General features: G+C 40.2%; 3 protein-coding genes across 5 annotated transcripts; 2 read left to right on the top strand and 1 right to left on the bottom strand.

Annotated features, from left to right (window-relative positions):
- Positions 1–54,132: 54,132 nt before the first annotated feature.
- LOC120769186 (T-box protein H15-like) lies at positions 54,133–74,230 on the top strand. 3 transcript variants are annotated; one of them, XM_040096076.1, is made up of 7 exons: positions 54,133–56,563; positions 56,660–56,924; positions 62,880–63,226; positions 63,294–63,424; positions 71,311–71,596; positions 71,754–71,998; positions 73,360–74,230. In XM_040096076.1, exons 1-7 carry the CDS (start codon positions 56,441–56,443, stop codon positions 73,910–73,912), a joined length of 1,950 nt encoding a protein of 649 aa, XP_039952010.1. In that variant the 5' UTR covers positions 54,133–56,440; the 3' UTR covers positions 73,913–74,230. The 3 variants fall into 3 exon arrangements, with proteins under 3 accessions (XP_039952010.1, XP_039952009.1, XP_039952008.1); XM_040096075.1 differs by having other exon boundaries at positions 54,133–56,924; positions 62,880–63,214; XM_040096074.1 differs by having other exon boundaries at positions 54,133–56,924.
- Positions 74,231–75,725: 1,495 nt separating this feature from the next.
- On the bottom strand, positions 75,726–79,251 carry LOC120767587. Its single transcript, XM_040093735.1, has 4 exons — positions 79,180–79,251; positions 76,169–76,333; positions 75,942–76,109; positions 75,726–75,878 (listed from the first exon to the last, which is right to left on the bottom strand). Exons 1-4 carry the CDS (start codon positions 79,249–79,251, stop codon positions 75,726–75,728), a joined length of 558 nt encoding a protein of 185 aa, XP_039949669.1.
- A 2,650-nt stretch (positions 79,252–81,901) lies between these two features.
- LOC120769210 lies at positions 81,902–82,850 on the top strand. Its single transcript, XM_040096102.1, has 4 exons — positions 81,902–81,989; positions 82,052–82,216; positions 82,283–82,450; positions 82,521–82,850. The coding sequence occupies exons 1-4, from the start codon at positions 81,945–81,947 to the stop codon at positions 82,674–82,676; spliced, it is 534 nt and encodes a 177-aa protein (XP_039952036.1). The 5' UTR covers positions 81,902–81,944; the 3' UTR covers positions 82,677–82,850.
- Positions 82,851–144,179: the final 61,329 nt, after the last annotated feature.

Raw genomic sequence — 144,179 nt, 5'->3', positions numbered from 1 at the left:
GATGGATAGTGCTGAATAGCCGCCAACAGGCAGAAAGCAGTGTGAGAGCCAAGTGCCGTGCGGGTCTGCGGTTCGGCGGTTCTGTGGATGTGGCCAGTAATTGCATGCAACTGCTGGTGTTGCTGCTGCGACTGTGGCTGCAACTTAAACTGATTTACATGCAAATTTACGAAACAATTTGCGCATAATTAGCATTTTTGCGCTCGACTGACGCAGCATGCGGACAGACGACGACTGAGGTGGCTGAGGCGGCTGAGGCGTTACCTGTTTTTGTTGTTTTGTTGTGCATAGAAGGCGAACTTGCGCTTTTCAGCGGATGTATTGAGGCGTTAAAGTTTTATGGAGTTTTACTGCGGTGCCGCACATCTAATTATTGACAGACGTTTATGTCGTATGTATATATGTATGTATGTATGTAGTTCGCAATAAAAGCCTAATTCATTTCGTGTGTCGGTGAAAAGTTTTAATTGAGCTTTTTATGCCCCAAAACTCCATTTACGCCTCTCAATAAATAATCAAAAAATGTATTGTACAACAAGAAATTTGTCACGCCAGGGGGTGCCATTGACAGTTTCACGAACGCACGCATTTGGCCAGAGCCAACACCTTAACCGCTCAACCGTTCGAGCGTCAAACAATTCAGGCGTATAAATTTCCACAATTATTTATGAATACGAAAATACTATAAATGCCTCAGTGATCCAATGGATGCGTTCGCTAGGTGGCCGGCAATTAAGTGACAATTTGTCTATTGTTCCGTTAGAAGTGTCATATAAGGCCAGCACCAAATTTCGGCACTGCAATCACAAATTCGTGATCGTTCACCGCCGCCCAAACAAAGTATCACAAACAGGTCATTCGTCACATGCGGGTGATCCAACAACAAATGTTGACTATGAAATAATTGTGTTTCGTCACATTTTGATTTTGAACGTTAATTTAGGAAATCAGATTAAAATCGAATTTCTCATTACCATCCATATATATAGAAATTAATAATGTTTTATCACAAGAATTTTATTGGTGGTGTGCCATATACTCGTACGAGGGCTGTCGAAAAACGTTGACCTCTTAACTTAACTTCGGTGCCAGGTCAGGACTAAGCGGAGGATGACTCATCAAATCGATGTTTTGAATGTCGTGTTGAAGCGTGATCGTTCCTCGGGGATTGGTTTTCCTGATTTCTTGAAAGACAACTAGCAAACTCAAAATTTTCGGTGTTTCAAAGCACCGATTTCGCTCGACTAATCGACACGAACGTTTTTTGAGAGATTGAGGAATTGTATTGGATCCAACGTGAAAAAATTGGTAATCAAATGTTCATGAAATATTGAATGTGTGCTGGCCCCAGTAATGCCTACAGTTGTCTCACGATGCCGATGTTATGACACCAGTCTGCGCAGAACATCAATGGTTTCAACAACTGATTTTGGACGACCTTCATCTTCACGACTCGTTGGAGCCATGTGTAGAAGTTCACACAAGTGAGGAAAGTTCTCTATGGCTCAAGCAGCTCACGACTTTCGGTCTTAGACAAAGCATCTTCTGGGTAAACAAAAAACATCCGTTTGAAATCGAGATTAAGTGAGAAGGCAAAACATTCTCTCCCCAGGATTATGTGCTGGGTTTGGGACCCGCCACGTGAAAAAACACTACCAATGAAAAGAAGAAAACGGCCTTTATCGTGCCATATTTCCAAAATTGAATTAAGCTCATCGATGAACAGTTGCTTAGTTAGTACAAATCGAAAGTAGTAACAAATAGTCGTACGAAAATGTTCCCGATTTAATGCCACTTTTTGGCTGGGAAGAATATTTTAAGTTACTGTAGACAATACAAGCAGTGTTCGTAAGTGAAAATCTTCTGAGCATACACATATATAATATCAAAAAAGGCATGCCATGTATGTACATATGTCCCAGTTGGCACCCATTATTGCCACACTGAACCGAACTGCCATTATTTTGACATTTGGGAACTTTGTTGAAAACTCGTAAATTATCTGCTATTATTAGACACAGCTCGTAGGCTTCAGTTGTCGACATCGTCAGCACAACACCAACGGCACTACCACAACCGCAACAGTGTCAGCACATCAATATTGCAATTACGAACGACGGTGGCGAAGTCGGTGTGATCGCCAACAGCATTGCCAGCCCATCAGCGATGAGGATGCACACACAACCGAACACCATACAGCGGAGTAATAATCGTTTAAGTTTATTACAATTTTGTAGATTTTCGTCAATTTCCCATTTTTGGTGCTTTACCGTCGCACTAATGATTTTCACCTTTGTACTAAATTTGGTGGGTTGCTTTTGTGAGTGCGTCCAATATTCCTCCAATGGCTGGTTATTGCCCAACCGGCCGTGATTGTTCCTTGGCGGCTGCGTGGGTGCAACTTATTGGCGTTTTGATTGGCGCGGAAAGCATGCATTCGGCGTTTATTGAGACCCCTCAGCACGCCTTTCACTCGCCTCTCGCTTTTAGGCGCGTTGGCCGCCTGCCAGTTGGCGCATTTGCGCGCCTCCAAATTTACTGCACCATGTAATAATGACAATAATGAACGTTGACAACACGCAACAATAACTTTCTACGCGACGGTGAGGGGTGTTGGGGTGTAAATTATCAACGTCGAGAGTTTTCTGCCGTAAGTGTGCGTTTCGCCAACTGGCTGGGGTTGCGACATAAATAGGTGATTTATCCACTCGTAATATTATGCAAGTAATTGAGTTTTCCCCAAACTCCTTCTTCGGCTAATGATTGTGTTGGCGAAGTGCCGTTATGTCGGCGCCGTTTCATCGAATTAGTGGCAATGCGAAAAAGGACATTGGAGAAGTTGGTGTGAGCACAGCGGAATGAGTAATAGTTCAGTTCATAATAAGTATTAAATCTGATTGATTGAGAAGAATGATGGGTTAAGGGCACAATCCTCTGATTCACTGAGAGGAATGATGCGAACTCAACTCCTTTCATATAGAATTATGAAAATATAAGCTTATGGCTATCAACTAGTGTATATTTATGTCACATATATTTGATGTTGGAAGGATTTTTCTTGACATTATAATACAAATATTTTTAGTGGCGCTACTAACTTCAAAATACTGTACGAAGGATCCAACGCTGCCTTGACAAAATCCCAGCACCAGCCTTCTTACCGGCAAAATAAACTTCCCTCAAAGTGTTTGGTTCATTCCAACTCAACTTAAATATTTTAAAGTTGCCGACGGAATTCGTCTGCTGTAGATGCTAAACTTTTAACTGAACGCTTACTCACACAATTGACGTGAATGTTCTCAGTTGTTGAGTTTCACTCAAGCTTGCGCCAAAACCCGTTAAGCTACCTATATGGCTATATAAATGCATATACCAAACCTATGCACCGACACAATTACATATGTGAACCGAAATTCACTCAAACGAAAATGCCTACGACAGCCGGAAGAAACAAAACGCGTTTGCCTTGGCGTCGGTGTGAATGTGCAGACGATCGCGTCTCGAAGGCGTGTGGAATGGTAAGGTGCTGAAGACGAAGCTAACTGGTTGGGCAAGACGATCGCCAAACAAGTTTTCTGTGTTAATAAAAGTTAACAACTTTGCGCATCTTCGTTGCCACTTTGGTTGTAGTCGTTAAGGTGTCGCTAGTTTGTGTGAAAAGGTGTTTGAAGACGAATCAGTTCAACTCGCGCTATGAGCTTCGTTCTTGTTGGCGGAGCAAAGCAATTTATTTATATGGGTAACGCCCACTTAAGTACTGCAAGCTTTATGCTGTCTCCTCGGCATGATTGTCGCTTCCCTAGCGTGTGGAGTGTCTTGATAAGTTGTTGAAAAAATGGCCGCTGCCACTAAGTGGGCGAACCGTATGTAATGCAAGTATTTCTCGCATTGAGAATGCGCGGATGAACCGAATTGGCAGGTTAACAGGTTTATAGAAGAAAGAAAGAAGCTTCCCTTCTAAGCATCGCTAATCCGTTTTGCATTGTTGGAGCGTGAATATTTCACACATATGTACAACAACATGCAACACAGGGAACTCAAGTGAATCTGTGTATTCATCCTCACTTTTTTGCCATCTGAGCATGAAAAGTGCCTGCATAATCCTCGATATCCTTTGAACGATCCTCCTTTGTTCATTTTTACATACACACAACCACTCGAGCGCGCATCTGTTAGTAGCCTATTTACATCGAAGTGTTTTTAAAGTGCGTAAAATTTCAAAAACATGTCTGTTTGTATACCTTAGTTACATCTTCGATATTCAAATTATTGAATGTATTTTGGTTGCAAACGGATTTATGCCCAAAATCCCTTGATGCGGTGATGATTTTTTATCTCGCAAACGACGCAGATTAGCAGGCTCAGGAGTGGGAAAAACTTCACGCCTTTTAGGTTGTAATTAATTTTACTTCAATTTCCTGCGTGCGAAGAAATTTGTTTGGTTTCCTTCTCGCTCAGATTACATTTTAGTGTTTCATCTTCCGACGCGACGCTGCAAGTGCATAGCTGAACGAAAACTCATATGTCAGCGCTTCTCCCTAAATATATGTTCTTTCTCTTTGACCTTTACTTGGCGTGCAATGTAATCCGCGCCTTGGTTTGTGGCGACTTTTGACAGAACTTGTCATGTGTACAATTTTCAATGCTTTTCAAAAATTACCAATTTCTTTTTAAAAAATTTTCTACAGATGGTCTGTTTCACATTTGGCATGGTTTTCGCCTAATTTCTGTTTTACTACATTCATTTATGTTTTATTCTTAGATTTCGATTATTGTGTGGTCCTTTGTGAATAATTATTAATGAACAATTATTTAAATTTTACTTAAGAAAAATTCAGTTGACCATAAATAGTAGTGCTGTTAACACCCAAAAAAATAGATGTTTTCTTAAGCATCGAGAACATATTGGGTAGTAAGTTGTTATGAAAGGTTTCTTCTAATTACGAGGTATCACGTTAGTAAGTAAAGATTTCTCTTGCAAATTTTCATACTCTGCGACCTGTTGCTACAGAGTTTAATAGTTTTGTTCACCTAAGCAGCATTGGCCAATGGGTTTGGATGATCTGGCAGTTTAGATATATATTTCGTTCTGCTGTTCTCTGCTACTTTCCTTAACATAGGATTACTAAGATCTTCATGCATATTTTTATTATGCATATACCAAGGCGAGCAAGTGATTGTTCTAAGCATTTTCGATTGGAGCTTTTGTTTTATATCAATATCAGTTGCACAGATCGTACCCCACAGATGAATGCCATACATCCAATTCGGCTTTGTGACCGCATTATGTGAAAGCACTTTGTTGTCTTGGCTAAGTTTAGAATTTTTAATTCAAAAGCAAATTTAAACGCAGCTCTTATCCTCATGCAAGTTATTCTACTAGATATATGTTTTCTTCACGTCTTCTATCTAGATAAATACCAAGAGATATCAACTGAAATCAATAAACTTGAGCCTCAGGCTATTCAGAAATAATTATAGCTCCTAACCTCAACAACAACAATCTAAAGAAAATATGCTAACAGCTCGATATTTCTACCATTATACAATCAACTAAAAGAGAACTTAGCACCTCTGATGTACATTTTTTCAAAAATCGGCCAAAAATATCAAGTGCTCTTAACATTAGCTTCCTATATATTTTGTTTATACATACATATGTATTTGCATATATTTATGTATTTTGTGTATGTTCATAACAATTTTTTCATTTAATAAGGTTATTTATGCATTTTATCGCTCTTCCCAAAACAACGCTAGATTTCAAAGCTGATTAGTATCACCTTGATAATTATAATTATTGTTGATTTGCTGTCATATTTTAGTAACAACATTAAAATAGCCACAATTGAACCCCTCACACACTGCAGCAATGACATCTTAAAGCACGCCTTATTAGCAACACAAGCTTTAAATCATAGCACAAAACATGTTTCTTCCAACCACAAATGTTTAACCTCAACTATTTCAAAACAACAACCAACTTCTACTACATTTTTCACTTTTTTGTTTGCTGTCATTAGCTTAATCCGCTCGTAACACACGCCTATTAAGCGTAGCAAATGTCAAAAATGCCAGAAATGCCCAACGCATATTCGTCTTGCTGAGGATAAAGCGGGTACACGAGTACCTAAGATAAAAAAAATCTGATAAAAATGTGTGGTCTGCAAATTAATCAAGTGCCCAGTGCTTAGGCAACGGAGGGGCGAGATATGAACAAGTGTGTGTATATTAGTGATGGGACCTGCTCATTGTCATAGTGCCTTAATTCGGTAGTGCTTTGGTGGGGTATACCATACATATGTACATACTTTCAAATCAGCGCGTGTGAAATATTGCTAAGAGGCAGCATCCAACTGCGCAACACGCATCAATTTGACATACATATACACTCGGACGTAGACAGAGAACTCACGCTTAAATTATTAATTAATCATCATCAATTTTCTTATAAGCGCTATGTGCTTGCAGCGGAAAATATGGAATTTAGAGCCATTTTAATAAATAACCGATTTCCAAGCAATGAAGGCGTCACGGAAGGCATTCTCCGGAATAGCCTTGAGAGCCGAGGTGCATGCTGCTTGGATCTCCTTTTTTCGGCCTTTTTAGACAGGAAACAGAAAAAAGGCCGGAGGTCCACGTCTGGGCTGTAGGGCGGCTGCGGAAGTATTCGGATGCCGGCTTTGGTTAGGTAGTTGTTCACAAGAAAGGCGGTGTTAGCCGGGTGTTGTCGTGGTGCAACTTCCAATCGGATGCGATGTCTTATCGGACCCGATTGAGCCTACTTTTGATGGATGATGGATTGTCCAGGAGGAACAAATTCATGGTGGACGATGACTTAGATGTCAGAAAAGGCAATGAGCATCGTTTTCACTTTGGATTAGCTCATCCTTCCGGTCTTCATCAGGGACCTCTTCCCGACCCTCCAAAAAGGCGTAGTGCCATCGAAACACACCACTTCTTGCTAAAGCAACATCTAGGTTAGCCTGATTGATCATATTAAACGTCTCTGCAGCAGATTTACCGAGTTCCACACAGAATTTAAACGCATATCTCTGCTCTAACGAACGCTGCATTTTTGGCTTGCATCACTCACAGAAACACGTGGCGCGAAAGGGTTTGTCCTGAATCAGTCCTATTACTTTCCGGACAAACACTGTAAAGTGACTCATCATATCTCATATATTATTATCCATATTGTACACCATATCCAACTGTCTGTGACTCACTCCGTTCAAAGTTTTCGAAAATGTACGAGCTCCTCAAATACTTTACTCCGTTTACCGTTCTGCCGTTTTAGCATAGCGATAAAATCAGAAGCGTTGACATGCCAACTGCACTTCACGCTTTCCGTTATCATTTCATGTACCACTGATCACTTTCATAGCTACACAAAGCACTTACGAAATCACATATTGTACAACATAACCTCAAATATGTGTACGAAAGGTCACGCGTGCCTTGGTAGGCGTTTGCAGCTTTCTACGAAGAAAGCACTTTTTCCAAGAAATTCAAAGAGGCCTAATCACGTTTTCTTCGTCAGTGTAAATGCACAATTGGCTTTTGAAGTCTGTAAAATAGAAGATAATGACAGCAGCGTTTGACAGCTTCGCTTGGAGCGTGCTCTGTGGCAAATGCCACCAAGCAGCGCGCGCTGGCAGTCGAAAAGCATAGAAATTCCGATTTCGAAAACAACAAAACTGCTGTTTTCACGCCATTAGCCTTTTTAACAAATTTTCATTGCTTGACAACAAACAATGACGTAACGCAAAGAACAACGGCGCGCTCGTTGCAACACCGTTTTCATAATATTCGATCAAATTGGTTTTGTAAAAGGGTACAAACGTCAACTTTGACCCCAAAGTGGCCGATGCGTGCAACAGTAACGCTCGTTGCCACATGCCTAAGAGCGTGTAAGCCACAAGATCGAAAGCGTTAAAAGCGCATTTGTAAGCGTCAGCGTTTGCGCTCGTGGTTGATGTTGTTGTTGGTGTTGTTTCGCTGGAAGCTGATGAAGATCGTCATCGACGACGTTGCCATGTCATTGATTGATGGGCCTTTCAAGCGCGTCACACCGAAGCACGAAGGAGCTGTTGCTTTGTTTTTGTTGTTGTTGTTGCGTGCCGCTTTGTACATGAAGTACACGAAATTACTTTAAACGAAATGTTTTTGTACTCATGTTTTTATTGCTTTCAACTTGCGAGCCAAATGCTTGTTGCGGTTGTTGTGGTTGTTGTAGTAGTAGGTGGCAAAACAGCCGAATTCAGAGTTTATCGATAAGTTGATATCTCCAAGATGTTGTTGATGTTGCTTTTGTTTTTGTTATATACACAGCTGTGCCAACGCTTACGAAATCGTGTTAACTGATTTTTTTGAGAAACGAAGGTATCTAAAAAATATTTCTTAGCTTGTTTTTGTTGTATACTTTTTTGAGAAAGTCGAATTTATTTTCTTTTAAGAGTACTGTTAAATGATGATGACAAGCCGTTAGATTAACGCGATTAATTGCTGATAAAACTGTCCGACAGTTTGTGGTCCCGACGCTGTCTTCGTTGCTCTTTGGTCTTTGGTGAATTCTAGCAAAAACCTCGTAGCGCTTGTGGACTGTATTTGGTGGGTGCCGTTGTTTCAACATTTCAACGAAACTACTGCGATACACGCCCAAATCGCTGCCGATAGCGTTTGTCAAATATCTCTTGCTATTGTTGTTGTAGCAGCAACGGCTGTTACATGGCTGCGCGTTTTAATTGAAATTTCGGTATCACCTCTTACTTTTGCCCCCCAACACCCTGTTTTATGAGGCACTCGCTGCTGTCACAAATATCACACTTCATTTGCTTTGCAAAGTGCATGAGTGTGTGTGTGTATGCGCGGATTTTGTATAAATTCTTGATATTTTGGGAAATCATATAAATTCATCAGTCTGTCACTCAAACGCCCCCACTTCCTCCCACGTACCACGTGCCCTTCGAGGTCGCACCCAATAAAATCGCTCCCATCCGACCGTATTCGGTGTCACAGCATCAACTTCCGCCTGGCCATATTTTCAGATGTATGTACGTATGTATGTATGCGTGCATATTTTCCCGTTTACAAATAAGTTTGCGAATATTTACTTGCCAGCGCGTGTAAGCTGCAGATTTTGCTTCACCTTTCTCGTTGCTGCATCGCATCACTCATGCATCCTTGCTTGGCAATAACCTATGCAACAAATTGTTGCTACATTCTTGTTTTTGCTGTTGCAGTGTAAGTGGCTGCGCTGCTGCTGCTGTTTTTTCGAAGTTCTGGTAGCAGCTGTCATACGTCCCGGCGTTGTCAGTTGCCCTTATATGTAGAGTTCTGGTGCCTTCAGTTCGGTGAAACTTCTCTAGCTTCCAGTTGGTGACACAAAATATGTTTCACACCCTTTAAGTAACAATGGTGGAATGGTATCCATATTTATGAAAATAATGAGAATCCGTTTAGGATAGTTCCGGATTTCATTGGTCACTACAACTTCTTGGTTGTGATAAATGAAAGATCTCTTTTATGAGGTTTCAAGTTATTAGTCTCGAAGTGATGCTATCTCAGCTGTTTCAATGGGAAAAAGTGAATTGCTTATTTTTATAAAAACTAGTTTCAGATAGAAAAAAGCCCTTTCAGAACTTGCTTCCTGAACTGCGCCGTAACTGTACCAGCATAAGAGATGAACAGCATTCAGGAAGGTTAGTATCCCATTCACCGTATTCATCAGGTTTGGTCCTCATGACTATTTTCTTTTATCCAATTTAGAAATTGGCTCGCAGAAAAATCACTGAAATGAGGAGGTCAAAATGCACACGAGCACTTGAAAGACTCGAATGGTCATACTATTAATTGTTTTAATCGAGACTATGTCGAAAAATAAAACCGTTCTTCGTTTCAAAAGAAGTAGGTCATTGTTACGCTAAAGCCTTTTCAGTCCATGTAGTGTATCCAAATTAACTCAAATATAGATAGGAAGGATGTGCACCGCGACCATAACCCTATTGCCTTATTATTTTCATATAGTTTCGTTCAATCCTAAGGCTTAGAAAATCTAGAATCCTTGAGGAATTTATAGATTTATTAATATGACTTTGCTTCGGCCGTATAATTCCTAAATGCTTTCTTCTAGTCACCGCATTACATTCCAGCAATACATATATGCGCCGGCGTCTCGGGCTTTAGCTCTCAGAAGCCAACAATGCGTTTGAACTTCCCCCGCGCCTCACAACGCCAATGGTTCAACCTATGCAAGCGGTTCGTTCGCCTACTTCATTCAGTTTTTTGACACATTCCCTTACCATCTGCGATTGGATTGTGTATAAAAAAAATGAAATAAGAGTTGAGTAGTTTGCGAAAATAAATGAAATAAGGCAAGAAATATCTCCTGTCATCAAACAAACAGTCGTCGCACTCGCGATTTATCTCCTACGTCACTGTTAACAGTCATAACCTCGAAGTCGTAGATAATATCTTAGAACCAGCATTAACACTAATAACAATGAAAGTCTCGAAATCGAACAGAGAATAACTCTTGCCAACAGGTGCTACACGGACTATGTAGGCAATTGAGAAGTTAAGTCCTTTCTCGACGAATAAAGACTAAATTCTACAAGTCACTCATCATCCTCGTCCTGCTATTGGTACAGAGGTCTGATGACTCGGCGTTCCGAGTTTTCGAGAGAAAGGTTCTGCGAAAAATGTATGGTCCTTTGCGCGTTGGCCAAGGCGAATACTACATTCGATGGAACGATGAGCTGAATGAGAAATACGACGGCATTAACATAGTTCAGCGAATTAAAAGACGGCGGCTACGCTAGCTAGGTCATGTCGTGCGTATGGGCGAAAACACTCCAGCTCTGAAAGTATTCGACGAATCCCTCCCCCCTCCAGCCGGGTAGGCAGAGGAAGAGGGAGACCACCACTCCGTTGGAAAGACCAGACCGATTACACTTGTAATCGGCGCCAAATAGCGCTGTTGTAAGCTCGGTTATAACCGCGTAAGCAGTGTCTACGTCAATAAAGAAGAAGAAGTTTGTGGAAATAGAAAATCGAAGTTAATGCAAATACATACATACATATACATATGTTTCAATATCTCAATAAATTGCAATAAGAAAGTGCTAAAAGTAATTACTCTTGCACAATCTCTACTAAAATCTTTGGAAAACTCAATTTCAGTGGCAATTTTGAAAAATGGCTTCATTACGAAAATTTTGACACTCACAGAGTGGAAAATTTGAGAAATTCAGAAATTCGGGGAACTCGTTCAGTCAGTGTTTGGCGGCGTTGATTGCGTCTAACCGCCGCATGTAAATGGTATTAAGTGAGAGAGATTAAGATCAGCGAAATACAAAACACACAAAATGTTGCAGATAACTGCACAAAAGGGGGAGACTATCATTAAAGTAATTTGGCTGTTTTCAATGTACTAAACAATTGTTGGTGACAGGATACTCGGCCGGCCGGTGTACATAGTTGCTAAAAGATCGAATTTGTATGTGACTAATAATTATATATACTTTTGTATGTAAATAATTGTGTAATTACATACGAATGAGTGTAGGTATGTGTGCGTCTTCAGAGGGCTGCCATTGGTGGATGGCAAAGCCACCAGCAGCTCAACCTGTGTAAAAACAATTAATTTTTTTGTTGGTTGTATGTTGTGGCGTTGTGCGTCATTTTTGGTGTCACTGCTGTTAATCTTGATGAAATTTTTCAGCCGAAACCTGTCAAAATTTATCTGATTCCACCGCTGCCATTGTCTTTCCGCTACTTGTTACATGTGACTTTATAGATGTGTACATATAATTTACCAAAGTTTACACATACCTACGCACATACATAATGGTTTTTACATAATTTCGTTTTGTATGCAAAGGCAGCGCTCCGGCGCTGGTGACCCTCCACAGCAAAGTGACATTTGTCATTATGACAAGTCAACGTTGTAATGTCAACGTTTCACCACAGACGCCATTCGCCATTTTGTGTCGCTGACACCTGAGCTGACACTGGGCTTTGCTCGGCAAACTGTCGCTTTAGTTGACAATTTCACCGCAATTAAGCTTATACGGCATTTAACTCCGTTAATTATGTTAATTTACACAACAACAATTGCAAACACAACAATTTTGATTTCACAAAGCGCGTGGAATGGGCTCCAGCAGCGCTGGCAAAACGCTTTAATTATGCCGATGTTCACTCGCTGGCTAAACAAATAACTCAAAACGCATTAAATTTTCCTAATGAACGTAATAAGCTGGCGTATTGCGTAACAATGTGCGAGCAATAAACCAGTAAATCGGCCGAATCTCAACAGCGTTGCATTCGGCTGGAAATAACTACGTCTCCCTGCCGAATATCCACAACTCAAGCCTTTCCTCATTTATTTGAAGTCTTTCTTATGATTTTGCATGTGAATCTGTAAAAAGTATTTCCTAAAGAAAGAATTTAATATTTGAACGAGAAAGCAAAATTCTCAGTTAGTTTTTACCAAATTTGGCTCCACTAATCGCATTGCTGACCCCCCAACTGAAAATTCGTGGCCAACAATTTCACTCAGTGATTTCATTATTCATGAGAATTAAACAATTTCGAAAAATTAGCGGCACTTTTTATGTCGCTCACATGTCCCTGGAGCGTTCAGCTGGCGAATTACCCATAAGTGACTGACAAGCCGACCCGACACGCCAGTGTGCGAGCTTGTCAATATCAGCGCAAATTTGTATCAACTTCGGCTACATTATCGCTAATAAAAATATTCACTATTGTCGGACGATAGAATATGATGGACATGCAGTTGGTTGTAGCACAAATGCTTTTGTTATTGTTTAACTTTTTTTGTATGTGTGGCCTTGGCCCCCAGCAATGTCCGCAATTTCTGTAAAACTCACTTCCAAATGTGATTTTATTGTTAACACATTAATTGATCGTTTTGACATTTGTGACTTGACGCAACGCTTCAAAGAGAAAGAAAGCTAATCGCCGATTATTCGAAAGCGAACACGAATGCGCGCTGATTTTGGTTTATGGGTGTGGGTGGTCCATTTAGAAGGCATTACTGTTCACAGTGTTATGATTTTCCTTCGGGCAATTTTTATTCAAAGTCGAAATCATTTCAAAATTCTGCTGGTGCTATATCTTTTGAAGTGCCCATTGAAAATATTTTTTTTCTAACATTTTCACAAATACAACTCTTTTCATAGTTAAAAATGTGGGTTAGGTAAATAGACGGATATTCGGGAGACTACGAATAATTCCACTTGAACTGCTAAAGACGCTTGTCTGTTGTGATGCTCAGAACTACATACTAAATACGGATCAGAACGACCGTCAAATATTTGTAAAGAAATTTTAAGCTGGAGAGAGAAGGAGAAAGTGTCCATCTTAAGTTCCGTCCTTCAAACTCTTCAGTCTTAGCGCGCGAGTGCCAATGGAAGAGTGTTCTGTTAGGACATCTATCCTTGTGACCATGTAAACTTTTCCAGGAGCTAGTAATTCCTTGAACCTTTTACTTGTCAGTCTGGACCAGAAAGCTCTCGCATTCCTATCATCCTACTGTTACTGGACAGGAAACCCACGTTTCCATCCTAAAAGGATGTGCTCTTTCTAGCAAGCTTACTGGGTTTACAGTTTCTGACGATTCCGTCGTGATCAGACATCCAGACAAGTTTAATATAGAGTAACATTCCTTGACTAGATTTGATCTCACTCTATAACAGCTCCGCTATCGTAGTGCAAGCATACCTACCTAAAAGATACCTCGGAGGTACGTGCGCGGAAAAGATGCCGCTAGGAGCAGATTCCGCGGCGAAGTGGTCCAAGTTATTTGGGATGCAATCGAAGGTCGAAAGAATTTCAGATTGTGCAGTACTGATGCGAGGGATAAAAGTCACATAAAAGCAAACAATGGCTTCTTTCATAGCTTTCTATCAAGGATGAGGCCGAAGTACTTCACCTTTTTGGAAAGTTATGAGGGAAGGGGTGAACCCGTGATTTTATACCTCCTGGTAAAGAAAACCAGTTCAGTGTTATTTGGATTGACAGCTAAGTCGCCTTATTATTTCGTTTTTTCTTGCTTCATATCCATTTGTATCGTTTCCCAGATGGGTCGCATGGAACAAGTCTGAAGATATTAGTGAAACTGTTTCATATATGCATGTATAAATACATTTTCTAATTTCCTCTTTAGAACTAAACGGCCACAATGAAAAAAATACGAGAAATCATGAATTTTGACTGAAATCAAGGTGTTGCAACTGTACATAGTTTCAACGGAAATAAACCCATTCTCTCAGCAATTTTTTCTCATTGTAATTACCGCTTTATTCCCATTACTTTGGGCTACCGTTTGCACTGCTTTCATCCTCTCAGTTGATGACCGAGTCCAGGAATCTGCAGTAGCCACAGAAATATGCCCCAGAGAGTATTTCAGGCGCAGCAGTCGATTGCCATAAAATGCTTCCGTCTTACCATAATTTCTTTAACCAAAGTACTTAGCCATAAGCGAAACCGTTAATTCCGATAATTTAGCGGCAGCATCAAAACCGCAACAAACAATGCTATTTGCAATAAGAAAGGATAACAGCACTATCTTGTGCATGCCTCCAACACTCTCCAGAGATTCGTGCACAGCCGAGATTTACAATGCGGTGTGCAGCAAAAGAGAAATCCGTGAGCCGCACGAACAAAATCAACTCTTAGCAGAAGTGGCGATTGTGGCAGAAGAAAAGAAATCTATGTGGGCTGCAGTAAAAATCATTAATAATTGCAATTGCCAAGGCGAAGTGCCACAAATGCCACAGCTAAGAAACATACCCGCACACAGACACACACACAAACAACCACAGCGCGAAGTCAATGAGAATGAAGTCGAGTCCCTTAAGTGCGAAAATACAGTTGCAGCGGCAGCATTCGGCCCTTAACTATTATGCACACACCAACACACACACACATACATGCTCATACACACGCACAAGACAATAAATTGAAAATGTTTATGGTTAACGGAAACACACAAAAATATTTGTAAATACGCACAATATTTCCAATAATAATATTGTGTCGCAGAGACAAACCGGCGACGGTGCAGCAGCACCAAGCACCTAGAACAACAACAACAACCACAACAACGCTGGCCATTCAATAAACATACGCACAGCAATGACAATGCGACATTTCATAGGGTCCATCTCGATCGGAGCACAGTTATTGCAGTTATGTTGCACGCCAGGGGGCCACATGTGTTGCAGGACCTCATGTTGACAATTATCGGCCGTTTACAGGCCATGGCCAGCCGACGAGCCGCCTGGGTGTGCTGCTGCACCACAATACTTGTTCGAGGCTTTAAAAAGTGACTTTTATTAATATTTTCTGAATATTTCTTAATACTTTTGTGTGCGTGTGTGTGTGTGTGTAGCGGTTATGGCTGAGGCTGCTGCGTAGGCGTGTGCGCCGATGATATTGCATGTGTGTGCGTGGCATACAACAGGTGTGAAATATGCAAACATGGCATCCAAGCCGTTTGAGGTTATTTTATGAAAGGGCAGGCAGGAACAAGTTGCCAAAGGAGAATTCTTAAAGATTTCAACGAATCATATTGTGCTGCATCACTGCTGAGCTATTAATTAAATATTCAGATTTATAAATACTTTATGGACCTCGGAAGGAGCTCAGTTGATTTTAGATACTAACTGTCTTCGATTCGCCTAGCGTAACTCTCTAGTGAATCGAACAAACTGGCAGCATTGGTGGTGCAACCACATGTCTTCTAGCGTTAGTGAAATTAGTTAGAATAGTACAGGGTTTGTCGGGAAAGTATTAGGACTGATTTTCTTCCGACGCCACTGTACTAGTTGTCTCCGAGCACCTGGAGAGCCAGGACAACATTTTCGGCTCACACCGTCTTTCTTTTGAACAGCCACCTAATCAAGGCCGGCATTCCTACGCTTCCGCAGCCGCCCTACAGCACAGATGTGGCCCCCGGACTTTTTATTTTGTTTTCTTACCTGAAAAGTCCGATGAAAGGCAAGCATTTTGAGACGAAAGAGAGGATCCAAGCAGCATGCAACTCGGTTCTCAAGGCTATTCCGGAGAATGTCTTCCATGATGCCTTCTATGCTTGCAAATCGCGCTGGCAGCGCTGCATCTACGCAGAAGGAGCCTATTTTGAAAGTTTTCAAACAATTTTTTAGGACTGGCTCAATACATTTTTTTAATTCGACTCAGTCCTTTTACTTTCCGGACAAACCCTGTATTCTCTTTTGTACGAATTCAACTCGATAACTTTGTTGAAGCTTTTCCATGTCATTTTATTGACAAAAGACTAGAAGCGAGCAGAGAGATGGCCAATCGAATATATCTACTGTAAAGCAGAGCAAAAACGAGGATTTTTAATATCAAAAGGTTTATTCCTTTTAAGGAAATTTAGAGCTTGATTAATATATCGCCTAAAACAAACTGTCATGATTTTCTGTACTTTGGAGCCTTCTTGCAATTTTGACATGTAAATCCGAAGTTGTCTAACTCACTTTTGATTTTGCTAGTAATGAGCAATATATACACATGTACTTAGTCATATGCAAGTGCATGAGTCGAGGGATTAACTCTTTTCTATCACGCGCCGTATTGAAAGCGTGTTGCATGCCGTCAAACACTTGGCGGGGTGAAACTTCCGGCGTACGAGGAGGTTGCATTCGCCGGAATGTTGTGCGGCAACGAAAATTCAATTTAGATTTAAAATCACTTCCGCTATGGCCCCTTCGCCGTGCATTGATCCCGTCGAAAATGACCGTTTGCGGTCGTTGGAGGGGGGTTGAGTTAGTCTTGCTTTAAAAATATGAAACGGTGGCATAATGTTGACTTGCGACCAGCAGACGCCACTCAACGCGCTCAAGCGCTTTTACGATGCTGCCATATGACGTTGATATACATATGTACATGTGTGTGTGTGTGTCCACTTGACTTATTCGCCACAAATATGCACATACACTTACATAAAAACTGCATGTCTTCGTTTGTGTGCTTGTACAATTGCGGCACAATGTGATCATGCGAAGCCTTCAAGTGGCGGCAGCGACCTCAAGTGCGCACTGAGTTGAAAATAAATTGAAAACTCGTTAAAAATCCATAATCCGCAAGCACATCAAACCATGTGGCATTTGTGGAGCTGCTGCCAATCGATATTTCCAGCTACACGAACCAGCAGATAAGCGCCGCCATCCTCCGCCAAGCGTCTGGTCCACGCGAGCGAACCAGCAAATGCGTATCTTAATGACTCACTAAGTGCGCAGGAAGCTACTGGCGGATCGGAATGCGGTAGCCGGCGCACTCAAATCACCAGCCCACCGAGAGCGCCATTGAAGACAGTACTTAGGAGGGTGTTCTGGTTTTCAACCATGTCGACAATCAACGCCATACCACATACCTGATTCATAGAGCCACCAGAGCTGTTGCAGGCGGCAGCAATGCGGCAATCTTATTAATTCGGTGTACTTTTTAATTTACCATTTAATGGCATTTTAATCGTGAAAATTTGAACGAAAGTAAAACGTTTGTACGAAAATGCAAAGCACTTTTAGCCCCACTCTCGAATCACACAACCAGTGAGAAGCTTTTCATAACGCTCCTTAAGCGCTCATTCGGCGACACAGCCACACACACCGGCATAAGCAGCGGCCGCGGTGATCGCCATTGAGAGGCGCGTATCTCCCCGATTAATCTGGGAACTCATTTCGCTCGCCTTGATGTGCGCGAGTGACTCAAATTTTAATTAATTTTATCCGCACTTTCCATGCCAGGGCAGGGGCGGCAAGTGCGGTCTGGTTGCATGCTGAAGTGTGCAGTGTATGTGCGCTAACTGATATATGAAAATCTCACAAATTGAAAAGGCGCATTTTTGCTTTGATCTTGTTGCGATATTGCCGGCGATCAAGTCTTTAGCGGCGAATGGCCACGCCGTGCCTTTCAAGCAAATCGACGCAACCATAAGCAGCTCGGCGCGGAAAATCAGCGCGCATTTTCCACAAAAACAACAGTAGGTGCACATAAGATAATTAATAAATCTATAATTGTTTGCTGTTTTTGTCTTTAATTTGATGAGAATAAACGGAATTTACGAAAAAATCTCGAGGGTTTGCTTTCATGCTTCGAAATCGAGGTCTGCAACAGCCTGTGGGGTGATGAGCGCAAAAGCTTATGATTTTTGAATGGCGATCGTAAAATTTATTAACCAATTAAGAAGAAAACCATTAGAAATGTGGAAAGCATGTTGATTAGCTCGGCAGTAAAAGTGTTCTTGCGAAATCACTGAAGCTCTCAAAAGAGGTCGGAAAATAGTTTCGATTGAACACGAAAAGTTCTCTTCAAAATATTGCCACAAACAAAATATCACCACCAAAACCTAGACTCTGTTTGCGCCTCCGCCAAGTTAACACACACACACACACATTTATACATGTATATATGTAAATGCACGGCCTCACCATTTGGCCACAGAAACAATAGTCAATAAAACATTGTGGCAAATCATGTTTATCGCCTTGATTTATGTATTTTTAATGTGTTGCTTATCTCTGAAGCGCCTAAATCAACGCAAAAGCCATGCGGCACAAAGCTCGTTTGCAGCTTGCAACAACGCGGCCATGCTGCAACTGCAACAGCAACAGTCCAGGCGCAGAGAATTTTTAAATCTCACCGCCTGATTAGTTTCGAGTGCTGTAACGTGGCCACAACGCTGTTGGAGCGCTTGCGATTGCAGCAACACAATTACAGGAATACGGCAAGCGAAGCAAGCAATTATGGCGGCGTTGCCAACTCTGCGGCTGTGCGGCGGTGCGGCGTTTCGTCGGGCTGCTTCAAAGTGGCGCATCCTTTTGTCTTATTAATAATTCACATTAACGCTTTCAAAACCTCAGGGCCTCCAGAGTGCAGCATGCAGGATGCAGCAACCAGCCAACATTAGGCTGTTGCAATAGAAGCTACGGCAGCCATGTTGCTGCTGATCGCCACGGTGCCTGGTGGAAGCTTAGCAGCTGAAAAGCGGAGCTCGCTTCTTCACAGAGTTTATCAACAGGAAAAAATCTCGTAGCAGCAATGTTGCACGACCACAGCAAAAGAGCAACAGAGCAACAAATTCTCACTGTGTTTACTTGGTTTTAGTTGACGCTGGATCAATACAGCAATACAATTCGGTGCTCGGTTTTATCGATCGTTTTCAATCGAATGCCGAAGGCGCGAAAAGTGCTCAATAAATAAGGTGTGAAGTAGTCGCATTGGTTTGCGAGATTTGAACGGCAAACGGAATTGACGAGTGGGCTGCAGCAGACGATCTGGACAGCGAGCGAAGCGCGTATTGCAGCGGTGGGCGTGGCAATGGTAGTGTGATGATTTAAATGGCAGACGCGCTGATTAGAAGTTGGAATATGTTGGAAATCGGGTTTAGTATGAAATTTCTAGAAATTTTAAATTATCAAACTGATGATATGCAGAATCCAATTTGTTGTACAATTCCTATAATTTTTGAATATAAAATCTATCAAAATATTCCTCAAAAATATATAATTTCAGTTTGGTATCATAGTTTTCAATTTCAGTTTCATTTTATGCATAATTTCGTCTTTTTTCCTTATAAACTTCTTCCAAAAATGCTTAAAAATTTCTTTCTTGGCATTCTTCTCAAAAATTTAAATAACGTCGACCAGCTGTTACCTTAGACACCCAGCAGTTGCCTGCAGTTGAGGTGACTGCAAAATTTTTAAAACACTTCCGAAACAGCGCAAATGTTGTCAAAACGAATGAAGAGCTTATGCCCGTGTGCACACGGCGGTTTCCTGTTTTAATTTTGATTTTGCTTCAACTATTTTGAGTCCAAGCCAACGAAAAGATTATGAAACACTGTCAAGGATAAACAAATGGATTAACAGCCAAACAACGAAAGTCGTGAGCAACAAACGGGAAATGACTTTCACAGCTCATTTACATAAACAAACAGATACACAGCCCAACACACACACACACAGACAAGCGCTCGGAGTTTGTTGCAAAGTCAAAAGGTGCGCGAAACAAAGCTCGCCTCACTATTTACTCGCATATGTCGAAGAGCAAACAACCTTAAAATTTGCATAAATAAATTAATTTCATTCTTCCATTCTTCGAAATACAAACCCTCCTACCCTGTGCAGATGCGCTACCCACAGGGCGGCGCAGGCATTTATAATGAAATCAATTTGACAACGATTACAAAATAGTGTCGTTTAAACGCAATGCTTTCGATGCTCGCTTCGTGTGAAAACGCCCCTTTCATCAACACCGAGCACTGGCTAATAGTGTATGAGTAAATATGAAAATAAATTAGAAGCGCTTAGCCCATTCAGTTACATTTAACGCACTCGCATTTCATGTCATAATCCCGCAATTATCCTTGAGGCTCAAATCACGCACCACACAATACCACTCTCTCTCTCACGTGCCACGAACCACACATAGCTGGACGAGCGCGTCTGCTACTCACAGTTCCGTAGGAATATTTTCATGTTTATGTGTGTGTTGGTGTGCGTATTTGTACAAATAATGCCGAGTTAGTTATGTTTTCACGGATTAGTTTAGTTTGGTGAAGATTTATAAAGCTTCTCCCTGTTAACGTTTGTCTGTTTGGGCAACACTTTTGTGACGATTTAGGTGTATAGCACCTTCACCGATTAGTTGGGCTATGTGTAATTTGTAGGACCAGAAATATTAGTCCGATCCGTTAACTAGTTGGAATCAGTTATATGAAGTAAGCTGTTTTGATAACATAAATAAATAAAAATTCGTTGCAGGTACAGAAAAGCAATCAATCAGGGCCTTAATTTCTGAAAAATTATACATATGTTGTTCTTTATTCTGGATAAAAAGGAGTTTGGTACTTTTCTTATTTTCAACGATATTTATACTTGTATGATTCATGAGCCACTGCCGCAACATAGAGGAGGAATTTTCGAAGAATATAGTTCTGCTCTAACTTGGAAATGCTAATTTTATGTAGTCTGGGGAGCACCTGTCCAAACATTTCACGAATCATATCGATATTATAGTTGGATGATTGGAACGCTGTTTCTCACACCTTGCAGAATGAGCACGATCTTGGAGCAATACTAGGCACTGCGGAATTTTAAATGTAAAGGGCGATCCTTCTCGAAGTTAACTATTTTTTTAAAGAAACAACACAGACGTTTCAAATTTAATGCGGAATCATTCGAAAGGACATTTTTTGGCACTTCTTTTTTGAAGACAATTTCTTTCAAATGTTGTCTCAGTTTGTCCATCCGTTGAGTCCAATTTTTGAAGACTCATTCGGGCATTTCGACTGGTTACTGGCGAATAACACTCATGATGTTCTGCTCCAAGGCCTGAATCGAATCGGGATCGTCTGCGTACACCTTAGGCTATACAAATTCCCAAAGGAAAAAAGTATGAAGGTGTAATATCACACGATCTTCGTGACCAATCGATAAGCCCAAAGCGTGAAATTATCTGCTCACCAAAGTGTTCTCTCAATAAATCCATTTTGTTGATGTGATATGTGAGAAGTGGCGCCGCCTTGTTGAAATCAAATCGCCGAGATCAAGAGCTTCAATTTCAGGCATCAAATAGTCAGTCATCAAGGCGCGATAAAGTTCGCCATTAACGGTTCGTTCTCAGCGGCATAATTTTTGAACAAATATGCACCGAAGACTCCACTGGCTCACACACCAATGCTCTGTTTTTTCTGCATGAAATGGCAGTCCTTGAATCTCTACATGTTGCTCTTCGTCCCAAATGCAGCAATTTTGCTTGTGTACATACCCATTGAGCAAGAAATGGGCCCCATAGCCAAACAAGATTTGGTTTGAAAACGAAAGATCTTTTAGGAACTTTTCAAGAGCCCACAAAGCAAAGCGATGTCGCTTGAGAAGGTTGCATAAGCTGTACTTTGAATGTTTTTAATTTAAGATCTCGAAGTAAAAGGCGCCAAGTCGTTCCATACGTCAGTCCAAGTTGCTGCAAACGGCGCCGAATCGACTTTTCACGGTCTTCGTGTACACTCTCAGCTACGGCCGCTCTATTTTCTTTAGTGCGTGCTCGACGTGGTCTATTCGGTCGCATATTGTCCAATAATGAATGATGGATCTCCCGATGAATGATAGCGCTACGTATAGTACAGTCGGTATGATGATTATGTTGACCGTAAAATGAGCAAAGCACGTTCTTTACTTAACGTGAAATTTCGTAACAAACACTGAACAAAAATAACATGACAGCTTGACACGACTCTCGCGAAATCTGTCAAAAAAAAAGCTATTGACAAATTACCTCTATTTGGATCACCCGTTATTATAAATATATATTTGACAATTAATATTATATTGAATGCATAAGTTTAAAGGAAAATCCTGAAAGTTCGCCAAGGAAATTCAAAATGAATTCATGTGAAATTCTTCAATATTCTAGCAAAATACACTTTTTTATAAAAACTCCAGCTGTGTCGGTTTTGTGATCACTTATGGCAGCGCCTGCTGCACTTTTCGCAAATCAGTAATAAGCCAACACTTTCGGCATTTATGAGTGGCAAGTAATCAAATTGGCGATGCAAAGGCATTCGAGTTAATCTCCTCCGTTCTAGATGAGCCTTGCAATTACTTTCCGGTCACTTTTACTGCCGTGACGTTGTCTAATGAATTAACTACTTGATTGCCTTTTTCTGCCAACGCACTCAAATTACTAAATGAATAGCACGAAGGCGGCGAATACGAGCAATTTCGGCTAATGCAGCTGAGCGCGAGATAATAACTCGAGAAAGACTTAATTGAAAGGATTTGGTGGACGTTTTCATTAAGGCTATGAAGAATTTCTAAGAAATCACAAAGAATTTCACGTGAGCAACACTCAACGTGACGTGGGAAATGCGGGGATCATAAAAACAGAAATAGACACATCGAGAACTGATTTAGCTAAAGCGGATGCTGCCACTTGGGTCATAAATCCGTTGGCAATTAAAGTGCTTTGTGCGCCGGCACTTCCAGTTATTATTTATGCTACTACAATACACCCGCTGTTATCGTTGTTTTGCACGTTGTTGTTTATTTTGTACTCCGGTCGAACAAATTAATACACTCGCTCGCATTTGTGGTCATGTTCCGGGGCAGCACTTGAACATATCCACAGGATTGCGGCCATGCAGCAAGCACAGCTGAAAAGGACAGGCCAGTGCTGGAGGTTATAAGGCGCAAAAACAAATAAATGAGAATGAAACGAAAGCCATAAATGGATCAACTCGCCAACGTGCACACCTGAGACAATCCAAGCAGAGCAAATGAGTCTGACAAGTAAGCGGATGAAGAATGCCCACGCACCCTCACGCCACCACACAGTTGCACGCACCCTCTCGTGTATTGGCGAAGCGCAGGACACGCAACTGCATCCCTGGCTCGGCAGCAGGGTGGCGGGATACACTGGCCTGTAGCAGTTTTTATGAGCCCAACACACAGCTCGCCTCGTTCCCCGACGACGACGCTTTGCCACGCTTCGGCTTCATCTGCAACAAATCAGTGCAAGGATTTTTTACGATTAACTCAACGTAATTGGTTTAATGCAGCGCAAACGCTAGCAACAGCGTAGGAGAGTGAAGGTGAAGGTATGCGACGTGAGTTGTGGAAAAAATTTAATTAAACTGTAATAAAGCAAAATCCTTAAATGATGCGCGCACACGCACCAAATCAGAAGTACAACTAAGCACACATTGAAGTGGAACAGTGTTGCATTTTTCTGAAAACTTGGGTTCATCGACGGCGTGAGGGTGGTTTAGGGCTTTAGACCTAACAGATCTAGGAAATACCGGAATAACTGTAGAAAAGTTGGATCAATTAAGATTTGTATAAAGCATAATTAACACAGGGTTTGTCCGGAAAGTAGTAGGACTGATTTTCTTCCGCCGCGACTATACTTTGGAGCATCGACTGGATTCGGTAGAGGACGTTCGTAGCTAATGATCGAGCGGCTGGTCAGTTGTCTCCAAGCACCCGGTGGCTGCAGGCCTTTTTGAAGGGCTAGTTAATTTGTTCCTCCTGGACAAACCGTCAACCCCAAGTTTTACGTGGAAGTCCTCAAGAGCCTCAAACCAAGGGTCAATCGGGTCCGACAAGACATCGCAGTGGACTGTAAGTTGCACCACGACAACGTTCCGGCTCACACCGACTTTCTGTGAACAGCTGTCTAACCGAAGACGGCATCCCAACTCTTACGCAGTCACCCTACAACACAGATGTAGCCCCCCTGAGTTTTTTTGTTTCCTTGGCAGAAAAGGCCGATGAAAGGTAAGCATTTTGAGACGACAGAGGGGATTCAAGCAGCATTCACCTCGGCTCTCAAGGCTACTCCAAAGAATGCTTTCTGTGGTGCCTTCAATGCTTGGAAATCGCGCTGGCCTATGGAATAAGAATGTTTTCGTCAAATTTAATGTTTTTGGTCACTGCTCTCATCAAATTCTCTAGCTGATGAGGAAGTTTAATGAGCTACAGCAGCGCTAAAGCGTTTAAACCACGCACAATATGAGGTCAGATCGCTCTGACGTGTAAGCAGCAGGCACGAAATTACGAGGTAAAACATGCGGAAAAGCAACAAAAAAATCTAGTGAAAGTAGATAAATCGAGGAGTTAAATGGGCCCACGAAGCACAAAAAAAGTAAGCCAGTAAAAGTGGTGTAAAAGGTAAGATAACAAGAAAATCGCTAAATAACCGCAATAAGCCACAAAATAATTCCACGTCCAACACACACACAAGCGTAGTTACGGAAAATTAGACGAGCGCAAGCCCACCGCCCACCCCGCGCACCACTGAGCAGAGCCAACGCCAGCGCATGCACAGCAGCAGGCATGCACGGATAGGAACAACAACAACAATCGCATTAATAACAAAATAAAAGTGACAGCAGCAGTGAGTAAACAAATTGAAGGAGATTTATCACAAGGATCTGCTTGGGAGTGTCATAAAAACTTTTTATGTCTCGGAAAAAATTGCGGATAAGCGCGGCAAAAGCACGACAAAATGCCTTTTCCGAGCATTAGCCAAGAGAGGGCGCAGCATATGCGCCGCGCTCGGTTGGAGTAACGTATGAATGCATGTGTGTGTGTGTGGCGGTGGGTGGGGCGAAGTTGCGGGTGGCGGGGCTGTTGTGGACCGCAAAATGGCTGCTAAACTGACAAACGAACTTTATTATTTGTGGGCGACACAGGAAACACTGCAACTGGATTACCGTTGCGAGCAGCACGGAATGCGAACTATTGGCTGGCGCTCAGGTGTGTGTGTGCGTGTGTTGCAACGGCAGCGATTACCTTCGAAGTGCCTGATCACAGGTGTTGCACGGCTTGCGGAGTTGTTAAAAAATACGCGTTCAATTTTTCGGCCTCTCCTCCGCTTCTCACTTTATTGGCACAATCGAGTGAAATACATAAATAACGCTGGTAATCATATTTTGTTGCCACAAGGCGTGCGCAGAGATGGGAAAGGTATGGGGAAAAACGGAAGTGTGAGTTAATGCCGACATAAAATAGGCTGTATTTTCGATTGCATTTGCATTTGCATGGGGTGTGCTTAAAATCTTTAAGCCATCGTGCGTTCATAACTCAGAAATAGTTGGATGATTTCATTGCTGTGGCAGATTTCGAACATTTTCTGCATTCAAAAACGTAAACGCACATTATGGAAATGACAATGGAGCTCTGAGGAAAATAATTATACTCTTCTGGCAGTTTGGACTACAATTTGTGTAAAATTTTGTCAGTATGTTCAGCAAGGTTTACCATTTCATCTTGTTCACGTTGTTGATCCAACTCTTGGAAATTGTCCGACATTATTACGCAAATTCACGATATTCGGTGGCTACTGTAAGAGCTCTTCGCTTAAAAAATCATCTTCTAAGATAACAAATAAAATTGCCACTAACTGTTACAAACATACACTATTAACAAAGAAATTCTAAATTGTTTGGAAAAAAATATTTTAAGCTCGACCATTGCGGCGCCACTTCCGAACACCCCTCGGGAAAATGATGCGCCCGCGTCAGCAGGATAACTCCTTACAGAATCATCTAATGTGAAAAATGTGTTTTAATTAAAACCTTAACTTAGAACTAAGACGAAAGGAAAAAAAAACTGAAAATTGGATTTTTGGCAGACATTTTTACGAAAAAAAATGAAAACTTCAGTCAAAGTTTCGCGACACTTTTTTTTTATGTAGTTGTAATCGAAAAATCATCCAAGTCTTTAAGAATTAAATCTCAAAGACCTGTGTGAAATTTCATGAAGATCGGTTTGAGTAGTTCTCGAGAAATCTTGCCAACCGACTTCAAAAACACAGTTTCGAGAAAAAAGCGATTAAAGACGACGCACCTAGCCTAGGGTTCCTCAAGCGCACAAGTTCTCAAAGCTGTATCTCCAAAACTATTACTCGGATCAACATGAAAATTTAGGAAAATATTATAGAGGTGGATTTAACCAGACAATAAACTCATGTAACCCCTTAACAGATTTCTACTCTCAATGTAAAGGTTTATGATTTACGGATAACTTTTGAAAATGTTACGTGGAAGGACTTAACATCCATAATCTATGTCAATAATTGCCAAAGTAAGACATACAGAGTGTTAAAAATATAATCTAAAGAATCTATCAGTACTTGAGTTGTACAGTTTTACTTCTCGGAATCGAATTATTTAAAGCTGTTAAAAGCACAAGAATATACAATATTTATTTTCTTACACATCTATACATTAGTCACATTACTCAAACAATATATTTGGTATAGTGTCTCATTAGCAATTAAATAGTTGATTGTTTTGTACATGGACGGCCATTGCTGCTTCACCACCTCCTCTTCTTTGCATGCAACAAAAACGCTCACCCAGGTGATGGCATATTCTATGTCACATACACATACATCTAGATACAGAAGTGTTTATTTATTTACTTCGGCGCCTACAGGGGATGAGTGCTTTGCCGATTGTCCCTCTCAGCGTGTGGACAGTTGCAGCGCATTGCCACGAAATGTCTGTAATTGGTGTCGAGCGCAAAGCAACCTCCAACCTCTGGAAGCATTGTCAGGTGCGCGGCATAGCCCTGCAACTGAGAGCTAACCAACAAACCAAACCCTTTTCGAGTCCATTGCGAAATTATCGCAAGAAGTGGCACGTTTGCTTTTGCTGCTACCAATGTCTCTGTGTATGGTTTTTCGTTTGGATTTCGCAATCATAACCTATAATCACGTGCCACCACTCACATACACTTGCAACGCACTTGCAACCGCCCGACAGTGGCAGGGACGCATTTAAATGCAAACAACTCAAGTGGAAATATGTAATTTCGCTTCTTATTGAATTCATTTGTCTTGTGGTTTATTCATGAATGCATATACATATGTATATATGTATGCGGTTGCACATGCAGCAGGCCATAGGTGGGTGCATTTTTTGTGTTTGTTTCCCTGCTGCAACCACGACCGCCCAGTCATTCGGACAGTTATTAGCGCAATTGGCAATTCATTTGGCTCATAAATTATGGTACGTCTGCAAGTCGGTAGTTGCCGTTATTTCATAGTTGCCATTGCAAGCACCATGCGGCATGTGGCATGTTACTGGCCACATTCACACATATATGTATGTATTTAGTACATAAGTAAGTGGTTGTTTATGATATTTCTTGATTTTTATTTTCATCAAATTGATTGGCGATAATAGTAATGGACTTAGGCTGTTGCTGGTTGGAGGGGAGTGGCTAGCAGCGGCTATCATAGCATACGATGTGAATTACTTAGCACGAAATTATTAGTTGCGGCTCTAAATGCCCCGATGACGTGACATTTGCAACGAGTAGATATATAATTTTGAATTTAACCGAGTATTGGAGAACTCATTCGCTCAAACTCTACGAAAGTGGAGGCAAAGTAACTCTTACAAGAATTGTTAACCGTCAGCAGATGCCATTGTTGTAAAATTATTTACATATAAATATCTACATATATATACATAGATATATATTATACATTACATGCATATGTACGGAAAGAAGGACCCTGAATATTCGATATAGACTACTTGCCACAAATACAAATCAAATGTCTAACGAATGAGCATTGCAATGCTGTGACAGCTGTAAAAGTTACCGTTTGTTTAACTTAATGACCGCAAAATTTTAACTCGAGCCAAAACACGCACCACTTTCTCTCGAGCCCCGGACCATTTGACATTTCAGCAAGCATTTTCGCCCATTTAACACCTTTTGTGCGCCACACAGACCAGCTGTGAAATGCCTATAACAAAAATAACAAAAACAATTTCAACAAATCGGAGCGTTTCCACGGCATAATGGCAATAAAGCAGGCCACAAACCAAAACAGACAAAAACAGTAACAAAAGTTACCAAATTCCGAAGCGGAGGCTGCGAACGAAGGGCGTGTCATTAACACTAATGAAAGAAATGAATGAATAACGGCAATAAATAGAGGAAGTATTGCAATTGACAATTGTCCAAGCAGCATGCTGAGGCGATCAGGAGGGCCGAAACAGCAATAAAAACAAAAAGAGCACAGCCAATTCGGGGCAGCAAGCTGAAACTAGTTGCATAAAAGTGACGGAACCAAATGCCTAGCAACTTACTGCTATGTTTGCCGTTTGTGTGTTGCAGTTTGTGATCGCCCGTGTGATCGCAAGCTGTGAATGTGACAATCTGCGTAATGAAAGGCTGTGCGCCTGACAATGAAGCATTCGGAACAATAAAAAATGACATGCAACATGCCACAAAGTACACATCATTTAACATAAAAGACAAACAAACACAGACACACACACATATACCGCATACAGCATAGTTTATGAGCTCAGATGGAAATTATTTAGGAGGGATGCGCATGCGTTCGAGTAGGCGAGTGCTCGTATGATCGTTGCATGATCGCACGCTAGCCGAAAGGGGAGTGACAAAGGCGCCTGGCAGCATCAGCTCGCCCAATATTCTAGTTGCTCATAAATTATGACTTCTCGTGTTTAGGCATAGGCTGCACCCTTGAAAACGCCACAAAATTCTACTTTGATTTAATGTCTCTCATGTTTTGTGTTATTTTCGCGCCTTACCAAGCCACTCTAGCTCTTTTTCCTTCGCTCTTATTTGACTTTTTTTGCTTTGAAATGAGATGCCACAATTATACCGTTATGCCTCGTTACACTTTTCGCTCTTCCCCAAATACCATAAATGACAATCTACTCCAGTTAATTAGTGCATTTGTTGCGGTTATAGGAAAATATTTGAAATCAAACTCGATTGTAGAAAAAAATAAATCAACCTCGCAGGATGTCTTGCAGATCGTGTTTGCCACTCCAGTCTTCTTGTCTTAGTTTGGACAAAGGAAAGGGCTTAAATTTATTTTCGAGCAGTCAGCTTGTTCTTTCTCAGTGGGCAGTCCTTGCCTGTTGGATCTTGCATTACGCTACACAATGAGAGCAAGCAGCTGCTACCAGAAGTACAAGAACTGTGGCAAGGTGTGTTTATGCTAAGGTCAAAGTTGACTATTTGCTATTCACAAGTGACAAAAATTGATTGTATGAAATTATCGACAGTAGGGTATATATGTATTTACTTGTTGTCAGTAGCGTTTCTAAGTAAACCACCCTATATTCTAGTCTAGAAATATGAAAAAATCGAAATTATATTCAAAAATATCAATAATATAGTTTTAGTTTGAAAAATGACTAAAATTTTAATGTCCCCCTTAAATGTAGTATATAGTATAAGGCTAAATAATCTATTTGGTAATATTTATAATGAGTAAATCAACATCTACGTAGACATCCAAGCAGCAATCAAGTCAGTACCTTCGTATCGCCCATCTGCCAGAAGTATCTTGGGAAGCAGTGTAGTAGTGGAAAGTGTTGTCAAAAGCAAGCAAATTTACTTCTACTGGTTGCCAGGTCACAAAGGCTTCGAGGACAATGAAATAGTGGACGAGACCCGAAAACGTCAACATTGGGAAACCAATGCATGAGACTGTATGAAAATGGTCGAAATACTAAGTGGTCATGTCTGTTGGCGATACACCCCCGCAGAATGGGCTGACAGATCGAGAAGACTGCGGAAAATGTCTACAACGAGGCACCAGGGAAACAGTGGAGCACAGTTCGTGCACTTGTCGGACCTAGCAACTGAACTGACCTAACCTAACTACTAACTTATAAAGAGCAAAAGAGATTCCTCAAGATCTTCAGCGAAGTCTAAGTTTTGACTATAGCAGTAGTCTTGAAAATAGCAATCGTATATTTAGATTTGGAGATCGTTCTCAGTCGGATTTTTAATGATACTCAAAACAATTTTTTTTTTAAACAGAAATATTGTACTTAGGGGATGTTCTAGTCTTAAAAATAAAAAAAAAATTTAGAATAAAACTTTTTTGTTTTTAAATTTAGCTAATTAAAAAAAATGTTTAAATGAGAATTTTGCAAAATTCGAATTACTTTCGGAGATAAAGGTATTTTGCTTACCCGGTATCCCACGATTTCTCAGATTCAGAATCGGTCAGATTTACCTGAAAGTTTTAGAGCGTCTATGCCTGGATTTATCTAAATCGCCAAATTTAAATTTTTACTATTTTTTAAAAATTCGAAACACTCAAAAAAACAAATTTTGTACCTTTTCAAACAAACGCCATTGCGTGAATTTTTTTCAGTTTTTCGAAAAAACCAGAAATAACTGATAAAAAATTGGATGTTAAAAATATAATTAGCCTTTTTTACTTCGTTTCAAAATTTTCTTGAAATTCATGCCTCTAAATTCGAATACTCTTTTATTTATTGAAAGATTGGAACTCTTAAGCAACTAGTTCTAATCTACTATGGGCAAAAGTTTCAAGGACCTTAAAAAATTAAAACCTTTTAAATTCAAAAGACTTTTATATCAATTTCGCCTGTATTGGTGCAAAGCTTTAAATTATATAGATTACATTTCAAATAAATAAATTTTATTTTTACATTTTCTTCATTTAAATGCGAGTTTCGTGCGTCTTTCGATTACAAAACGACCAAATTAGAGGTCAGTCCATTCGCTTTTTCTCAAATATTTAATTAACTAAGCAACAAATTTTAAAAACTATGCAAAGCTTGTTGGCCTTTGATGCTCATGTTAATTTTGACGCGAATTAGAAACGTTTAAGCGGCAAATTAATAGACCGACATTTGTTTTTCGAAAACCAACCCAAAATGTAAACACGCACATACACAGCACCGAGAAGGTCCCACATATATCACCCAAACTGCGCTTGTGCTGACCAACACCCAATGGGCATCGCAGCAATCACAATGGCATTGCAAGAGACCACCAGATTAACACTAACAGCCGTATCAATAACACCATTTGATATGAAAGCGTCTCATTGCGCCGTCGCCGCTGCCCTGAAACTTTAATTAATTGACCAAGGAATGTGTTAGCGCTGTCCGTCCGCGCTGCGACGGTGCCAGTGCGTTGGGCTACGCATGTTAAAAGCCAATCAGTCAAAGTAGCAGCAAACGCTAACTGCATGTGTGTGCGTAATGGCATTTGAACGAGTATTTATTTGAAACATCTAACAGCCGCAACAGCCTCATTTGTTAGCCTTCAAGCGGCGTGTGTGTGTGTGTGCGCGGCTATCACTAAATACCTTTATGTGGGTCGCGTTTCAACAATTTGTCGCCAACCGGGAGAGCTCGCCCGCACTCGCCGCCGTTGTGTGGAGCACACATTTCAGCGATAAGGCTGCCGTGCTTCGTGGTTCATTGTTGTAAGTGCTTTTTTGTTAGCTTTTTCATTCCACAAGTACACTCACAAGCGCGCGTCAACATTTGCCTTTCTTCTATGCGTGTGTGTGTTGTCTGGGTGAGCCACTTTGCTTGACCACCTTAGCGTTAATTTATGCGAAAAGGTGCTGCTATCAGCCGTAAGCTTACTTATGCATTTCTTTTGACCGCCAAGAGCGATGAGGCATAAAATTTTACAACTTAATTTGGTGTGCAATTGAGCGCTGTTTGACGCTTCCTGTTTTAATTGAAGGTTGTGCTTTTAATTTCGGTTGAATTGCTGTTAATTGGTCCGCGGCTTGCATGTGCTCCGATGCGCTTAGTTCTGGTGGCGTTTGTGGAACAAGAAAGCGGCCTTTGGCATTCTTCTTGCCAACGCCTGAGCATCGCAGTTTAAGTGGGGAAACTGTATGTAAATTTGAAATTAACTCTATATATTGAGTAGTCGAAAAATTCTTTTCGTATTTTGTCTACAGATGTCGTTGCAGTCGCATATCTCCTGTGCTACCAATCGCATTGTATCATGTCATATAGTGTTGGAAAGGTGAGATTTTAAGCTTCGTTTGCCCAAAAATAATTAAATTCAGGGAAGTTGAAACATTTAAAAGTTACAGTTGCTCAAAAATGAGTGAAAGTAATGCAGAAATTCGCTATATTTTGAAATTTTTGTATAAATAGGGAACATCGCTAAGGAACTTAACATTCATCATCAAACAGTTTTGAAGTATTTAAAACATAAAACAACAGAAGCTCGATGTTTGGGTACCAGATGAATTGTCTGTGAAAACTCATCAACATAAAGGGCTTCGCGTTCCATCAGGACAACGCTAAATCACACACATCTTTGATGACTCGGCACTCACTGGGAGAGTTTGGCTGGGAAAAGATCAAAAGATGCATCCACCATATAGCCCTGATCGTGCACCATCGAACTATTATTTGTTTTGGTCAATGCAGAACTCCCTTAATGGAGTATAGTTGGCTTCAAGAGAAGCCTGCGAAAATTACTTGTCGCAGTTTGGCGCTGAGGAACCAGAAAAGTTTTACACTGATGGAGTAATGTCTCTAGCGGAAAAATGGCAAAAAGTGGTCGACCAAAATGATACATATTTGGTTCATTAAACTTCATTATAAATATAAAAAAATATATAAGTTGAAGTTTGATTAGAAATACAAAAAGACTTTTTCGACTACCCACTTTTTGGACACCAATATTTTTGCTGTTTTTAAATTTTAAATTCATGCAAAAAAAGTTTACTAAAATTATTAACTTTTATTATTATCGAGTTTAAAAAGGAAACAAAAGACTAAAGCAACAAACTCGAGCAGCGCACACAGCGACGTTCTTTTTATCTTTTTATCAGTTCAGGCAGAAATGCCTTTGCGCGTAATTCAATTGAAATCTCCATTGAGCGTTTAATAATTATAAGATAGGCAGAAAACAGTGGCACTGCTGCAGCCCTCTAGCCTGAGCGTGCACCCGCGCATGAGCGTCATTCTAACACACCCTCGTCAAGTGACCGCGCTCATCCTGCTTCTGCTGTTGGCCGGTACGCGGGAACAATGCGTTTACACTGCACACATACCTCGCGATACTTATCGCTTTGATGTTGTTTTGACTTACAGACAAATGAGGCCAATTTGTCAATTGACGCTTGCGCTGAATGCGGCAGTGCGGGAATGCGGGAATGCGACCTGACCGAAAATTGAAACGGATACAGCAACTCAAGCAATAACAAAAGCAAACACATCGTTTAATAAGTATTTTGGTAGAAGCAAAGGTGTTTCGTAAGCGCTTAGTTGCAGCAGCCAGCGTTTTGTAAACATAATTCGCCCTGTTCGCTCACCTTATTTAACGCTGCGCATTTTATTTAGAACGTATGTGCCTTTAATGCCTTTCTTTGGGCCACTGTTCGCAGGATGGATGACCGCTGTCGGCGAGGTGTTCGAAAGAATGTGAAAAGCGTTGGAATTTTTAATGAAATTTCCATTTGACAGGCGTGCCTGCACACACATACGTGAGCGCACGTGTACGTATGTGTGTGTGAGCATTAATTCTAAAGCCTTTTCGACTGTCATATTAAAAGGATATCGCGGCTGCGAGCCGTGCGCGCGCTTTGGACAGTGATTAAGCGGAAATTAAATGGCATGGGTTTGTTGCGCATGCGCGTTCGTATGCGTGCGTTCTGTGAGTTATGCAGTGTGGTGAATGCGGCTGACGAGCGGTGCAGCAGCCACAGCGCTGAAGCGTGTTAACTGCTTACTTGCTTGACGCGGATGATGCTGATGCTGTTGACTAATATGCGATTAAAGTGAAAGATTTCGTCCAACAGCCGACGCACGCAAGAAGCCGCAGCACCAAAGCCAGCAACCAAACGCCAACTGTTTTGCATTGCATTCGCTGCTTTTTCATAATTTTTTTGACTCGTTTATTTTTTTCCCTCACATGTGTGTGTGTGTGCGTGTGGTGGATATCATGCGCGCATTAGTTGTTTCGCTTGGCATTAAATGCATTGAAATGGCATGAAAGGAGGCGTGCTCCATGCTGAGTTGATGAATGCGTTCTGGCTGATGTTCGGCTTTGCCCGGTATGGACATGTTTGGTAAATGAGCAAGATTAATATTTTTAATTCAACAATCATCTGCGCTGATGTGTGCCAGAAGTTGTGCTGTCTGTCAGCTGGCTGCCACGCAGTGCGCGCTATTGCCATTTAAACCCTTTGCTAACTCCTGCTCTTGTGCTTCTTAGCGTCTGCAAAAGTTGAATATCAACTTGAAGGCTCAAAATTGAAAACAGCAGTTTACAGAATGAGCGCAGAATTAATGGATTTCCTATAATTTTTCTTCCTTTTATTGTAAGTCAAGGGGTTTCGAAAAAGTGAGTAGCTTTTTAAGTCATATATTTTATGTTGCACCAACAGTGGGTAACCAGAATTATTTCAGTAAATATTGGGTAGTCGACTAATTTTGCCATTTTCCGCCAAAGACATTAATCCATTAGTGCTAAAATTTCGAAATTTTCTCGTTTTTGAACAGCTGTAATTTTTTTCAAAACACGAAAATACTTTTTCGACTACCCAATATTTATACCGTAGTTTTAATTCCAGCACTTTTTAAATATAGTTGTGTATTCTAATGGTGTTAACTGATACTCCACATACATATTGTACAACGTCTTTGTCCTCTTCCGCCCCCCTCCCCTCAATCGCAATCAAACTTCTATTAGCAATATTTCTCTTTTCACTGAATTCAACTCCCGTTGGCTTGGAATTTCTCAAGCTTGTTAACCATATGTCAACTGTCACCGAGCGACAGTAAATCCGCGTAAAACCCCAACAAAACTGAACACGAAATCAAAAACAACAACATCCAAACATCATGAGATCCGCCTGCCTTCAACAGCTTTTCAAATGTGCTCGAGTCATATCTGTGCCATAGCCACAGGAGCAGCATACACACACACACACACAGACAACAATTAGTAAGGCACAGATTAATTTCAGAAATAAAATAAAAGCAAACAAATCAACATAAAAAATGCAAAAAGTAAACCATTTGAGAGGTAACTCATTAGGCGGCGTAACGAATGCGCCAAGGGCGATCTGGTTGCAGCGCTGCCGCCGATGCCACCAGAACGCTATAAAACTCCACAGTTCCCTCCCAGCCGGCGCGCGGTCTCCTTTATCCACATGCCAATGACAATGGCGAAGAATGATCGCTCGCGGCCACGGCAGCTGCTGTAAATGCCAAGTTGCTGCGGAGTCAAGCCATTTAGTTCGTCACTCACTCGCTCACTCAATCAACTGCGCTGCCCGCGCGGCCTTACTTTGTTGCTCGTTGCACTGCAACGCTTTGGGTGGCCCGCGCGGTTGCGGATCCGCGGTTGGCCGACAGCTCTGGCGCGCTGTTTTGCTGCCTTGCTGCTATCAGTTTGACTTGGCGTGAATTTGTTAACTTTTACTTAAGCTCTTTTTGACATTTGCAGCAGCCACAAATGGGTAAATAAAAAGGCAGTGCTAATAACAATGTATATGCATATATATACGTATATATCGAAATACATATTCATAAGGCGCTGAAGTGAAAGACTGGCGCGAAGAGAAAAAAGAAAACTTCGGCGTGACAGCGAGATAAATGACAGCTTCGTGTGCACAAGAATGATCATCGTTAGCTACGAGTGATCAATTTTGTTATTGTTATTATTATGTCGCATAATTCTACGGAAAGCTAATCCTAGCGATTGACAGAAGTGACAACGCCAGCCGAGTCAATGAACGCCAAGCGTCGAGATATATTTTTCCGTTTATTGCCTTTATGATCTTTTTAATTGTGGGCGAATGACGTGATTTGTAATACAGTTAGGAACATAAAAAAGGGTTTGAGCACTCTTTCGTTTGCCGATTGCTTTCTCCATTTCCATGTAATTTCCGTTTAAATCGGAAAGTCTTAGTTTATTCTGAAGTATAGATGCTGTCGCTTCGCAGTATCTGATTTCGACTATCGGCAGACAAAGACACTACGAGGGTGTGATATGAAAATATGTTCTTTAGTAATACAGTGGCCATTCAAAGGTGGAAATATGTAGAGTTATATGTCTCAAAAATATTACATTTAAGATGGGAGCTGATTACGTCCTGCTCACCTGAAGGTCATTCGTTCCATTTCTCTATGCAATAACAATTTCAAAAAATTGAGGTATAAAATGAGAGAAGGCTGTAAAAGAGGTTTTGAGGTCCCTAATGCCTGCTTTTGGATGTTACAAACGTCTTGTGGTTCGTTCAGAGTTTAATATTAAATAGGAAGTGAAAGACTTGGGGTAAGGGAAAATAGCATAATCAATACAAAATCGAAAAATTAATTTTGTCATATTCATATTTCTTCACAAATTGTTTCTACTGTCTGGTCAAAAGTCCTGATGGAAGTTTCTTTCTTGAAAAGAGCCATAAAAAAGATTACACGCTCTGTGAGCTCATCGATACTTAAGCATTTCTATTGAAATCATAAACTTTTGAGTCTTATCTCAAGGGTGACTTATTTGCATTACTTAATAAAATATTCAAACCGGTTATCAAATGTATATTTTTCATTAAATCAGAGTCACATACCCTAAAACCCTCTCTAACTTAAAGCGAGCAGCAAATAAGAAAAGCCCGCAGCCATTACTGGAATGAGCTTGCTATTCTATTGCAAATGATGCACGATTTTCAAATCCATAAAACTTTCACAAACATTATAACCGTAAACTTGCGTTCTTATCTTTTACTATGCGGACACAACTTAATGCGATTTCGTATTTATTGCAAATGTGGCCTTTCTTTGGTCATTTGACCATTTCGCTATTTTAGCAAATTCTATTTACTATACACAATACCCACAAACACACGCGCAGCAAGTACACATGCACACACACAGCGGCGAAGGTAATGCCGCCATCAGACTCGGGCTGGTGGTGCACGCAAGTGAATGGACCGCATATGACTCGGAAAAATTGGTACAAAAACAGTCAGCACATTGGCTAAATTGCGCGGAAGGAGTGGAGTGGCGTTTGCATGAGGCAATTTAAGGTTGAAGTGCATATGTAAATCCTTTAAGATAAGCCGCAGAGGAACACAGTGACAGCAGCGAAACTAAAAAAGTAACGGAGGAATTGACCAAATGCGTTGCATAAACCCGAAATAAATAAGATATAAACCAGAAGCTGAAGCTGAAGCAGAAGAAAGTTTGCGGTCGCAAAAGTAAAAGGTAATTTTCTAAGTTTCACAAATCACGTTCCACTGAGGCGCTGCCGGACACGGGGGTGCCGGCAAATCTTATTGGTTGTTATGCAACCAATGCTGCCACTTCCCCTGCCGCTGCTACTGCGGCACACCAGTTGGCATGTGTGCAGGTGTGTGTGTGTGTGTTTGCGCTGAGGCTGCATGCCCTATAAACCTTTTGTAAAAATCCTTTTTGTGTCCACAACTGTGATTTGCAATATTAGGTAGCTAAGCAGCAACAACAACAATGCGTAAATAAAAAAAGTTGAAACAAAGTTTCGATTTATTTGTGTTTTTTCTATTTGTAACGGACACTTCTTTGCAAATATGAGTTGCAAGTTTTGTGCGAACGTGGTCAAAATTAACCGCAGTGACCACAAAGGGTGCTTGGAAAGGTAACTAAGCTTGTTTCAAGCAGAAAACGCGCTTTTAAAGTAATTAAATAATTTCAATAAAAATTCGGAATTTTTTTCAATTTTCCTTTATTAATTGGAAAAATAAGAATATATTTTATCTATTATAAAGTAAATTTTTATTTCTGAAAATCTTCAGGGCATTATACATCTTTTAACGGGGCTTCTGGTCGAAAAAAATAAAAATAAAACTAATTTTTTTGCCTGATTTGATAGTTCAGATATTAAAAAAAAAAAAATATCTCCGTAAAGCTGATTTTTAAAAATTTTGGATTTTGAAAAATTTTAATTTTAATTACTTTTAAAAAATTCTAAAAGTCAAAAAAAAAAGGAGTAATCAAGCTTTTTACGCTATTTTTTGCTTTTTTTCCGGCAAAGGTCAATCCGATAGCCGCAACTTTACTAATGATGATGACAAGGTCATGTCAACCAGGGATCACTATTTATTGCAGCTCCCAATCCACCGGCCTGTAATTCGAAAATTTTTAGTTTTTATTTTTAGTTTCTTATATTCCCTAGATATCAATTAAAGTCATATAAAAAATCAATAGCAAACAATGTTTCTCATTTTTTATCTTAAATTTTGGCGTCTAGACTAGAAAACCCCTTAAGTAGATAGAGAGATGTTTATTACTCTCAAAAACAATTATAATTTTTAATTGAAGCTTTGAAACATAATACAGACTGATATATTTATTCAATAGATTTTTTAATTACTGTATTTTTTTAACAATTCTTCCGCTTTTTCTCTTCGTATCACCCTGTTAAAAACTATTCCTTGAAAATTTGTGTTTAGAACTTTTTTGCTTGGCTTACAGCAACTGCTGTCGCTTCTCCCAATTTCCGAAATTGCTTCGCATAATTTGCCAGAGCATCCTTAAAATTTCATATGCGCATACGAGAAGTTTTTCATCTTCCACTTTTATTAGTTCTTTTCTTCTTCAGATTTGTTTGCAAATGCCACTAATGCTTGAAGGGCGGTGGAATGGCCATTTTAGGTTTGCATTAGGAAGCAATAACGGAATTAGTTTTTCCCTTGTTCACCAACGTCCATTGCAAAAGCCATGTGCCACAACATTCCACATTTCAAAGTTATAAATTTTTCTTTTGGTAAATAACACATTGTAATGCCACAATGACCGTTTCAAGGAAAAAGTAATAACTTTATGACAAATCTACCTGATTTGATTAAATTTCGAAAGCGAATGTGTGCGCGTACATCTACAGCTGCCTCTGCTTCGTTGAGAGTTAAGTACGTTATCCACCTCATATATGTATGTATTATATGCACATTGCTATTATGGCATGAAGATCGCCATGGAAATAATTGCATAAATAGTTCGGTACAAAGTTCGAGATTTTACAAACGAGTACATTCTCTTAAGGATTTAAAAAGGAGCTTAATTTCTTTTATATAATTTGGGAGTCTAAATTCCACGTCTTTGTTGAGACCCATAAGTCTCTCAAAGGCTTGTGGACTGAATGAGCCAATTTTGTAGATTTATCTATTGGTGACCGCTTCTTGGAATAGCTTTCAACCGAGATCTCTACTAATGACCTTCCGTCTGCTGATCACATACACATATCTGGCATATGCAGATGTTCATATGTCAACATAAAATAATTTCTTCTTTATTCCAGCGGTATGACTGTGTTCGAATGTCGGCTTGCACGCTCCAAGGTAACTGTCAAACAGCGAAAATTACCACCAAACGATCCATGGCCGCAACATCTCCGCCCTCTTGCACTCAAAGTAAATAACCATATACTTAAACACACATAATGTGTACATACATATACATATATGTATGTAGATACTAGAGTGTGTGTTGTGCAACGCCGGCCGCTGTTAAGAATTCATTGAATTGTGTTTTAACGCTGCTGATTGCATCTTTTGTCGCATTTTCATGTTTTGATGTGGCCATACAATTTGGCCTCAAGTGCGGCGGCCAGCTACTACGGGCTTCGACGGCAAAGTGCTTGTCAGACACGCAAGCGGCCGCGTTATTTGTACATATGTGGAAGCAGCGGATATCAGCGCTGTGAGATCGGTCGAGGCGTAGTGCATCAGACATCGCGTGTCATGTGTCAACACGCCACTGCCCGCCTATGTGCACGAGTACATAACATAATGGGTGTTATGTATACGGTTTAAAATGCATACCTCCATGTACATATCTTTGACGTGAACTTAGACGCCATTATTCATGAGAAATAAATTAATTTCACCAGCATTTTCCGCTCACTGCGATATTTACGAAAATGGCGGCCAATGGCGGTAGGCTTGCCTCTGCCCTGTTGGACGATTGTTTAGTGCATTTACAAAGGCGAACTTGCATTCGAAGTCGCAAGCATTTAAGTTCATGGTTTTATACAAAATATGTGTTCAAGTTATTTTTGAATCGACTGCCGTTCCGTTCAAAATTAATACCCATCTCCTTTCGGGAACCAATAATCCAAACATATTTCTGCAAAGAAGTAATTGCACATAAATTGCTTTAGCCTTTCAAAGTCGGCTTTGAACTTGCGCCAGTCGTTCCTCCTTTTTGCTGTTGGGCCAAATGGAGATTCCAAGTGCAGCCGATCCTTCTTCTCCTGGCTTTCCAACGAAATGGAGGTCTCTTCCTCCGCATCCCCCTGCGGGTACTGCATTGAACACTCTCAGTGCCGGATTGTTTTCATCTATTCGGACGCCATGACATAGTCAGCTTAGCCGCTTCCTTTTAATTCGCTGAACTTGTCAACGTCGTCGTATTTCTCGTACAGACGTTCCATCGACTGCGGTATTCGCCGTTGCCAATGCGCAAAGGACCATAAATCTCTCGCAAAATCCTTCTCTCGAAAGCTTGTAGTGCCGACTCATCAGATGTTATCATCGTCCATGCCTCATATAGCAGGACGGGAATAATGAGGGACAAATAGAGTTTGGCCTTTGTTCGTCGAGAGAGGACTTTACTTCTAAATTGTCTACTCAGTCCGAAGATAGACGAAGTTATGACTTTCAACACTGACGTGGGAGCCTAGTCGCGAGTGCGATGACTGTTTGTTTGATGACAGGAGCTATTTCGTCTTGATATATTCACTCCCAGACCCGTTTTCTTCCCTTCTTTGTCCAAGCTGGAGAAAGCGGAACTATCGGCGCGGTTGTTATGGCCAATAATATCGATGTTATCGGCTTACGCCAGCTGTTGTAGACTCTTGTAGAAGATTGCACCTTCTTTATTTAGCTCTGCAGCTCGAATTATTTTCTCCAGAAGTAGATTGAAAAAGTCGCACGAAAGGGAGTCGCCTTGTCTGAAGCCTTGTTTGGCAGCTTTGAAATCGACGAAGAGGTGAGAAAAGTCAATCCTCTTTTCACTGGTCTTTTCCAGGATTAAACGCATAGTGAATATCTGGCCAGTTGCTGATTTTCCAGGCGAAAAGCCACACTGATAAATTCCAATCAGTTTTTTGACTGTGGGGTTTAATCTTTCACAAAATACGATAGAACTTAATATGCGATGGTGAGGAGGCTTATCCCACGGTTTTTGAGGCTGATTGTGGGTCTCCCTTTTTTATAGATTGGGCAGAGCACACTTAAATACCGTATTCTACAAAGAAGCTGATGTATGCTTCCTATAAGTTCTTCGCCGCCGTATTTGAATAGCTCGCTGGTAATCCATCGACCTCCACCGCTTTGTTGTTCTTCAAGACGGGTAATGGCTTTTCGAACTTCCTCATGGTCGGGCAATAGAACGTCGGCTCCATCGGCTGGAGAGGTATTCATATAGAGAAGTATTCATGTAGATCACAAATTAAAAATGAAAACAGAGTCTTAGTCAAATAAATACAAACACAAAGAGTGTGAAATTTTCGTACAATTATAGCAAAGACGTTGTCTTTACCGTAGGTATTTGTATGCGCGTTCATACCTTCTGCACTAAGATATAATTTTCCACATGACGAATACCTTAAGTGCCATTCGAAGCCACCAGTCACATTCTTACTTCGAGTAATGCATACTGCAAACGATTTATAACCATAAAAGCTCACCGCGGACTATACCTGACAGCAACGCCCACAGTCAATTGGCGGGCGATATGGCGAACTGTCAAACGGTGAGCTGTCAGTTTGACAATTCCGTGGCAATCGCGCTAATCTCCACGGCGGCGTCAGCCAAAATCAGACAAGGCGTCGGAGCACCTTTATTTACGTGCAATGCGCCAGCTGGATGCCCTCCTACACATTCGCGGTCATTAGCTGTCACGGGGCGCTGTTGCAGTAGATTAGCGGTAAATGCCAGCGAAACACTTCAAAGTCGACAAGTCGATTGTAAAAATCACTGAGTGCATCCTTATCGAGTGCAACTGTAAATTGCCTTTGGATGTGCTTGGCTGCACGGCAAGTGGCCGCCGCAATGGCAGTTGCAGGGGCAGTGATGCCTGGCGCTCAGGAGACGCGCTTCAAACGCATTGGACGTTTAGTGGCAGGCTGCCGTGATTGATGTGACGTAACAGATCGTTTGTATGCAAATACATTGCCGCTAAACTACTGAAGTAACTCGTTCCGAATGGTTTGTGTGTGTGTATGTTTTGGTATGTGTCATCCGAAAGCGTGTTTTTATCGTGATTATTTCAAGCGTAGTTCGCCTGTTTTGATTAAAAATGTAAATTCGCATTCATACAGGCGATTCTAGCTAACGCATTTGTTGCAGATGTGGCATGTGTTGCAAGTACTTTTCTATTTATTTTTTTTTTGGTTTGCAAATATCTACTATTTGCCAAAATGAACTTAATATTATTCAGTTATTTGCGGTGGCAACTTCCTTTATGACACTCATTTACCGTTAGCAGCTGTAGGCAAGCGTCTAAACCGCGCCAACATTCACACCAACATTTGTAGCCAATCGTTTTATGTGATCCCCAAAGGAGTACATGGAAACATATTCATATGTAAGTATGTGCATATGAGAAAAGAAACATTGCTTTTATAAAAAAAAAAGTGAACTCTGGCTTTGACAGCAAACATCGTGCTCTCAATAAAAGTAGGAATATTGCGCAATCTTTCAGTCACATCAAGATTTCTCGTGCCTTGTAATTTTTACAGTCTCTGTTGGAAAGTAATTCGTACTTTTTCTAAAAGACACTTTGCACAACCGATTAATTGCTCTGCTGCCACTATTGATGCGCCTGTGGGCTGCAACGTAGAAAAAACGCAATTTAGAGCGCCGCTTTTCGTTTTTTTTGTGTTCCAGTTTGGAAACTGCAGCCAAGTTATGCTTCAGAGACTCTCAAGCCATAAGAACTGCCTTGCAATGCGCAAAAAATTTATCACTGACAAAGCGTAAATTACATTTCGATAGAAGAAGAATATATACATGTAGGTGGCGTGCTTTTAGGCGATTTACATATGTCCATGTTTCGACTGTATTGTCCAAGCATACTAATTACTTAACTATTAATTTCAAAATTGAGCGAATTTCGATAGGTTCTACGGGCTCACAATCGATACACAAGACACTTCTGGCCGATATGTGAAACGGGGTTGCTGTCTTTATTGCTGCTTGGATGTCTGCGTAGAAATTAACAAGGTCATTATAGCAAAGACCACAGCTTGAAATATAATACTGTGTTCCAGGAGCTTGAAATGCTGATTTATGCCTAACTATGGACGTAATATCTCCGCACCAATTCTGTCCTCTATTTTCCAGCCATCCGTATCCATTGAACCTGAACTCTTTCTATTGGCGGTGAGTAGATATCCGAACTCCTGTCCACCTGCATTGTAGAGCAATACTATCCATGTAGCACCAGTGCATGAGAGAGGTAGAAAGATTCCAGGTTGCAGGTGCATGAAGGTACGCATATAACTCATTACTGGCCTTTCTCACTATATCTTCCATGTTTTGATTCCACAGCTGTTTGCTGTCCAAAATACCTCAAGGGACTCTGTGCGGTCTTTTAGAGAGAGTTATATACTACTTATCGAAGGGAGTCTCCATGAAAATATTTAAATTTCTATCAAATTAATATTCGTGTTCCTCATTGCCTAGAGAAATTATCTACAACCCCAAACCTATACATTCCCATAAATATTGCTGTTCTGTTGAGTTTTTCCCCGCAAAACTAATACGGCTGTGTGAACTGACGTTGAGCAATATCAAAAGCTCCGCCAGGACCAAGAAAGACCTCGCCGAGCAGTTCGATACCTAACGAGGTTTCAGACAAGACGACTCCCCATCGTGTGACTTCTTCAATCTTCTGCTGGAGAGAATAATTTGAGCTGCAGAGCTGAATAGAGACAGTACAATCTTTTATAAAAGAGTGAAGCTGCTGGCGTACGGCGATGGCATCAATGTCATTGGCCTCAACACCCGCGCCATTACATCAGAAGGATGTGAAGCAAACGTGTCTGGTAGTGAACGATGACAACATCTGATGAGGCGACCCCAGTAAAGAAACAGAAGATTTGAGAAATATTCTCGTCTAATTTGTTAACATTGATCACTTACAAGTACTATAAAGACGGTCTTGGCTTATCATAATTTAGTAGTAAAAATTTTTCGAAACTTTTTCATATGGTTTGCAGGCATCATATAATTACGTTTACCATTTAGTCTTAAACACTTGACAATCAACAAAAAAACCACTTCCCATCACCTGGCTTTTTCACATGCAATTAAGTCAAATAACATAATTCTTTCATAACTGTATATGATATTTTCTCAGCATACTATATTTCACCAACGCCTTGCGCCATCGTTTTGGCATGATCATCAGCGTCATCATCAACGGCATCATAAAAAATAGCGCTTAAATCTGACGTTTACCACCTCGAAACATTTGCATTTGATGTCGGCTGGCCGGTCGCCGCATTTGATGCTGCCACGTCGGTTGGTGGCAGTTTATGTGGCCGCTGCTGTCGTTTGACGATTTGGTTGCATGCAACAGCGTGTGATGATCCCGCCCGCTTTCATGTGGTTTGGCAGCGAGTGTGTTTAGATTTCTTCAGTCTATCTTTTATGTCTACTTTATGTTCGTGAATGTGAGTGACTGTGTGTAGGCGCGGCGCAGCCAGCACCGTGCGCCGATACTTTTTTATTTCCTCTTTAATATGCATGGCTTTTTGATGTGGTCGCTATGGCTAATATCAAAGCGGCAAGGAAAACTTAAATAAATACTAAATATTGCTTTTAATTGTGCTTAATTATGGATTATGTTATATAAAGACATTTGTCAGCTGAATACTTGTAATGACAGTAATTTGACGCTGACAACTTATTTTACTTTACTTGGACATGACTTAGAGTCTCCAGAAGAAATGGTGGATTTCACAAACCTGCGATGTAATTGACTACTTTTTCCAATTAACAATTTACATATTCTTTATTTTAATTTTTTTTTGCCTTTTTTTGGTTTTACGCTTGGACCACACACACCACAGCCCCACCATTGTACGCACCGCTATGCCAACACCCACTAAGCAATCAAACAAAACAAATTCGGATAGAGATCTTCATTAAACACAGTGACAACGCAATGTTTATTAAATATTAATAAATTACAAGCAAATAAAAATCGAACAATAACTGAATAAAAAGCAATAAAACTCGAAAAGAACGGCAGCGTTTGGCTGGCTTTACCAAAATTATCACAATCGTCCAATCGAACATACACACTCAAGGCGGTTAACTGCTCTCATGCATATATACTCTTATGCATTAGCAATTACAATGCAACAACACAGCAAATACCCATAATTTTCCATAAAAGTCAACAAAGCGGTCCATTGTCCGCGCGCCTATCAACAAAACGCGCGGGTGAGCCACCATTGTGCGGACTCAACCGAAATTCAGGTGAATACAATCGCACAAATCGAAATAAAGGCGTAAATACAAAGTCATTTTTCTGGGTAAAACCACCTAGACGAAACAGGTTGACAATTGTCACGTTGGACCTCCACGCACACACACACACACCCTGACTTCGGCACCACAACAGTTCTAAGGCTGAGGATCACACCTTTCTCTTGACGTTGGAAAGTGCTGGGACAATAACTGTGCCTTTGTGCAGCGATCAACGCGCAAGGTGCTGAACGCAGACTCATCCGCAGTCCTGCGTAATGTGTCATGTGATTAATGCGTTCCGGGCAGCAATCCTTGTAATTTAACAGCAACACGACAACGACGAAGCGATTGAAACATAGATGGCCGGAATATTGTTGCTGTGAGACAGTGTGGCTGCGATTTGCCAGCTTATTGACAATCAATGAAGATCACCACACGGAAAGAAAGGAATGATTGAGCCTCTTTGTTTTCGCTCGAATCATGTCACAACTGCTATGTGTAAACAATAGACAGTGTGGAACCACTGCGAACGAAGAGGGTGCAAACGAAATGAGACGGTAATACGGATGATCTTATCACCGACACGATCACCAAGATCACCAATACAGCGTGCACCTATATACATACATACGCAATCGTTTTGGTGTGGTTCATTGGAAATACGAAGACACAATGAATTGGTGCGAGTATGGAAAATCTCTTTGTGGGCAATCGTTCGATTTCGTTTTTATTAATAAAAGCCATAAAATTTTGATTGCACAGCAGGATTGTTGTACCCTGGATTTTGCCCGCTCATTCGACACGGCTAATCACGGCCAACGCGCACACTTTAAATGAAATGTTTAATTTTTCGTTATAAATGTGGGCACTGCCTTCACCCCAGATTGTAGAATGCTGGGAAGTATTGAAATCGATTTCACATGGCTGTCGATACGCTCTTGCCTCCGCAGCCGCAGCAGCGTGCGTTTGCCACATATTCTATTCCAAACATCGCTTCACTCAACATAGAGAGGACCTTAGAGGATGTGTGTAAATAATTGAAATATCATCTACTTAATTCAGAACAGGCAGGATTTGCAGGTGAAAGCAATGACTCTCAGCTGATCTTATCGTTAATATCTGCGCCCAGATCGTTATTCTCGAAAATTTTAAGCAATTACGGGACAATTTTTATATTTTTTATAAAATAATTCCAGGTATCAGGTATTATGCTTCGCCAGACAAAGTATAGCCAGGACATCAAAATAGCGGCAAGTTGTTGCGGAATCTCTCGGCAAAGACAAGTGATCTTGAAGTCTTTAGACCGAATGACGCTTGGACCCTGAAGTTGGCGTAAGAAGAACCAGGCGAGTACTCACACATTATCTGTTATCGATTTGACACAACATATCACTTGGAACACACCTGCGCCTTAAAAAACGATTTTCACATGTAAACACATGAAATCTTGCCACTCTAGATACAACGGTTTGTATGTAAATATGCGGGGGATAAGCAAAACGAAGCGAGCAAACTGTGGAGGCGTGCCAAGAGAACAACTCGCATCAGCAACTTTAACGTCACCATCGACATCGCGCCATCATCGGCATTATCAGCGTAACTGATCTGTAGATCGAGCATTGACGATCAGCAGCGCACGGCCGCAAATCAAAGCACAACAAAAACAATGCAAAACAAGTCAAAGCGAATGCCGACAAAGTAATTTCAACGCTTTCTAGTTTGCTTTGCCAAGGCGAAATGCCGAGCAGGCGGTTGCCATAATTCGCACACATAAGACGCGATCCGCTGGCGTGTCGATCTGCAGCGAAGGCGTTTACAAATTTCAAAAATAACAAATGCGCCGCAAATGTTGCAAGAATGAATGTACATACACAAGCTAGTAGGTGCATAGGTATGTGAATTGACGCCAAGCTGCGCTGAGAATGTGGCGGCGTGGCCGGTGGAACAATTTTCAGCTGCTGATCGCACTGCGATCTCGATTCGATTAATTTTCGCATTAAGATTTCTACCACGAGCCGGCATGTGTTTGCTCTTGTTGTTGCAAGCAGATTTGTGGCTGCTTTTCGCAAATGATCAAAACAACTCCGCCCGCCAACGCCGCAAACGCAGCGAAGGCAACAAATGAGCAGCGATCAACGATCGGCAATCGCTAATCTCGCTTGCAATTCGTTGTGCGCGGAAGCGCTGTGTTCTGTAGCGAATATTGCCACTAACCGACATATATATAATATATATGTACTGTATATGTATGTATATATCTATATATGGTATATGTGTAGCAGAGTCGTGTAGAATTGTGGGCGCGGTAATGGAATCAAATTAAGCAAGTGAGTGTTGCAACCTACCAACGACTGTAACGAAGTGCTTGAATAGCTGTGGCACGATCAGCAACTGATCGCAGACAATATAGATAAGACGCAGCTCATGTATTAGCACGAATCCAAGGATACCAGTGTGGATTATGCAGAAATTTATGTAAATAAGTGTGGTAACTCTGGTTTCGTTTAAGGCTTGTAGTTGAGTTTGCATAATTGATTTGGCCAAGATCGATAGCGATCCAATCGTGGTGACATTGTGAACTTGTAGAGTGGCTTTAAACTATAAAAATGCTTGATTGACGACATGCTTATGATATTCTAAATATGAAATCATATTTTAAACTGGAAAATGTACGCTTAAATATTAACACGATTTTTCAAAGTTTTGCAAGGCTGCTTAACGAAATCAAATATCGTTAGAACTTTAACGGTAGTAACTGCTCTGAGCTATTTTTTTCAACTATCCATTGCTAGATATTTTGAGAATTACTTATACTCGCACACGAAGCAAATTTTGTGGCATTGCTGTGGAAAAAACAAAGTAATTTTGCTGCACGAAAACAAGAGCGACATCTGTTACTAATGTCGGACGCTCTCGACCTCCAGCTTATGCACTACACCGTCAATTGATGGCAATAAAACTGAAATATGCTTGTTTTGCGGTAAGGAAAAGGACATAATGGCGCGCACGCATAGAATATTGGCAATTTGAAAAACGTTCTCCGGTGTGTTGTGTGTGTTCTCGCCTCTTCTGGCCGCTTCCATGTCGCATTTAGTGCGTAGGCAACAAACAAAGAAATAAAATTTAATAGTAACATGCCACATGCCACATGCCGCATGTCTCATGGCGTATGCATACACGGCTGAGCTTATGTAAGCACTTTTCAAAAAGCAAAAAAAAAAAAAAAAATACAATAACACTGTCATTGCGACTGAAATAATCCTTTCAAAGCATAAACCGATTTCAAAACTACAAATTGCCGAATTCTTGCTAAATTACACTTCGCTTGTGTGAAGAAATGAAACTAGAAACTTATGCAAATAGTGTGGAGGGCGTTGAATCGCCTCATATGTGAGTGGATGTGTGCAACAAAATTATTTTTTTTTTTTGGGTACAATTTTTTCTTGTTAAATATTTTGTCTAATTATTCTTAGAAATATATGTTTTTCTTTGATATTCAGCGTTTTTAGAGAAGTTTAATGCTAGACGAATGCCGGAGGGGAAATATACAACTGTGGTTTTGGCCTTAGAAAAGCCATTTTACTCATAACAACATTAAATGGGAGTTAAATCATAGTTTTTCTGTGTCCACAAAGGCCAAACCTTTCAGTAGAAGCCAAACGAAAGGAGCCAATACTTCAACTTCAATCGCAGACAAAGAGCTCGAGTTGCCGGGAGAAACGAGAGTGACCCTTGCGCTGTTTCGTTAAACTCCTACTTATCCAGAATAAACCCCCGAAATATTCAATATATGTACTGCGTGCAATGAGTCTCCGCATTACACTGGCCAACTCCTTGCATGCCCCACCAACCCTACTCATCTAACACACCTCTCTCTCTATCATAATGGGGACTAGGTACCCTTTAGAGCAACAACAACAGCCAATACTTCAACCCCGGAATGTGAGGGACAGAGCTCAATTTGTTGAAGGGCCAGTTGAAATGTGGTCCGACAAATCGAAATTTGTTTTATTTGGTTTTCAAGGTCATCCAGAGAATGCACCATGACCAGAAACGCCATATTTATTCCCAGATATTTTTCCCGAACGGAGGTGACAAAATCACCGTCTTCTCTTGCTATGGCAATATATTGAATAAAAAAAAACTTTATGCCCATTGTACGTTGAAATAATGGAGTTGTCTATGATATCATAGCTAGAATGCAAATTGACCCTGAAATGGTCCATCAACAAGACAACAACCCCAAGTATACCAGCAAGTTGGAAAAAATCTGGTTTACTTCAAACGAAGTGGAGTTTATGAGCAGGTCGTCTTAGTCAACTGACTTTATTGCAATTGAGAATATTTGGATAGAGGTCAAAGCTGTAAGGAGAGAGAACCTGTCAAATTCGAAACAGTTAAAGAGCGTTGTGAAGGAAGCGTGGAAGGTCATTTCTCTAGAAAAAATAGGCGGATTCTGTGCCTAGAAGTTGAGCAGCTTTACTATCCAACTGTGATCACTCGACGAAGAATTTATTGCACAAGTTTCATTTCATTTTTATATAAAAAAATTCTGCGGTTAACATCCTGGTTATATCGCCGCTATTATTTCAAACACAGTTGTATGTTTTTGAGAAATAATAAGGAAAACGTTAACTTTGGTTGAACCGAAACTCCAATACCTTTCAAAAATAATTTTTTTTTCATACAAGAACCTGATTTTGATGGGCCACTTTGTATGACAGCTATATGCTATAGTCGGCAGTTCCGACAAAACCACTATAACAAGCATAGCTTTGCAAAAATTGGCAATTTCTTATGGAGAAAAGAGCGTGTTCAAAGTTTGAGACCTATATCTCGAAAACTGAGGACTAGTTCTCGTCCAGACAAGTGGACGGATAGACGAACATGACTAAACTGTCTCAGCCCGTCACGCAGATATTTTACATAAATATTTAAAAGAGTCTCTCACTTCGTATCGAACTGAATAAACCTTGTTCAGGGTATAAAAATTGCATCCAAAATACTTTTTATGAAATAATGAGCTTATGAAATTCGAAATGAGACCTCACCAAATTGAATCATTTATCGAAACTACCATAACGCAATAAAAGTATGGAAATGAATTTCGAAAACACGCACCTCATTTAATAGGCCTGTCAGCCCTGAATAAACAACATGCCACCAGGAAAAAAAAAAATTAATAAAAAACAGAGAAAAAGCAGTTGCCACCGTCCGCTGCCATTACACCAGGCTTAGCCAATGCAAACAAACAACAGCAGTGAGACACTCAACGCACAGGAAGGGAAAAAATATGGTGGAATATGTAAATGAGGAAACAAATCATTGAAAAATTGTCACCGTGTGTGCAAAAAGAAATGTAATAACAAAGTATGCAATGAAACAGTAAAAAATAAAGCAACTTCAGCGTGTGTTTTTGTGTGCAGAAGCGCGAGATACCTTAGGCTATACGCCAGCAGTGGAGGTTATTACCGTTATTACCGCCACCATAGCCGCCATTATCGGTTTGTAATAGTGAGTGTATGCAACACAATTACAACAGAAACAACCACCAACAGACGCGACCGCGCAGCAACAAAGCCATCATTACCAGTGTCACCGCCGCCAACATCGACACTGTCACCAACCAAATCAACAGTGCCACCACAATGCGACGCATGCAAATGAAACTCTCTGACGGCAAGGAACCGGAGGCGCGCAGACACACTAGTCCACGGCCTCGGTGATATGTGCGAGCGCAGCTGACAACTTCGAAAAGAACCATCAATATGAAAGCAAACTAACGCGGATATGCATATGAGGCATACGTACATATGTAGGGTGTATGCTGTGCAGAAGACAAATACAACAAACATAACAAAGTTCTGCCGTGTGGCAATGGCGGCAAGTTGACAACGGCAGCCACTTCCTTTCGCTCCGTAATTTGTGTTTCCTTTCACACGCCATTGAGCTGGCCGCGCGAAGGAAGACGCCGCGAACAGACTGCCAGCAAAAGCAGATGAAAGATCTTACAAAAGAAAAATGTGCAAACAAACATCTCGCGCCATCTTGCGCAATGCGGCTCTCCAGTAGCGTTGCGACATACATAGCCAATAAGCACATGTGTGTGTGTGTCTGTAAAGCGAATGAATTGTGGCTTAATATCCGCGAATGCAAATAAACTTATTTTGAAACAGCCTCCGCATTCACAGAAACACAAGAAAACATCATAAATTCGTAAATTGTTTATGAGTTGGTAAAACTGCCTCTGCGGGCGGTGGGGGAGACAAGGGTGGGTGCAGATGTAGGCTAGGAATGCTACTTATAAATTAATAAACTTACATATGCGTCGCTTCTGTTGCCGCGCTTCTGCTATGATTACTTTGAGCTGTTTATTGTTGTTGTAAATGGCAATAAATTTGTAATGCCACATTGACAGTTGCTGGTGGCGCTGATATCGGTAGTGCCCCCTAAGACTCAAACACGCATTTCTGCGTGTGTGTGTGTGTTCATGAATTTGCTTAAGTATGCTCGTGTGACAGTTTCGAAAACGGCCTAACGTTTTTCCCATTTCGGCTTGTTGGGTCGCTTTATAGCTCAAATGCGTCCCTTTATCCTTCCGTTTGTGGGCTTAATTAAGTTTTCAAATTCAAATTTTAGGAAAATTAAGTGGGCGTTAGTTTGAACTTTTTTACAATTGTTTTATTGCCCTTTCATTGGGACATTCATAAATTCATGGAAATACTGGCGTCAATTGAGAGCTCAATTCATGATGATTATATTATAAATGAATTTACATAAAAAAAAGTTTTTTATTAATAATTGCTTACACATGTATAGCTTTTTTCGAATGCCGGATGTGATATCAAAATCTCATTAGCGCTCACCACTACTTTTGTTAGAAAAAAGTTAACTAAATCCTGAACCATAACTCTACAGGAACAACAATATGAGAAAAAAGTACCCGAGTTCGCTTTCAAACTAATCCCCACCAGATGTAATACACTTATGCCAACGATTTTTCCAGTCCTCCTTTTCATTTATGGGATGGCCTTCAGCTGCTTCAACAATTTTTTTATCTCTTAGATCGACTGAAAACGGGTTCCATTCCGATGATTATTGACTTGTTTGCATGTCAAACTCATAAGTCCATGTCTCATCGACAGTTATAATGCTCTCCAAGAATATGGGATCGGAGTTCGAACGATCAAGCATGTCCAAAAAGACCTCGCGAGAGATGTCGAGTGCTTTTTTGTCTCAATGTATATTAATTTTCTTTAAAAAAAAAGAAAAGAAAAAACGGTAACTTCGGTAGCACCGAAGCTACAATAACCCTCACAAATACTGAAGATTTCTTACAAGAACTTTGATCGGTCAGTTTGTATGGCAGCTGTATATATTATATACTGCTCCAATTTGAAAAATTTCTTCGAAGATGGCACCATCGCCTGAGATAACATCCCATGAAAATTGCTTGAAGAAATCACCTCAGATAGAAAAGCTTTCCATGTAAGAATTTGATTCCTATCGTTCAGTTTTATAGCAGCTATTTATATGCTATAGTGGACCAATATCGACGGTTCCGACAATCGAGAGAAATGGACGAATGCCAAATTTCTGGTCGATATCTCAAAAACTGAGAGACTAATTCGCGTTTATTATGGCGGAGAGACGAGAAGACAAGCGAACATGGTTAAATCGACTCAGCTCGTCAAGCGGATTATTTAAACACACATTTTACAGGGCCTCTGCCGTTTCTTTTTTATATTACTAACATCGTGGCAAACTTAATATGTATACTCTGTTTAGAGAAAAAAAATTTGGGACGGAATCTTTACGGTTGTTGTCATGAAAATGCTTTGAAAAGAAAAGTCTTGAGAGTTAGAGTTTATAGATTATTGTAGAGTGACTAAGAAAGAATCCCCTTAAAACCAGAGCCGGCCCGAAACAATTCACCGCCCTAGGAAAATGTCAAAATATACGTCCCTTAAACGCCTATTTTGTCTTAACAACCTGTTCAAGGTATAAATATGTAAAAAAAATTACCAAAATGCGGCTCTAAAACTCTTGCGCCCTATGCAATTGCCTAGCTTTTCTATATGGAAGGGCGGCCCTCCTTAAAACAAAACGCAGAGAGAAAGAAAACTTTTCTGACCGACGGACATAGTTCGGTAATAGTTTGAGATGAGACATACTAGCCTCAACAACTTCATTTAAAGAAGTAAGCACCTCAGCAAAATGTTCCAAGGTTCAATAAAATTTCGCAAAATTCTATTAAAAGAAATTTAAAAAATAATAAGCGAAAAATAAAAAAATACAAAAAAATGCTTTATTAATCAGGACATATTCCTGCAATACCAACTGATACTAGCACTGCAAAACAAATACAATAGAAGCCCACAATTTAGTATTACCTACTTGATGTACATATTTCATCTATTGCAAAAAAATAATAACATTTCAATTCTACAAACTTATATTTCAAATAACATTTAAGTACATATTCATATGTATTTATTTATGTATTTATGCACTCAATCGCAACATTTCACTCAAACCATTTTTCGCTCACCTTTAGTTCTGAAACGTGGTGGAAAATGTGAAACACAACAAAAGCAAGCTGAAGAATTCTCACCATTGCTCACTCCACAGACGAAGCGTTGCAAAGGAAGTGAAACGAACAAAACAAGTTCTGCTTGTTATTCCACTCAATACCACTCGGCCAATAAATAAAATATTAACAAATGCGAGCAGCTGTCAACAGACGATGTTCACAGAAAAGACCTTTGCAAATAGAAAAAACAACAAAATGACGAATTTATCATGGCTACATTACGCGCGCGCAAAAGAGATGGCTACAGTTCATCTCTGCCCCCTATTTGAGCCCATGTAGTGTTCACAAGCGGCAGGCGACATTTTGGAATCAACTTTGGGCGGCTATAGACGGTGCAACAACAAAGTGGAGAGCCACTATTCGAGTCATACAAGGAATGCTATCTCTTTCTGACTTAAGTAGTGAGAGTTTGAATAAAAACCTGCAGTCCCAGCAGTGTATGATAGAGAAAATCCAATTGGAAGACTACTATCTCGTTCATATCAGAAGGAAATATCTCCAACTATGTAATCTCTCGATACCAACTAAACCAAGTTAGCTCTTTCTCGCACATTTGCTTAGCGGATCTCTGTGAATTCCTATAATATTGAATAACTTCAGTGTGTTTATTCAGTTAGGCAACACATGAGTTCAAAACGTATAACCTCTCCTACAGTACTCACTGAGAGACCATGTTCTAGCCTATGTAAACGAATATGCGGACGTAAGTTGCTGTGCAATCACATTTCCATTTTGACTTATTTTTGCAGAGAGCCATTTCCAAAACGAAAGAGCCCCCCAAACAAGCGTATTGTTGATGTGAGACTGTTTTTTACACTCCTAAGTGGATGAGTGAGGACTTGACTTGATTGCTTTGAGGAAGGTGCCCGCTGTCTTCGACGCAGCAAAAGAATCAAATTGCTCAAGTAGGCGTGTTGTTGTAATTCTGTTATAATTCCGCTTTGCAAGGTGCTCAGCTCCATTGTATCTCTCCCTTCTCTCCGCCTTGTGGCTGCCACCCATCAGCCGGCTTTTCAACTGACCGTTGCTTACTGTCTGCTGCCAAGTTGAGTTTCAAGTGTTGAAAAGATAAATTTCTCCGCTCGTCGGGTTAGATTCTCTACTTTTCGACTCGTTTGTGCCGCTCGCCTTGTGATCTTTTTGCCTTTAGCCGCTACAACATTTCGCTAATATGATTTGTTGTTGGCGCTTTTTGCTATTGTTTTTTGGCTGGCTCGTTGTGAATGGCCGTTTACTCGTCGCTCAGGCAATTGTCGCCTCCATCGATCAGCTGCTGTTGCTGCCGCTACGGCCGCCACCACTTGCTGCCTTTCAGCTTGCCACTCGAGTGCGTTTCGCACAGTCGACCCCAACAACACAGCGCCGCCGTTCGCTCTGTTTCAATTTATACTGCCGACGCTTTCGTCCAGCTCGTCGCTTCGTTGCCAGTGAAACGCTACCGCCTCCGTGGCTATCAGCGCGTCTTAGCTGTTTTTACCAAATCCGCCAAACAACTGTTTGCGGCGCGTTTGCTATGTTGCGCCTAAGCTATGTCGCTTGCCGGTAACTGAGCAGCGCGTACGACTGGGGCGAGCAGGCGCCACCTGACATTTCGCCAACAGCCGCCGTTTGGCATCTTCATTCATTGGTCAGCGTGACAATGGAGCGGTTGTCGTGTTAACGGATTTTCGAGTTGTCGCCGTCGCCACTTACGCATTGTAAACTCGTACGCTGCGCGTGTTGCACGCGTACACTAAAATCGAAAAGCGAAATAGTTCGACCAAAGAAATCAAATATGGAACTTAAAGTACTTGCGATTGTTTGTTGAACAAGATGCAAACCGGAAATTACTTGAATCGCAAATTTGAAATCAGTGAAAGACCAGAACGAAATTTTTCGGGAATGTGATGACAAATAAAGTTTTGAAATAATAAAAAAAATTCTCAGAAACTATTAACGATTGTAAGAAAGATTTTCACGCTTATAATATCCCCAGTGTCCGTTTGTGTGAAAAGAAAATAATTTTCCAAGTGTTAACATTGAGATAAAATGCTTCTGAGCAACAGCTCCTCTGAAGCCCAGCAACAACAACAAACCGCATCAGCGCCATCGCCGCAAACCCAATTTAGACAGCAAAAGCTGCACGATAATCAACACCACCAGAGTCAACAGGAAAGACGAAATTTCACCAACAATAATAACAACAACTACTACTACCATAACGAAAAGCATAATCTGAATTATTTGCCCGCTAACGTGACACAACAGGTCCCGAAACCAGCGTCAGCATCAACGAAATCCACACCCACCACCGCTGCCGCCGCCGTGGCAGCAGCCGCTGCAGCTGCCACATTGTTGTTAAACCAATCTGGCGTTTTCGCAACAACTGCCGACGCGGCAACTAGAACAGCGACAGCCACCACAAATATCATCAACGGTAATTCCTGTGTCGGCGCCACGGATTTCTCAATCGCTGCGATAATGGCGCGAGGCGCGAACGCCTCGAGCCGCGAACCATCCGAAAGGAGTTTGAGTGAGTAATGAGATGTACTTATCGTTCTTGTATTCTTATCATGCATTTGTTGAGCTGCACATGTGTGCCTCGTTTGTTAGCGATAGTGTATTTCATTTGTTAAAAGTAACAGTAATGTCACAAAATATTTTCTTACTATGAAATGGAGGCCAGGGTGCCTATGTTCCACATAGGATCTTTGATATGTATGTATATATATGTATATTTATTAAGCTTTGTAATATTTTCACAGGAGTTTGGGTAGTCATATAATGAAGCCTCTTTATGAAAAGTTTTATTTACAGTAGTAAAGATTAACTAAAAAGTTCATTGAATATTTTTCAAAACATGGCACTCTAGATATAACAGTCCTTGGACATATGTACATATGGTCTAATAATAATTCCTAGCTTACATTTAGACAACCTAGGAATTTTTGATATTTTTAACTAAGTTCGGCCTTTGTATTAGAAGTTATCGTTTAAAGGATCGTCTGAGCGTGAAATTTTCGAAAAATCGATTTTTTTTGTTCACTCAAATTTTGAAATCGAAGTTCAAATTATTACGGTCGCTACAGCGTTTCTTGTAGAAAGGTAACAGAGTGGAGAACGGAGCGTTTTTCTCAGAGTGGTGTTTTTCAAAATGATTTCCACTCTAAAAGGAAGAGTTTTGAAGGTATCTAGTTTTAATTTGGAGAGAACATTTTTAACGTCATTCTCTATCGCGCTATGGAAGCTTTTTTTTTAAATCTTTCTATGAAAAACTGTCGAAAAAATTTGGCATCCGATACTTTTGTTCAAACCGCCTCCATTTTGTCAAAAATCGCGAAAATCAGTGACTTTTCAGAGATTCACACTGAGCCGATCCCTTAAAGAGGTCACAGGTTTTCAAATTTCTTGCATTGCATGTAGCAGGGACCGACCTTCTAAACATTTCTTTAATGCTAATAATTTGACAGTTTTTGATGGCTACATCCAGAAATCGTTAGTTTTGTGTTCACAAGGATGAGATATTAATGCTCCTACACCGATCCTACAAATACGCATCAACAAACATAGCGAAATATCAAAGATCTTGATATTAATTCATACTAAATTAATAAAAAAACAGTCGAATTTCCACAAAGCGAACCTCAAGGGGCCAAAAACAGTCTTCGTTATGTAGAGAACTCCTAATTTCGTTATATTTGTTTAGAAAGGTTGTGTTTTATGTTGCAGTTCTATTAAAAGTAATAAAAAAAGTTATTTTTTGCATTTAGTATTCCAAAATATTACTTAAAATCTGAGTTCTGGTAAAGGCTTTCATTAGTTTTCATCGTTTCTTGTTATCTTTTTATGCACATCGGCTCATGAATTAAATTGGAGGTATAACTTGGCATTCATGGACAATTTTTTTCGTTGATATTATTTAAATTAAATTTTGTATAATTTCTCCAATATATTTTCGCTAATGAGACTTCCTAAAAATCTTCTTATAATAACATAAACATTTTCAGTAACTCCTCAGGTTTTTTCCAAATACGCTGGAGCTGAACTATGTATTTAAAATTTTTAATAAAAAACACTTTTTTACCCTTAACAGGGTATATTAAGTTCACCATGAAATTTGTTACACCTAGAAGAAAACGTCGGAGATCCTACATATAAAATATCTTATAAATGCCTTTCCCTTTGCGATCCGAGGTCGATCTGAATTCCTTTTCTTCCAAAGAAGCTTCTTATTTGTCGAAATCGCCGATATCGAACCACTTTTACAAACTGAACGTTCGAAATCAAGTTTTTGTAAGGAATCTTTTGTGTTTCTGGAGGATATTATAGCTTCCTTACAACCGATTTTTGCTTGTTTATTTAGTTAATAGTTTTGATTATTATATTTATTTTGCATATTAGGACTACTTCTCATATGGAAATGTTAGCAAAAGAAGGAGTATGTGCGGCAGGAAAGTCCTCTAAGGAATAATAGAAAGTCCAGAAAGAGTTCTATGGGCTGTAGAGCGCAGAGGGGAGATACTTAAAATATGCTTCATTTTTCACAGTGCCAGCGAATAGAAATGTTAGCGATTTTCACCTTATTCAAAGGCAAATAACTATTTGTAGACTTCGTTAGTGTGATTGACTGTTGATATTTACCGTTCTTTAAATTCTATTTTCAATCTCTTTCTTTCATTTTGATTTTAATCGCCTTTTGCTTAGCCTTAACGGCGAATTAGATATTTTATTATCAGATTGAATTGACCTGCACTATACAGGCGTGTTTCATTAACTCAAATCTGCCTATTTGCCCTGCAAACAAAGAGCTTGAGACCAAAGCACAACCACAAACACGCAAAATTATGTGTTTATCAAAAGTGTTAATGGCATGTTAATCTGCATATCATGTCCGGACATAATTTTCTTGTGAGACTGTTATGTTGAAACGAAGTTATTTTGTTCGACCTTCTGTTTTCGTCGGTATTTTGATGTGTATGCAAATATTCACACATTTCGAAATCAGTCAGGCAAATCAAGAAAAGTTTCACGCCCATAAATAAATATAATATATGCAGAAACACTCGTAATTATTATTATATCCCAAGTGTTGTTGCGCACATTTATTTATGCATACATATTAACAGGAAAACGCCTCGAAATCGCCACAGTAAGGCGCTGCTAGCCAAGAGGCACTCAGCCGCCAGCCGCCAGCCGCCAAGCATGGAGACGTACGAGACAGCTGAGACAGCCGACAGCGCATGCAAATAAATGTTTTTCACACTTCAACATCGTTGAAAGGAAGAGGAAGCGCATCATTTTAGGCTTTTCGAAGAAGTCACCGCAATAACTAAATAGTGTGTGTAAAAGCCAAGACATGTGCGAGCGTGTGTTTGTGCGCGTTTGTCAGTTCTTCACTTCATTGTGATATGCAAATTTCAAACAATATTTTTCTCTGCTGCTGTGGGGTGTTGAGATCTGACAGAGTTGACCAATAAATCTGCATAAAACTCAAAAATCGCTAAAAATATCTGAATATTTTTGAGCTTAATGTATAATTTTATAATCTAACGCGCTTGGGTTAAAATATTAGGGGAGAATAATAATATGAACAAAAGGTTAAATGTCATAATTTATATGGCACTTAGTTGCAACACCCAATAAAATGAAACTATTCCGAAATCTACATTTTTTTCTTTTAATTAAGACGCACTACACACACTTCCTTATATATTTATATATGTTATTATTAGTGAAAATTTTTAGCAAGTATTGTTGAGGGATTCAGATTGACATAATATAAAGATTATATATTGGGATGGATCAGAATTAACGAAAATTTTTGACTATAAAAAATGGGTTCTTAGATACCTCTACGGAAATCTATTCGAGTATGAGCATTTTTGTAACAGAAAGGTCCTCCTTACATTTTTTTTTTGTTTTTCATATTAAATATCGCGTTTCATAGATTTGAAAGGAAATCGCGTATCTTACGAAATGGTCTCTTACGATTTCTCCTTAAACCTAACCGCTTAAATGATATTAACCGTTGAAGTTTGATTATTTTGAGGCGATTTCGTTTTTATGAATTTTATATCACAATGAAAAAAAATCAATTTAAATTGCAAAACTCACTGTTTCTTAGACTAGTGCAGAAGAAAAATTATAAAAAAAGAAAGAAATTCATAGTATGTTGAAACCCATCGGAAACGAAAGATAAAATAAACATCAATTTTTCTTTTTTTTTGCATTTTCTGTTCCCTTTCTCAAAACACACTTTTTTAAACTGGCGGACATGATTCCGGTCGAACCACTCTACCGATTTGCTTAATTTTTTTTAAATGTTCACAAAACGCCTGGCTATCGTCCCTATAATTTTTTATAATTTATTGACAATGTTATGATAAAATTTATGTAAAAAAAAACATAGGAAAATATTAAAAAAAAACGCTAATTACTTTTTTATTTATCAAAATTTTTCTTGATTCTAGTATAGACGATAACCATTCACGTACTTTTTAAGAACAAATTGGGTTTTTGTGTTTCAGATGATCCAAACATGAGAAATCGTGTCCGCCAGTGAAAAAACGCATGTCATTCACCCAGCCATTTCTCCCACAGATGCCATCACGAAATTCCGAAAAAATTTGTTCATACACTCTACGATATACCTCATGATATGTGAAAAAGTTCTTTTCAATACAAATTTCTATGAAAAAAATGTCAAAATTTTTGTATGCAGATTTTTTCACATAACCTCAAAATTTATGTAAAAAATTTGAAAAAAAATGCAGTTTTTGATTTTTATATTGTACAAAAACTTGTTTTCTGTAATGAAATTTGGGGTAAACTTACCTTGTTATGAAGCTAACACACTGTATTTTTTTAAACTCAATTTTGTTTCAATATGAGTAGTTTCCATATCGTTTTTATTTCGCCTGTAAAATTATGAAAAGTGAAGCGAAGAGTAGAATTACGTTATTTTGCATTTTAGATGATATGTACTTGTATTTCTTATTAGTATCTATCTTTCTAAAAAACACGTTTCCCTTCTATAATAATAAACAGTTTTGGACCGAAGAGAAAAGTTTTCAAAAAAGGGGGAAATACATGATAAGTGAGAAAAATCACTACTGAAACTTGTGTTAACATCTACCGTTTAAAGTGCTAGTTGAAACATTTTATAAGACCCACTTGCCTATTATCTTCAAAACTTAGGTTTTAAGCTCAGAAAGTTTGGTTTTACTATGCACATACTTACGGAACTACTAAACTTGATTTGAAATATTTTTAGAAACTCTTTAGCTCTTTGAAAAAGCTCTTTTTTTATAAAAATTGTTGAAAGTTAAAATTTTCTTAAAAAACCCATATTCGGCTTATAGAGCACTAAATAAAATAATTTTTTACCAATGCTCATCAAATTTTCGGAAAATCAGTTGTAAAGTAAACTTCGATATGTTGCAAGAGATATAAGCATCGGGAGCTACTTGCTAAAATACATTTTTATTTAATGAGAGGAGCAATAATTTCTTTGTCAAATTAGGCAGAAATCGAAAATTAATTGGAAAACTCGACAAAGTCGATAATTCGTTTTCAGGATTCATTGAAATCCTGATTATTAGTTCACAATACAAAAATGCAAGCAAATGCAAATATTTTAATGCTAATGAGTATACAAATGACGGAAATGCGTGAACTTGATTACCCGATAATTGTCGCATCACATTTTCAATAAAATCAATGTCAACCAGAAAAGCAAAAAATGCAGCGCATTCGACGAATTTCCTAAATTGTTTATATTATTTATAAGCAAAAAAAGGAGTAATAATAATAAATGCAAAATGTGCACAGTGTATGAATATATACGCGTGAATATGTGTGAATGTGGCCGCAAATTGTTTCGGAGCCAATTGGTCAAGTCATTTGCATGAAATAATTTCATAAAACAAATAATTGAATTTCATATCTGAAATATGCATCTGCGCGGCGCCAATTACGCACTGGGGGCATGCCGCATTCACTCACTCCGAGTACATGCAAAATACGGTTGCAGTTGCATATTGTTGTTGCTGTCATAACAGACGCCAACTTAATTGTGTCTCATTAGTGGCAGGGAGTGCATTCTGGTTGCAACGCACCAATATCCACAATAACCATTTTCAAATTTACATACAAATATACACATTCCTACATCTGTATTTATGTACATAGGTGTGTGCGTAGCCGCCCAAAGAGGCAATTGCGATAACAGAGGGGCCGTTCTGGCTGTCACGTCTGCGTGTAGCTTTTGACAGCCAGCGAATTGTACGCGCTGGAGTCAGAGTGCGGAGCGCCACGTTGTTGACAGACCTCGCCCCCATAAACCTAATCGAGGTGTCAGCCAGGGATACACTTACACACTTTTTCGCTTGCAGCATTTCGCCAATATTTGCCTTTATAATTTTATAATAATTAGCAGCATTTTACAAAAACCAAAATAAGTTTTTCTTTAATCCTTCTCCAAACATAGGTCCACTTTCGGTGGAACCCTATCCCGAGCCAGACGATGACGTCGATGTGGATGTTGATGTGGTCGACTGTAGCGACTCCGAGTCGCCGTCGGGGCGCGCAATGCGTGCCCATCACCGCCATCAGTTGCAGCAACAGCACCTGCCACAGGCGCACCACAAACTACAACGGCATACGCACCACAGTCAGCATAGCGCCAGTGTTAGTAACGGTGATAGCACCGGTGTACAACAACAACAAACGAGGCGTAGCAGCAGTCGGGGGCGTGCTTCACCGCAGAGCCCCAACAGCTCCACCGCGAACGACGAGGATCGCCTGTCGCCGGAGCCCGCGCAGGTAAAACGCAAAGTCAGCACAACCCACTCCTAAGCCCCCGGAACCATACGCGACTAATTTGCTTTTATTTTGTTGACAGTCTGCACCGAAAATTGTTGGCTCCTGCAACTGTGATGAGCTGCTGCCGGTGCAGTGTCACCTGGAGACGAAGGAACTGTGGGACAAGTTCCACGAATTGGGCACAGAGATGATAATCACCAAAACGGGGAGGTGAGTCCGAATTGAATTATCAAAGTAAAGCATTGTGTGTTTTCCTCTAAGTTCTAGTAGCGGCTTGGAAATGTAAAAACTGCATTTTAAGTGCTTTGGTATAATTATGCAACATAGAAGTGTTAATCTTGAAAATATCGAGAACTTAGTTGCGCATACATGGTTAGCCAACAGGAAGCTTTCAGCCTCTTAGCTTTAGGTATAACGGTACTTTTTTGAAATTTTGAATTTTCTCCTCAAAAATTTTAGAAAAAAGCACAATTTAGAAGTCCAATATTATCCTTGATATTCCCAAAATCAGACTCTAACCTATACTGCAAAATTTTTCCAAAAAATAACAACAATAACAAAATTTTGACCAGGGGCGGATTCAGAGCAGAATTTCGGGGTGGGTGGGGAACTATACAATTTTGTACTTGGAACTCAAAGTCCTTTTCTTTGCGGTGTGTCACCTATGATGAAAATATTGCATTACTTTTAACTACTCTCCGTTGTGCCCCCTCCGCGGATCCGCGCCTGATTTTGACGCACGTTCATGTTGCATGTTGCAAACGCAGTCATGTATTATAGTAAGCCGAGTACTTTTAGTATTTGTGTCATGTGGTTGTTGTTGTTGTTGTTGCCGTTGTTAGTTCCGTTTTCGCAAATATCCTTTGCTCTTTAATTACGAACAGGACGCCGACAATGCGCACACATTTTGCCTACCAGAACCACGCACACATACAGACGCCTAGCCGTTTATGGTCTGAAGCAAAGTTGACTTGTTGTCACATCGCTCAGCGGGTCACTCATTAGCTGCTTGCTTCGTTCCCACTCGGCAAATTGTAGCCCTTTGTTCTTGGCCAAAATGTGGGTGCACTTTCGTCACACATGCCAAGCGTAAACGCCTGGCCGTCCGCCCGCCCGGTCTCGTAACGGCGGCACTCAGCTTGTTACACGAGCCGTCCGTCGGCGTTTCGCTTACCGCACTTTGAAGATATGAATCGATGTCAGCACTTCGTTTGTCATTATTTCAGAGCGTATTTGTTTTTGCACTCATTCTAATGTGGAATTGCAACGCGACTTGCATGCGTGGGCGTGGCAACGTGGCAAACATATGCAAGGCAAATACACTTTATTAGTTATTCCACAAAGTATATATTATGGATATTTTCTGAAATGCAAATTTTTGTTTCAAAAAATCAGTTGAGTAATAAAACTGGCTTCCAAAGTCAAGGAATTTCTTCTTGGTTCTCTTCGGTCTGAATAAAATTCATTGATAAATGTTTAATTCGAACAAAAGACACAAAAAACGCTAATTTCGGTTGCACCGAAGCTTTAATACCCCTCATAATTACAGAAGATTCCAAAAATTACAAGCACTTGATTCCAATTCTTCAGTTTTATGCTGCCTATATGCTATAGTAGTCCGAACTGAACCATTTTAGGGAGATTGTAGTACCACATTAGATAATAATCCAATCGAAATTTTAAAGATATCTCTTATAATGAAGATGTTTTCCATTCAAGCATACAAATTATATACTATAATGGTCCGACTTCATTTCGGACAAATGAGCCGTTTCTTGGGAAGAAAACGAAGTGTGCAAAATTTCAGATCGATGTCTCCAAAACTTAGCGACTAGTACGCGTATATACAGGCAGATGGACGAAAAAGTGGGCGTACGGACAGACAGATGGACATGGCTGAATCGACTCAGATGGTCATACTGATGTTTTATGTATATATTTTATCGGATATCCGACGTTTCCGTCTAAAAGTTACAAACTTTATATAGCCTGTTCAGGGTATAATCTGCTATAACCCTACTGTAACTCATAATTCCTTTATTTACGCCCATCGATTGTACCAATTATTTTTTCCGTCCAAAGATTGAAAAGGAAACACTACAAAGGCGCCACTACATGCAACTTATCGTCAGCAGTTAGCTATTTTACGGCTTGTTGCCGTCACATAATGGCAATGTAATGCTTTCTATGACTCCTTGACATGCAAATGCGCATGCGTAATGAAAATTGCTCAAAACCGACGGTGGAGAAATATGCATTTGAGGATTTTCAATAAAGTACGCAAATGCAATTATCCTGTTCATACATAGAATACTAACTGGAGGTGTGTGAATATCGATCACTCTTCGGGAGATATTGGAAAATCGCCGAGCGAATATCTGCCATGAAAATTCCGGCGATCCTTTAACTCTTGCAGACCTGTACGACCTGAATATTATACCTAAACCCCAAAACTTCGTGTAGACATACCTCCAAATTTCTCGATCTTTCAGGTCCTATACGAGAAATATTAAATTCGATACCCGAAAAGGATTTTTGGAAATTAGAACTGTTATATATAAAAATCTCTAGCAAAAAATATAGTGATTTATGCGCTCAATCACACGAATGCTTGAAGAAGTCGTGCTCGGGCTCTTTGTCACTGCTTTATGCCGCAAAACGCAGAGTAACTTGGTTGTGGTAAGCAGCGGCATAACACGTGGTCAGCTGTGTTTTTGTTACGCAGTCAGTGGTCGCAGCGGTGCTACCGACAGCCAGCTCGCTCACGTTGGTGAATGCAACAGTAGCAAAAGTGGTCGCAGCGGTTGCACAGCCGTGTGTTTCGAGCTATTGTTAGGCGCGTTAGTTATACTTTAAGTGCCTCTTTGCAGCTATGCCACACATACACAGCACTACTTACACTACTATATTCAAATACACATGCAGCATGTCAAGCTGTGTAAATATGTGTGTGTGTGTTGGTATAGAAGGTGCCAAAATGTTTGCCAACACTCGATTTTACACGCTCCGAGCGAGCGAGCAAGACAGTAGCGGCAGCCACTCGGCTCCACATGCCACTTCTGAGAAATTGAAAACAAATTGAAAAATTGAATTTCACCAAATTGGCATTTCGTCTAATTGCCATGGCAGTTGTTGCGTTGAAAATTGTGATTTGCACGCCACACCTCGCCGCATTCAATAAAAATCCACTTTTACAGCACTTTTGATTGAGGAAAAGTCGGCAAAACTCGAAAATGAACACGCTTATCAGCAGCTTGCGTTGGCGTTGTAATGGCGTGCGAATAATGCGAAAGGCATTCACAGAAAATACTTACACTCGCATACATACACATGTGGGTGTGTTGCCCGCCATTCGCCCCTCAAGCACTTCGGCTTTTTACCGCTTTATGCTTTACTATTTTACGAATTTGTTGATATTCACTAGTTTTTCGCGCCATAAAACGTACCATAAAATCGACACTTGCCACTTCCCGCCCACTGAATGTGTGATATGTGGCGCGGTGCCGGATTTAGACTTTCACACTCGCACGGCGAAAATAGAACCACGCATATACATATGTACGTGTGCAAATGCTGGCTTTTATGTAAGAAAAAATAGTAAGTAAGTAGCAAGTCCTGCACTGAAATAAGTGTAAGTACGTTTGTATGTGAGGTTGGAGCAGCTGAACACGCTGCCAACCGTCCATAAAATGTAAATGGTGAAGACTATGTATGATTTACGGTTTTCCGTTACGATTTCCCTACGCACACGCATGCCGGCAGCAGTGTGTCGCCTCCCCGGCTCTGTCGCCATTTATCCCAAGCGTTCCCCTTTCATCAGTTTATTTTTCACTTACGTTTTACGACGTTCGTGCGGCAGGGCGACGAGAAAGCAATCGTCATGTGAATTTACGTATTCAAATTTCCACCTTTCATAACCCTTCAACCCTTCAAATTTCCCTGATAGCCGTAATACCTTGCCATGCGCTTTGTCATTTTCCTTTGCACTTGGTCTACAGTGCGAAGACTTCGGTCATAAACCATGGCTGGAGTAGTAAATCCGCATAAGAGATGAGTATGAAAGATTGCTAGGAAAAATTCAGAAGCCGAAATGCCTTTGTTCAGGTAGCGGTTAGTAAATGTATCGATTCTCTAGCACGATCTTATGCAAAATCGTTGATTAACTTCGAAGAACCTGTGATGAATAAATATTCCGAATCAACGACGTAATATTTGGGTCACACAAGCTCAAAAAACCTCACTAAGTTAAGTAAGGTTAGCGGTCGATTCTAGCAAAGATTTCACTTGCTGCTGCTTAGAACGCCGTTCCGTAACCTCAAAAGTCCTCACTGGGTTAGGTAAGGATAGCAGTCGATCCTAACAAAGATCTCACTTGGACTGCATAGAACGACCTTCCGTAAACTCAAAAGTCCTCACTAGGTTAGGTAAGGACAAGAGGTCGATCCTAACAAAGATCTCACTTGGACAGCTTAGAACGCCGCTCCGTTATGGTACCCAAAAATACCTATACCTCAGTCATAAGACTGAGACTACAGATTGACAAAACGCTTTGAGTCTATAACAATCTCACTGCTCCAATTTTTTTCCAAGATCACCATTGAAACCATATTCCACATAAGCAACCATGGCGTTAATTAAATTGGTAGTAAGATGTTTATCCAAAATGACATTTACTTAACAAACAACGGTTAACAATAGATTATAACGAAAGAGTTTGCTTGCACATTGAGCTGTTTCTCAAGTTCATAAAACAGGCGCATTCAAAAACTGGGGTACAAATGATTTCCGAATGCAATCGCAGGCAACCGACAGCGTCTTAATAAAAGAATTTTGGTAAGAAATTTCTTGAAATGTTAATGCTTTCATCGTGTTCTGTCGCCAGATATGTTCGCTTTTGGGAAATTCGTCGAGCTTCAACAAAACTCGCAAAACTTCGCTGCGCTTGCAACACGCACCGCTCACTTTTTAGCCACTTCTGCTGTGTTTCGCGTTGGCTTTTCCCAGCGCTGACTAGTTGGCTTGCTTGTCAAGGCCTTATAACTCAACACGATATTTTTTCGTGAAGTGTTTTTGACATTTCAAAAATTATGTACCGAAATGAGTTATGCGATTGTGCACGAAACGCGGCGCAGCGCCTCGCATTGTTGGAGTTCATTAGCGGTGGACATATAATATAATGTATGTATGTGCGCGGCTGTGTGGCTGTGTGTAGGCAGCGGATTTGCTGTTGTTGTTGTTGTCGTTAAAGATATGAGCGCTGCGATAAGCGTTCGCAGGTTTGCGCTGCTGCTTGAGAGCACTTTTTTCTTACGATTCTGTTATATTTTAATAAATGTGCACTACAATAGTGCTAATTGTAGCATGCCGCATGCGGTCTACCGCGTCGTGCCACCTCAGTTGCCGCGCTGAAAGGGAAACAAATTCTTACACAAACGCGCTCGGCCCGGCCGTCGCGAACCGCAGTGCTTGGCGGTGCTTGTTGACTGTTGCCTATCGGTGCGTGTGGCAGATGGCTGATGGCTGTGGGTGGACATCATAAATTCATGCTACAAGTGACATAGAAAATAAACAACCGAGGTTTTTAATTATTCCGTAAAGCGAATGAGGTTGTTCAACACGCCTTTATTTGTTATTTTCGCTGATGATTCGCAATGACATCAATTATCACGCGGCCACCATAAATACACTTTTGCTATTTGCTTTATTATTTTTATTGATTTCGCTGGCATTTGCACCTTGTTGGCTGCGCTTCCTTATTTATTTTATTAGAAAGCAGTAAACGAAATATGTTCACCCTCCCCTCCGCTCATTCACAGTTATAAAAGCGGAATTTTCGCATAATTTTAATCATCCTTTATTGCTCATCTCCTCTTCTAAGCGCACAGACTGGTGGGAATCCCGAAATTCTCGAGGTCAGCTCTCGCGGTTGTTACGCTCGGCCATTTCATTATCAACACCTCGACTCCGGCGCTCGTTAATCCATCGCCGACAAATGCAATAAAACTAAATATGCAAATTTTCCCGCTTTTTATGACAACTCAACACATAAATTTAAATTTTCCGCAGCTTTGCCGCTGTCGCCCGACCCCTCGCCGCCAAGTCTACTGTCGTGCACTTACGAAAATGCTTCTAGGCTTCAAGTTCCTGCAATACGTTTTCGCGTGTGTGTGTGTGTTGGCGCGTCTGCGACTTTGAGGCATATCTGCTGTTGCAACCTGCAACGTGCCACACTTAACATGCACAGACAATAAACGCGCCTCTAATGCCGCGCTTACGGTCCGATTGCTTAGCGGTCACACGCGATCCTTATCGCTGGACTCGATAAGAGGTGTGCGCATTGCTGTTTATTACCTCGCCAACAACAATAACACTGGCAGCGCAGATAGCAGAAACATGCCTTTGAACATTTGCTGCCTTTATTATTATTTTATTAATTTCATAATTCTTACCGAAAACCCAAAAACAACATCGAGATGTGCTGCATATGCAACATATATACATATGTATGTACATATGTATATACATATACATATATGAAAGTTCTATATACTCTTTGACCAACATGCAGGAAAGGTCCCCTGCATTCACGAACGCGGTCAGTTGCAGACGATTCGCTTCGTTCTCGTTTTATCGCTATTTATTACTTGTATGTTGTTCTTGTACCGCTCCCCCCGCCAGGTCAACTCAATACGGTCAAAAGTACAATTTTATTGCGTGTTCTCTGTCCGCTATCCGTTACACTGCGCTTTGTCTGCTGCTTAGCTCAGGTAGGATCATTCTGCTCGACACCACATTCCTTCTTTGTCTGCCTTCTTGCCTCTTTTAAAAAGGCGCATCATCGAGGGCGTGTTTGTTGTTGCTGTTGCGATGATAAATGTCCTTTGAATTAGTTCAGCTGCCGTTTGACGCCGTCGAATGAATTCTTCACAATGAAATATTAATTAAGCTATGAAAATTAGTATTTTTTGTAGCAATTTCACTTTCCTCCAAGTCTTCGCCCAGCAATGTTTGTATGTATGTATGTGTAAGCATGCGTATTCCTTTATATGAGCGTTGTGTTGGCGGCACTTCTGGTTTTTGAGGATCTGAGCGCATTAAATTTTTATTAGCCCTTGATATGTCCGTCTGATATGCTAATTTGTGACAAATGTTGCAAGCCTAATTGTTTCGCATTGTTTTGGGTAAATTGCAGTCAATAGGGTTCAGTGTAAGTAACTTAATCTTTAGTGTTGAATTCACTTAAAACTAATATAACTTTTAAAAATCTACTGTTCGCTTTTAAAGAAAATTATTGAAATAAAGAAAGAAATTCACACTCTTCTCTTAGAGACACCACCGAAAGGAACCAGCATTTTCATGAATGCAACGTTTAAGCTCTCTGTAATCATACTTGCTTGGCTTTCACATAATTGACTAATATTCCAACACTAACTGGGCTCCGCGACGGCCTCATTCGCCTACCTAATTTCTGCCTCCCACTGTTTTATTGGCCAATCAGTTATGATTTACTTAACAACTTGCCACAACGTCAACTTTATCGGCACATTTTGCATGTTCACAGCTTATTAGCCGCATATACAAAACGACTCCATTAAAATTATGGCATTTCGGCAACTTCACATTAAGTAGCACATACATACGTACATATGTAAACACTCATTTACATTACTTCTTAATTTTCTACGAATTTCCATTATACTAACTACAAAAGCTAAGTACGCTTTCTATGCCATACTAATCGGCTACTTAGTAGGATAATGAACTGTTTTCAGCGGGCGTGAGGCTTGTGAACACCGAAAGAGTGGCTCCAAACGTTCGAAAATCTGTGAAAAATCTATCTAAAGGACCTACTCATTTACGGATTTCCAAGTTGAGTGAAATTAAATTGGAAATCATATCTTCAATCTTAAAGCAGTTCGATATGGAAGTTTCGGGCATTTTTTTGAATTAAAACAGAATTAAGCACAAACAAAAATGATCCGAGAGTATCGCACATACATATATGTACATATATTTTATACGTTGTACTCGTATATCCATATTTTAAAGTTCTGAAACTCAAATTATCGCTTTCGTTTTATTTCTTTTCACCACAGACGCATGTTCCCCACCGTGCGCGTTAGCTTTTCAGGACCACTGCGACAGATACAACCACCCGACCGTTATGCTGTCGTGTTGGATGTCGTGCCGATGGATTCACGACGCTATCGATATGCTTATCACCGCTCATCGTGGCTGGTCGCGGGCAAAGCGGATCCACCGCCGCCAGCGCGGCTTTATCCACATCCCGATTGTCCCATAAGCGTGGAGGCGCTGAGAAAGCAGGTGGTCTCCTTCGAGAAAGTGAAGCTGACAAATAATGAAATGGACAAAAATGGGCAGGTTAGTCAATTTAAATTGTGTAAAAGCAAGAGATTTATAAAATTCAGAGAAAAGACTCGCACTAGTGCCCAACTCAGCCACAGCAAACGCACTAAAAACTCAAATAAATCTAAAGTTTTTTCATTTGTGTTTCTGCTTCTTCCAAACCATTTTACAGATCGTACTGAACTCCATGCACCGTTATCAGCCGCGCATACATCTAGTGCGGCTCGCTCATGGACAGAATATACCCACCAACCCGAAGGACCTGCAGGAGCTGGACCACAAAACTTTCGTTTTTCCAGAGACGGTATTCACGGCGGTTACGGCTTACCAAAATCAATTAATCACAAAGTTGAAAATCGATTCAAACCCCTTCGCAAAAGGATTTCGTGACTCCTCGCGTCTGACAGACTTTGATCGGTAGGTAACACACACACATACACCCACTTGCAAGTTATAAGCTTAACGCAGCACAGGCAGTGCTTCTTATAAACTTTCGAGTTTGCAATTGACTATTCATCAGCTATCGCTCCATACCGAAATTCTCGTTGCCATTGGCTATTTAGGGTCCACACGCATCACTCTCCGCTTTCTTCGCATGTCTGCTCGAACATTCGGTAGTGAAAATGATTAATTGCATTCGACGCTTGTCAAAACACGTTCACATTCTTGTCTCACCTCAGCCACTCTGCCAAAGGCAAGGCTAGCGAGACAAAGAGCCACAAAAAGCCACAAAAGCCAATTTAGCAATAAATAAATTTTCAGCAACAATTACGCAGATCACTTGCATCGCATGTTGCGTGCGGGCCCTCGCTGCCGACCGCCTCGCCACAGCTTTCATGCGGCATGCGTGTGACGGCGAATGAAGTGTTAAGAAATATCTCGCATATCATAAAAGCTGAAAAGTGTTTGGCCCGAAAATTTGCCAAATTCGGATATGAAAAAATTGAGAGATAATAAAGTTCGGAATGCTTGCGGTGTGGCAAGCAGCAAAAAGTCGGTAGGAATTTCGAAAGGCAAGCCGTGTTGCAAGTGGCAGGAGAGATTTTTTATTACTCGACACTTTCGTCGCAAGAGCAGGGCACAGCACACAAATGCCGACAGTGTTCGGCTTTGGCAAATTAGCAACAGCAGCAATAAAGCAGCGTAAACGCTTCGCACAGTAGTATGCTCCTACATACTTATATGCGGTACACGCAGGCGAGTACAACAACACAATTAAGCGGCGGCCGTCAGCATTTTAGGTTGGCCGAGAAAATTATAGGTCGGCGCATTTAACTTTGAAGCGCAGTCGTACGTGCAACACGAACATGATCAACTAACGAAACGCTGCTAATAACGAACAATGTTGTTTCTACAACAACACAAACTACAAAAACAACGCATTAAATGCTTTTGTTGCACTGAATGTGTTACCACTTTTTATTGGCGTTATTTTCATTCATCATCTAAGCCGTGTACCAACTCCCTTCGTTGTAGTACATGTTATTTGCGTTATCCGAATGATAATTGCAATCGCAAATGTGACGATAACACTGATCACATACATATAGACACTTGTACACTCAGCGCAACATGGCTCGAAGCGGTATTTAGCGCTGTGTTACAGAAATCAGCCTTTGGCAATGCAATGAGTTACACTTACCTCACGCCAAATAGTTTTGAATTTGTTTCAACATTTGTTTAAAAGAATTTTTCATTTCAAAAATCTTTAAGAACTTATTGAAATTAATGCTAAGCTTTCTCCCAACATTGTTTAAATGCAAATCTCTTACCCACAGCGACCCCATGGACTCCTTTTTGCTCGAGCAGCATCTGCGCTCGCCGCTGCGTTTCTTTCCCGACCCGTTAATGGCGCAGCTATCGCCGCAAGAGGCCGACGCCGCGTCGCTGGCATTTCTGGAGAAGGCGCGCCAGCATCTGCAAATGTTTGGCCGCTCGCCGTACACGGAGATGCTCTTGCCGCAACTGTACCAGCGCCCGCCTGTGCTGAACGCCTTCAACATTGGCATGTGGCAGCAGCAGTGGCCACAGCTGACCGCCGGCTTCATAGCGAGCGCCAATCAACAGGCCGTCGCTGCACAAGCCGCCGCCGCCGCTGCAGCAGCGGCCAATGCATGCCGCACGCCACCACCACCCCCGCCATCGTCTATCATGGTTGGAATAGCACCGCCGCCCCCGGCCACTACACCCTCTTCGTCCGGTTCGGCCTCGCCGGATATGCGTATAAGGCACTTTCAGCGCTACAGCCCGTATCAGGTGCCGCATCCGCAGCAACAACAGCAACAAGTGCCGCAGCAGCAGCCGCCAATAACGCGCTCGCCTCCACTATGAGGAGAGGCCTGAAGCGAGCGGGGATTCAATTGTGCAATCTGATATTTTGCTTTTAATTTCATCGGACATAGATATGCTATTTGGCGTTGCCAGCTGTGTGCGCGCATGAAAAAAGGAAAGGAAACGGTTATTGTTTCGCTTGGCGTGAATTGTAGAATATTTGGATGTGCGTTTGCAGTATTAAAATTATTAAAATTAGGCAATTGCGATAATGATTATGTAAGGCAATGTAAAAATGCTAATTCAAATGAAAACTGTTTAATTTATTGTATTTGTAAAAACGCTACTTTATTTATATATGTTCCTAATCAATTTGTATGTATGTATGTAGTTCATAATGAAAAATATTTAGAAATATCTAATAAATGTATAAATATATATAAAAATATGTCTAGCATCGTAAAACTAAAACAATAATAAATTAATGAGCTTTCAAAAATTATGAAAAACTATGCAATTAAGTAAGGCACAGAGTTGGGGCAAATTATATAAACATGTGTGTGTATTTAAAAATCATCATTTTCGAAAGTGGCGGTACTAATTTTGGTATTTATGTTGTTTTGTAGAATATTTCAATCAAATTATTGCAGAAATAACCTCAACAAATCAAGCATTGAGTGAAAGCTAACTGAACCACTGTGCCTTCCGCAGGGCTCTTTAAGCATCTTTTGGATTTTTTTAATCTTCTACATCTTCCCTGCAAACTATCGTTTTTCATCCTCGTTTCCCTAACGCGTTTAACGGTCTAACAAAAACAAACCTTTAACGGCATATAATCTACTGCTTCTATGAAGTTAATAGCTATAGCGCCAGCTAGATCTCTTGCCTTATAAGTATTTATATTGGGTAGTCGAAAACCTCGAAGACCTCGCTCTGGTCGACCTATCATTGAAAATGTCGATGAAATTATGGAAAAGATTGACTAGGACCGTCACATAAGCAGCCATGACATCGCTAAGGAACTTAAAATTCATCACCAAACGGTGTTGAACCATTTAAAAAAGGCTGGCTACAAAAAGAAGCTAATGTTAGGGTACCACATGGATTGTGTGTGGAAATTTTAATAGATCGAATTAGCATCTGCGATTCTTTGGTAACAGGAGACAACAAGTGAAACAAATACGACAATAATGAGCGAAAAAGATCATAGTCCAAGCGTAGTAAAGCTCAACAAACGGTCGCAAAGCCAGGATTGACGCGTAGAAAGGTTATGCTGAGTGCTCCAGCCTGGTCGAACGATTGAGTCTACATTTTATTGTGAACAACTGATGAGATTGAATCTAGCAATCGAAAAAAAACAGCCAAAACTGATCAACAGAAAGTTCTTCGTCTTCCATCAGGATAACGCTAGACCACACACATCTTTGTTGACTTGGCAACAACTGGGAGAGCTTGGCTGGGAAGTTTTGATGCATCCACCATATAGGCCTGACCTTGCACCATCGGAATACCATTTGTTTTGTTTATTGCAGAACTCTCTTAATGGAGGAAAGTTGGTTTCAAGATAAGCCTGTGGAAATTACTTGTCCCAGTTTTTCGCCAAGAAACCAGAAAAGTTTTACACTGATGGAATAATTTCTGTAGCGGAAAAATGGCAAAAATTAACTGACCAACATGCTACATATTTGGTTCATTAAAGTTCATTATAAATATAAAAGACTTTTTCGACTACCCAATATTTTTATAAGTATACATACATACACGTCAAAATATACAATATGGTAATAAATAACACATAGAAACCGGAAGACAATTGATATAACTGACGGTCTTTTTTGATCCAAATATTTTCCTCAACTATTGAGTCCTTTTTTTACGTGAAAGAGGCATACACAGTTGCAATAGCCAACTTTTTATTATATAAATAAAAGGTCAATTGATAAGCATAATCTCCGTGAGGCAATGGAAGCACGCTTGTAATTAAATTGTTGACGTAAGAAACTGGGAGCTTATCCAGCACTTCATCCTGCTAAATATCGAAATGTTAACTGTTACACGATATTATAATATAATTTGAAAGCATAGTTACCTGTCCATAGGGGCAGGTTCTATTGACGGTGGAGTATTTTTCGAAAAACTGATGTCCGAAGCGAATGACGGGGTTGTTGTGCGTTTTCAGATATTTACAGGCATCAATGGTTATATTGTACAGAAAGGGTTTGTAGCCGTTTTCCCTTCGCATCATGGCGAAATTCACCTAAATTAATTTTACTGTAATGACAAGACACCGAGAGGCCGTAACTATCTCTAACTTACCTTTATGTCGTAAGTTGGTTGCTTTCTGGGGAATCTAGCCCTTATCGATAAATATTTGTAGGTGCGATTAACGGACTTTAATAAACAGATATCGAAGTACACGGTAGAATTATCGAGGGAAATGCATTTAACATTCGTGAAATCCAGCTTTGAATGTACGACAATCTAGGAAAGCAATTTAGAATTCATTCCACAAGCGCAAAACTACAAGTTAAGAATTGAAATACTCACAACAAAAGTAATGGCGAGTAATATAACCGTTAGAACCGTTTTGTTCGCCATTTTCGAAAACTCTGATAGCCACGAGCATGCATATAATGTAATTGAATTTTTATGATATTCTATTTTAGTATTATTTAATTGTTATCGGAAATCAGTATTTAAAATAATCATGGAAAATTATTGGCTCCACTGCGGATCATTTTGTGGAAATGCAAATCAAATGTGCAAAGTTTCCAAATGTGACCATAGATTGCCCAAGAGATTTTAAGAATGTAATTTACACTCCTATTCGGTGTTGGTTCGATTACAAGCACGTGTGGCGGATAAGAGATTGGATTTGTTTTAAAACAGGGGCCCCAATGGCTGAAATCGAGCAACAGTTCTGTGTAGCATTGAACTGAAAAGTCAGTAAAACTATTAGTAGCTGTAGACATTGGTCTTTTCGAAGCCTTTCCTTATCTTTGTATTGCTTTCCTATTGGTCAAAGAGATCACTTAATTTTGGAAATACGGACTCCAATAATCCAGTCAATTGTTCCATGAAACGTGATGGCACCTCATACCATGACTGCACCTTCTCGGCTGTTGTGGCGACTTAAATAGAGGTCATCGTTGGTGAAAGTTCATTTACATTGCGCTTTCATAAGATACATAGGTTGTTTCAGCTGATTCGATCCACGGTTTTGCGTCGGTCACTAAGTAAAGCCTAAACCTGGAAATGTAACCGGTCAACGGCTTGCAACCAACGGAAATTATTTCAGGGAAAACTTGCACACAACAGACCGCAAATCTAAGTCAACTGTACTACCAAAAATTGAACTCGGGGAAGTTGAACAAATGTTACAGCTGTTTAAAAATGAGTGAAAATAAAGAAAAAATTCGCTATATTTTGTGTATTTATAATTTTTGTATAAAAAAGAGAAGAGTGCCACGCAAGCCACCAATGAAATTTGTGAAGTTTACGGAGACGATGCTGTATCAGTTCTGGAAATTTCGAAACTTCGATTTACACTGATGAAAGTTTTGCAGTGATGGAATCATGTCTCTAGCGGAAAAATGGTAAAATTTGGTCGACCAAAATGGTACATATTTGTTTATTTATTTATTAGTACAAAAATAAAAAAAATAAGTAAAAATTTGATGAGAAATACGAAAAGACTTTTTCGATTACTAATATTTATGATTATCCGATCAACTTTTTGGTGAATTGAATTTATTTGAAGATTTCATTGACTTAATTGATGGCTATTGGATGTCAGAACGGTTTCCCGTGCATTTGTACCTTCTGAAGAAATTGTGATAGAAAGATTGAAATAATGTCGGGTATCAACCGTTTCTTCTGGAGAGCAATATAGATAGAGCTCATTTCGTAAATTAAGTACGCTCCACCAAGCAACTTTTGGACAATTATTTTAATTCTCGCACGCATTTCTAATTGAGACCAGGCGCATTTTAATTTCTCTTTCGTGTCTCTGTCTCGTTTCTGGAAAGCGCTTAACGATCTAATAAATACATAACGGCACATTTAATATCTAATTTTAATTCGTTGACACAAGTATTAATTATAAAGTGAGCTTTCAATACATTACACCAACAAATCATTGAAAGCAATTATAAATCAATAAGCCATACTGACTCACTAACAGCTGAGCAAGTCTCCTGTTCCGAATACATACGTACATGCGCTTAACCTAATAATTATTATGCCTATAAATGACAATAAGGCATACTCATACATACATACATACCTACATATGTGAGTATGTGCCAGTTTAATAACTTAATTTTCACCTGCGTTGTTGACGTTGTCATAATAGCAGCTGATATTTAGATAACCTAACGCTTTTCAAATGCTCCACTTATGCCAGCACTCCTACAGCAATTAAAAAGCGTTTATGCGTGCCCACGAAAATGACTTTATTTAAACTTACAGTTGCGTCATTTTGAATTTTTAATGGCGTCTTTGAGAAACTTTGAGAAAGTGACACACTTTCAAAGCCGCCTGAAACATTCTCGATGGCCGAGCGAACCCAACTTTCGGACTTCTGAGCGGTGTTGTGGGAGCGCACAGAATGCGTTGAAACATTAATCGCCCGCCGCCGTGAGTAATTAATTATTCCGGAGATTTCGACTACAATGTATGCTTGTACAGGGCATGTAATGTAGAGCATACTTAGGCATGCACGACAATACAGAAAATTACATATAATTATAAAATGTCATGCCTTTACACTGCAAAGTTGCTCCACGTGTTCGAAGATGCATTAATGGCAGACTAATTTAAATAGCGTGCTATTAATTGAAACGCCAATAATAATTAACCGCTGAGAGCATAACCAAGTAGCTGACTTCTGGGAACGAGTAACAGCTAACGGAAACAGGATTATATTTGTATTTGTATTTGGAATTGAATTTGTATTTGTATTTGCATTTGCATTTGTATTTGTATATATTGTATGTACACATTAAAATATATAATTTGATAATAACACATAAGTAAAGCAGAAGATTTTTGAAATAACTGTTGTCCTTCGTCGGTCCAAGTATTTTCCTCACATTTTAGGCGCCTTCTTACATTAATGAGCCATATACCGTTATTATAGCCAACTTTGAATTATATAAATAGAAAATCATTTGGTAAGCATAATCTCCATGGAGATATGGAAGCACATTTTTCACTAAATTGTTGACGTGAGAAACTGGGAGCTTATTCATCTTGCTAAATATTGGAATGTTAACTCTTACATGACCAATTGTGTACTATCATAATATGAAAGCATAGTTAGTTACCTGTCCATAGGTGTAGGTTCCATTGACGGTGAAGTATTTTTCGAAGAACTGAATTTTCGAATTTACAGCCATCTAGGGTTATACGGATTATATAGAAATTTCGCATCATGGCGCTATTCACCTAAATTAATTTTACTGTAATGACAAGACACCGAGATGCCGTAACTATCTTTAACTTACCTTTATGTCGTAAGTTGGTTGCTTTCAGGGGAATCTAGCCCTTATCGATAAATATTTGTAGGTGCGATTAACGGACTTTAATAAACAGATATCGAAGTACACGGTAGAATTATCGAGGGAAATGCATTCAATATTCGTAAAATCTAGCTTTGAACGTACGACAATCTAGAAAAACAGTTTGGAATCCACTTTTCAAATAAAAAAATATGTTAAAATTTGAAATACTCACAACCAAAGTAATGACGAGAATACCGCCGTTAGTATTGATATGTTCGCCATTTTCGAAAACTCTGACAACATCGACCTTCCTAGCTTAATACTATATATTGCAAAAAATTTAAATTAAATTCTACTTGATGACTATTGAAAGCCAATTAATATCACAAAACGGTTGTTTAATTAATTGCGGAAAATTTTTAGCTGCACAGGGGTCATTAGCAGGAAAAAAATTTAAAAGTAATATACAATAACCGTAAGCCAAGGAACGGTTCCAGGTTTCCCAACGGGTTTTATGAATCCACTATAAGCAACTATTCAATGGTGGCTCGAAATCACGAAAATTTTATGCCTAAACCATCAGCGTTTCGAAGCTGGCTTAGGTGGATAAGTAGGTAGGTTGGTTCTCTCACGACGCGTCTAGGCCTTTGGGAGGCCCATAATGATACAATTTCTCAACCACTACGGCTTGCTGATGAAGTTTGAAGCGAAAATGCTTTAAGTGCATCTTGCACTTGTAATGTGCTTTGCGCTTGGATTATGTCTTGAGCTAAAGGCCGCAAAAATCCAGTAATAAATGGCTGTAAAAAATTGTTTCTATATTTTGTGAAGTGAAACTAAGCTCATGACATGCAGCGTTCTTAATTAGTAACAGAATTTTTTTTATTTCTCTTCTCTTGAAAAGCGCGTCTTCAAATCTTCGCCGATTGTATCCAACAGAGGAATGTACACTGAGACCCTACAATATTTTTCGCAAGTTCTCACGCAGAAATTTCCACGTTTTGTTTGTCGGTCGCAAATTCTTGGTTTTTCTTGGTCAACATTCAGTTCTTCCGCCATTTTTCTCGTGTCTGAATAAATATATCTTCAGCTTTTTGCCTTCAATTTCGAAGCGTTACAAGTAGCGTATCTATCATATTTGATGCCTTTGCCAGATCGATCGATTGTTTCTGAAGAAAGAGTTAGAGATAGAATATCACATTGGAAAAAACCCAATTATAAATTGAAACTTGAACACGGCTGCGATCAGTATCGTTTCATTCCCGCTGTTTCCTTATTTTGCCAGTTAATAACTTTTCTATGTTGGAAAACTTGGAGGATAAACAACGGCGAACGTATAAAGCGAACACATCACTGATGGAGCTGAATGCAACATCTATTTCAAGTTCTCTATCAAGCCGCGTCGCTTCTAATTTAGCGCTTTCAGTAACCGATCTGATTGGATTTATTAACAATTTAATCTGCATACGTTGCTTCACTTTTTAACTTCAGTGGTATTTTAGTATTATTTATTATATTCAAAAATGGAGACAGCCTTTAATTTTATATTTTATACTGTTACTCTACATTTTTTCAGAGTAGTAAAATTATTAATAAGACCTTCAGCCATTGGGGGGAGAAATTTTCCCCATTACATTCCTCCGAATCCGCCACTGATCAAGCAATTAAATTACGTCTGCTTGGTGCAAGGAAAAACTCTCTTATATCCTATTCTTTCTTATGTACAACTTTCTTATACACAACAAATACTGTACTTACCTTAATTGTAAACAAAAATCTTAATTGTTCACAACTAAAGTTGGCAAAATCCTTCAACCATTTCAGTGAAGTATAAGCTATGAAATCTTATTGACAGTGAAAGTGTTGGTCACGTGGCGCTTTGTTAAATCATCTACGAACTTTTACCGTAAGTACTTGTATTACATTTTTACACACTTGCAAGTATCTATGTATATATTTTAAAATTCTTAATAAAATCGAAGGTCTGGAAATATGCAATCTAGGAAATTATCACTGAAACTACCGAAAATAAACATTTTCAGCTCGCCTTGCACATCGACACGTATATCAAAATGATAAACGAAGTTAAATAAATAACTAGTAGATCTCGAAGAGTCCTGTCTTCAACAATGTTAATCACATTTGGCCCGAAGTTCAGCGATTACCAACGGATGAATTCGTTTCTCATATCCATTTGCATTCCTCCGGCTTTAAAGTGACATTAAGAACCGAATTTAGTTGATTATTTCGAAATGCTTTCGTACTTTATATCAGAATTTAGATGGCCAAACTGATAAAGCGGTGAAATGTTTCATTACTTTAATGTTAATTGCCACTGCAGCGCTTTTTCAAAACTTTTTTCGAGCGTAGTTAATTGTGCTCGTTTCACACCGACAGCCCCTCTTGGCTCTTCACCAAAATGGAAACTATGACTATTAAGTCTATCGATATTATTTTTTTCAGTGCTTTTCAAGCTTATGAAAATGCTTAATTCTACAATTTATTATTAGAAAATCATTTCATCAATTAGCTAGTGGCAGTCGGTTCGTGTGGTTCCGGTACACGGCGTATTTGCGTGGAAAGTGAACATGAAAACACTCATATTTTTCGTAATAGTGCTTAGCGCACTTACCGTGAGTATTTCTCGATACATCTCTGAACCTCAAATGTTTACACTAATATTTACATTAAGCAGATAACGGTAAAGACGAGTTTGGATTTTCGTAACGCCGTTTGCATTAGCACCAATCGGTCGAGCCTTTATTTCGATACTTGCATTCTGAAAGCGGTCAATCGCTCGTACAAGTACTTCTCGATGCGTGCGAAATTTCCCCAAAAGAAACCAGTTCATAACATATCGGTACGCCTTAGTAAAAATTACGAAGATGAGCTTTACAGTTACTTATTTTTATATCTGAATGTGTAGATGTCGTTTGCCTTGCTGCGTAAAGCAAATGGATACAAACCGTTTCTGTACAACTTCACCATAGACGCCTGCAAATATTTGAAGAAGCGTGCCAATCCGGTTGTACGGTACTTTCACAGCTGGTTCGAGAAGTACTCCACCATAAATAGGACTTGCCCATATGGTCCAGTAGGTCAAAGCTTATTTCAAAGTGAGAAGCTGGGAACATTAATATTTTCTGTTCTCAATATAATTCCAGCAAGACGAGGTTGTTGAAAAGCTGCCCATCAGTTATGTCAACCATGTGGCAACGCAGGTGTTGCCTTTACCTACTGGAGAGTATACTTTCCACACCGACTGGTATTTCTATGGCATTAAAGTGGCTATTGTGAAGGTCTTTTTTCAAATTTTCTAGAGAGAACCGACGTAAATATTTTGGAATAATGATCGTTGTTACATAATCTCAAAGAATTCTCGAATAGATACTAAATGCGGCACAAAGCTTGCCTTTGTGCTGTAAATGTATTCATTATTGGTTGATCTTCAATAAAGCCTGCGCCTCTCTTCCCTTTAAAAAGAAAAGCATATTACAAAATTTATTCTGTTTCTTATTATTATTGGGGAAAGTTTTGTTTCTAGTTTGTAAAGTAATTTCAAATGTCCTTTATTTAATTGCCCAGGCAGTTCGCGTCAAGCAAAGAGATCCTAAAGGATAACTACTCCTCATGGACTCAGTAACTGAACTCCATCTGATATCTATCAACCTAACCTAATTGGCCGGCACCCATAGAACTCAAGAGATTATACTTGAAGTTTAATTTTGAATATGTTCATACAAATAACTTTATTTGGAAAAATAACGAATTTAATAATATTTTAATTATATTATAATAGATGTTCGGTGACACCCGAACTTAGCCCTTCCTTACTTGTTTTTAATTGTTTTTAAGATCCTATCTTCTAAGTTGGTTCGAACTGGACACGGTGTGCCAAATTTTACTAAAATAAAAAGATATGTACAATATGTATTGGAATAAATACAATATATAATTTAATGCTCAATCACATTGCTTTTACACCAGACATTTTGATGGAAACTTGCAAATATAGAGAAATAATAGATGTTATCATAAACATTACTTAATTGCACGTTTAATAACATATTTATATTTCGATTTGGACATGTTCGAAGCCTAAGTGCTACTGAAAGAATAATTATATTTTGTGATTCCGAAAACCTAAATTTATGATTTTGAAAAAAAAAAGATTTCACTTATCTTTTGCACTACAACCGCGGGTCCGTTTGGGCAGAGAAACCAAAACTTCGCCAGTTGCTTCAATCCTTCGCGAGGTCACGCCAGTAGTATACCCCAAAAGTAGGCTGGTCGCTATGCACTTGATTCTTCCATTGGATGCGTGAGTACCCTTACGTCCGTTGTCCATCCAAGCGTCTCGTGTCGAAAAAGCATTTCGCTTTAACATCATCTTCCATGCGAACGCTTATCCAGCGCATTCATTGGTTTTTCTCCGCTTAACTAAATCCACAGAGCCGTAGCCACCGATTCCAAAGCACCTGTTGACAATTTTCCTTTCTTTGGAATTTGAAAATGTCTTTAGATAACAATAAAGTCGAGAGTAGAGTTCAAAAATGAAATTTATCGGTTAATTCAACTGATAAATATTTCTCAACGAGAACAAAGTTTCCGCCAAGTGGACCTTACCACCATATTTAGATATGTATAAATCAAATCGCTTTCCTATCCTATTCTGTTTTATATGCTAGATATGGGGCAGATATTTGAAGAGTCATTGCAATTTGGTTGTAACGCACTTTCATGACTGGTTCGAGAATTCGTTGACCCCAAACAGAACTTGCCGCTATGAAGCTGTGAGTTCAAGCTTCCAAAAACTAATACTAACCCACGGAGGATGGAGCCATGTGTAAAATTTCACGCAGGTTAGGAAAGTTCTCTGATTGCCATTCACTTGGGAGTGGCAAGAAGCGGTTCTTTTACATATGGCTCAAGCAGCTCACGACTTCCGATGTTAGACCAAGGAACCTCTGGTAGCCAAAGAACATCCGTTTGAAGGCGAGCTAAAGTGAGAAGGCGAACCATCCCTACTTAGAGTTGTGCGCTGGGCTTCGGACCCGGCACGTAAAAAACGCCCCCCATGAAAAGTAAAAAACAGCTTCGGAAGAGAAACCCCCTGAAAGAGTAAATTTTAGAGCCCAATTAATGACGATTATTGACGTAGTGACCACTTTTGTGTTGCACAATGAACTAATCATTTCATATAATTAAATTGCATGGTTGTGCGTTGATCTAAGGCACTGATTTTGAAAGAGCCTTCTCTTCTTCAGGAATAATTAATTTCAGATTCGAAAATTATTATTTAAATGCAAATTTATATATTAACCAAAAAAGTATTGTTCTTAAGTTCTTTTCGCTAAAACAAGTTTAAATTTTTTAAGTTGTTATAAATACACACATTTTTATATTTTCACATACACAAATAAATAAATATGTAAGTGTGCCCCACATATGTAACCAATTGCATTGAAATCTATTACACAGAAGTAAATGCCTAATTAATTTGCTTCTCTGTGTTTGAATGTATGTGTGAGTGTGTGTGTGTGTATTTTGAGAGTTCCCACACCCATTTCACTTTCGCTATCGAACATTTTCACGTCGTTCGCGAACACTTAAAGCGCAACCATTTACATTTAATATGTTGCGAATGCAACCAGGAGTGCACAAGCACATACATACACATATATACATATGTACATAAGTATATGCGTTTATGGTTTCTCATTTTCGAAATTTAAAATTCAAATTGCACCGATAAGTCTGGCTGCATGAAAACGCTTGGCTCGCCTGCTCGCTACGGCTTCGGTAGCGCCATTGCTTGGCTGGTGAACTCGCTGGAAGAGCATTCGACATGTTCTGCTGTCGGATTTTAATTTATACTTTGGCAGCATGTTTTGAAAGGATATGCAGGATATGGCTAGCACAGCGCCACAAATGCACACATAAACGCACACATGCACACATTATGTTTACTTATATATGCACATACATATATATATATATATAATGTTATATGCATATATATGCCTGTATACATATATACTGTAGATTAAAGCTCATGTTAGCATTTTGTTTGCATATGAGCTTTCAGTGCTCGCCCGACTTGTATACACGAGTGTGTGCGGCATATCCTCTGCATGCTAATTTTCAATATTCACCATACAAACGGCGTGGCATGTCTGCTTTCAATATACCAAGCGTGAAAATGTTTGCTTGCATTTGGGCAAACATGTGCATGTACATACATACATATGTATATGAGAATCATGGGTCCTGACAGGCACTGGTGAGAAGGTAGTAGCAACTGCGACTATCCCGTGCGCATTTTCCGAATAGAGTCCTTTATCGTTATAGTAATAAGGCGCTGAAAATAATGCCACGATAATTAGGAAAAAATATTTTCTATTTCAAAATTTAAATCTTTAACTTATTAAGTTCATCGCTCGCATTTGAGCATTTTCTATATATATTTACGGCAGCGTAGAAACCTTCAGAGCCAAAATAGTTAAGCTCCACATTTGCACCAGTTGTAATCGCTACAACTGCATATATTATATATGTAGGTGCATGTGTACGGCAGTCTGAGAGGTGTGTTTGGAGGGTCAATAAACTGGGGCGTGAGCAGGTTAGCGGCGGAGCCACAAAGTGTCGGTTGGAAATGCGCCACCACCACTCAAAGTGGTCGATGAAAGTGTCTTGATTGTGTTGAAGTGTGATGTAGGCTTCGCTAGTTTGAAATGCTGACGCAGCGGAAAGAACGGGGCTCTGCAGGCGATTGCGGAATGCGATTTTCAGGGCAAGGAATCAGTTGCTGAATATGTGGCATTTGTATATTATGGATTAACATTGCATTCATTAAGGGTTTTTAAGAGTGATCAGATCAGTCAAATATAACAGAAGATCTGCAATATGCTGAAAATATTGGTTAGCCGAAAAAGTCTTTTCGTATTTTGTAAATAGATGTCGCTGCAGTCGTATATAAAATATATTTCCTCGTTTAAGTTATACGAAAAATGTCCCATTCACCCTCTAGCATGTTCAAAATGTCTGTACTTTGATCTAAGTCTACATTTGAGTGTAAAGCAGTAATAGTCACTTGACAAATATCCCGAGTTGCTCAAGCTGGAAGTACTAATTTTTATTGCTATTATCATTATTGTGTATATTTTATCTTTTTGCACAATTGTCTTCGCGTCTGCCATTAAGACATCATTAAATTTCAACACCCTACAATCTCTATCATCTCCGCCTTAAACGAGCAGATGTCTATGGCACTACATATTTTATAATATCTACATACGACTATATGTATATGGTGTACATATGACATACGAGACTTATGAAAGTTGTACACCCTCACATTTGTATATAATATATTTTAAACAAGAATACTATATATCCACTTGCTTATAATGTATGTATATTAGTTGGTGCAGCTATTAGCGTTGCAAGTAGTGTAGTCAGGCTATGAGTTTACCATATAACAATAAATCTATTTCAGATGCAAATAATCAAAATTGTAATAACCGTTAGACATTTTGAATTCACAAGAATCAGCCAAATGAGTTTGTCGAAAGCAAATGAGATGCGCTGCCGCATACATATTATATGAGCTTTCATGCAGAAACACATTTGCAACAGTTGCAAGGGAATGCATATTCTATGAGCGCATCTGCGAGTTTGTATGTAAGGAAGCTTGATGCAACCCACCGGACCAAAGCGCACAAAACATGTCTAGAATGGAAACTCATTGCTTATCCAATATTTCCACACTCGATTAATACTCGTATATGATACTTATAAGGCGGTGAATGCAGCACTAAAAATAGTATATATCTCAAGACAAGAGAGTTTGAGGATATCTCATTAAAGGATACATTTTTATTCCCAGCACAGGGCTTTGCGGTTCGTATCAACAAAAAGGAAACGTCGGAAACCCTATATAGCTGAGTCAATTTAGTCATGTCCGTCTTTCGGTCTCTACACTTCCTATCTCAGCTCAAAGCCAGCTTAAGAACAACATAGCCTCAGAGGTTGACGGATTAGTGGCTGATCTGTTTAAAGCCGGTGGCGAGATTGGTCTCGTGGTGAACGAAGACAAGACAAAATATCTGGAAATTGTCTCTTCTGGACAAATGAGATCCCTCTTTCGACGAACAAAAATTAGACTTTATAAGTCTCTCATTATTGCCGTCCTATTAAACGACGCAGAAACATGGACGATGACGAACCGAGATGAGAAAGTACTTGGAGTACTCGAGAGAACTGTTCTTCGCAAGATCTTTGGAGCTATCCATATGAGCAATGAATGTCCAAGGACATTGAACCATGAACTGGCTGAGCTCTACGGTGACATGCATATAGTTAAGCATATAAAAATAAAGCGAATATGGTGATTAGGCTGAAAAACTCCTTCAGCTCGAGATCCATGGGTGAACAACGGAAACAAGGGCGCACGCGCATCCAATGGAAAGCACTAATGCATATGGACCTGTCAGCAGGCGTATTCGTCTCTTTCCAAGGTCAGTACCAACTTCTTGGTTATAATGTACTTAGCTCTCAACTTTAAAGAAAGCTCTGTTAAAGCTTAAGCTCTGTCGTTTTCATGAAAATCTTTCGTGAAATATATTTTGATTTTGAATTTATATTTACAAACAAGAAGAACTGTTTTAGTATATTTTATGCAAGCTGGGTGAATTTCCGCCACAGCTTCCTTTGATATTCAAGGGTATATCGACAGAAAACTGAAAAGCTTGTGTTGTTATTGCAGGGCTTGTGTCCGGTTGTTTCGCCAAAAAGTCAGCCAACTAGACTGTTAGCCATTATTTGTCGCCTGCGCTTGCTGCATCTTCTTTCCCTTCTTCACTTCTTCCCTTCTTTACTTCTTCATTTTCATCGTTGGTTTAATTTCATTCTGTCATTTTGCTTCTGGTGTTGACAATTGAGAAATTTGTAGCTCATTGCAGCTTGCCGCTGTGCTAAGGACAGCTCCTGTGTGCCTTAGTTTAGTCTGTGTGGCAATGCAAGGTTGTTGTGTAGACTGCAAGCTAACCAGTAGCAACAGCCTATTAAGCCAAAGTAATAAGCAAGTGTAGTCTATGTATGATATACATATATATGTATGTTTGTGTGTGTTTCAGTTCATATTGCTGCAACAGCTGCATTTAATGAAAATGTGGCAAGAAGCATTTTAGCAAAATTCGATCTCAATAGCTGTGGCACACCCGTATACACATAATTGATATAATTCATTTGAATTTCTTTGAAATTCAGTAGCATAACCTTGGCTCGCCAAAAATATGACACTAAAAAGATCTTAAAAAAGATGATTTTTTATCCACCAAGGTGTGATTTGATGTTATAGGCATATGATAAATGTTTTTTCTTAGTAAATATGAATATATGTAAATACATATGTACATATATATGTGTATACCCATTTATTTATATTTTATACAAACAGTTCTTTCGTTCGCTGAAAATTGTCAAATAAAATGATCTCGATTCACTTGGCGTCAACATAAAACAGAACATAATCAGGTGTGAGAAATATTTAGTTTTTGGGATCAAAGTGATTCTGACATTTTAATTTATCTCCGCTTCATCTTCTCACCGCACATTAGTCATTGACAAAATGCTGAGACGCACACACATTTACGCTCCTATAAATAGTTTGAGTTCCAATTCTAATTCATGGCTAAAATAAGCATTGATTATAAATTATAAAAAGCAAGTTTTTATTAAAAAAAATTATAATTTTGCTAATATTTATTCAGCGCGCTCTTATTTTATACATGAGCTACCCAACGAGTGCTTCATTCCGCTCCAGCCTGGCCAATTGCTGGCTGCGCGTGCGAATATCGAATAAAAGGAAGAACTGAAGTTAAACTCCAAACTTCAGCGGAACAGACATAACAACAAAGTCGGCAAACCTGACTGCCAATTTGTCCGCCCACTTGGGCTGAAATGAGAGCAAACGTCGTCCATACAGAAGTTTGAAAACTCAACAACAACAAGCAACAACACTTCCCACAACGAACCAAGCAAAAGGAAAAAGGCACTCAGCAGCGCTTGCCACACATTGAAACTTTGTAGCAGCAGCCATTTTGGCACTTCCACTAACGAGGCGTGTTTAGAGTGCGAGCATTCCAAGCCACCGGGACCAGTTTGTGCTCCGGGAGCTGCGCACAGAGAGCGCGCATGCATTTCCAGAGCGAAAGGGGAAACCTGCAGTCCAGGAGCAAGCTGCCAAAGGAGTAAGCACAGGCTTGCAACCGGCAACAGCTGAATGCTGGCACTTCCATATGCGCGGAATGCAGCACAGAGCAACAATCACACACATGTGCGTATGTATGTATGTATGAGTGCAGCGAGACAGCGTTTGATGAAGGGCGTTGCTTGTAAAAATGGCAGACCATGTTGAAAGCTCGAGACGGCATTGACGAGTTGCACACACAAATTTTCGCGTAGCTAATTTTATCGGAATTTATTTCTTAGGCTTTATTTGCGACAGCCGGTTGAAGCTGGAGTTGCAACGAATGAGTGAAAGACAAGAAAAACAAATTGAGTGCGATTTCTCAGATCATGAATACTAGAAGTGAAGTACGACTATTAAAGCGATGCAAGGAACTCAGCTTGAGGGTTGTCAGCGAAAACTACAAAGTGGATCAGTTCCACACTTCGGAGCCAAAATCTAATTCCACCGTCAACAAAAAGCCTGCGAAATTTCCGAATAGCCACTTTGAGTAAAAATATTGATCAGAATAATATTTCGGAATATTTTCACGGTTAAAAATAAAATATTTTTTCCGAAAAAAAAAATTTATTTTTTTTTATTTTCAAAATACTTTTTATTTTATTTTATTTTTCACATTGCCACAAATAAGACATAACACGATTTCTGCTAATATATCTGTCAATGCTTCTGCTCATCACCGCTTTGTCTTCTGCCACATGTCGCTGACAATTGGTGACTTGTCAATCGGCACTTGTGTGGGGTGCTGATTCAACCACGTAGTTGGCGAAGCGGCTAATATGCACTCGCCTCTTCACTTTTGCTTTCTTTTTCATTGCTCTTCTGTGTTTCTCTTGTTGCTGTGACCCCAACTACAAATCTTGGCAAAGACGTCAATGCGCGCATCAATATTGCTCTTAATTTTTTATCAGCGAGCGCTTTTTGGGTGGCAAGTCGTTGATGCCACGGTTTCACCGCAACATTTGCATTTTCACGATTTTTAAAGGTTCTTCGCCTTGGCTCGGCGACAGCAGTGCTACATTTCTATTTGCCATAGCTCAAAGAGTGCTTTTCGCAAATATTGCCGTTCACGTGCGTTCAATTAAATCAAGCAACTAACTGCAATCACTGCATCACCTCTAAATTTATCGTCGCCTTTGTTGGCGCGCTTCGTTGCTGGCTCCGTTGACGCCAGAGAATTTGGCAACATTCTAAGAAACAAAGTGAACATTGTTCTGTAGTTCGGAGTATGATCTATATATAGATCGGATCAGCAACTAAGTTGACACTTTTTAGTTGCACGCGTCCACATCCTTGTCGCATGTTGTGTGGTCCTGTTAGACTGCTTACAAAGAGTAGCGCAGCTGTGACGCTGATGTGGATCTATTTTTTATAAATATAGAATAATACTTCAGCCTATAAATTTAAATTAAAAAACCAACTAATCCTTAAAATGTAACTCAATAATCAAGGTAAAGTGACAAACGGGTTGTCGGGCATATTTCAATTAAACGTAGAAATTGTGCAACCATTATTCGCAATCACAGGCAAGAAGATAAACTACATATATTAATTTCATTGAGGTTTACTTGATATTGATCGATTAATGCTGAAGTTCTAAATTTTTTATATTAGGTATATGGGGGCTAGGAAGTATCTTACCCATTTTGCCTATACTGTCTTCAAAAAAAATATTCTCCCAGAATTTCCATATTAGAATTCATATATTGGCCGACATGTTCGGTAAAAAATCGACCATATTCTCTGGGGTCCACACATTTGTTTACTGGGTGCTTGAAATGTCGATTTCGACTATTTTTAGGGCTTGAGGGTACTATTTGTGCAAAATTATACTCAAATAATTGAGTTGATGTTTGGTTTGCTTACTGTAAAGAGAAAAACTCTTAATTAAAAGTTTGTTATATGGAATGTAGGCGTGGTTAGAATTTGATTTCGTCCAATTCCGCACTGTGACATATAATTTAGTCGAAATTGGTCAGTCGGGTCTCGATGATTTCACCTAAAATTGGGTGGTGCCACGCCCATCGACAATTTCCACCTATCATACCACCTCGGGTGTAAGAGTTCAGGTCTCTGGCATATTTAGTTATTGATTTATCGTACTTTTTGTCGGAGGTTTTAACAGTACCGTTATAGGGGGAGTGGACGAGATTATCTTCCCATTTCATCCATTTTTACAGTATCAATAGAGGTCCAAAGAGATTTGCTCTTAGCGAATTTGGTCATTGTAGCTTTTAGGCAATATGTACTTTAAACCAGTTGGAGCCATCAGCTGTTTAGTTATGACACTTTATATGTGTTTGGTTAATGGCGATTAGTGGGCATGACAGTGGTCCGATTACGCCTATCTAAACTCGAACTCGATTTTTTTTGTACTAAGAAACCTGCATAACAAGTTTCATCGAGATATCTCAATTTTTACTCAAGTTAAAGCTTGCACGGACGGACAGACAACCGGACTTAAACTTATCTCGTCATTCTGATCATTAGTGGCAATTACCCTATATTTATCTCGATTAGTTGTAGGCGATACAAACAAGGCGAACAAAACTACTATACTCTGTAGCAATATTCATCTAGAGTATACAAATTCTCTCCAATCTCAAAATATTTATATTTTTTTTAAATTTTTGAGTTAGCTAAGTGCTTCACATCGGTAGCGCACTTCATTAACACATCCGGGGCGTTTATGATGCGGAGCCCACCAACAGGCAGTGCTGTAACTAGCTTGTAGCAGCTGATAAGGACATAAAATGCATACATATGTATGTGTGTGTGCGCCAACAATATAGAACAGCCCAAATTTAATAGCAGCTAATTATGACACCCCCAAAACATGCCGTCGCACACACACACATATACATACAACACATAAATTAACATGTGTATTAACTTGTACACGAACGAAGCACCATGGGCAAGAGACTTGCAACAAGACCACACATACTCAACGCCTTATAAGAAAATATACGTATGTGTGTATGTGTTGGTAATCATGGCACTGAAATTTCTCATAAATCGCTTTTGCTCCAAATATTGCTCCCTCGCATTGGTGGCAGCACTGCACAGTTGCGAGGGAAAATAAAAAAATATGTGCGGTGGTTGGCGCCACTTAAGCGGCCCCAACGACAGCAGCCAGCAGCCACCGACCAACAACACAGAACGCCCATAATTTATTAATTGTCAACTAAGTTTGACGTTTCAATGCGTTTGACATATGGTCGCATTGTGATTTGGGCGCGCGACACAGTGCGCGTGTGCTTGTGCTCCTTGCATGCACACATGCAAACATATGAAGAGAGAGTATTTATGTATGCTCACATGCTTGTAGTAATACAGTTAAGTTTACATATATTTCTCTTAATTTTAGTGTGTTTATATGCTGCGCTGCCTATATACATACATATATATCTGCTTATGTACCAGTTATTTACCAGGCATAACCCCACACATATATACACGGCAGCGCGTAACAACTCCGAAATTGCCTGTGGAAACAATTTATTGTCCGCTCGTCGAAGTGTGAGAATTACTCCCGATCGAACATGAAATGTCATAAATTTCGGCGCATTCATTAGCATTTAAATGTCGCATAGTCGGCGCTTGCACGCTGCCATTTGGGGAGTGCAATGGGCTGGCGCAGTGTTGCAGTTCATTAATCAATCGAAATTGTTTTTATTTTAAGCAAAACATGCAACATAGTTTTCGACAAACTTTTCGGGCCACCCATGACCCATGAATCATACACACACATATACACATGTAGGTATCTGCTACTGTATGCGGCATACGGCAGGCTGCGGGCGTTTATCTCACAAAATTAATGCACAAATTGAAATCGGATATAAGTCGAAATAAAATGTTGCTTTGTTCCTCAAATTCCTCATTAAATATTCCGCTGAAATTTTCGAATTTTCTTTGCGGCAAATGCAATTTATCACCGACAATGTGTTTTTGATTTTTGACATTTGTTGTTGCACCCGCTGTCAAAGCTGCTTCAGCTGTTGTTGAAGTAAGGTTGCCCGCCCTCGCCACTCGTGACCAACAGGTGTTTCCACTTCGTGTCGCGCTCTGTTCTTTATTTGTTTCTAACCTGCGTTTCTCGAGAATCACTATCACAAAGCGAGTGCCATCATTTATCAGTGGAAGCGCAGTAAACGTAAATATTTGTAATTAATTTAAAATTCGCTCTAATGTGAGCGTCCGAAGGGAGGTTCAGCGAGGTCACAAGTGCAAAGCAGCAGGGGCTAAACGGTTAGCAAGATGCTAGTACATGGAAGTAAGCTGCAATGGGAGCTGCGCCGCCAGCGCTGCTACTTGTATTCGCCGAACTCCACATGCAGTCCTTAGACTCGCGCACGGCTAGACAAGGGTGATCACGAACAGGTGAGAACAACACAAAAATACACTATGAACTTTTAGATGTATGTATGTATGCCTTGTCTATGCTGTAGTTGCAAACAAAACTGATAAGTTGGCCTGCCATCCGGTAGCATCCTGTGCACAAACGACAACTCACAAATAACATAAAGTGCCTTGTTTAATGTTAACAAAATAGCATACGAAAGGATTTTAAGAAATCCCGAAAGTCACACAACTTCCTAAACAAATTGCGGATGATCCTAGCTAATGAATGACACCCGCTTTCCTTGCCAGAACACGTGCTTGAGGCACTCTCTACCGATCAAAACAGGTTCATGTTTAAAAATGCGGCAACACACCCCAAACGCCTTCACTTATGCTACAAATATCAATGTCATCTTACACGCGATTTCACTCGCATTTCAGCATAATGGCCAGGTCACGTGGCATCATCATCTCCTTGTCAGTGTTGTCCGAATTCTTACTCAATACTGTGACTTTGCTACGAAACACGAGTGTATGTCATTCTCATTCTGCTCATTCAACTATCTTCAGCAAACAACAGTTATTTGCTGGCCTGACATGTGTAAGTGCGTACAATTTGAAAACCATTTTATTACAGGTTTTCATTTCACTGCCCCTTCGACAGCACATTTTAGCTTTGGAGACGTGGGTAGAGGATTTTTACGCCGAACGGCTGACACACTCGGGTTCGTCTAATTGAAAAGCGAAGCTGCTAATGCCACCACTCGGGCGGTGGAGATGCTAACAAATACATACCCATGTATACCATTAGTATGTGTGTGTGTGTGTCGATGTGAAGTGTGAGCTTGTGGGGTAAATGAAGTTGACGGGGTTGGGGTCGGTGGTGGATTATAACAGTAAATTAGTGAAATTACTTGGTTGTGCAATTAATTAAATTAAAATACAGTAACACAAAGAAATAATGGCACATCTTACGACTACCATTTACTCACTTAGAGGATTGGTCAGGCTGATTGTGGACGTCGCGTGATAATTTTCAGCAACTCTTTTGACCATTTTAGTGTATATCGTAGATTGTAACGTAATGTCAGTCGCATTGAGGGTCAACGATTTTAATAGGTATGCTCACAACTGGTGTTAAACCAATGATTTCCAGCCAAATTTCATACTCATGGTTACAGTTAACAGTTTTTGTGTTTATTATATTCTCGGAAATAATAAAATTCTCGGCTCATCAATAACCAGCTCCAATTGAGTATAAGTATAATATGCGGAGTTTCACTTGTTTCAATAACGGCTTTTCAAACCTTTTTTTTTTAGTTTTTATGCAAGAATATTATCTAAAAGGTCACAGAAAGCGGTCAACATATGCATTTCACTAACGAGCCACCATTTGTTGTTGCCCACTCTATTGTTTTTCAATTGGCCAAAAAGTCGTAAACACAGCAATGAATGCCGCCAAACCGCAGAGTGCCAGCATGATAAGGCATCTCGAAGTAAACAATATAATTTGAGTGTTGGCAACTGAGTAGTTACAACTTAATAAGGGCTCCCGACTCGCAGTGACTTTTCGACTTTTATGGCTCATCTAAACTGGGCTGCTTGTTGTTCACCTGATGGACGACGGCACTCTACGCTCTGATATCCTGATTATATCACGATGGCCGAACGCAAAACGTAACTCAAAACTAACATCAGCGATGGCCACTGCTCGCACGCCTCCATAAGCGCACCCTTACCCGCTGAGCGCACGGGCGAATTGACCGCTGCGGCATCGGCGTGGCAGTGCCCACATCAAGTCATCTAATCCATCATTTATTGGGGGAGATTTTCATCTAAGCAACGGACCTTCTGTCCAAAAACCCCGAAATGAAAACGAATTGCTAACGGTGCGCTGCCACATTTTCATGTGCGTATGTGTGTGTGACTATAAGTACATATTTAGAGGCGCCCAAATTTTGACAGCATTTCATTGTTTGCTTAATTTATTTATAATTACTTGCGGTTTTCAAATGACTTGTAATTCGCTAACGATAGCATCGCTACACCACGAGCGGGCTCACAAGTGGCCGCATTACGTGGCGCTCCCGGACTGTAGGCGGTTGGACGACGCTAGGCGCACCAATCAGATTAGGTAGCAGGAAGCTCGTGGTTGCCGCGCGGAAACACGTGTTTTTGCTCACTTCGCGTCTCGTTTCAAATAACAGGACATGATTGGTTTAACGCGTACTTAGGCAACATGTTTATAAATGAGTTTACTCCAGTTAAGAAATGTTTCTATTTCAGAAAAAATCCAGAAATCCATGAATATCGTGTAATATATACCAGCAGATCGGTAAGTAAGTGAAGTTAGCATAAAATATGAATTAAATATTATTTCTTTTTCTATTTTCTGAAGCGAATAGTAAATGCAGTAAACCGCAGCCTCTAAGTCCGGAACTGACACAAAGTGAAGCAGTAAAATGTCAAAGACATTACCTAAAGAGTAAGTTCGGTGCTTTCTACACACACAAACTCGTTACTTGATTTTCTTTATGGGTGTAATAACTCTCATTCCGCGCAGATTAATTGCCACTTTCCGTTTGTGGCTGTCTCTTTGGGCCGCCGCCGCTGTTCGCAGTCACCCAACGCCTCTTTAAACATAGCCGATGTTGCAGATGCACTTGCCGCTGCTGCTGCAACCGATCCGGTCTTGGGCTGTCGATATTAGCAAGCAATAAATTAGCCATCTACAGCACGTACGCCACACAACAACACCAACAGCTAAACGCATGAGTAATAATAATGTTGATGTGGAAACAACAACTTCATACAGAAACTGAAGAAAAAAGTTCTTACTCGATCAAGAACAAGCGATGTGCCGGTCAGAGCCACCGTGCGGCTGGTTGCATGCCGCAATAGAGAAAAAATCTCTGCTCTTTCGACGGTTAATTTAGGTTGGAGATAATTACAGAGCGGCAAGTGCTTGCACACAGAAACGCCGCAACACCTTTGCTTTCTCAACTTCATCGCCGACCGCTTCTTACCCTTGGCTCCTTCCACAGAGCTCGAGGTGGCGTAGCGCGGCTTTGCTTGTGCTTGTAGTTGTAGTTGTGCCTGCACGCATTGCAATTCATTATTAGCTGATTTTTGTGCAACCGGACGGAAAACAACTCAATGGCTTTTACCCCTAACTGGCGGCAACCGCAGCGGTCGACCGAGATAACTGAGATTAATGAGTGATATCTGATACATGACGTGGTAGCGCGATCATCAGAGTGTCGTAGACCAATATAAACTTCTAATTAAATATGTATGATAATTTTAGCAGATCGAGACCTTTGACATCTCCACCGGCATTCTTAAGATATTTGCAGAGACTCCGCGCCTCTACGGCGTACATAAGAAGCTCCACCTTATCCACTCCTAATAGCCACATGCGTTTGCATTCAGCTCACAGCGCCTGCATGCTTCAAACCAACCAGCACATTGACTCCCAGACAGTCCTCATTGTGGAAATCAAAGTCAGATCTTTCCACAAATTGTTGATCTTCATCAGCGGTAAGCTGTACCATGTCTGCATACACCAGACCTGCACAGATGTTTCATCCTACACCGAAAACGAGGGGCGTGACTCAACGGCCGCGGCGATCAAATCTCTCTCATCCCCACCGATTGGGCGCTGATCGACAGACGCTTGGCAAGTGTGCCTCCGTAGAAGCTAATCAGAAAATTTCTCACCTCTTTTTTAATAGTTGTGATGCGCAGTCACACTGGCGGCGATTGTTAGTTTGATGTTGTTGTTGCTTTCATCTTACAGCACCCGCTAACCCGTTACTATTTCAACTCCACTGGCATGCGCTCGACGTAGCTCGGGAATTTATTACACACGCAAGCGCTCAAGTAGAAGTAGCTGTGGTCGAAGTTGTAGTTGTGGCTGCAGTTGGCTACTTCTTTGGAGGCGGTTTACTGCGGTGTATGCCCGGGCGGCGTTGGAAAGGTGAGGCGATCTTTTGTTTTAAGCCGCCGCCGCTTGGTTTTGTGAGCTGAGGTGAGGGGAAGAACAGTTCTGCCTTGAATGCGTTGCAGTGCTGGTGATTCACGACCGCACCGAGTCGTTAGTGTTGCTTAATAATGAGCGCGAGTTGCTGCCGTTTTGGCTGGACGTTGAAACAACAAATTTGTTGCATGTGTCGTGGCGGCACTTCAGCATTTCGTTTCATTTTCTTTGGATTCGGGCCTTCCAAAGGCCAGTGCCACAAAAAAGGGGTTAATCGATTTTAAATCGTTCGCGATGGTATTTTGATTGAGGCAATAACTCATCTTCTCGCCTTTGTTGAAATATTTTTAACGAACGGGAAAATATGTGCACACGTCAATAATTTCAATAATTAAGTGCGGCGGTTTTCTAAAAAGAATCTAACTCTTACTCCGCGATATTTTTATAATCAATAAAAGAAATGAGCAGAAGAGTAATGATGCCACCATTAACAGTTACATTCAAGCACACATTTTCAGATATTTAATAAGCACCAAAAGGAACTGATGAGAGTCTCAATTAGTGGACTTGTTTTCAACGCATTTAGAATGGGTCCAGCGATGTCTTTTAAGGAAAATAACAATTTTCTTGTAAGCTTTTGGATCCGGAAATATGATTTCTATGTTGATTTGAAAACAATGAATATAGAACGAAGAACGGCGTGCAATAATCTAAAAATATATTTAGATCCTACGAAACTAAACTGATATTTCCCGATACGTAAGTATACGCTCCGAGGAAAAAGAAATAAAAAGGGTGAGGATATAAAAAGCGATTCGTGGTTTTTTCTGACCAGTTCTCCATTGTTGTCATATTTGTACTTAAATTTTATTTTTATTATATTTAGGTTAGGTTCGGTTATACTGGTCGGCTGTCACTCCGGTCATACCGTTTAATCTTGCATTACTACAGCCGTAAGTAAGTCTATGTATGGTGTGACAACCGGGGGACTAGTATCTAGATAACGAGGCGGTGTTCTAGCGTCTCTTTCATGTATACCTCTCAGTACTTTCTGCATGTACGAAGATACTTCTGCCCTTCCTGCTTGCACGTGATGCCCGGTTGTGATCTGCCATCAGACGAGCAATCGTTCTGCTGTCATTTCGAGACCGTGTAAGTAAAACGCCTGATCATTTTCCTTCGGAACTCTTGCACATGAAATTGACGATCCTGCATGTCCTCAGGCGAATCCATCTCGCCTTGATTCGTTGATGAGCCCTTTCGAAGATTTCATTGTATACTGTTTTTAATGACTTCCGTATTTCCAGTTTCTGTTCGGTAACCAGACGGATATCACTTATCGATTTTGTTTCCTGGAATTCCCTTGTGGACTGGAACCCAGTCGCTTTCCGGCAGCCAAACCATTTACTGCCTGTAGGACGTAGGACACTCCCTGACGTATTTCGATATGAGTTTATTGCCTTAATTGCCTGGCAATCGACGTATATCTTTATGTTATTTCCTGCGTTGCTGGCCATCTCAGCGGCTTTCCTATCCGCAAATACTTTCCTCGGGAAGATATTGCAATATTCAGTAAGCTGGAAGGATTACCCGAAATCCATCTCTGTGCAATAGATTCCGAATCCTACTCCATTAGCTATTTTAGATCCAACTATACAGATGCTAAAAATTCCGCTGTCGTGTCGTATGCTGCTGCCTTATCTATCTCTTAGTTTGACGTGAAAAATTTTCTCTCAAATAAAGAGTGAGGGTCTGTGGTCCATTTCATCCACCAGTGAGCTGTGCCGTTGTTGGAAGTGATTTTGCTGCACAGCTTTCCACTGCAATGTCAATTGGCTTTTGATTGATTAACTTTCTTATTACAACAGAAACCAGCGAGTCGCTGACAGCGATGCAACACTCTAAAGGACCGTAAACCAAATTTATTTAACATTTTCAGTGTTACACCAATGCATGAGGCCATGTATTAGGCCTCATGTAGACTCTATATTCTTCTTACATGCATATAAGGCACCACTGCCCTTTTTACTCTCTCCTCTCCAAATGAAATTTCCACATCAGTTTGCCATCCACAATTACTCCTACGTACTTGGTATGCTCCTTAATTCCTTACAAATCGTATAAGAGAATATCACCAAACTATGTCATGACTTGATCGATTCAGGAGACGAACATTGTTTTATTACCATGATTAATAAAGAAGTATATGTTTATTGTTTCACATTATGCAATGTATGTAAACCAAATACGATGTGTTCTTCCTTATTCTAAAGTCTCCCCACCAACGCTGGCACTCAGCTTCCCTTTTTTGTGCCGGTGTCTCATCAGGTCAGTTGAGGTTCGCATAAAATCACAGCAGGTTAGCGCAAACACACCCTCATACATATACATGTGCATACATATGAAAGCACAACAGCTTAACAGCGAAGCTCACTGTGAGTCTTAAGCTTAATGCCGTGTTCTTGGCGAAAAAAGCGACAACAAGAACCACAAATAATTTGTACTTCATGTCGTACGCTCGTCATTTGCCACGATCTTAAGCTGATGATCAGCGACAAACGATCTTTCACTCACAATCACTTGGCCGCTGCTAACTGTGGCGGTTGGGCCGGCTGTGACATGATGGATTCATACCACCAACAAATGTGCCACTGATGAATGATTCGCACTGTGGTGCCACAAGTACCACAGCTCCTGGGCTGCGATCAGCAAACGAGCGGTGATCAATATGGGATTTACGATGTAGCCCGTCGTTCGCTTGAATGTACACGCAAACTTATGCAGATAGGTAGGTGAGTAGTTATGTATCACCGAAGGAATGAACAGCAGTGGCAGTCTCAGCCTCAGCCTCTACGCCCATGCGTGGAGCAGTGAATCAGAGAGTGTGCGATAAATATTGTAAAAATGGTGCGGATATTTCATTCGGCTTCTGGAATGCGTCGCTGCGTTGGACAAGATCAGTGTCTGTCTGATCGACGGATCATTTTTACTGCACGCCACATATTGAATTTTACACACACACACATACAAAGTGCATAATAAATATTTGAATATGTGGCTGGCGGCCAGACATACCGGCATTTCCTTGGCTGCTTGGAATTAAATACGTTTTATGGCATTATGACAAGCGTAATTATTACGGATTTTTTATTATTGCTCTGAAAGGCTGTCTGCTCGCCTGCGCATTTACTTATGGACAGACATATATACATATGCCGTTGTGCCGTTGGTTGAATGCACTTCGTATAAGTGATGAATTCTCAGAAGCCGCATTGTTTGTGGAAAGGAATAATATTATATCCAATAAGGCCACGGGTTCTATGAAACTGGTGAAGTCGCAAATGGAAAACCATAAACGACCCATTAGGCTGATATTTTATCGGAGATTCCGCTGAGTATTCGTTTGAGCATTATGCTCACTGAAATGAGTTAAATATTAACGATATGTTGTGTTTTTCCTTAAAATGTTCTTCTAGATTAATTTGAAATCAGGTAAATCGAATATATTGGCTTGTCGAAAAAGTCTTTTCGTATTTTGTCAATAGATGTCGTTGCATGAAATATGTGAAGTTTACGGAGACGATGCTTTATCATTTTGTAAAGCACAACTATGGTTCGCTCGCTGTCGTTCATGAAATATGAGAGATGTACCACGCTCTGATCGACCTATCGTTGAAAAAGTCGATGATATTATTGACCAAGACCGTCACATAAGCAGCCATGATATCGCTAAGGAACTTAACATTCATCATCAAACGGGTTTCAACCAATTAAAAAAGGCCGGCTAGAAAAAGAAGGTCGATTTTTGGGTACCGCAGGAATTGTCTGCGAAAAATTCAATGGATCAAACTAACATCTGCGATTCTTTGCTGAAACGAAATGAAGTCGCCTTTTCTGAAGCGAAGGGTAACAGGAGGCGAAAAGTGGATCAAAACGACAATAAAGAGCGAAAGAGAGCATGATCCAAGCGTAGTAAAGCTCAAAAAATGGTCGCAAAGCCAGGATGGACGCCTCGAAAGGTTATGCTGAGTGTTTGGCGGGATTGGAAAGGAATCATCCACTATGAGCTGCTCCAGCCTGGTCGAACGATTGATTTTACATTTTACTGTCAAAAACTGATGAGATTTAAGCAAGCAATCGAAAACAAACGGCCAAAACTGATGAACAGAACGGCTTCATCTTCTATCAGTACATCGCTAGACCACACACATCTTTGATTACTCGGCAAAAACTGGGAGAGTTTGGCTGGGAAGTGTTGATGCATCCACCATATAGCCCTGACCTTGCACCATCGGACTACCATTTGTTTCGTTCAATGCAGAACTCCCTTAATGGAGTAAAGTTGGCTTCAAGAGAAGCTTGTGAAAATTACTTGTCGCAGTTTTTCGCCGAGAAACCAGAATTTGAAGTTTGACTAGAAATACGAAAATACTTGTAATACAGTGCAATTCAGTAACCATTCCGAAGCTCGATCTATAAAAAATTGCACTTAAGCATAATCTACATTGAACATGGTAGACGGAATTCATATCATATCCTTTGTAATACCTTTGTAATTCTTTCGACAAGTTGAGAATGCCAAGAAGGATTAAACGAACCGAGGGCAGCTTTTTGGTCAAATATTTTCTATTCTTCATAGAAAAAGCGACTTTTATATATGAAGAAAGCATTTGTAATGAAATTGGAAAGGTTTTGAATTCCACCGCTAAAAAGAAGCGAGCAAATTTAGTTTGGGGTGTCTGACTACACAATTACCACACAAATGTGCATATTCGTGTTCTTACATTTGTCCATAGCTTTGTTTGAAAATGCCTTCTGTAATGATCATGCCCAGTCGTGGCGAATGAACTGTCAGGCTGACGTTTGTAATAAGTGGACAAAAGCATTGCGCGTTGACGTGTCAAAATTCGGGAACGCTTCGGGTACACATGTTAGCTATCAAAAGACGCTTAAAGGCAAGCTCACGTGCACATGGACAACCACATGTAAGAGAAACGTACACTTTACTAAAGTACGCGCCGACTTGATGTCGATTTGTAAAGCGTCTAATAAGTGTTCATGCAAATACAATAAATATACTTATACATATGTGTGTACATATGTACGTTAGGGATCTGTAAATAATTAGGTACACACAAAGCATAAAGTAGATGGCAGTTAAATTTTCTTCATCGAAAAAGAAATCAGAAATGGTTTGTCAGTTTTGACAGTTCAGTTAGTAACGGTGCTGATTAAACATTTTTTGGCTGGTTGACCATCACGCCAAGGAGGACCGAACGACCGCCCAACGATACGTGCTTACATAAATAATTTTGTATATTCATTTGATTAGCACTTTGTGATTCGGTTGCTACCCTTCATCAGCCTCGGCTGATTCTATAGCTGCTGAACGTTTTCACACACTCACACGTTCAGGTCCAAAGCCCTGAGGCTGCGACTCTCTCACTCGCGTTATGCTTAGTTGCAATTAGCGGATTTCGTGGTTTTCTCCGCCGCGCACACGCATTGTTGCCACTTAACATGCAACATAATTGCCGCTAGATTAGCTGTCAACTTTTTGAGTTTTTCCTGATTCGATGACATTGTCGCTTTGACGCGTTGCCTTGGCCTCTGCATCGCTTGTGTTGTGGTGTAAAGACACAAAAGTAACGGTGGATAAAAGCAGCAACAAAAGTGTCAACGTTGAAATGCTTGTGTTCATGAGTAGAAGCACTGTAATCTACACCCATATTTGTATACACTAGGTTGCGCTTGCATACATATGTACATTCGGGCGTATCCCTATGGCCAGACGCAGTTTTCGCGCTTGAAGGGATGTTATGTCAAACGAAATTATGATTTGACAGTGATGTGTCAGCTCGTTAAATGAGCAAATAAGCGACTGGTCCCTCAGCTACCAACATCGCCACCACCAGCACACCCATGATGCATTATATAAATATGTATGTATTATTGACATTGTGTACAGCATCAGCATTTGACACAGAAAATTTAGTTAACGGCGCCGAAGGTTCGATCCAGTTCGGCTGATGAGCTGCATTGTATGCGAATGCCGAATTGTTTGGAAAAGTTCTCAGGATTGTTGAAAATTAAAAAGGAATTTCAAGGTTGATTGGAGAAGAAGAGAATAGTTAAAAGAAAGTTAATTGAAGTTCACCAAAAGTCTTTGCTTTAGTCACATCTCCCTCTGCATTGAATAAAAGAAACTGAATCATAACAAGAAATGTCAATGTTATGTCGCAACCTCTGTAACTGACATTTCTATGAACCAACCTCACCGCTTTCGGAGGTTTTTTGTCTTTCAGTGTACATTTTTTTGTATTTCATTTTAGACACGCTGCCGCGATTAATTCCAAAAATATTCCCATTTTCTCTATTTATGGTTAAAAAAAATAAAAAGAAATCATTCCTTGAGGGGTTACATTGGTTTCGTCAGGCAAAAAATGACCTATTTTCAATATATATTTTTATATAAAAACGTAAATTTTTTATTCAAGCTCTTCGTTATTCAAAAGCTGCGTACTTTATGAAGACTTTGTAAAATTTTCAAACGACAATATTTAAAACTCGGCCATTACGACGTGATTTCCGGCAGTCCCTTGGGAAAAAGGTGTCTCCGCGTTTAAAGCAGAAAAATAAAATAATGAAAATTGAAAATTTGACGGGCGTTTCTACTAAAAAATTCAAATGTTGGTGAAAATTTTCGACGTTTTTTTAGGTAACCTAAATTTCATTAAGATCGGTTGAAGAGTTCGCGAGAAATCTTGATCTAGCTGTGCTGGAGCGCGCAAGTTTTAAAGACCTTTTCTCGAAAACTAGTACGTGGATCGACCTGAGAATTTAGGATACTAATCTAGAGATGTTGTAGACTTAAAAAAGATAGTAAATTTTCTTCCGTCTTGACGCCGTGAAACCCATGTAACCCCTTAAGTCTCTCCATGAAGTCAGCCATCCAAAATTTCAGTAACATCTATGCTGTCTCAGTCATAGCCTACCCTGGTTCGATTGTAACATTCACATTTTTCCACGCAATTCAATTAAGTCGAGCGCAAGTCCTCTCCCAAAATGATTTCACACCTCATAAAAATTTAATTCCAACTCAAATTCAATTAAGCACTTTTTTACGTCACACAAGTTCTCACGAGCTTGATCGTAGACCTAGAGTTAGAATACCAAGAACTCGTGTCAATACAAAGCACTGCGTCGCTAATTCAAAGCCAAGTCGCGTCACTAGCGGGTGTTACTAATTCAGCAACAACAACTCGTGTTCCAAAACTCACTGGCTCATCTCCATATTTCTAAGCACAGTGAAGCTATCAATTCAGAAAGCAGTTAATTCCACCGCTGACAAACAACCGCCCACAAACAGCGAGCATTTGTACTCGGCTAGGTGTAAAATTAGCGGTACTTACATATGTACATAAATAGCTGAAGGCCCACCCCAAAGCGAGCTTCGGCGATACTGTAGACACTTTCAGACACTTTTATTGCGGATGTCACACCAACCGACAGCTTTGTTTGAAAATCGGCAACAACAACAACAATAACAGCAGCAGCAAAGGCATCACCATAATCAGCGCTGGTTTCAACAAACTCATTGGCGATGTAACTCCGGTGATCATCATCGGCCACATCGATGTTTTCACCGCGACAGCAGCGGAAAAATAACTGAAAGCGACAACAACTACAACAAAGTGTGACTTTTACATTGCGCCACTGTAACAAAATTAATTTTCAGCATGACTGCATGCGTTCAACACTCGCGCCCAAGCACACTCATGCACACACACACATACATACATGAGCATATACGAATGCGCTATGTATTAAGCTGTGTTGCACGGTGCGTTGCAGCGTCCGGGCGTAGCTGATAATGAGACCAGAGATAACAAAATTTAATGTTGCCAGTTTGCCGAAATAGTTGCGCGAATTTCACACATTCTATTAGTGTGTGGCAAGCGACAAGGGTGGCGGTTGAAGTGATGGCTTGCGGCGTAGCAGCCGGTGGAAGCGCCGGGAGGCGAACTATATGCGAATGGACACAGGCGAAGCGCTTATATGCGGCAATCGCCAGCTCATTTACCGGCATGGCCGCGAGCCTTGTGGCAGTGTTGATGACTCTGTTTTGGCGGCGAACTGTGGGCAGCGGACAGTTTCTGCGGTATTGGGAAAAATGCGTGGCAGCAGGAGAGGGTTTCAGCAACCCCTTTTCACTGGCGGAGCGCTTCACATAATCGCATGGCTATCACGAAGTTCTGACAAATTGTTCCGCTAAATAAATCACGGATTCATGATTATCACCATGAAATCGCAATTTTATGCCTAGTTTTTCTGTGGCAACATGACGCTGCTGCGGGCATGGGAAAAGTAGGGCGTAGGAATGTATCGGGGTATGAATGCTTAAGTACGCAGGATTTGAGAATATTTATTTGTTGGGGCTTACCTCTGCGCGAGTGTGGGGGGAGTAGTCAGAACATGCAAACTTATATGAAATTTTATTTTTTTATTTGTATGCGAAACTAATTGCTCTGGTCAAGAAATCTGAAAGAAAAATATGCGACTGATGTGCTAAGATTTATGCGGAGACTTTGGGGCAGCCTGATTATGAATTTCGGTTCAAAAATTTTTCATAACGTACAGCTATTTTTGTCATTTTAGTAAATACATCTCTTCACTGCATCGCAAAAGAACCGACGTGTTATGAAATTTTTACTATAACTTTCAGTTTAAGCAACCCCAAATTACCAATAAACTAGTGTTATAGGAAGAAATCTAGCTCAAAATATTCTTCTTCTTCTTTACTGCCGTAGACTCTGCTTACGGGGTTATAGCCAAGTTAACAACATCGCGCCAGTCGTTCCTTCTTTTCGCGATTTGGCGCCAGTTCGAGTTACCAAGTGCAGCTCTCCACCTGATCCTCTCCACCTGATCTGTCCAACGGAGTTGAGGTCTTCCCCTTTCGCTGCCTCCCCCGGCGGATACTGGATCGAATACTTTCAGTGTTAGCGTATTTTTATCCTTAAGGACGACATGACCCAGCCAGCATGGAGGATGGTGTCATGTGTAGAATTTCACGTAAGTGAGGAAAGTTTTCTGATTACTATTCACTTTGGGAGTGGTCAGAAAGTTTTCTTCTTTATATGGCTCAAGCAGCTCACGACTTTCGGTCTTAGAGCAAGTGCCCTCTGTGTTACCGAAAAATATCTGTTTGAAGCCGAGCTAAAGTTAGATGGCAAACCTGCCCGCCCTAGGATTGTGCGCTGTGTTTGAGACCAGGGTTTATTCTAATTATTATGTCGCCCTTACAAAACCGATATTCTTGTAGCGAATATATTTTTTGCATAAATTAACATTTATCGAATTATCGTTATATTCTGAAGACACTACCTATTACTTTCAGTTACTATCAGCTCTAATTCGGACGGTGTTGAGATTTTTAAACCCTAAAATATTATTATAAAATAACTAATTTTGATTTCAAACTACACTTTTCAAGTGGAAAAACCACTCTTTCAACGTTTTTTGAAGCTATCGAAGAGCTTTCAAACAATTTGAACACGCCAATCAACACTTCTCTAAGCCGTCGAATTAGCTTTGGCATCTAGCCAGATTCAAGTACAGGCGCTTTTTATACAACCGAGCGGCTGCTCACAAGGTCAACAGCACTTTTCACTTCTTGCTAAGCATTTCTAATTTGACAGACTTACAGTGGGATTAAAACAAGCTATTCCTTGCGTTCGCCAACCCACACATCTCTTCATAAGGAATAACAACAGATTAGCTGTTCGTGAATTACGGTAAAAACCGATGAAAAAATGTGTGTTACTCAGTTGCGCTGCAGCTAAGAGATTGACAATTGACAGGCAAGTGCCAAACGTCGGTCGCTGCTTGGACGCCTTGAAGTGTCTCGGATGAAAGTATTAAGAGAAATCAATTCAAAGCAGAAGAAAAGAAGCGGTCGCAGCAGGATTAACTACAACAAATTGGTAACATAACACTCATTGAGAAAGTAATGAGCATGTTGCATGTGACATGGATATTTTTTGGTACCACATATGATAACGTCTGTGTGTGTCTGTCAGTGTGCGCTGCGACTTAAGCGGATCAAACCATTGAAGCGCATAGCCCCTTGAAGACTTGGCAAAGGGGTGTTGAAATCGACAACATAATTCAAGTGTCAATGGCGCGTTGTCAACAAACGGCAAATCGCAGCGGCAGCGGCACTTGATAAGCTGAAGAAAGTGAAAGACCTCAAAGTCACTGAACCATACACGAATTGAGACGCTTGTTGTCCGACGATCGCTCGCCTGCGTGGGTGGGGAGTAGTGACCATTAGGTCGGCAAAATCCGATTTCTAATTCTCGATTTGCGATTTACGATTTTGCTGCAACATTTATTACCACTTGACACTGCTGCTGTCGGCCACCGTATGTCCGCCTCACAAAAGCGGCGACGTAATTCACACTTTTGTCACGGGCAGTTAAGCAGTCGGCCAACAACATCATCGACAGAAGCAACAACATCATCGGCGACAGTAGTCAGCCCAACAACAAAAAGCCACTACAATCTTATATATAAACATATGTGGAAGCAATACTCGTATCGGCAGACAAAAAAAAGGCAACAAAGTGTGGCGTCAACGCCATGCAACATTGAAACGGATATTGATGACAATTTTGTTGCACATTAAGTCATTCAATTTGAAAAGTTGCGCATCTGTGACGATTTCGTCCACACTTAACCGAAGCGGCGCTTTGATAAGGACAGACGTGGCACAGTATGCACGGCAACAACAAAAAAACGAAGAGTTACCAGCAAACACAATAAGAAGCAAACTAAATTGTTATTTGTAAATTGTATGGGGGAGCGAAAAGGGTACGGCAAACAACAACTGTCCAGTTGGCCCTAAGCCGGTCCGTCGTCTATCATTTCAGCGCTTTGCCGCATTGTCCGATTCATTTTACGCGTCGTGCGAAATTTATAGGCGTTCGACCACTTCTGCTCCGACTACACCGCGGCACTGCTCATGATGGGCTGGCTGACATTCATTTGTAGAGTCATTAGGCACCGAAATCGCCATAAAGTTCACAAAATCATCAATGCCCGAATAACAGTTGTTATTACCGTAATTTCATGAAGATAAAAGTAGAACTGCTGATGCGTTGATTTGGTTGCGCTTCAATGCACTTGCTGCCGAAGAAGTGCGAGAGTGAATGTGGCGCACGTAACGGAAGTGTTGACGCACCTTAGCAAACACACACCCCTCTACCGACGCTCAAGCGCACTGTATGTGTGTATGGAACGCGTCGATAAGGTCAATCGCAGGTCAATTGTTTGCTCGTTCCCCGATGTTAATATTGTCAAGTTAGCGTGCGCGAGTCAATATCGAGTTTTATTTGCGCTTAATTCCGGAACTTTTTGTAATTTATTTTTAATGCCCAATGTCAGTTTTATTGCTGCGACTTAACCCTTTCACCACTCGCTTCCCGCTTTGGCATTTGTATTGAACACTGTTTATTGTATTGATTGCCATCGACAAATTGCCGAAGCGTAACAATCAACGGTGGCAAATTAAAAGCGTTAATGATCTCCGCTTTGCCGCTTGTTCACGCAGAGGGTCACAATTGCGACAGCCAGATGACTTTTCCGAGTAACTCTTTTAATTAAACAACTCTTTCTATTTGACTTTGGCGCACATTTGTCATTTTCCTTTTGTCTGTAAATATTCTATGTACGCACAAATGTTTGTTTGTATGTACATCTGTGGATTTGTATAAACGCGCTAAATGTTGTTGTTGTCATATTTCATTATATAATAATGATAATTAAAATTTACTCCATCTGTTATCAGAATTAAGGAACTAGGAGGATGGAGCCGGAAAGATTACAGACATAGCGCCATCCTAAATCATCCAAATATAAGCAAATCAGACTACATATATCTTCTCAAGGCTAGATTTCAATGGTCACTTGCTGGTGAGATTTCCCTCTAGAGAAGAATGAAAAAGGTGCACAATATGGGAAGAAGTTACCTCCATTTATACCGATGAATCCAAAATTGATATATGATATGAGATGATTATAGGAGAAGATTTACTACAATGATCACGAAATTTCTATTTCTTCTGTCTACTAACTACAGCCGATGCTGGCTTCCAACCAGACGTATACTTCATATATGAAAGGAAATATAACCAAGGATCTATCATCTAGATTCTGAAATAGACTTATAGCTACTATACATTTTGAAGAGCACGCGTCAAAAATAACTAACACTGGATGCCTCCTCAAAACAAGTTAGATGTTATTATTATATAATACCATAGGAAATGAGAGAGGACTCACAAAAACATAAAAATTTTGATTTTAGATATAAAAACATTGAATACTATATTATATGTTGAATCTCACAGGATTTAAGGTGTTTCATGGACATTCTACAACACCTCTATCTCCTATTGTCCTAAATTTTCATGTTGATCCGAGTAATCGTTTCGGAGATACAGCCTTGAGAACTTGAACGCGGAGGCTAGGTAGACTGTGTTGAAGTCGGTTGGCAAGATTACTCGAGAACTACTCAACCGACCTTCACAAAATTATTACAAAGGTCTTTGAGATACAATTCTTAATGACTTGGTCGAAGGACTCTTTTTCGATTGCAACTATTTGAAAAAAATTATCCGAAATTTTCACTGAAACTTCCATTTTTTGTAAGAGTGTCTGCAAAAAATCCAATTTTCAAATTTGTTTCCTTCGTCCAAGTTCTAAGTTAAGGTTTTAACTAAAACACGGATTTTTTTCACATCAGATGATCCTGTGAGCAGTTATCCGAGTTTCAAATATTTTTTTTCCAAAAAATTTAGAATTTCTTTGTTAATAGTGTATGTTTGTAACAACAAAAAATTCTAATAAAATATATAATTTTTATATGAGAAAAATTATGTTGAAAACGGGCTGTTTTTTACCCGAGGAGCTAGATGGCGCCAAAAGAGCTAGTAAATGAAATTAAATGTGTGTCAGGAAAAAAGAGAAAAAAATAGACAAAAAATATCCAATTTCTTGATATTAATTATTATCAAAAGTTTTATTTAAATATTCCAATTTTGAACGCTTTCTTAGTTATTAAAACCAATCACTTAATTATAACCTGTTCAACATATCCCTTCAAAATCATAAAAATAAATTACTATTTTCTTCCATACTCTGGCCCTCTACGCAAGCTTTCCGCCCCTTAAAGTACAAACCCTTTACACCAAGTCAATAATAAATTACATATTAATTAAAATACACAGAGGCCTTCACCAAAACTAATGAATCACTTCGAATTTTCCCACACTACTCAAAGCTATTTGCAGCTAATAAAATCACGTTAAGAGTATTTTGCCAACCGACGGCATTTGTCAGCTTCTCACGCACTATGAGTTATGAACAGTTACACACAAACACACATGTGCTAACTGTAATGGTAGAGCGTGAGCAAAAATAAATTTGAAAACAAAATAGTTTCGTCGAGGCACCGCCAACCCTGCACCTGAGCCGAGCTGCTGCCTGTGTGGGCAAAGTAAAGATCTGTCGAGCGAACTGCTCCAAAACCCTGCCGCCGCTAGCCGCGCTCCACACTCCTCAACCGAACACAAACGACCAGCGGACTTAGTAAGTCATCCTCTCTCGCCTATGATTGATGGCGCACACAAATTAACACCGGAATTACACAAAGTTCACAGCTAAACAACAACAACAATACTAACAGCGATTGGAACAACAAAGTCTCGGACTTGAAGTAAATGGCAAGAAAAAATATTAACTGTTAACTTTCAAAGCCACACCCCGACCAAATGGGCGTTTACCATAACCGAAAAAAAAATTAAAAGAAAACAACAACAATTGCTATGAGACGAAGGCATGTGAGAAAACTGTATAAATTGAGTTAGAAAAGGGGTAGCCAATCTGTTGGCCGAAACAGCAACACAAGCACTCCAAGGTATGGACATACCTCTTGGCCGACTTTCAATTAGACGAAGCCGCTAATTCACTGCGCTCATCATTATAATTAACGCAGAAAACATAATTACAGAGCGGTGCAACGAGAAATAACAAACAAATGTGTACTTATTTGTAAACTTTTCAAAATCTAACACTTTCAAGTATAAAATATCGAAGGCAAGGTATATTAGACTGAGTATACACGTGTTTTGTAAACACTTGTCGGAGAGTTCGGAGTCTTTAAGAAATTTATGCGTCGAAGTTTGGAAGAAAAATAATGACACTATATGTATATACCATACTATATACATATATATACCTCCAAATAATTTAGAAAAAGTCATTTAAAAGTGCTCTTTCTGCAGTCTGTGCGGCGCCCCACCTTTCGTGTTTATCAATCCTCGAAGATGCCAGCAATAATTCAGTTTTTATTTCCACCGGTCAGCAGCAACATGAGCTGCGCCAGCGCCAACTTGGCACCCCTTGGTCCGCAGCGGAGCGGCCGAATGCGATTTGTAAGAAAAATCACCAACTAAGGCGCGATCTTGTTGACTACAGCATTCACGCCTAAGCCCTCGCAAGTGACAACAAGTACGCGCTGGATGAGCCGGACACCACACAGCTGTATTAAAAGTAACCATATTCACATGCTCCTCGCAAACATTTACATACATACCACAATATCTAAATGGCTGTGCACATGCAGTATCCATGCGATCGCATGCGAAAGTCGACAAAAGTTTGCCACTCGAGAGCCGAGTTCGATTACTAAATGGCGTTACGTTGCTGACACTCATGGGGGTCGTCTCTAAACGAGCGAGCTGCATGCCACCGCACCAACAAACAGCCGATGCAGCCGGACACCAGCCGATGGACGTGGGGCGACAGTGAGCCTGCGAGGACCGTTAACGACACGCGCCGAATGGCAGCTGAAACCACTAACAACCGAGGCACATACACCACTACACACATGCACGGATAAGTGTGTGCATGTGCAATGCTCTGCGGCGAGCTGCGGGTGCTGGGCACAGATCACCATAATTAATAAGCTGTGGAGACCGCAGGAGCATTGCTGCACCAGCCAACAGCTAACAGTGTGACAGGGCGGAGCGAGACGCAACGCTGGACAAGATGCATGTTTGCGGTGACTCGACGCTACGCAACGGCGACAGTTTGCCATTTGTTCGCTTTTTTAACTGCGGCTAGTGCCATTGGTCGGTAGACATATAATCCAGCAGCACAATAATAAATGCGAAACTGCAGTCGGAATATCCTCAGGAGTTAGAGGCAGAGTTGGAGCCTTCGCGATTAATCAAGTTGTGTAGTATTGACAAAAAAAAAGAACAGTTAAAGCAGACAAAAACATGCGAAACGATTGAAAGAAGCGGTAAAGGAGTGGAGTATAAAATATAGGCAAATTGTTAGATATTGGACTTAAATTATTCTCAGAGAACACGTTTAGATTTTGGCACTAGACTTTTAAGAGAGAAATGCATTAATCGAAATGTCTTTTGATGAGTAGCGAATATTTTGAATTAGAAAACTTAACATCATGCAAATAAACAGCGTTATTACTCGATCGCGTATTCGGGTCTGCACATCTGATCGGTACGGACCCAGTTTGTTTCTGGGGCATTCCTCAAAACGGGTAATCGACATTTTTTTTCACAGCTAGTTCATGACAACCTGACAACCACTACAATGGGTTCAGGATTCAAGTAAGAAAAAACAAAAATAGAATCAAAAATTTTTTATCACAAAGTGTGTGTTTAGATACCAAGGGCACTATAATGGATATTCTTGTCTAGAAATTTGGTAACATTTATTTGATAGTTTAGGTATCCAAAAACATCTCCCTAAAGTAATTTAGCAAAACTCAAATTATTTCCGATGTGTCGTGGCAATTGAACCGGTAAACGTTGGCGTAAAATATTAAACGCGCTTTTTTCAAAACTACATTTCCGAGGTGGATGACGTGATATCTCAAGTTCTACTTAATCGATTACTTTGAAATTGTATAAAAACTTTTCACATTCATCATCAAATAGTTTTGAGCCATTTGAAAAAGGCTGGGTAAAAAAAAAGCTCTATGTTTGGGTACCACACGAATTGTCTGTGAAAAATGGAAAATGAAATGGACCGAATTAACATCTGCGATTCTTTGCTGAAAAGAAATGGAATCGTACCATTTCTGAAACGAATGGTAACAGGAGGCGAAAAGTGGATCAAATACGAGAATAATGTGCGAAAAAGATTATGCTCCAAGCGTGGTAAAGCGCAACAAATGGTAGCAAAGCCAGCCAGGATTGACGCCTCGAAAGGTTATGCTGAGTGTTTGGGGGAATTGGAAAGGAATCATCCAGTATGAGCTGCTCCAGCCTGGTCGAGCGATTGATTCTACATTTTACTGTCAACAGCTGATGAGATTGAAGCAAGCAATCGAAAAAACCGGCCAGAACTGATCAACATAGAGGGCTTCGTTTTCCATTAGAACAACGCTAGACCACACATCTTTGATGACTTGGTAAAACCTGGGAGAGCTTGGCTGGGAAGTTTTGATGCATCCACCATATCCACCTGACCTTGCACCATTGGATTACCATTTGTTTCGGTCAATGCAGAACTTCTTTAATGGAGTAAAGTTGGCTTCAAGAAAAACCTATAAAAATTACTTGATGCAGAAAAGAAAGATTTTTTCGACTAACCAAAATAAAAACTACCATTTGAGATAATTAAAAAAATAAAATATTTTTAAAATAAATTATTTCATTATCGAAGCGAAAACTACTCATAAACCACTGACAAAATCTATGAATCAAAAAACCTTATTGATGGCTGTGTGGCTTTAAGCTTTACATCGTGAGAGTGTGGCATTGGCGATTTGTGTGGCAAGAAATGTGCGCCACCAACAAGTCTTTCACTAACTCTTCCGGGTAATTAAGTGGCGTCTGCGGGTTTCACCACCCATCGCGAGACGCAAGTATACATTTCGAAATTCACTTACACACAAGCACCACCGTAGTAGCCTACAACAATAACAACAAACACGATTTGTAATAATATATATGAAAGTCGGTGGCTCCACCGCTAATCCGCCACCTTGATTGCAGTTCAGCCGGTTAAGCGCGCAGCTTTCAGGTTATTAACAACAACAACAAACGCAGTTGCCACAGTGCTTGTGTAGCCATGTCTTTCAAGCTGCGCCAGAACGGACCACAGTAGTGGCGCAAGCGCGTATCGAGCTTATAAATATATCCAAAGGAGATGATAAATTAGGCATCAAGCTTTTATATAAGACGCGCCGGAATGTGTGTGTGCCATTCGTTGAATGAGTGCCGTTTGAAACATGTAAGCGCACACAATGAGTTCGTTTCTACACGAAGTAACTTTGTTGGCTTTGCGATTCGTGCTTAAGTAATAAGCGCTGCCAGACGCGGTAGCAGCTGCGCGGTCAAGTTGCAGACGCCGATCTGCATACAGTCATTGCAGTGTAACACTTCATTTACTTTCCGCGAGCCGAATAAAGTTGTTAGTTTTTAGCATTCAATGTGCGCAGATTATCACTGAGTACGTGTTAAGGTGATTGCCGTTTCGTGCGGCCGAATAGGCAAATGGCCAAATGAAGGGGACAACAATGGGTCAAGGATATGCTGCAGTGGAGGCTGCTGTATTTCAGAACAACTTAGCATGTCAATAATTTATCACTATCTCGCCAGAGGTCGCTTGAAACCCGATCGGAACTAGGTTAGGTTAGTTTAGGTTAGGCGGGATTGATCCAAAATCGATAGATCATACTTGGACAGATATTCGTCCTTTGTGTTATATATTTAGGGTTTGTTCAGAAAGAATAAAACTGAGTTGATTAAAAATTTTTTGATAAATTTTCAAACTATTTCAAACTTTAGGCTCCTTCTGCGTCGATGCAGCGCTGCCAGGGCGATTTCATCACGGAAGGCATTCTCCGGCATAGCCGGTCTTTTCAGGCAAGGCAAGGAAACAAAAAAGCCCGGAGTGCCACATCTGGGCTGTAGGGCGGCTGCGGAAGCGTTGGGATGCCAGCCTTGGCTAGGTAGCTGTTCACAAGAAAAGCGGTGTGACCTGTTGCGTTTTCGTAGTGCAATTTTCAATTGGCTGCGATGTCTTTCCGGACCCGATTGACCGTTCGCATTAGTCTCTTGAGAACTTTCCCGTAAAAGTTGGCATTGACGGTTTTTTCAGGAGGAAAAAATTCATAGTGGGCGATGCCTTTGATGTCAAAACAGACAATGAGCATCGCACTCACTTTGGATTTGCTCATTCATCAGCGACCTATTCCCGACCCTCAAAAAATGACTTGTGCCACCGAAACACTTCTTGCTAAAGCAACGTCTGAGTAAGCCCACTGGATCATATCAAATGTCTCTGCCGCAGATTTACCAAGTTTCACACAGAATTTAATCGCGTACCTCTGCTCTAACGAACGCTGCATTTTCGGTTTGCACCTCTCACAAAAACACGTCGCGCGAAAATGTTTGTCCTGACTCTCCAGGCGCTCGGAGACATCTGACCAGCCGCTCGTTCGTTAGCTAGGAAAATCAGTCCTATTACTTTCCGGACAAACCCTGTACTTCTCTTCATTTCTTAAACAAAACTAATTGGGTTTTGCTTCATAACCGCCAATCAGCTTATGGGAACTCGAACTAATAAAATCCAAGGGGGTCGCCACGACCTCAACACATCTCAATCTAGCTGTTATTAATTGTTTCTCATATTTATTTTTTATTTTTTTAAATAAAAGCATTATTTAATAATGAATAACATTAACAACACATTTTCTGCTCTTTGAAGATTCTTTCTACACAAATTTGCTACAGAAGGCATTTTCAAGAAACTTGGTGTCCGCTGCACATTTTTGGAGTGTTACATTTCAAACAACTCGAGCGAAAGTTCATCACTCATGATCAAATTTACTCACAAAATAATTAAATGCTTGTCTAATCGCACATCTATCACGGCTCCACGAACAACCAACATGACAGAGCAACATGACACAATGCCAAATGTGTTTATGCCCTAACAGACGGACGTACAAGTCTATAAAAACACACATAAGACAGGCATAAGCGCTGTGGCTCGTGGTGCATACGGATTGCAGCAGCCGATATTGTGTGATTTTATTTAACAACGTCGTTGCGCCTGTCACTCAGCATCTAACAAGCCGATCAAATTGAAAGGCCACACACGCGCCTCAATGACAATCTGCTGCAACAGCACCAACCGCATTGCCACAACAACTACTGCACAGCGCAGATCTGTGTAGAAAAGTAAAAGAGGCGAAACTGATGACGACGACGCCAACAACAGGTCGTTGGTTAGCCAAGAAAGCACAAGGCAAGGCAAGGTAAATTAACACGGCACAACAGCAAAAACAAAAGCAGCAAATGCAAAGCAGATCAGCAGATCGGTTTGGCGCAGCAGCTTCTGGCGAACGAAAGCAGCACGAAGTCCCACAGACGACAATAAGTTCGCTCATCATTCACAAAATCTGGCCGCGGCACCTCCAGCTGCAATGCGGCCGCGCGGTTGGCGGCATTGACGCCGAGTGAATGCTCAGCGCAATGTAGACGTGGAGAGCACAGGAATTGGCGGAAGCTGCGCGAGAAGGTGTGCGGCGCGAAGTGGGGGAAAAGCGGATCAACGCTAAAATTAAATACATCCTCATCAGTCAAGCCGAAGTCGATGTGCTGTGGCAGCATCAATGAAAGTGCTGTGCGCTGGGGTTCGTATGTGTCATGTCGGCATAAAGAAGTGCTTGCAACGGCAACTGAGTTGTTTTATTTATAGGCGCGTGTACGTAACTGTGTAAAATTTGTTCGACTGATCGACAATCAACATAAGTGGCAGACTTGTCGCGCGCCTTGCCTTCTCCTGTGTTTATTTACATATGCCACATCTTGCAACACGATCACCATCAGTGTCAGTGTAAGCTATATACAATGTGGCACAGTCATATTAAAGTGGTTAAGCGGTTCAGAAGCTATTTTGTTTTTGTTGAAGTTACTGTTTGTTTGCTGCGAAGTGTCGACGTTAACAATGTTGAATGTCACCATTTGACAGATGCTGCGGCTGAGGCACCTAATACAAATGTGTGTTGTCTATGTGCTTTGAGCAAATTTGTCACAAAGCCAAATATTATTTTTAATCGCCACTAACTGTCTCGCACAGCTCCATTATATGACGTATGGATCTGCATGAAGTATTTGAATGTTTTTTTGTTAATTATGCTAGTTTCGCTTGTTATTTAAACTGTTAATTTCTCGTTCTCTTAGCTTAGACTCCTTGTCCAATAGCTTGCCCTAGTTTGATTCCAAACTCTCATATCCAATGACTCTATTAATATTTAATAGCTTCTGGACATTGAACTAATTTAGGTTAGGATAGGTTAGTAAGCTGATTACTCTTGAGGCGACGATTAATCCCACTTTGACTGTTAAAGACTCTTGTCCGTTGTGATGCTCAGAACTCCTAGGTATGGACCAAAAAGACAGCCGCATAACGACAAAACGTCTTGAGTCTGATACAGATTTGTTGAGGCGGCTAATATCCATTCCAGCTAATTTGCCGAGTTCGTAAAATGTAAGGCAATCAAGATGCTACAACCGTAGCCTGACGAAAGCTGGACAGAGGAGAATAAAGTGTTTGGATCTTCCAATCGGACAGTGTCCAGTTAGGACGTCTATCATTGCGGCATAGAGATAATAGTTCAATGGTTTAGCAAATGCTAATTGCTGACCAACGATTTCTGAGCTCACACGAAGACCATTTATCCATCGCCTGAATGCCTCTGAGGTTTGATACCTTAGGTAGCGGGGGTCTTGGAATAGTTTTAACGACTCCTCGTTTCTTCAAGTCCCGTCACCATCCTCATTTCTAAGATATAACATGGAAGTAGGATTTTTCGAAAGAATGCGCCTAACCCTTGAGGAACCTTGGCAGCTTTCTACGCCTTCGCAGAACAATTTCCATGAAACTCCTGTCCTGTCTTATACAGTGCTCAGTCGCCACTATAACCTCTTTTGACAATTTAAAACCGTTAAACTCAACTTCTCCACTTTAATATTTATACTTTGTTGAGTATTTGTGGCATTTTCTGACGACGCAACTTTCGTCGGTGGACCACATTAACAGTACTGAAATGGAACTTCCAAAAATGTTGACCACACTTGTCACAGAGTCAGATAAGAAAACAATGAAAGTAGTCCTGCCTTCAGAATCACCGCAATAAAAGCAATAACAACAAAAGCAACAACATGAAGTTAATTGAATTAAATTGTTTCGCATATTGAAGCCGCAATTGGCCAATTAGCAAGAAAAAAAGTTTCAACAGTACCTTCGAGGAACGAAAGAGCGGTGGGGGTGCATAGGTACACCTGTACGTGTGTATGTAGGCATGCATAACACATGCCTTGATTTTTATTTGCATGTGTGCATTCACGGTTGCACAAAGCCAGTGTTTCGAGGTGACTGCTGCTTGTGATTTTGCGAGTGTTTTGTGCTTGTTGTTGTAACTGTTATTTGCTTTCAATCACTTTTCGTCACGAAGCCGTCAACAAATACAAAATGTAAATAAATAATGATGGAGCGCCGAAACGGCTTAAACGAGTTATTCGGTAAGTGAAATTGCCAAAGACCCCGCAGTTGAGGGAGGTGGGGCCAGCGGCAGCAACTGCAAAATTGACAACGCTAACGATAATGACAGCCGGCAATGCCAGTTATTGCTGGCGATTACACAACCATTCCACCGACGAGCTGACAGCAGGCAGTCGTCGTTACCGCCACCAACGCCACACACACACACAACGACGCGTGGGTTTATGGTGAGGGCGATGTGTGCATTTTTAATGGTTTGTTTTTGGGCCGAGAGGGGGGCAGCCCACTGGCGGTTGTGGACGCGTTATTGGCGCACTTCGGTGACAAATTGCACTTAATGACTTTAAATTGAAAAAGATTGTGCGAATGTCATACGAAAATCAAATAGAAATCAAAACAAGGCAAAATAATCGCAATGGCAAACAGAATGTGGCAAATTTCGTTGCGATTTGTCGCCTAAATTAAAATTAATAGCGCTCAACGGTGCATAAATGAGTTGGCTTAAATATGTGCATACTCACACAATGGCTACCTATATACCTTATATACATATGTGCATGTCTACATATATATATACATATACATATATTTTGCAAGTGAGTTATATCACGAGCATTGACCGCTAACGAGGTGGTAGGAGGTTTCAGCCAAAAAGCCTCCGACTTGGCATTACAAATAGACAATGTTTATAACAATCCAAAAAAAAAATTTAAATAAAGGTATTTGTAAGCTTTTTGCATTTTGGTTAGTAATAATTTTATCATATTTTACTCATTCAAACTCGTCTAAACTCAAATATTAATCACTCTATCACAGCTTAGTGAATTGAACAGCGTTGATAATGGCAATTTGAGGTAATTTTCATAAAAATGTTTCCTTTTTTTTTTGCATTGCAAGAAATTGATTTTTATTTTTGTTCATTTTTTTTGGTTTTTGGGTTTTGGTTTGGCCGCTGCTTCGAACAAGCGCTGAAATGTGAGTTGCTAAATATTCGCATTATGCACGTCATCAAAATTACGGTAAATTGTGTGGCGCATGTTGATATGCAATTTATTGAAACATTTCTTAGCCACATGTCGCGGTACTTAGCTGCAAGTGTGTGTGCTCATCTGTTGGCATGCAAGCTACACCGAGGCCACAAAACACCCACAAAGAGATAAATGGCAGCGGCACTTGAACCGAAAACCATTAGGCGATAGGCAGCTTGGAGCTTTGTGTTTTGGTAAATATTAATTTCTTGCATTTTTATTATCGCTATACTCCATATATAGTAGATGTACATATGTACATATGTATTTCCTATGGTAATTTTCATTTCTTTCTTTAATGAAGTCGATTTTATTTCAACATCTCTGTTTTTCCCTTCTGCTTCTGTTTTATTTATTTTTATTCAAAATCGCCACAGACACTTTACTCTGTGTAATATTTTATTTTGAATTTCCTGCTACCTCTCGAAACACTCGTGCCGCTCTCAAGAAAATGGATTTCACTTCGGCTAATGCGCAATTAGAAGAATTGGAAAAAGCATTTTCATTAGTGTTATCGCTGGCATTTTTAGATACGAAGAAACATACTTACGTTTATTGTACATTATAATACCATTACAGATTTACATAGTATGAAAAATATGTTCAAAAGCAGCGCAACCGTTATGAGCACATTATTGGTGATAGGCTATTTCGTTGAGTTGGCAGCATGTGGCTTTCAAATTGTTAATTTATTCGATTCTTGCTAATGTTTTTATTACTTGTGTAATCAGAATTTCGAAATTTTTAATGAATAAATAAAAACAGAGAGCGGTTTGATCTATCTTCAAGCGAAATACAAATATTGCTTAGCATTTTTCATCATGTGACTGAGGTGAGGTATAATGCAATAAAAATTTTTCGAAATCCAAAACAAACGTTTTTGAAATAATAAGGTATCCATAAGAACCTCTCATAATCTCAAAGATGGCGTCACACTTGGAGTGCTAGAGCAGAGGTGAAGCCAGAAAATTATTATAATTGGATCTTATGTACAGGTTTTGTCCGGAAAGTAATAGGACTTAGTCGATTTAAAAAAATTTATTGAACCAATCGTTACAATTCTTTAAAAACTTTCAAAAAAGGCTTCTTCTGCGCCGATGCAACGCTTCCAGTGCGATTTCCAATCATTGAAGGCATCATGGAAGGTATTCTCCAGAATAGCCTTGAGAGCCGAGGTGCACGCTGCTTGGATCCTCTCTGTCGTCTCAAAATGCTTGGCATTCATCGGCCTTTTCTGGTAAGGAAACAAAAAAGAGACCGGGAGGGCCACATTTGGGCTATAGGGCGGCTGCGGAAGCGTTGGGATGCCGGCCTTGGTTAAGTACCTGTTCACAAGAAAGGCGGTGTAATCCCGGGCGTTGTCGTGGTGCAACTTCTAATCAGCTACGATGTATTGTCGAAACCGATTGACCCTTCGTTTTGGTCTATTGAGGATTTCCACGTAAAACTTGGCGTTGACAGTTTGTTCAGAAGGAAAAAATTCTTGGTGGACAATGCCTTTGATGTCAAAAAAGACTATGAGCATCGTTTTCACTTTGGATTCGCTCATTCATCCCTTTTTTGGAAGAGAAAACGCCAGCGTGTGCCACTCGAAAGATTGCCTTTGTCTAGACTAGACAAAGATCCATGTCTAATCACCCGTGTTTACATTTTTCAAAAATTGGGAGTCACTTTAACATCTGTCCGCAATTTCTGGTTGTCAGTGAGATCTAACGAACGCTGCATTTTTGGCTTGCACCGCGAAAATATTTGCCCTGAGTCTCCAAGTGCTCGAAGACAAATGACCAGCCGCTCGTTCGTTAGCTAGGAACGCCCTCTTCCGAATCCAGTCGGTACGCGCACACTCCGAAGTACAGTCGCGGCGTAAGAAAATCAGTCTTATTACTTTCCGAACAAACCCGGTATTAGGTTCTATGGCTGATCTTCAAATTTTATATCAAGTCGCTGTTAAAGTTCTGAAAAAACGTTAAAGTTCTGTATAACCAATAAGTCAGCTGAAATGAACCTCAATCTGGACATACCCGTGGGTCCATATGTAGCGTAACTGCCGCCAGTTTAAACTAACGTCACCAGATCTCAAAGATGGTGTCACACCTGGAGTACTAGAGCAGAGATGAAACCAGAATGACTGGATCTCATGTATCGATAAAGTGGCGTGAACTCATGCCGCGGGTTCATCAACTATTTTTATATGGCTAATATATCTCAAACACATTACTCTTCCTAAATAAAAGAAATAGAGAAATCACGACCAGTTACGGAGCTCTTGGATGCATATATACATATGTATATATGTACAGATATATTTGTATATAAATACTCTCGAACTAGCAGATCTGGTAGTGAGTGTGAATGTGCTCTCGTTGCTTCCAAAATTTCGTTCTTCAGCATTTCAGTATTTCGAGCGGCAACGCAGTTTCGTTTTATGTTTTCAATTTCACTACAGGATTAACAGAGATTTCTCGCTAAGCCTCTCCGGCATGAGCAGGAGCGGCAGACGAAGTGGGAGGAAGGCAAGGCGAAAGTCGCAACAGAGCGTCAACGGCATCGCACATCGTGCAAAAGTGCAAAAAGACTTTGTCGCCGACGACATTTTCAATTAAAAAGGATGAATCCCGGATTAGTTGACGCACTCAGACGAACGGAATGTCACAACGGAATTTAAGTAAGTCAACGCTTACACGCGCTGCGTTGTTGTCGTTGTGCTGGCGAATGTTGGTGATGCAAGCGGCGGTGCTTGAGGCAAATTTTAATTAGCTCTTCCAGTAAAAATGAAGCAATTTGAGCAAATGCGAAGTTTACAGCCACGAAAGCGCTCAGTGGGTGTTTATAATTAAGCACAGCTGATTATGCAAGCTAAAACAGGTGTGTGAGGTGTACTAATAACTAACTGCAACAGGTTTACGGTGTATAAATCAATCTGGTGTGCAACGCAGAATTGTAAAGTGTCGCCTGTCAATTGGCAACACCATCAATCAAACAACTTTCAACACCCCGCGCACACACGCTCGCCACGCGATGATCGCGGCCAGCGCCGCGACGCTGGATCGACACGTTTTCGGGCTTCGCATCACAGGCATTTCGGTGCGACAATAAAATTGCAGAAATTAAATAATTACTTAATAGCTCCGCTATGCGCACACACACAGCCACACTTGCGACCAAGCTGCAACCAGACCTTCATAAGCGCATGTGCAAGCTGGCTCCTACACATGACTAGGTGCGAGTGTGTACATATGTGGGCACCCGATTATGCCGCAAAATGCTGCGGCTGCAATGGCAAATATGCAGCACTAAAGCGCCAACAAATTTATATGCAAATTGCTGACGCGATCGTGTGAAGCGATTTCGCTCAGTTTTAATTGTTTAACTCATATTAGCTAATATTTCACTTATAATTAAATGAGCAAAACGCTTGTAAATTAATTATAAATTATTATCATAATATTCGCCATGTGTCAACTCGCCGAACTGAGCTGGCAGTTTCACCGCGAGCTATATTTGGCATTTGCATATTTGTTGTTGTTACTGTGTCGAACACACATACCATAGCAAAAGGGCTTTTAATAAATTATTTGTGCTAAAAATTAATTCGCCAAATCACAATTAAATCTTTCAGTTTTTCACTCTTAGCTTTTGGCCAATTTCAATTATTTATGTTTTTCAGGAAATTGAAACTTTATCAACTCATTTAGTGCTTAGTTCCCAGAATTAATTATGACTAATCAAATAATATGATATTGAATGAATTTACCGTTAGTTTAACGAAACGTTTTGTAAGTATAAAGGGAAGTTTTTCCGCTGCATAACCTATCAGGCCTATCAAATGGCGGAAGCCTTTAAGCACGGTTTGAAAACCAGCAGCAACATGAAATAAGAAGTTCTGTTCCAGCCGAACCGATGGTTAAATACTCGAAAGCAAAATGATTTTTCGATATGGAAATCAGTCCTCGTCTATAGGCATGCTTTAGACCAAATGCGCCTTTATGTTGCAATTGTTAGTTAGTACATAGTATTGTCATACATAAGTATATATGGTAAGTCAGGTTTTATACTCAATCGGGTAAGCGCTAGACCGCAGTCGACCTCTCTAAGGCTTTCATTAGGCTCATTGTGCTCCGAGGTGGTAACCACATTAAGCCGTACCCAGCAACTCAGTGGATTCGCTTAAAATCCTAGTTCTTTTCCACCCCAGCTGCCGAATGTCTCTTAAGTTGGAGCGTTGAGGACTGTGGAATATGTGTCAACTCATACGGCTGAAGACTTGGCATTGACATAGATAATGTTCCATCATCTCACCAACCACCGCGCAAGCTCTGTCTTCCACCGATTTCACTTTTTTCATTTTCTGAAGCAGGGATCTTAAGGGTAGGTGCCCTGTGATGAACGCTACAATCTTACTAAACTCCATTTTGCCTAGAAGTAGAAACTTTTTAGTCTGTCCACTCGAGATGAATGTGTTACTTGTGTTTCAATACCTAAAGTGTACCTCTGAGGTCTGAGGCTGCAAACAACCCTTGAAAGAGCTGAATGGCCAGGTGCAGAGGAATTGTGTCTCAAGTTTCTACCGAGCGAACCAGCTCTTCCACATTTTCGTTTCCTTCTATTTCCATATGATCGAGCACCCAGATGATATTAAACGAGTTACCCGCAGTGGGACTTGGTATTGGCGCTATGAATAGATTTAATTGCTGCTTGGCTATCAACTAGAAAGTTTGTATACTTGCTGTTTAGAACAGAATACCACTTGACATCTTCTATTATGTCCATAATTTTAGCTTGAACGATTGAATTGTAGTTATTTTAGTGTAGAGTCTTAGTTCTGTGTATAAATTACTACAGAAGAAGAGCGCTCCTTTTCCAATTTCACCCTTTGATTCGTCGGTGAATATTCGCCATTGGAACTGTTGATCACAGAAGCACTAGTCCATTTTACTCTATAGTGGAAGGTAGACGTTGTGTCTACTTCCTCTCTTTCTGTGTTGCATTGCCAATTTAGCCCGAGTTCATTAACAAGGTCAAATATGATAACAAAATCATGAGCCGGCTGGCCGTATCTATTGCACTCTTATTGGAGATACTAGATCAAATTATTTCAAGTTTCTTGTTAAGGCATCGCACATACTACAGATACAAATAATATACAAAATAATATGCAAAATACATGGTTTGAGGCGATCTCCTTCATTTTGAAACTACGCCAAAGTGATAGAAGGAGTTACAGAGACCTTAATTCAGTTAATTCTATTCAAATAGCAATCTGCAGTTTGTGAAATATTCAATTGTAGCCAATCTCATCAAGATACCTACCTTTCGAATCATGTCAGTCGAGCAAATTATTCACAAAACTTTAGAACTAGAACCAAATCGCTAAAAATATTTGAATTTGAATATTATTTGAATATATTTTCAAAGTTTTGTCAGCCTTTAATATGGCCACAAAATATTTAAAATTTAAATGCCTTTTTCCTCTGTCATTAAATCCTTCATTGTAGTATTATTGAAAAGACAGCTTCCCAACGAGTTCAACTGCTTAATTTACGCTATTTTCATATTTTTCATCCGTAAGACGATGGTGTTTATGGTGCTTATTTATCAAAAGTGTACTTATATTTATATTCCCTTGTTAAGCAAACTCAGTTCAGTTGTTCCAAAGCTTAATAAACAATAAAGACCTCGGTTTTATGAGAAACTATAAAATACTATGTGCATTTGTATTGGGGCATTTCCAAACAACTGTGCACTTAGAATCGCCCAGCGAACAACAACAATGCCAGCGAGTTAAACAACGAAATCCCTTTCGACCGGAATTGAAACATAAAAATTTAAGTAAATCCTGCTGCAACAATAAAAAGTGTCACAATATTACACTTTCACAGCAACAAAGCAATATGCCACAAAGAAAACTCAAAATTCTAAAACAAACAAATCATAAATTTTTGGAGAAAATAATATGAAAAGGCAATGAAAGAGAGATGCATTGAATAGAAATATATTAAACGAAGATTACCAAGTAAGAAAACGCAGACTGCACGCTATTAAGACATTATTTTTATGAGCGGCAAACCAGATTCCAATCGGCCGCCGTGATTAAGAGTAACATTTGTCGAACAATGAGAAGCAAAGAAAGCCAAGAAACGAAAAGAGAAAGAAGAGGTACTGCTCAAATCTACGGATCGATTTCGTAGCAGCAGACAAAAGGGCGCGTCGAGCTCACGGCAGCTAGAATTTGTGTCCATAACACAAGCCAAGACTTCGGTTGGACCTTATCGATTGTGGAAATCTATATCCGATGGCTTAGAGTCACAACTCGAATGCGCGTGCTGCAAGTGAAATGAATACCTGATAATGGGTGTGTGCGGGCGGAGCTGATCAGCGATCACAGGAAGTAGGAAATCATTAGTAAGCGTCCACTGTGTCTAGTCGGCGCAACTAACGACGAGCGACTAAGCGAATTTCGCTTGCAAATCAACGCGAAAACACCCGATGAACTCAGAGGCTTTGAAAAACCTGAGCGAACAAGAATAAGTGCTGATCTTTCGATTGCCACAGTTTTTTTAAGTCACTGCTGTGGCGCGCAGCTATGGCTTGGGCTGGTGTTGGTGTTGGTGGCAATGGCGTGTTGAAAAATGTGATGTTTAATTTCGCACATTAAAATCAGAAAATTATCAGACACGACAAGTCATAAAAATCGGTATTGAACAACGACAACAACACCTTAGTAGCACAATTACAAAAGGTCTTGGTAAGACGCAGCTGAGGCCAACAACGACACAAGCAACGGCTTGGGCGAGCAGGTGCGGTGTGCGGTGCGGTGCGGTGCGGCTGAGGTGAAATCAGCAATTTAGTGTGTGCAAAACGCATTGATTGCCGAACAAACTGTGAACGTGTAGAAGATTAAAATCTTCTGGGAATTTGCGCGCCAACAAAAACAACTTTTACACAACTGTGCGTATGTGTGTGTGACGGCAGTAGAAGCAGAAGCTCACAGTGAGCTGAACATGCTGGACGGACGTGGAAATGAAAATGATCACAATGGATGCGTGTATGCAAATGACACACAATAAAACGGCAGCAATAACAACAAATAAAAGTGCATCGGGCAATTGGCAACAACAACGACCAGCTTAAGCGGCCACTCAAGTCAGGCGACTGTGCATGCAAGACGGCCGAATGTGAGGCGCGGAGTCAAATCGATACAAAACACAAATCGATTTGTTATGTTGATGACACCAGACACACACGCACACATGCGCACGCGTGGTATTCGGAACATTTGTGTGTGTTTTGGCGTGTTATTTAGCGAAACGTCATAAAGTTTATGACTTAAGTCTTTTGTAGCGGGTTAGTCAGTAACCTGCTGCTGAGCGGAGCGTCTGGAGTTGATGATCAAATGAGAACAGTGTTTAAAAACACAAAGAATTTATTTAAAAAATATATAATTTTTATATTTGCTAAATTATTCATAACACACAGGTTGAGATAGGCAGTGTGGTGCATTAGAAAATGTAGAGATCATTTTTTATTTGATATTCGGACGGAATAACCAAAATTTACACCAATAAGGTATTTATATTTTTATTAATCTAATTCAAGCGCTAAACTTCCTTTACTACAGTTCGAACAGAATTTTTCCTAAACATTCTCGACCAAATTTTGCATCGATTTGCTCCACTGTGCAGCCCAGCGTAGGAGTCTCGCTTACAAATGCAGGTATTGCATATCATTATTAACTGTCAATCGACGTGAACATGATTTTTCTTATCATTTATTGAAGGCTTCGACTGTGCTCCGACACGAAACGGCACATTACCACAAAATGTGGCAACCAAATGGTGCACTTTGTGTTGCAGTGCGTTTGCTTAAGCGAACCCGACGCTTCATGTTCTTGCAATTCATTGCGTTTGCATTTGTATTTGCATTTTAATTCTCGTATTCACACCTTCAAAACTGTCAAACAGCAATGATTTTATACGCCAGCAATTTGAGCTTGTTGTCGCCGTTGTTATCCCCGCATTTTTGCATACTTCGCATTTTGGAGACACAGCACCACAAATTTTACGATTAAGACGTGTTAAATTGTTAACAAGCCACTTGAAATTATTGGTAATAAGCTGAGAATTTACGACGATGCTCAATGTCAGCAGCAACAACGCGCATGCGCGCACATTCTCAATGGTAGAGCATGCGTGTGCGTGTGTCAGAAGACACATGTATGTGTGTGCTTGGGTGTTTACGTCGTTCCATAAAAAAGACAAAGTCTAAGGCTTAACTGTGTTTACTAATTCAAAGACATATCAGTCTAGATTGTATACAATGCAGCACACCTCCTACCCATGCTTGCCACAAGCAAAATACGAATGTGCCGTTAGTGTTGTTTCCTTATTTGATTTTGTGTGCAACTTGCAATAACATTTCATTTATTTAAACAACTTTTCTAGTTTCGGAAACACCAAAATGACCGCAGTTCAAGCTCCACGACCAACGGCATACCAAGTGCCACGCAGCCGAGCCGCCGGCCGATCGGCGACTGGGCCATTAAGAAAGCTATTCATTTGGATTAGCATTCTCTAGAAGTCGTTGTGTGCAACGGCCGCGGCTTAGAGCCTACACCAACATTCACCATTTAACTACCATAAAATGCACCTACCACTGCAGCAAAGTGGCTGCCCATTTGCCACACACTCGCGCGTTCGTTTATGCGGTAGTCGCCAACAATTGCTTTGCTCATGTCGAACTATTCGACGATTCAAGCGCGCGTTTGACCGCCCAGAATCTCGAGCCGCACTGACGCTCACCTGTTGTTGTTGTGATTGTCGTGCTGGTCAATTCATTTGCATGAAAATGTGGCTCATTCAACATTTATCGATTCATTCATCTCCAAATAGGCAACGCTCTCTGTTCTACCGCACCTATTGCCCACCACCACCACCAGCATTGCCATAGCTACACCTATACACCGGGCGGAGAATAGTTACAATGCGCGCTTTAGACGACACAAAGATTTACATTTTGTTTTGTAAATATTTGGTTATTTCAAAGCGAATCAAACTTCCTGTTGCGCTTTTGTGTTTATTGTCGTTTAATGAGTCGTCGATGGTGGCTCTGAAGCTAGTATCTGTCGCCTTCGGCTCATTTCACCAAGCTGTCGTTTTCATAAATAGTAACCCTATACTCACACACGGTTGTATTCACATATGTATATGTACGTATGTATGTAAATAGAACATTATATCGACTAATGAGTTGCGAGCGCGATCCATTTGTCACATATTTTATGAGTCGCTTCGGCTATTGATGAGATGTTTTGACAATCGCTTTGAATACCTACCAGTTTTAAGCGAGACAATGCCTTTGTGAGCGCTACGAGTCTGCACGAAAACAAAGAGGAAATCGTAAACTGTTTGTTGATACATTTGTTACGGCTTTTGGAAATCTAAAACTGGTGTAATCCCCGCGCACAATGGCAGCACGATAGAAGAAACGCTTGTTAGCCTATTCAAAGCGTCCAAATATAGTTATTACAGGCGTTTTGTAAGCGCAGAAAGATGATTTTATTCAAACTTGTAAATAATACTTACTTTGTATAAATACCTGAGTTATGGAGCCAGAAAGCATCAAAAAGTTCAAAGCCGCATACATACACACTTACACGTGGACAGATGCGCGAATATTAAATCGGATTACGTTCCAAGCACATAAAATATAAATCGGAGCGTGTTAATGTTACTATTTTCACCAAATTGAGACATTTTTAGATCTGAGGTGTCTTCAAGAAAAGAATCCGTACTTGACATCCGTTAGTGAGCTTCATTCAGAATCTGAATTTAATTTCAATATTTTTTTGTTATGCCACAACTTTTAAATAAATATATCCAGAATATCTGCGCATACATTGAAAACTTTGGTATTTAATTATGTTGCTTATATATAATTTATTTTATTTTCACATAAATATTAGCAAGATTTGTGAAAATAAGATATGAGCGCGAAATTGAGAAAACTATTGAGTACTGAAGAACTGCAAAACAATAAATTGTAGGATAATTAAGAGGTTAGATGTGTTTCACGACTTCCGACGGTCGGAACGTTCTCCATTATTGCCTTATTTAATTCTATGACATCTCTAGAATATCGTTTTAAAATCGGTAAATGATATCAATATCATCGGCAGACACCAGCAGCTGCAGACTCTTATAGGCGATTGTACATGCTCGATTAAGTTCTGCAGCTCCAATTATTCTCTACACGAGCAGATTGAAGAAGTCGCATGATAGGGAGTTGCCTTGTCTGAAACCTCATTTGGTATCGAACGGCTCGGAGAGGTGCTTTCCGATCCTGACAGAGCCTTTGGTATTGCTCAACGTCAGTTTGCACAGCCGTATTAATTTAGCGGGGTTACCAAATTCAGACATCGCGGCATAAAGGCTGCTCCTTTTCGTGCTGTCAAAAGCAGCTTTGAAATCGACGAAGAGGTGGTGTCGATTCTCTTTTCACGGGTCTTTTCCAAAATTTGGCGCATAGTTAATATCTGGTCGGTTGTTGATTTTCTAGGTCTAAAGCCATACTATTAAGGTCCAATCGGTTTGTTGACGGTTTACTTTAATCTTTCACACAATACGCTCGATAGAACCTTTAGGCGATGTTGAGAAGACTTATCCCACATTAGTTGGTGCTGATTAAGGCGTCTACTTTTTTGTGGCTTGGGCAGAGCACACCCAAATTCCAAACGGTGAGCATGCTTTCGTCCGACCATAGTCTGATGCATGCTCCTTAACAGTTCTACGTCGCCATGTTTGAATAGCTCAGCCGCCAATACATCGGCACCCGCCGCTTTGTTGTTCTTCAGGAGAGTAATTGCTATTCGAACTTCTTCATAGTCGAGCAATGGCACGTCTGCTCCATCGTCATCGATTGGCGCATAGGGTTCGCCATCTCCTAGTGTTATGCTTTCACAAGCATTCAACAGGCAAGAAAAGTGTTCCCTCCATTATTTTAGTATACTCTGGGCATCTGTCACCAGATCACCTCTGGGGGTTCTACAAGAGTATGCTCCGGTCTTGAGGGACTAGTTCTCATATATACAAACAGACGGACGGAGAGACAGGCTGACAAGACTAAATCAATTCAGCTCATTATGCTGATTCTATATACTATATATATAGGTACAAATATATAGTAATCATGAAGATAAAGAAATTGTGTTTAAGGCGAATTAAAGCAGTGTTTCTTTACGGTATTTTCCCAGTAATGGTAAATAAAGCTAGTTAATGATATATTTAAGAAATTGAAGGGGATGGATGAGCAGATTGTTGTTTGTTCTTCCAGAGTGCTATATAAAAAATTGTTAAGGAAAGTCTTCTTTAATTCAAAAGTATTAAGGATATTCCAGTGTAATCTCAAAGTTGGCAAAGAGATGCAATAAAAGTTTCAAAAAATTCTTCTTTAAGAAGTTTCACATCCACAAGTACTAAAAATTTTACAGCAATATGCTCACAAATAACTAAACATATTTTCCTTGTAAGCAAATCTGTAAAATGTGTGTATGTGTGCGCAAGCGTATGCTTCACTTCGCATAAATTGATTTTACCTAATTTTGCATTTGTCTGCTTAATTCACTGTCTATCAATTTCGGAGTGAGACAAAAGTTCCGCATTGTAAAACTGTTCAATTATGTTAATAAGTCACACGCCCTTCGAAAACAAACTTTTCCCGAGTCAATTACACAAATATCCACCTTCCACCAGCCAAGTACTCGCCCACCCATCCACCACCGTCACCACCACCACAAACAAACAAAGACTGCGCATCACAATTGCGACTGCCAGTTTCGTGATGGACCTCCTTCTTAAAACCAACAACAACAATAACTAGAACAACAACTGTGTAGAAAACATTTGTGTGGAAAAGTTGAACGATAAGCGGAAGGAACCATAAATTTAGCCACAAAAAGTATAACTTCATTGTGGGTCGACTTGTGTGCGTGGAGGGGGGTGCGGGTGGTTGTCGTTCGCTGTTGTAAAAGTCAATTCAACACCAATTAGGGATGATCATCGCCACTTCTGGGGTCGCCTGGGGTGTCATTTGTTATTTCTCTAGTCGCCGAGTTGCTTCCTGCCGCTGAGATAGTACCGTTGTAATTGTGTTGTTCTTCGCCGCTGGCATGGAGTGCAGCTCGTCATAAATTCACCAACAAACAAACATGCAAACACACATAGAAACGAACGAAGAAGCCAGATCAGCAAGTGAGCTTCCCCAGGATACGCTCGCATATTGGCAACAGGATATGCAAACAATAAACAATTTATGTGCGCGCAGAAGTGTAGATGAAGTGACTCGAGAGTGTGGGCTCTTGTATGTATGTATGTGGCAAGCAAGTGTGTGTGTGTGTGCGTCGCACACCCTTGAGCAAACAACAAAAGCAATCAAGCGATTGAGGATGCTGCGGAAAAGGTGAGGTGGTGCTTCTCTATAACAATAATAACAACAACAACACACTATGCAAGATAATATAGTCAACAGAGCATTGCACTTGCCGCTTGCCGCTTGCCGCTCACCGCCGCACTCGAAGCAATTTGGGGTATATGAAGCATATGACATTCGGCTCTCCGCCTGCGTGGTGTGGGGTGGGTCGCCGGGGTCGAATTGTGTTAAACATGAATTATGAATTGTTATTGAGATTGATAACACTGTTACGCCTGTGAGTGCTGAACCTCCTGTTGTTTGTGTAATGTTAACGGTGGTGTTAGTAACAAGCATAACTCTGTGTGTCTTTGCTTGTTTGCTGTGCCTTGCCTTGGCATCGGTGTGTCTTTGTGCCACCGCACTTATGTAATGCTTATGTTTGCCATTTGTATTGAAATTATGTTGAGTAATTGGCCACCAGAACAGCCAGAGCAGGGACATGTAGCTCATTGAAGGGGTTGCGCACCCACCCAGTGGCTGTGCGCAGCTCATGGCCGCTTAGGGGTTGTAATCACAGCTTGGTGGCGCTGTTGCCGGCGCGGATTAAGCCACTTTATGCGGTTAATATTTATTGCCAACAATTGTGTCATACACCCAGATTCGGCCATAAAAATTCATTTTCTGATTGCAAGCACTTGCTGGTGTGTAATTGGGTTCGTGTTCCTATCCCTTGTAAGCTAATCGCTGTGTGAGTGCGTGTGTATGCTTGGGGGTGTGTTTGTGTGGCACAGCAAGTGCTGGTTGTTTGCTAATTTGGACATAATTTGTGTGCATTTTGTAATTTCGGATTTGAATTGAGTTGTTTACTTTGGTGTTACAAGATTAATGGTCTTGCAAATGCGATAGTTTTACATATGTACACATTAACGGTATTACTGGAAGACATACTTACAAACACAATATCTAATGAAATAAAAGTTGCTATACACTTTGATGATGGTTACTAATTTAGAAACATTTTGAGCATTTTTTTCGAGAAAGCATTGTTAGAAGCGATTTTATGACAAATTCGTGACAAACAAGGTGCCTGTGTCGACTTTACGTCCGTCGTGGAGTGCATCACTCACCATTGCACCAAGGTGGACGAGTTGGTATTATCCTTAATTTTATATAGTTTATTTATTTGTAGTCTTTGGTTATACATTATATCTTTTAGCTAAGTGTATTTCTTCCTTTTTAACTGAAAAGGGTTCGAAAATTGACTAAATATATCTCCATTTTTAATTTTCACTGAAAAGTTAGTTCTAGGATAGACATTTGCTTCTGTGCATTGAATAAAAAGTAAGAAGGCAGTAGAAAGTAAAAGTCAATACTAAAATTCTCGTATTTCTTGTTGAAAATTTCGATACAAATGAGGTACATATGTATGTCAACCTTAAGTACAACCTGGAGTGTGGCTCTCATGATTATACCAGGGGGGTCAGAACTATTCTTAAGGGGTTACATGGGTGAATAATTCTTTTTTTTCATATAAAATTTAATAAAAAAATTTATTTTTCCAGTTTTCTAAGGAAAAATATTCAAAACTAACTTCTTACAGGATCTTCTGAAGTCTAGATAACTAAACTAGATAATGGACAAAAGAAAAAAAAATTGTTTGGTAAACGTTACAAAATCTCAAATTTTGATGAAAATTTGTAGAGTTTTTAAATAATTGTAATTGAGAAAAAAATAAATAATAAATATTACGTTCCTTGTAAATTAAATTTCGAAGACCTATGTATGTAAAATTTCATTAAACACAATTTCCTTATGCTCTTGGAAGTTTTTCATACCCTGAACAGAATATGTTGAGTTTGACTCAAAATTTGTAACACCCAGGAGGCCATTTCGGAGACCTTATAAAATGTATACATATAAATGATCAGCATGACTGAATGTCTGTCTGGTCGTCTGTCTTACACAGAACGCGAACTTGATCCTTATCCTAACTTCGTAACTTAGCCCAGCTATTCATCTAAAAATTCGGATACGTTCTTTTCTCCCCAAGAAGCTGCTTTTTGTTGGAACTGGATCCGATCGGACCAGTATAGCATATATGTAGTTGACAAGCGCTTGTATATGAAACTTTTTCACTTAACGAGATATACATATGCATACATTTAGAGATAATATCAAATTTAACTCCGACTCGACTCTAGTTGATTCCATAAATATTACACTTATTTTCAAGAACTGAAAGCGAAATTGCTTATACCTACGAACTATCAAAGAAAAAAGTAAAGCATATTTAAAGCGAAACGCCATTCTTTGAATTTAAGCCTTGCTTGCTCTTATTTGTAATCCTCGACTACTAAGTCTATTTTCACCTACCATATGTCGACTGAACCCATTCCTTCAAATTCTTGCGTCCCATAAATCTAGTGTTGTTCATCAACAAATGTAAAATCTAGTGCACATAAATTCCTTTACAACATTTGGCGCGAATGAGAGGGTTAAGGGCGGAAATACCGCATGTGTCCTTTCCCGCATGCTATGCTCCCTACCCATCACACACACCAACTGCTCCGTCCTAACCACAATCGCACAGTATGCAAGATTTAAGGTGAGTGAAGCTCACTCTTTCGTTGGCCACGACAAGTTGCTCGTCGGTCTGGTGACAAATCGTCTGCGGATGCTGCTGCAGACAGGCATATTTGACTTGGCGATTGCCGCCACACTGACTGCCGCGATACCCCGGGTAGTACGCTGGCGCACGGCAACTCGCCTAACCGCAGCGGCCTAACCACAAAGCTACAAAACCACAACGCACAAAACCTTTGTCTGTCTGGGGATTCCATTTTCATAAAAAAAATTATATTGAAAACTAATCAATATATATTTTATCTACCTGGTGCGCGAGTAAATACTTGCTTGAATAGCTCTGAGCTAAGTAAGTCAACGGTTTAGCAAAGGTTTCTCCACCTCTTCGATTGAAAAACAATCGAAAAGACAACACTTAATCCCCAACCGCTGACAATAAAATGTTCATTTTTACAGCTCATAAACAAAAACGCCTTCAACGCCTGTACCGCCACCGCCGCGCCGGCCCCTAAGCCACACTCTGCCGCTCAATTAATGTGATGCCCGAACGATATGGCTTTGGAACGCGCCCATGTGTCATATTTCACTATATTATTAAAAAATTCCAACAGGCCAAAAACAAAACACGAAGCTGCGGTTCACATTAGGTCGCAGCGTCGGCCCAGTGGAACAACAGTGAATGACAGAGGAAAGCTGCAGAAGATCAATAAATTATAATTAAATTATACCGATTATGCTAATTTTATATCACTGTGCTTGAGCGCTGCCCGAGTGCGCTATTGTACTTGTGCTTATGGTTGTTGCCGCTGATTGCCTTTGTCACATTGTTTCTTCAGGAATTTCGCTTAATTAGGCGTTGAGATATGGAGAACCCCTGCAGATTCGCCGTAAGCGAGTGTCTCTTTAATCGATATGTACACATGGATATAATGTTTTTGCGTTGCAATACTGCAGTACACAGTTTTATTGCTTGCTCTGCAGCAAAAAGCTAAGCTTTATGTTGGCTGACAAATAAAACTTTAAAGTGTAACCAACAAGGTCCACAAAGTACACCTTGGTGAGACATCAAACTGGTCCAGAAGACTGCAAGTTTGTATATAAAATCTCCCCGACGACAATAGGGTGTCCAACCCTAGACAAGACCTTGACAGAAAAGTACAGTGCCTCACAAAAGTATATTCTTTTAGTAAAAAAGATCCTAATGACTGATGATTTGAACAAATTTATTTTGGAAACCTTTTTACGACTTCAAACAAAATTTTATCTGTGACACAAAAGAAAAAACGAAATTTATTTTGACCAAAAATATGAAATTAAACTACTTTAAGGGGCTACATTGGTTAACTCGTGTAAAAAAAGAGCATTTTTGAGCAACTTGTTCACATATAAAAAATTAAATTTTTTATTAGAATTTTTTATTGCTTTAAAAACACGCTATTAACGAAGAATTTCTAATTTTTTTGAAAAAAAAAAGTATTTTAAACTCATCTATTGCGACGCCATTTCGGGTGACTCCTCAGAAAAAATGCGCCCGCGTTGACCGGATAACTCCTTACAGAATCATATAAAGTGAAAAGTACATGTTTCAGTTAAAACCTTAACATAGAACTCAGACGAGAAAGAAAACCTGAAAATTGGATTTTAGGCAGACCTTTTTACTAAAAATTAAAATTTCAATGAAAATAGTTGTAATCGTAACAAAAATCCTTCGTCCAAGTCTTTAAGAATTGTGTCTCAAAGAATCTGAAAATCGGAATAGTTCTCGAGAAATCTTGCCAACCGACTTCAAAAACACATTTCAGAGAAAAACGCGTTTAAAGACGGCGTACTTGTGCCTGGCTAGCCTCGATCGCACATGTTCTCAAGGCTGTATCTCCGAAACCATTACTGGGATCAACTTGAAAATTTAGTACAATATTCTAGAGGTGTTATAGGATTTAATCAGACAATAAAGAAAATTCAACGTTTTGAAACCCGTAAATCCATGTCAACCTTAAGTAAAAACTTGACCAACCCAATATCACAAAATTATTCAGAAATTTAGTTTCCAACAGGCCTTGCAAAAATCCGGTTATTATCTTCAGCGTTCCAAGCTGTCATTAGCAATTTATGTTAAATCTGAATAAGAATTTTGTAGAATCCGTTCATTTTGTCTTTATGGTAACATTTAACATACATACATATGTACGTTAAATGGTGTTAAATATGGGAAGAAAAGACCGTACCTGAAAAAAGAAAAGAATCCGGAAGACCGGAAAAACGTCAAAGTCGTAATAAGGCCATTATCGTGAAAAAAATTAAACAACTTGGATTTTGCTCTATAAATTAATCAAAGGCACGCTCAGTATACTGGACTACGGGTCAGCAATGAAACTGTACACGGGACGCTTGGAACTGCTGCCTATAATGGGCGAAAACCATGAATAAAAACGCTTATAAGTGAGAAAAATATAAAACTGCGTTTGGAGATCGCAAAAATGGACGTAAATCATGGTATCCGAGTTTTGGTCGAAAGTAATATTTAGTGACAAAACGAAGTTTAACATATTTGGAACAAATAGTGGCAATATTTAAACATTTTATTTTATTTCAAATTTTCTAAAACTCAAATTATGTTCTTCGGTTTTGCCAACTAACGAATCTGTCGAATTCTTAGGTCACAAACTTCTCTTGAAGATTTCTTTCAACTGTTTTAACGGATCGAGAAACTTTAATATTAATTTAGCTTATATAATTCCTACTCCTGGAATTTCCATTTGGAAGTGGCACTCATTCGCACTGACATTACATTTTTCGCAATTATGCAAAACAGTTAAGCAAACAGAAAATTGCCACAAAACGAAAAGCGAACGCTGTGAAAAAAATAAAGTGCCAACCACTGCCACCCAATTTCCTAACGACATGACAAAACCGCTCCAAGGCAATTATTTACAATTGCAAATTAGGAAAAACCCATAAAGAGGCAAAGTGCGCTCCCCCCACACCAACACTTATCAAACCATATAGACACAGCACCCGAGGAGGGGAAGCATTCGCACAGATATGAAAATGACAGAACGAAAAATGCAAATAAACACCGTCAAATAGTGAAAGAAGCACAAAAATGTAGAAACTTTCGCATGTGGGTACGGGGAGGGACGGGCGAAATTCGTTGAAGAAATGCGAAAGCCGTTAAACAAGTCAACGGTAAGTGGCATTTAAGGCCAACGAAGCGCGTAAGCTGTCGTTGCCACTGCACCTCACCGCTGCCATTAGTGCTGCCACCATCAGAGCATCAACGGCAGCCAACTCGCAACACTGTGGCAAATGGCCAAAAGGGCAATGACAGCCAGGCAACCGGGCGCTGGGGCAGCAAGAGATGGAGGCGAACAGATTTTGGAGCGCGAAAATGTCAGAAAAAATGTGAAAGCCAAAGCACATTACAATAACCGACGCGCTCTTGATCGTTAGATAGAGAATACGCCGGCGAGAAGGGGAGCACGAAAGCAAAACGAAAAGTAAATTTTATCTTTAACTGCCATCAACAAGATGGCAACTTCCGTTCGCGGGCCATAAACGTAAAAAGCTGAAGTAGCAGCAGGCGAAAAAAGCACTGTTACATACACACACACACATGTACGCACTCAATGTATGTTTGCGTCTATATACTTGCTCTGTTCGAAAGCGGCATGAAGCGCAAAAGCGCGCGCAGAAAGCGTGCAAATGGCATGCGAACGTCCACGCACAACCACACTCGCGACATTCCGCCAGCGACACCGCCCACCGAACAATTACCCAAGCTCCGCAGATCCCCTTGCTGCCGGCTGGGCGCAGCTCTGCTCGTCGCCGTCGCCGTTGCCATAGCAAATGGTCACCAGGGCGTGTAATTGAGTGCTACAGGACCCTTTTAACATTTTTATTTGCACATTAGCAAGGGTGGAAATGGCCTCGATTCGCCCTTCGCCCATGTGGTGGTAACGTCAACGCTGACAGCAACGCACAAACAAGCGCAGGCAATGATAACAGCCCGGCGAAGCACCACAAAAATTGGAACGTCAACACGAATAAACGGAAAAAAATGAAAAAAGAAAAGAATTGCGCTAAAGGAATTGGAATGCATGGAGCACTGGCAAAATGGAAGACAAAAACCTTTTTGGGCTTATACTTCAGCATCGATACGCTGAAAAATGCTTACGTAAGAGCTACCATCAACTTTTCTACGTTCACATTCTAAATGTGGCGTGTGAAAATTAGGCGTACGTAGACTATAGGTTCTCTCAACTCTCACTTTTTTTGTCAATTAAGATGTTATGCCAAATGCTCTTTAACCCTTGGTCCAAAAGAAAAAGCTTTTGGTCAAAATATTGTCTCACTGGACCCAGGTGGTGTATGCAAATGCTCTTATATATATTATAAATTGTGAAGATTTCAGCCATTTTTGAAATAGGTTTACAGTCACAATCACATTTTAAATTTATGAAGGCATTAAATTGTATTTATGCCTGTATCGAAAATAAGCTTTGCCACCACATGAAGCTTTCAACTTCCAAATATCAAATTGTGTGGCGTGTGTGTTGCTGTTGAACCAGGGATGCGTGCCGATCCCAAAGTCTCCAAAGAGACATAAATTATCATGGATTCTGCAAAAGCTGTCATCTTGCTTCTAACACTTAAGTAGCGCAGCAGAAACCCAGCGGGAAAATCACTCCCTAGCACCTTTTTGCATTTGACTATATTGTACAAGGCACAAGACTTTCTTTTTTCTATAATATAATAAGTAAATTTATTTAACACACAATCTATTTTTTGAACAAGCATCTATGCCACTTACGACAATAAAGTCCTCTCTGAACTTTAGTGGCATTGAGTTAACAACTTTCATTTTTCCTAATGGCATTTATACAAGTTCAAACATCCCGTATCTGCAGTATATACTATATATATTTTACATAAAATACTTGTACGCACGAACCTGCTCCATTCAAAACTTTTCACTTGCTCTGCGCTTCTGCAAGCGATTTACTCCGCCGCTGCTTTATCCCTTATTGCCTTCCCTGCACGATTGCACCTTCTTGCCACGCATATAAATCAAATTTTTCTTTTCGCACCACATTCGCAATGTTTTTTGCAAATTTTCAACTAAGCACACAATTTGCTTAACAACACAAACAACTACCATTTGCATAACAGCCGCCGCAATGTCCCTCTGCGCTCGGGCGCCGCCTCTTCGCCCCCTGCGTTCCTCCTCCGTTTTCCTGCCACTAGTTAATGCCTTTCAACAAACGCGCGCACAGCATTATATAATATAATACTTTGGCATCACACACACACATGTATGAAATCGTTTGTATGCGTATGTTTATGGCAGCCATTACGCACATTTTTCAAGCTGTTGTGCAGTCTGTCGGGAAGTGCTTTCCTTACACTGGACTCATAAAAACTTTTCTAACCTCAATAACTCATCTCTCTTTCGCTTGCGCTGAGTTCAGTTGAATTGAGTGTTACGCATCTAAATTTCATGAATAATTTGCGATAAGAAAAGCGAAAGAAAAAATAAAAGTTTGCCAAAACATTTGCTTTGCCACATTTTATATAAGCGGCACTTTCACAATGGAGTCAGAATGTAGGCTTGCATAAGATATATCTGCCACAAATAGCTTAGTACGAGTTTTGAGCATCTTTCGGAGCTGAGTGTATTATTATATTTTTAAGAATATATACTATAATAGCGGTGGCTCGCTTGAAAATAACGGTGCCCTGAGTTATGGCGCGATTTGTAGATACGAACATACACTCGCCGTCAAGAGGTTAGATGCAACCGTACATGCGTTGATATTTAGCTAACAAATTGGGCCAAATTGTGAATCTAAACCATCACCAAATCTGCTTGAACACTCACAAAAAATTTCATCAAAATCGGTTCAGTCGTTTAAGAGGAGTTTCCCAGGCACAAAATTATATATATTAAGATGTATAAAGCACGAAGCAGGTATTGGAAGCCCACGACAGTTTCTTGCAATTGTCCATAATTATCATTGCCCACTTTCGCTTTGTGCTTCGCAAGTTTTCGAAGGCGTAAAGTCAGACTATCATTTAGCTTGTAAATACCTCATTTGTAAACAGGCAGACTGTCTCAACACCATAGAAATACGCAGGAATATACATATGTCCGAGGCGCCTTGAGGTATGCTACTATGTACATATATACATATACCATATAAGTTATGTATGCAACATAGTTTGCGCACCACACACAAGCAATTAATCCAAGCGTTTTACCAATTCCACTTCACAGGCCGGACTTTGTACGTAAATTACCGAAACGCGCTAAAACACACACACACACACATGCGTTTCACTGCAGATACCTATGTATGTAACTTATCGGAACTCAGCAACTCAGTCGTTGTCCTTAGCGGCCATGTTGTTCAACACATACACACGCACAATCATATGCCTGGCCGCACACACATACCAAAATGTGTATGTGTTGGTGCCTGCACTTATTTAGCATACATTTTTGCACATTACGGTGTTAATGTGCCTCACTGCCGCATTTAAGCCCTCGGTAATTTAACTACTGTCACAGCGATAAACAGCGTTACATACACACACACACACACACACACATGTGAGACGGTGCGGCTAACATACATAAGCGATAACCAATTGCATACACATACATACGTGTATATATACGCATATGTGAAAATGAGTTTGTGTGACAGTGTGTTTGTGGGGCTTGTATGCTTAAATAAGTTGCCGCCGGTCCGCAGTCGCAAATTCAGCACTTGGCTTTGGTGTGGAAATTTTCTCGGCGTTAATGATTTTTCACACATACGAGCACAACTAAAATGCAGCTCTTATACACACACACACATACGTGGTGTACATCGCACCACACACACACACACGAAATATACGAGCCTTTGTCCAACGACAGCCATTGTGTCTGCACTTCGGTTAGTGGCTCCATGGTGTGAATCACTGTGCTGATCGTTGACGTCCACTCCCCTCTACCCGTCTACCCTTAATTTCTGCAGCGCTCTTATCACTTGCTCTGTGAAAGTGTAAAACTGAAAGCTTTCGTTACCCGGACTGTTAATGTTAATGGATATTTGTGCGCATACACATGTACCCCTGGTTTGGGTCCCTTCTCTTGGCATATCAACGTTATTACACCTTCACGTACCAGTTGAGGTCTTTCCAAAGCTTCAGCTTTTCAAGTTCTTACTTGGTTACGCGTGTGTGTGTGCGTTTTCACACTCACAAGTTTGCTAAGTAAAGTGCAAGTTTTTAGAGAGTGGATTGCAAGAATTTGGAAACTCGAATTATAAAGTAACTTTGAATGCGTAATATTTTAAGATAAATAAAAATGATGAACCATGGTTGTTTAATTTCACTTGTAAAACACAGTAACAGGTCAATTGAAAAGTTCCCTGCCTTTCATAGTAAAATACATTTTTTGGAAAAATTCATAGCTTTTATTCAACATAGCTCCATTCAAGGGTGATACACTACCTTCAACCATACAAATTTTCGATACCATTTTTGTAGTACGTTTCAGCCTTTGCTGCAAAATAGACCTCATTTTCAGATCATCTCTTCATTCGGCAAAAATTTCTTCCCAGCGAGCATTTCTTTGAAACTGAGAACAGTAATAGTCGCCAGATCGGGAGAATATGATATGAATTCATAGATCTTTTATTTTCACGGATTTGTGACGCGGTGAAACATCACTTTCTTCTTCTCCATCCTTCAAACGGTCCAATAAGGCTACGTAGTGGTCCTTCCTAGATCAAAGTAGTCAAGAAAAATTATTCCATGCTGACTGTTCCACTTTCGTGTGCAGTTCATTCGGGTGACTGTAGATTGGACTTTAGAGTGAAATGATGGAGCCATGTTTCATCCATTGTCACATATCGACACAAAAATTCGGGTTTTTTACGTTTAACATCTCCAAAAAGTGGTCCGAATCATCCGTTCCTCGTTGTTTTTGGTCAAAAATGGGCTCGTGCGGCACCGAACTTTCTCACAACTAAATATTCGTGATTGATACGATGTACGCGTTCAGTTGATATAATTATTTGATTGAATTCTAGTCGTCAATGTGTTAGTGGCACTATTAGGAACTATGTTTTGTATTGATTCTAAAATCGTGATAGGACGAGTGATGAGATAAAATCAGCTACTGTGCTCTTTAAATTTTATTTGTTAAATTTCTAGCCTCAGATATAGAATTTTCATAATTTAAACTTCGATCAGTTCCACGTACGAGTAGGCAGTACTTTCTCCACTTATGCAAAACGTTCAGTGGAACCTTGTATGCTGAAATCTTCTATTGTCCTTACTGTCGCCGGCATGGAGCCTCAAGGGCAGGAGCCATCCTTACATGGTCATTCGTAGAAACTTAAGCAAGGAACGAAACTATGATGTTTGATTATCCATCAGGATCCAAGTGTATTATGAAGCTAACATCGTTCCGCGGAGACTCAAACTGCACAGAGCAAACTATAACGAAATCAGGATCGCTGCTCCGACAAATGACCATTTTCAGACTTGAATAGATCATCTATATCAAAGTTATTAAAGTGGCTTCGTTAACGAAGACTGCAAAAATGTAAACCCAAAAGTGGGT

Source organism: Bactrocera tryoni, chromosome 2 (genome assembly GCF_016617805.1).
Source record: "Bactrocera tryoni isolate S06 chromosome 2, CSIRO_BtryS06_freeze2, whole genome shotgun sequence".
NCBI classification, from domain to species: domain Eukaryota; kingdom Metazoa; phylum Arthropoda; class Insecta; order Diptera; family Tephritidae; genus Bactrocera; species Bactrocera tryoni.
This window is presented reverse-complemented; position numbering and strand designations above follow the sequence as displayed.

Bases quoted from the DNA above. Each gene is read 5' to 3' on its own strand.
- LOC120769186 (XM_040096074.1), top strand. From the start codon at position 56,441: ATGCTTCTGAGCAACAGCTCCTCTGAAGCCCAGCAACAACAACAAACC. The intron at 56,925-62,879 runs GTGAGTAATGAG...CTCCAAACATAG, and splicing joins ACCATCCGAAAGGAGTTTGA to GTCCACTTTCGGTGGAACCC. The intron at 63,425-71,310 runs GTGAGTCCGAAT...TTTTCACCACAG, and splicing joins ATAATCACCAAAACGGGGAG to ACGCATGTTCCCCACCGTGC.
- LOC120767587 (XM_040093735.1), bottom strand. From the start codon at position 79,251: ATGGCTGTAAATTCGAAAATTCAGTTCTTCGAAAAATACTTCACCGTC. The intron at 76,334-79,179 runs GTAACTAACTAT...TTGCTTTCCTAG, and splicing joins GAACCTACACCTATGGACAG to ATTGTCGTACATTCAAAGCT. The intron at 76,110-76,168 runs GTAAGTTAGAGA...AAATTAATTTAG, and splicing joins AACCAACTTACGACATAAAG to GTGAATTTCGCCATGATGCG.
- LOC120769210 (XM_040096102.1), top strand. From the start codon at position 81,945: ATGAAAACACTCATATTTTTCGTAATAGTGCTTAGCGCACTTACC. The intron at 81,990-82,051 runs GTGAGTATTTCT...TACATTAAGCAG, and splicing joins TAGTGCTTAGCGCACTTACC to ATAACGGTAAAGACGAGTTT. The intron at 82,451-82,520 runs GTAGGTCAAAGC...ATATAATTCCAG, and splicing joins GGACTTGCCCATATGGTCCA to CAAGACGAGGTTGTTGAAAA.